Source organism: Pholcus phalangioides, unplaced genomic scaffold, assembly GCF_987345545.1.
Source record: "Pholcus phalangioides strain wild (caught in Gottingen) unplaced genomic scaffold, Ppha-v1.0 ptg000015l_1, whole genome shotgun sequence".
Lineage (NCBI taxonomy): Eukaryota > Metazoa > Arthropoda > Arachnida > Araneae > Pholcidae > Pholcus > Pholcus phalangioides.
In genome coordinates, this window is record NW_028301608.1 from 52,219,736 (window position 1) to 52,321,309 (window position 101,574).

A 101,574-nucleotide genomic window follows, 5' to 3' on the forward strand; every position below is an offset into this window, starting at 1 on the left:
TCTTAATGCAGCTTTGGCGACGAGTCTACTTCTCTTTCTAGGAGTCTTACCCAAACTCACTGAAGCTGGTGCATTCTTAACCCTTTAAGCAACACAGTAGAAATCACAAAATCCCTTCAAAATGACACATCTTTCTTAATTGAGTAGGTTTTCTTCCGATTTTCAGCAGATGCAAACTAAGGATTATAGGGAAAAGTGTGTTTCATTGAGACATTAACTTTACAAAGTACCTGAGCCTGTCAGGCTAAATAACTGCTAAAATAAGAGGCTAAAATAATATCAATATAATATCTAATAACTGCTAAAATAAGGGGCTTTCAAGGAGACGAGATATCGCGCCAATGCCGCTTAATTAACCCTCTGGATTAATTAAAATTAACCCTCCCGCTTAATTAACCCTCTCTTCTGCCCGTTTTTTTTTAATTTATATTCCTTTATTCAGAAGGTGTTGCAACCTCTGCTACAGTCATGGCTCTCACAAGGGTGGGGCTGACAGGCTAAAGCCAAGGGCCCGGGTCGATTCTTACAACAACAAAAAAAATTCACACTACAAATGCACTATGATGGAGCCCGTAAAAAAAAAAGTGGCATGGGAGGCCCACCAAAGATCCCAATCCAGAACCGACAATCTAGAACTGCAGGATGGGGGTCATGGCTACAATACCAATAAAATTCCTAACCTTCGTTTCGGACACCAATTTAACACTCCTGATGACGATTACATGTAAACATTATGCTTAATTATACGTAAATAGTTATTACAACAAGAAAACCCTCATGTCCCCATATGAGGCCTGTGTATTTTGAAAGGATTTAATACACGTTTTCAATTCTTGTATTTTGTTGCAAGCATAAGCATGCGGTCTTTGACATATGCTCATAAAAAGGAGAAATATAATGGCGAGGATCAATGACCAGAACGCTTTTTTAGTACAAGGACCAATCCAACAGTTCGGAGGGGGGGGGGGGGGATGGGCAGAATATCAGCCAATCCTTTAAAATTTCAAACATCCTCCTTTCACCCATGTAATGCAACATGTCCCGTCTGTCAGATAGTTTGTGTTGTTTTGAGTTTTCGTCTTGAATGTCAGAAGAGGCGATTACACAAGGGCGTAGCCAGAAATTTCGTTCGGGGGGGGACCAAAGTGATAGAACAATAGATTTGGCCATCTTTTTCCTTTTTTCGATAATTTTTCTCACATTTCGGGGGCAGACCCCCCCCCCCCCCACCGCTACGCCCTTGGGCTTAGAGTTGTCAAATAAATGTCCCGTATATAAGGAATTCAAGTACGTGAGTCAAATATTTGAGGAATGGATGGTCAAGAAAAATTGAGTAGAATGGGAGAAGGGTGGCAAAAACCATAAATCTCTCTCTCCGCTTTTGCCTAGTCAGCAAGCAAAAGAATAACCTAGAGAGTGTGCAAGCATGTAAGCGACCAAAGCAGTGTTCAAGCATAAAGTGACCAGAGCAGTGTACAAGCATTTGACCAAAGCAGTGTTCAAGCATAAAGTGACCAAGAAAGAGATCTAGGGAGTGCGTGAGTATGGGAGTGGCCTAGAGCTCGCAGGATCAGGTCGGTGAGTGATCTAGAGAACAAGCAAAAATTAATCTACTAATGGGGAAAAGTCTTTCCCAGAAAGTGTAATGAAATGCCGAAATCTCATACCCATCTAATAATTCATTTTGCCTTGGGACTTTCCAGCACAACTATGCCCCCCCCCCACCATCTCCAAATTTCATGCTTCGATCGATGTTGTCAAGGAAACGGCGATATACGTAATCCTCCAATGACGTCAACATGATTAAATACTACACCATATACGAGCAACTGAATCGTTTCCCTATCTTTCAAGAGAACAGAGCCTGTGTATAAGAGATCTTACTTTTCTCAAAAATTACTGCAATGAAATAGAACCTATAAAATTCTGGCATCACGGAAAAACATTGTATCGCTACCACAAAAAATTTCTTTCAGTACCCAGAAATGATATATTATGGCTCCAAAAGACACAGTATGAGCAAAATACATATCTCTTTGAATGACTGACGTGAATTAGATTTGTTCAAGGTTTTCAGCAAAATCTTCCCTACCCCTTTCACGTACAGGCTTTTGGCAACAAATTTATATCTGTATTCGACGAATCGGTGAAGAAACGTACTAGTTCACGCATTTTATAAAAATTAAGAAGGGGATAGAAAAATATGTATAAATATAGAGAAGAGTAAAAACAGATTTACAGTATATATTTATAGATAAAAGAGAGATTTATCCTTCGCTCTTACATGTATTTCGTAGAAAAATACAAAATCTGGGAAATCATCAACAGGTGAATAGAAAGAACAGAGGGAGAAAGAACAACCTCTCTATTCATAGGGTTATAATAAATCTTCGCGATGATGAGAAAGAAAACTGGATTGAATTTAGTATTGCACTGGCCATGTGGACGAAATGCTTCGTCTGTGATCGTAAAGGGGGGTTAATTATTTCCCTGACCGAAACTCCTGAAGAAATATAATTCACATCTCAACCTTACAAACGTTATGAAGTGTTTCAGTTTTCCCTTTTTATTAAATATTTGCATATTTCCGTGTGACTTTGGCCAAATATATTTCATATTTTCAGACTTTCCAGGTTGCTGGGAACCATGTTGCATTAAAACCACGTGTTGAATCCAGTACAATTATAAATAAAAATTTGACAAAATTATTCTAATAGCAGCAAATGCATTTGTTAAATGGAATAAGGACCCCCAACCCCTCAAATTCATCCACCAAATATCCAGGAAACAATAGTTTTTGAACAATAGGCTTTTTGTCAAATGTTTGTGCAGTTGAACAAGCAGATATTAATCTCAAAAATTAGTATACATAGGAAATGAAGGGGAGAGAAATATTCGAGTACATTTTTCAACCTTTCTCCTCAAACCATACTGACAAAGGGAAAATATAACTTTTCGTTTATAAGGGTTGCCAATGAAGGATCTCTGAAGGGAAGAGCTCAAATCCATTCTTCCATTTTTACGAGGCGCCCCCCGCGATATCTCGTCTCTGTACGTCAAGTGGTTAAAGAATATTTTATATATTACAGGGCATCAAAAACAATTTCACATTCTGAATATCAACAGTAAGATGAACTTTGGAAAGAAAAGTTTACATAGTCTGCTGGGTATTGCCGAGCAAAGCACACTAATAATTGTAAAGGGACCGGGCAGGGACAATAACCTTCATTTTTAAAGTTCATCTGAGAGTTAATGTGAAAGTCTCTCTTTTGATTTGCTGTAATGTTAGATGGTGAGAAAAATAACATATCCTTCTAATACTTTGTATTTTTTTCTGAATGCCAAAAGATATACAACAACACTCACCATGAAATTCTCAAGTAAAGATAAACAGCTTTATTGACCAATTTTAAATACATACACAAAGTCGTAATTCACAAAACGACTTGACTCAAATTTGAACCTTCACACTAACAATAGCAAAGAAAAAATCTTTGAAAAAACCAAAAAGAAAAGCAAGCATGCAGGCTCGTTCTGTTCTCGTCAATTACAGGAAATGTGTATGGTTATATCAAGACAAAGATTACAAGCAACTTCCAAAAAACAGCAAGAATGCAGTTTTTTTTAAATTCCTCTTTTATTTTATGCAAGTTCAGATGAAAAGGGATGGACAGAAGGCTGGCCATATTTTTCTTTTTTAAAAACAAAAATCTAAAACAAATGGCCATGAAGAACTGGACATGAGATTTATATCATATATTCATAAAAGGAATATACATACCATTGAACATTATGTCCAAAACCTAGGGTGCTATGTAAGAACCGTTAGGAGAAGAAAAATAATATATATATAATATATATAGAACAGATGGCGGTTAAGAGTGGAAACTGAACAGCAACATACAGCAATTCCTACAGCTATAAATTTTACACTACAAAATGTCAAGGTGGCAGCAGCTTAGACAGTATCTATCTAATATTTCCCAGTTTTTTTTTTAATTCTTTTGCACTGAGAAGCACCATTCACAACATTCTAAAAAGATTATAAATACATTTTTTTTTGTCGCGGGTCCGCATAAACAGAAGCATTTGAGTTATGCTTCACCATATCTAAAACACCCAGGAATAGAGATATATATAGAGAAGACAAAAAAAATCAATCAAAATCATAACTCGTTAATATTAAAAAAAAACCAAGCCTAAAATATTCCACCAATGAATCAGGGAGGGGGGAACATTACAAAAAGAATACAATAAAATTTCCAATCTAAAATACTTTACAATACAGCTTGAATTTAATAAAGCCGTAAATTACCGATTTCTGTGTAAAATGATGAGCCTGTCTAACTCATTAACAGTTGCACACATTTTCAAATAAAGCCAAGATATATAGATTATTGTACACCTAAGACCTTTCTCCAAGTAACAACAACACAAGCAAATTACGGATTTAACTCATTTTTAATATGTGTTACTATAAATGTGTGCACAAAAAAAAGCAGCTTGATTTGATAATGGTCCCAAAGGGAGGAAAAGCAAAAAAAAAAAAAAAATCGTTATTTTTAAATTAAAAACAAAGCAAAACTAGAAACTAAAAGACAGCACAAAAAATATTTACATCTCTTGCAAAGATTAATAAGTTCTAACACAATATAAAATGAATGAAACTCCTTTCAAGATTGCAGCCTGGAAAATGGATCTGTTCAACTGTCGAATTTCTCTTTGATATAAACTGTATTAGAAACATGCGGGTTTTTTTTTTGTCATAGCGTTTGAGAGCAGCTAAGTGAATAAGTATTGCTGCTTAGTAAATAGATAAAAATTGAAAGGGGGAAAGAATATAGATGGGCATTTAAAATAAGAAAAAAAAATGGGGGAACACATCACCAAGTGCCAAAATTTACATAATTTGATGCCCATCTAACAGTTCTGGTAAATCCACAACATCCACCTCTATTCAAACAAAACTAAATCAACACTACATTTCTGAATTACAGTCCATTTTCATAGATTACAATGAAGTGCATAAACATACATTAGCCACACAGCGCAAAATCTTTTTTTAATTATTTCCTCCGCTTGACTAGACAGAGTTCTAGAAGAAAAATTAATTTCTAATCAGAGAAACAAAAAAAATAAAAATAAAAATCAAGGGAACAAAAATGGGACCCCACTGAAACATTTTCCTCTGTCGAGCACACAGGGAGACACACACACATCATTATGAACATGCACATCAAATTATGAAAGCAAAGATCGACCTTTACATTTTTTTATGCATGCATGTATACACACGCACATACCCAGCCATCCAACAGCTCAAAAACTTCAATTTTCTCACAATACATGTGGGATCTTGACTGTTGCATAAACCTCTATGCAAATAGAAGAGAGGGAAAAAAATTGGCAAAAATTTAGAGGGGAAAGGAAGGGAAGCAACTCTACTTGTGTTCGTGTGCACACAGACAACAAATGATATCTGGTCCAGAAAAAAAAAATCAATACAATGGTACTATCATCAATTCCAAATCTTGAGGAAACTATCCCAGGATCCTGTGGCAACAGCCATACCATCTTCAGTAACTCCTAGGCAACTCACTCTGTTGTCATGGCCTGCCAATACACCTGAACAAAAATAAAGTTGCATAAGAAATATATAATAAAAACAATGAACATATTTTGATATGATATAGTACCAAAAAATACATTCAGGCTCGGTTATAACACCATAGACGATTCTGTGAGATTTTGTCATAATAATCAAGGTGTTGTTTCAATAAATGTTGCTGTTTTCAAGACTTTTCAAGTATGAAAAAGTACAATCAAATCGTGTGCATGAAGTTGCCGATTTATTCTAATTTGGGGGACCATACTTGATCATTGAAAATACGGAAAACTGAGATCACAAATATGGTATATCACCAATTCTCGCTAAAAATGTTGCTAATTCCCAGCCAAATCGCTTACCTTATAAATAACTTGACAAGAAATGCAGTGCTACAACAAGTCTGCAGTGATTTAAAAAGAATTTCATAGAAAAGAAAAGCTGAACACGATCAAAGCCTTCTCTTAACAGCATCACAAGCCCCGAGCAAAATGGTTTTTTTTGTGGCATGGCCACCCTACCTAGCTAGTAATACCTACTAAATCACACATGCACCTCGTTCATATTCCTCTGTGGTTCCACGAATTGGAAGCTAGAAATACCTGCTACCCAATTTACATACTGACTATCAAAAATTTAATTCTATCTCATTTTCATCAAGCCTTTTCTGCACTTGAAGCTAGCCATGTAAGAGTTTATCCATGCATTAAGAACGCTCTGAACATTACTGAACACAGCAATATGTGAGATTAATAATGATATTTATAGACATAATAACCATAATATAATCTATAAATTACGCAAATTATCTTCATTCTCGATGTTATGAATAAAATAAAGTTTTTCATTGAAAACATGGGGAAGACTTTCAATAAAAAAGTCAAAGGCAAAACTACAAAATGTTCTGTATACGTGCCATATCATCACTCGAATTATGGTAAATAATACACAATAAAGACAAAATGTGTCATTATATCCAAGGTCGTTGCATTTTCATTGATGATATAAGCAAGGTTCATTAACATTTTCTATGGGAATTAGTCAAAACCACCAATTATTGATGTTAAAACCAAGGTGCCAATAGAACTAAGTTCAACTGTACATCATTCCATCACTAAAAACTGAATCTTGTAGCATAAACACATTTTAGGAAATCATGAAAGTTCCACCAAATTACCATTGTAGGGTTAACCATTTCATGTAGAAGTTTTTGGCAAGAAATGTGAATTACCTCTATTTAACGAACCAGCAATAAATCTGGTAGACTTGTCCTAACCTATGCAGATTATTTAGCAATGAGCCCTCAGCTGACTGAAAATGTTCTGTGATAAAAATTCCCATACAACATACTCTCTACATAATTTTTTTCCTTTAATTCTTCCAGAGATTGTTCTACAACATAAGTATTAGTTTTTAGCATACTCTGCTTGGGGCAACATATACACTCGTTTAAAAGATAATTTTATTTTAAAATTTGTTCTTATATCAGGGAAGTCTTAAACTTGCTAACATTCTTCCGATATTTAAGAAGGGTAATAGAGAAGTGGTGTCAAATTATCGTCCAGTGAGTTTGACGAGCTCCCTCTCAAAAATTTTGGAAATTATCATCAAAAGACTGTTTGTGAAGTGGATCGATGAGAATAATGTATTGTCGGATAATCAGCATGGGTTCAGGAAGGGGAAGTGATGTGTAACTAACCTCCTTTGCTTCTATGATCACGTGACTAAGGCTCTGGATAAGAGCAAAAACGTGGACGTTGTTTACCACCTTGATTTCGAGAAGACATTCGATCGGGTCCAACATGGCAAACTCTTGAAGCGTTTACACGAGATTGGAATTGGGGGCAACTTGCTGAATTGGATAGAATCGTGGTTAAGAGATAGGTTGCAACGAGTTATGGTGAACGGGGAATTCTCTGGTTGGACAGACGTCACAAGTGGAGTTCTTCAGGGGAGTGTCCTTGGCCCCATACTTTTTTCACTTTTTATCGATAAACTCGATCAGGGTATTGATGGGATTACTAGCAAATTCGCAGATGATGTGAAGCTAATGGGGGTAATCAGGAATGAAAGTGATAGGGAGTTGCTCCATACCAACTTAAAGAGGATTGCAGCATTTGCAATTGAATGGAGCATGACGTTTAGCGTTGATAAGTGTATGGTCGCTCATTTTGGTTCGAACAACCCACGGTTCTCTTACGAGTTGAATGGTGTCACTATCCCGGATGCAACTAGGGTCACCGATTTGGGAATTCTCATTGACGAGCAACTTAGGTTTTCTGAACATTGTTCAGCGGTGGTCAAAAAAGCGAATAGAAAGCTTGGTCTCATTTTCAAAAAAGTCTCTTCGTGTTCTCCTAAAGTCATTCTTCCGCTTTTTCGAGGCTTAGTTCGTCCTGGACTGGAGTATGCTGTAAGGTTTTGGAGACCATACCTACAGAGGGACATAGACTTGAAGGGGTGCAGAGAAAAGCTACACGTGTCCTTATTGGCACACAGGGCTTGAGTTATGAAGAGAGACTTCATTTTTTGAATATGTTTACATTGGATGAACGCAGGTGTCGAGGAGATATGATCGAAGTGTTTAAAATTTTCAATGGGATGGATAGGATGGACCATGAACTTTTAGTACACCGCCAATTGACTGCTTTTAGAAGGGGACACCAGTATCGATTGGTAAGGGACAATGCAAGATTATGGTGTCGCAGGGAGTTTTTCTCTAATAGGGTTGTTAATAAATGGAATAGCTTACCCCCGGAGGTAGTAAATTGTAACACAATTGGCACGTTTAAAAAGAAATACGATAAACATGTTGGGGTAAATTGAGAAGCTATCCATTCTTAGAATAAGACAGCCATAAGTATTCTTTATGGGCGTTGTATAATATTTTATCATGTGTATATATTGTTTATAATTTGTGTTAATTGCATTTTTAATTGGGTTGCTGTATTTTTGAAATATATGACAACCATATTTTTATGGGCATCTTTTCATCGGGCATCTTTTCATCAGCCACCTCGTTGGGCATTTTGCCTGTTGCGACGTTGTTTTTGTATTTTTTTTGTATTTGTAAGTCCTTTTTTAAGGAGAGAAGGTCCAAACCAAGTTTCTCAATGCTCCCCTACAGAATGGGTGCACAACTTCCAGCTTATGTGCCTACTGCAACCCACATAGTGGTTTCCATGCAGCCTGCGAAAGCAAGGCTCCTCTTACCAGCACCATGGCTTCCCATCCAGAAATGTACAGAGACCAAGAAAAGTTGGACCAAATCGATGGTAATTGTTATGCAAGGTCATCTGGGTCCCTAATGCACCAAGAAACCTCTGGGCAGTCCTACGGATAGCCCATGCTCTGTCTGATCCTGTGTCCCCTTTATCCATTTTTGACTGACATTGCATTTGTGCAATGCTGTAAAATTTTTCAATTAATTTTCATACAAATTTTTGTATGAGGGTAACATTATCGGAAATCAAAAGATTTAATTAATGCCACAGTAACAGTATTTTTTAAATTTATTTATTAAAAATATTAATTTTTTATGACTTTTCAATAAATGAAATTACTCTCGTAAAGTATGGGCCAAAAATATAAAAACATACCCCCCCCCATTTTTTTTTTCTTTTTTATATAATCATGCAATGCTCCTTCAAGTTAATAGGATTCTTTTCTGGGGGGAATACATTTGAGATTTGAGTAAATGCTGAAAGTCACAGTCATACCATTAAGAAAATAATTAACTTTATAGTATTCTCAAGAAACTAACACCTTAATAAAAAAAAAATATGGATGTGAAATTATATTTAAAAAAAACCAAGAACTTTAATACCAGAGATCTTCCAGTAATATTAATTTACCTGCGCGCTCAGCCTTCATGGAGTCCCAAACATTGCAATTGAAATCATCATATCCAGCAAGAAGCAGCCTGCCACTCTTTGAAAAAGCAACTGATGTTATTCCGCAAATTATGTTATCGTGCGAGTACATAGCCAGTTCTTGATCAGCTCGTATATCAAATAGACGACAGGTAGCATCATCCGAGCCAGTAGCAAATGCATAGCCATTTGGAAAGAACTGAAAAAAAAACAAATTAATGTATGAAATAACAAAAAATATTACCATTTCTCGCAAGATTTGTTTCATAACAGAAATTTGAAAGTTTATAAAATGCTCAAAATATGTCCAGAAATTACCCTGTACTAGCTTTTAGAGTGAAAATACAGTGTCACAAAATAAAAAATCTATATTTTTATACGATACCTCTATCGTCGCAACTAAAAAATTGTTGCCCTCTCTTCTGACACCAATAAAAAAATTTCCATGTTTCTAAATGCTATATTTGCTGAGATATTTGAGTTTGAAATTAAAGAAAATGGGAAAGAACAGCTTAATGAGCTTTTCTGTTAGTTTAAGAACTTAAATGGCATAAACTAATGAACTGAACTTTTTAAGAACGCATAAAAAGCTTGCTTTCTATTTAGTCTTATCTATACAAATAACAGTTGGAAAGATGACTTTTGAAAGATGACTTTTGAAAGATGATAGAGAAAATCTGTTGTATGTGCATCAATGAGAATCATGTGATCAATTTGTCCAAAGAAATCTGATTTTAATAGCTGACATAAAAGTCAAAAGAATTTTTTTTTGCATAGCTAGTGTATAAAAAATAAAAAAGGGCTGAGACCTCATCAAACAGGTGAAGAAAATATAGTTAGAGGAATATATATAGTGGAAGAAATATTTAAGTTCAGCTAGATGTTTGTCAAATAACTATAAAATTAAAAATTTGCTGCAATTGAAAGTGATTCTTCCTTTCATATATACTGAATACCATAAATCCCCAGAAAACCATATCTCAATAATTGTGCCTATCATTTATTCCAAAACAAAAACTGCCACCAAGTTTTTTTTTTTATTCCACTACTCTAGATCAGTTATATGAGATATACACAAGTGAGAAATCGCAAATGTCTGGAAAAGACCAAACTGTAATGTAAATAAGGAATCAAGGCTATATATTATATAGATGAGCCAGCTTATAAAAAAGCTTGAGCAAAAATAAGAATAAAACGACTCTCATAATCAAGCTCGATACCAGCAAAAATGCTCATTAAATCCAATCACCAGCAAATCTGCTTTAAAGCCAAAATTTTCTTTTTGGAAATTAAATGCTTATGTAGCAAGTATGTACTAGATTATATCCATATTTGACGTATGGATTTTTTTTCACTTTTTTCTAGTAACTTGATTGTTTTTCAACTTTGACAAAAAAAAAAGTCATTTTTAATGAAAACTTAGTTTTTTGATATTTTTTCTCCAAAACAAACACATGAGAAAAAATTTCAGCTGATGATCTTCACAGTCGACGCTTGGAGACTGCAGGCCTATTGAAAGTTGAGCGAAGACGGAATTAACCCCTCTAAACGTGTGATAGGTTAGTTTATCTTCATTTTCTCTGCTCATTCCTCCCCTCCCTTCTAGACAAAATGTTGGTGCTCCTGCACATTGACAACAAACCTACAGGGGTGATAAACCTTTGTCGAACATTTGATAGACAGCAGTCTCTAGTCACATGTATAATCTCTAAATAATAACAGTGAAAGAAACTAACACTTTTGCGGTTCTTGAATTTACATTTCAATTTTATAATAATTTCTTTAAAGTTTTCCTTTTCAATCCCTCATTAAATCTGAGCTACCGTGAAAAAATCTGCTCGATAAAATCAACGAAGTTGTTATACATTATCATAAAATGTATTAAGTTGCTCAATTAATCTAGCTCATGTAAGGGGATTCGACTGTAGTTCAATAACAAAGAAACATCTTAGAAGAAAAAAAATGTTCATTAAAGTTCTATATTGCGTATAATAAATAGAAGAATCTGATTGTTAATGAATGTTGAAAATCAAAACTTTATAATAATGAAACAAGCATGAAATCAACATGGATTATGTACATCAGTTGTATGCAGTCAGTACAGCCATTTGTGATTTTTATACACAAATAACTATTAAAGCCACCAGTTTGAAAAAAAACTATTTTATAAATGTAATAAAAAAATTTCAATTATGCACAAAATAATTTATACATTGCTATCATAAAACACATAATATAACAACTAATTTCTCTTACAGTGACTGCATTAATATCTGATTCGTGGCCAGAAAATGTCTGCTTGCATATCCCTTCTCTGATATCCCACAGCTGAAAATTTTAAAAAAAAAGTCATCACAAATCAAAAAATTTTTTTTCATTAAATTTATGAAAAAAACCTATGTAAATTCCAAAAAAAAAAAAAAAGTGTTCAATATTTTTTGACAGTTCTAACACAGTCGAATCCCGTTTTAACGAATACTGTTATAGCGAACACTTTTCTAACCCCCAGCTAAGTTTACATAGGAACAATGTAAAAACCTGGAATTACCTTATAACAAAATTTCATTGTAATGAAGTGATTTCTCCAGTATCGTAGAGTTCGTTATAACAGGATTCAACTGTACACAATTTCACAGTCTTGGAATTTTTTCAGTAATTTCTTTTGGGGAATTTGAATTTCTTTTTTTGGTTTCTTTCTTGGATACTTCATGAGCTCTGAGGTTTCACAAACTCTGAAATGCCTATCATTTACTGGGAATTCAAAGTTAATTTCGCGGATGTTGAATTACCAAATATACATATAAACAGTGGATCCGTCCCGTCAATAACATTTTTCATAAACCATCATGGGAAAACTCTTTAAACTGAAAATCTTATTGATAGGGCTCTAGTTCCAAGACAATTACCATAATTTTTTTCATGCTATAAATGCATTATAAAAGGGGCTGCCAAAGATCCCAACCTATGGGCCATGCTCCAGGATCTGGGGGATGTGAAAATTAGTATATAAAGAAAATAATAAGCGAGAAGGGGACATTGTAAGCACATGGGCTGTATATGTAATATTAATAATAATGAAGACATCAAATTTCATTCATGGACTTTGAATCTATTTTGTATATGTATATACATATATTAGAAACTTGAATTCTATTTCATTGTCTTTGCATTCAATTTTTTCTGTTCATTTGGTAATGAAAATATACTTTAAATTATTAAAAGGAAAAAAATTGCTCGCTGTTTAATTTTTTCCCGTACTTTTGATGATTCAAAGTTCATACACCAATAATTTCTTTAATTCGTTACTTTATTCAACAAAATAAAACTACCAATAACGAAGACAAATGACATTTTGCGACGATAATCAATGCGATCGTCCTCCATCTGGATGCGATCGTCCTCCTCAGATGGAGGACGATCGCATTGATTATCGTCGCAAAATGTTATTTGTCTTCATTATTGGTAGTTTTATTTTGTTGAATAAAGTAACGAATTAAAGAAATTATTGGTGTATGAACTTCGAATCATCAAAAGTACAGGAAAAAATTAAACAGCGAGCAATTTTTTTCCTTTTAATAATTTAAAGTATATTTTCATTACCAAATGAACAGAAAAAATTGAATGCAAAGACAATGAAATAGAATTCAAGTTTCTAATATATGTATATACATATACAAAATAGATGTTTTCAAAAACACTCGCAGCAGCAGAGGAAAAAAGAAGGAGCACATGATCTTTATTGACGAATCAGCATCAAGATCATCACTCGTTAAACGCTGTGGACTTGTTACGGCTGCTTGCTGGTTGGTTTGCTGACAATACTCTCCTCCCCTCGGCAGTAGAGTGTTTAGGGAACTAGCTTCTGACTGCACAGGTCTAGGTGTTTGAATCCCAGTTTGGGCATTGATGCTTATTGACACTATCAAATTCCCTGGACAGATCATACAGATCTTTTGGGAATACTTGGATATCACTTTAAGTTATGAACAAATTATTTGCTAAAATTACTTCAATTTTCACAAGCAAATATTCAACTAATAATTAACAATATACAATACATTTTTAGATTAATAAACTTTATTACTGATAAATAAAATACAATGTAGAAAACATGTTTACATTGAATCAAGTATGTAAATTATGTGCAAACCCACCTCCTTCAAATTTAATACTCTCAAACATTTATAATTTATATATTATTAAGCATTCATAATATATATTATAAATGCAACTCATTATTCATATCTTTTTTTAATGGGAATATGCCTCTGGCAATATATTGGCTGCATAGCAAAATAATTTAACAGCTCACATCTCAGGAATTATATCAATGTTTTTATGCTTGCGGGTAGATCTCCTTAACACCAATTCCAATGACACCATTCTAATTTTAATACTTCTCTCCGTCTGGGCACCAGGCTCGTGGCCTGCTTTCATAATGAAATTCTTTTATGCTGTCTCAAGAATACTATATGCAGTCATATGGAGTTTGTGGCCCCTCCCAAGCCAACCAAAAATCAATTTTTTTTTCGAATATTACTGTAAAATAAATTAAAAGAATAAAAGCAGACGTGCCAACTTTTGAAATCCAGAAATTCTCCCGAGGGGGGGTACCCCCCCCCCCCGACACTCAGACTCGATCAAAAAAAAAATTTCATTTAAAAAAAAAATTTTTTTTTAATAAATTAAGAAAAAGTTACATTCTGCTTGTCCCCCCCCCCCCAAAGCAGGTTCTGCATTGCCCCTGAGAAGAATATAATTCCATGTCAGTCTTTCCATGCGGAATAAAGAAATCACATCTACATACTGTTCATAAAGTATAAGCGTTTCCTTCCGTGGATGCTATCAGTGATTGATAATCTTGGGTATATGAATTCTTAAAAGCTTTATATTTAGCTGTATATAGCTTAAAGTTTTATATTTTCCTTCTGAAGATGTTTAATCGGAAGAAACGATTTAAAAATATTCAAAGTACAAAGCTGCAGACGAAAAAACGTGTTAACCGCTGTTAATGGCATACAATAACGATTATACAGGAATTTCGGCAACCAAGGTCATGCCCCTGATAAATGATTGCCGATAAATGATTGCCGATAAATGCTACGAAAACGAAGTCTTTGCCAGTTGTTTAAATGCGGTCACAGAGACTTTTTTTATAGGTGCTCGATGGAAATGACTACAGCTGTCCTCTATGAGTGTTTTCCTTAACGACGATGGTAATCATTAACTATATCCCTGGAGGGACAGAGCCTGGGTCGTGACTGGTCTGTCGGTAATCATTAACGCCACGACAACGTGAAAGCTCTCGTAAAATCTATTTTTGCCAAAATCCGGAGAAATTTTCACAAATCTGGAGAGCGGGAGGAAGGATGAAAAATCGGGAGAGTTGGCAGGTCTGATAAAAGAAAATACTTTTACATGCTATTTTAATCAACTTCTGTTAATTTAAATGGTTTTAAGGCAGGTAACTCAAAATTTCTTTGGAAGAAATTCATCGACCCCCCCCCCCCACACACACACAATTCTGCATACGCCCAAGGGAGAAGGGTGATTTATTGTGTAAATGCATGGGATTATTCCATATTTCATGGGAGAAACCAAATTTTCTCATATTATTTGCATTTGGGAGGCATGATCGCCCCCCCCCCCTCCCTCGGAGCAGCTCCTGATTCTGGGGTTCCACAATCACAAAGCCTAGAGTGGCAAAAGCTTGAGAAACTTGCTGTCGGTCATTTTTTTTCTCAAGAGAATGATGCATAAACAGCCAAAAACACGTAAGCAGTGGAGAAATTGACAAAAGTTCAAAAGATGAATAAAGCTTCACACTTATGCACATGAGCTTTACTTTCGTCACTTTACCAACTATTCACTAAAATACAATCAATACACAACATAATTATTTTGATGTTGCATATTTTTAAGTCAAGTGTGTTACCTTCGCAGAAGCATCACAAGCACCTGAGACAAATGTCCTCATATCAGGCGAAAGGGATAATGACATCACATCACCTGTATGACCAGTGAAAGAAGTACACTGCTGTCCTGTTTCTATGTCCCAGAGAGCACTACAAGTAAAAATAAATATTTTACGTCAAATTATTCATTCAAATTTGTTTTGCACAGAGATGAAAGTGGCGAACTTTGTTAAATGTGAATAATTCATTCATTTGTTTTGTTTCCTTGAAAGGAGAGGTTCTAGCACTAGAGTTGCAGAAATGAAAAAATTTCATATTTTATTTCACACGACAAAATTATGAATTTCAATTTTATAGTAAACTATAGAAGGGCATTTGTTCAAATCCAGAGAAAACAAAAAAAATAAAAGTCTTAAGATCGTTCAATATAAAGTTGATGGGTCCAATCTAAAAAATTAAACAGAGTAAAAGTCTGTTATAATGAAAGTTCAGAACCATAAGAAAAACTGCTGTTATAGCGAACTCCTGGTTATGAATGAATTTTAGTTTTCGAGTTATAGAAACACATAAATAGGGAAAAACAAACTAGATAAATTTACCTTTCCTTTCCCTTTTATTTTAAACAACTTTTGCCAAAATATGCATCTGAGTTAACTGTTTATGCATATCACAATGACCATTGTATACGCATAAACACTTACAAAATTTGCACTTTATGGAATGCAGGCAGCAATTTCTGCAACTTGGAGCAACTGAATGAATGCCAAGACTGCCACTGGACTCATCCCATAGCCAAGATCTCTTACTTGCTCTGTGACAAATCTTTCACATGGGAAGATCAGCTTGCATTCATGCATTGAAGTTGAAAACCACTACACTGCCGGTGGGGTTGCAATGCGAGTCCATCACTATTACCTCTCGACCACCACAGCAGCCCACATTGCACTATCAAAATGTACAATAACATTTGAGGCAGAGAAAATGATTAAGATTTGTTCACCCTGAGTCAAGTTTTGGAAGATTCCAAGAAAGTAATCTCCTGCCCTCCAACACACCTACAGAAAAAAAAACCCGTTTTTCCATCTTCTATGTAGATAAGATACACGTGGTCATCTTATAGGGAGGAACTGCCATTCCCCGTTTATAAATACCTATGAATAGGATGGAGAGATTTTAGAAATGCCACTCTATAGTCTTTATTTTATGTATAATTCTTAAATAAAAACAAAACATGCTTTTCGGAAAATTCCCTCTTTTTCATTATAGCGAATGTGTTCCGAGATTTTCAATCATAAATAACTCACTCTATAAGCGCACACAGATTTTTTTTTATTTTTAACATTTGGTCTTTGACAATCACTTGCGACTTACTCATAACAGCAAGATTCTTGTTATAAACTACACTCATTATAACAGACTTTTGCTGTGTTTATGAAAGGTATTATGGTTCCTAACATCTGTGTTTAAATACCTACATTCCAACAAAATTTATTTGGAGCAGTGACAAGGCTAACTTTTTTTCAGGAGCAGGCCGAAAAATAAAAATTGGAGGATTCAGAAATATTTGAAAATTGATTCATAATTGGAATTTTTATGCTCAGAAATGGAGTGGTGGGATGTCTTGTATACTTTAAAGACTGTCAGTTTCATTACAAATCAAAGCCCTTATGTGCAGAAAATGACCATGATGAGACAAAAATGATCAAGGAAAAAGTGATATAAACATTACATCAGCATTCAAAATATTTACTCGCAGGTTGAAAGAAAGCCAAAGCATACTAATTGTAGGCTATATAATTCAAAGTAACGCACCAAGTCATGTCTCCAGAACTGGTGACAATCTGGTTATCATCCAAAAATCTGCAGCAGGACAGGTATCCAGTGTGTCCAGGAAGTTCCCTGCTGACACGTACATTTCCCTCTCTGGTCTTCAGGCTGTATATCGAGCAGATATTATCAAGACCACCACATGCAACAAAGCTACCTGACGGAGCATAGGCACAAGTCATGACCCAACTTGACCTTAGTGGAATGGCATGGACCTTAAAAAAAACAAAATTGATTATAAAACATATTTACAGAAAATAAACCAAAAAAGGCCTTACAGATAATTCATATGACTATCTAAAATCAATTTTAATTCATAAGTAAAATCAAACCCCTCTCAACTGTCACCTTTTTATTTTAACAAACCAGATAATTTCCTTATATAATAAAAGTACGCATCTCAAACTCCTGATTAACAGTCACTCCCCTCTTTTAGTCTAATTTTTTTCCTGCTTACCAATGCCCAAGAGAGAGGTTTTGTTGGTTTTGTTTGAAAATATCACCAACATTTGTCTCCAAAATTTAGAATCCTTGGGACTTGATTCTGAATCAAATTTCATTGAAACCTTGCTACAATACTCAGTACAATGATAAAACCCTCTACAATGATAGTTTTTCAAATCACATTTGGAATTGACTATAGTCTAATGCAAGAGAAGGGGTTCTCCAACCTTTTCCATCCCTGGCACCCCCTTTCCTTAATCAACACTTATCCACGACTTCCCAGAGCAGTTTAACAAAGAATCTCTTTGAAAAACTAGTCTGGATCACCACTCTGTAGTACCCCAGACAAAGGTTGGTGGTACATCAGAGCATAGCAACGCATAGTTTGACAACCCTGATCTAATGTTAAATTTCTCTTGATGTACCCCCTCAACTACAATAAATCCCTCTATAACAGTAATTCCCAACATCCTGCACACCCAGAGCAATGCGACTTGAATTAATTTTTGGAAATTCATTCAAAAACAAAACTAAAAAATCATTATTTCTAAACATTTTTTATATATATTTTTTTTAGAGATTTGGAAAAAAAGATTCATGTTGAATAGTTCTTCACTTATTGATTCCAGCCGCAACCACTATAAATTAACATTTCTTTGACACTTGACTGAATTTTTTGAAGTTTTTCTTGAGTCATGTTCATGACAGTATTAAATCTAAGCACAACGTGACAACATGTTAATAACACAAGGTACCAATGTAAACAAACCACGAAATAGTTTAAGTAAATAATGGTATTTTTTCTCAACTGAAATGGAAAACAAGTATGCAAAATTTATATGACACACATATCTGAGAACAGAAGTCAAAATATTGGTACGATTCATATGTTTTTAGTAATTGAAAAATTTAATTTTTATCATTTTAATTTTCTGGAATAATCAGTTAACATGTTGTAATTAATTTTTCCATCTTGCACTCCCAAAGACGATCTCCTGCACCCCTGGTTGTGAACCACTGCTCTATAACAATATTCTTTTAGATTTAGAAACCACTACAATAATATTTTTTATATTTTTCTCAAAATCACTTTCAATTAATTTTTTAATTCCTCGCCAGTTTGCATTTTATCATAAACAAACTGTTTTTTTTGTTTTGTCTAGTAGCATCAGTATTTTACACTATCTATCCTTTAAAAGTGCTAGTGAAGTTGCAGTAAAGCTACTTGCTGTGTAGTACACAGAAGTGTTGTGTGCAAAACTACTTTACAGGTATAAACTGAATTTTATACACCAACTAAGTGATCACAAAATTTTTTGCTGTGAATAAATATTCATAAATGTGTTTTATGGTGATACTAACAATATCAATTCAGAAGAGATGCCAATAACAGCATAACTTTGAGGGCACCTGATAGTACTGACCATAATGACTACTAAGATATTTTTTTCCCCTTGATCTGCAGAATATTGTTATATCAGGTTTTACTCTATACTTAACTAATGCAGGTAAAGATAACGTTACTTACAGGAATAAAAGAGAATAAAGTAAAGTCTAGGATTTGCTGAAGAGCACAAAATGTTTCGGTTCACAACTCAAAAAGTCTAAATCTGGGTTCCTAATCTGGGACTGGAGTGACTGTATTAGTTATAAAATAATGTCTAATTATGCCAATTATTTTTGCAATACTTGATAGTTGTCTTGAAATATAATCAAAAATTTTAGATCAATCTCACTGTGTTTCTAGAATATGAAAAATAAATATTTTTCAAAAAAGTGAGCAAATGAAAGTTTACCTTATTAGTTGTATAAGCATCCCAAACAATCAACTTGCCGTCTTGTGATGCAGATACTAAATAACTGCAATGAAACAGAAGTACAAAATTCTTGAATTTTGATAAAAAGGAAAAAAAAAAAGGTAATCAATTCATGAAGGCAGGAATAGAAGAATATCAAGTAAATGTGTCCAGGAAGGAATGTGTCTAGACTTTTTTTTTGTAAGAGGGTCCAATTTTAGCGTGAAAATTTTCTTCATTTTAGTAAAAGCTAAGTAATTTATTGAGAAGAGACAATTCATTTTGTACAAAAGAAATGGAGTTTTAAATTCCTGGTTTCGTTAATTTGTATTTTGTGAAGTGTATGTTTGACATGTTCAGAATTTAGTGAAGGGTGCAGAAAACGGACCTAAATTTCGACTGGACAGATCCCTGGTGTTTTTTATTTATGCTTCAAATTCTTCAATGAATATCACTAACAAACAAAAATAACCTAATCAAAATTAAAATATTGAAACATGAAACCTACCGCGAATCGGAACCCCAGTGCATGGCATAAATTTTTGCCAAGTGGCCCCTAAGAGTTCGTCTTGTACGCATTTGAATCCTGCCAACAGGTTCCATATTGGCAGTTGCTTGCACAAGAGTTGTGTCGCATGCTGCTTTTCTTGCATCCTATTAAAAACAAAATGGGGGAAGAGACAGTTATAAAGACATTCACAACTAGCATGAAAACATTTAGAAAATAAATATTGTCTGATATAAATGAAAAGTCCAGGTGGATCTCCTGTTAAATTTTAGTTGCAAGCAAAACTAATTTTTTTAATGGTTTCTTCTGAACATCATTCTTGCACACACACACACACACACACACACACACACACACACACACACACAAGGAACTAATTATAATTAATAAACTACTTAGAGAAAATAAAGATCTATACTATAATCAAGAAAAGCAACTATGAATTAGAATTAAAATCTAATAATTTAATTCTCACAAATTTAGCGTAGTCACTTTAAAATTTATACAAATTATCAATTCAACAAATATTTCAATAGAAAAATGTGAATTTTTATCCAATCTCCACAAAAGAAATGCTTCTTTAACTCATTTTTTTCAAGTAAAAAGTGGGTTTTTTACCCTGTAAAAAACAGAAAAAAAGAAATTTTTAGAACTTCGGTGAAGTTTCTCTTCAATTTTGTTTCTGGTACAAAAAAAAACCAAAAAACCCTTAAAACAATCATACAAAGAGTACAATAATTTTGTTCACAGACGCGTATGAAAATTTTTCTGAAGTCATACCTTTACGTTATTAAAACACATATTGCACAAGGTTTTTAACATTTGAAAGACTTCTGAAAGGCCAAGAGGCTAAATACGAACAATTTGACACCGGCAGTGAATTTCTCTTTTTTCTTTTTTTTCTTTTGATGCATTAACCATTTTAACGGCAATTGAAAATCAAAATGTCACATCTTTTTAAATGAAGTAGGATTTTTTCCGACTTTCAACAGATGCAAACTAAGGGATACAGGGAAAAGTTTACCACTAAGAAATCAACTTTACAAAACATTTGGATTTTTCAAAGCTGGAATAAGAGACTTTTATGGAGGAGAGATATCTTGTCATTACCACTTGAAGGGTTAAACTAGGTATTCCTTTCCTTTTTAATATCGTACTTTCTACATAAAAAATTTTACTTTCGATGTCCAAAAATGGTCATTTGAACATGAGTTATGAAATGATACTAGTGGAACATTTCCATCATTGATCAACAATATTTAGGAAAATATTTTAGCCTCTAATGCTTTTATCATCCAAAATTAATAAAAAAGCATACTGATCCCAACTCAAACTTATAAATGAGCACAAATAACTTAATATTTTTCCCCCATTTTTATTGCAAACAACACGGCATGTTGATCACACAGAGCTTAAGTACAATTCACCAACACCACTGTCCTCATGCTCAACCATAGATATCCAATGTTTCACAATTAATTCAAAACCATTATTAAGAAAACTGACGCTCTTCCGAGATGCCATTTTGATCCAGCTGTCAGATACAAAAAACCTCAAGCAAGTGGTATGGTGGGGTCATAACTTTGATCAATGACATAGAGGGAGGAAAAAGTAGTAAAACATCTTAAATTTGTCAAACATGTGTGAACTAGCTTGAAAGATACTGAACATAGGATGGTCCAGATGAATTTTTCTCAAGAGGCAAGATGAACAATGTGTGAGGTCGAGTTGATCCCCCCCCCCCCCATGCCAACTTATTAATTGAAGTAATTTTTTAACCAGAATTCTGTAGAAAATGGATATTTTATCCAGAGATAAACATATAAGATAGTCAGTCACTATATAAATCGGAGTCGTACTCAACTTGAAAAAAAATCATATGAAAACAATTTGGGACTTGACTTATTGTACAAGTCTAATAGAACAATCACTATTACTACTAAACCACCTCGTCCATATTCCTCTGCGGAACTTCTAATGAATTGGTACATGTTGGAATGCGTGTGTATGTGTTGGGAACCTGATGTGAAGTTTGTTTCTGTGTAATGCTTGTTATGTGTAGTGCTATCTGCCACCAATTTTTCTCACTATGACTGAATGATTTTATCGTTGTAGGCCTGTTGCTCTCTGTGGCGAAACTGTAGCTCACATTCACGCCTTGAAGTTGGGAATCACAGAAAACCAACTTCAGCCAACCACCACTGTGGCGACGGAATAGAACAATCACTATAACACATGGTCATTACAACGAGCATCACCTGTATTTCACAATTCTAGGTGACAGGGTTAATTAAGATGAAGAACAATTTAGCTCAGCAAATTAAAGAGAGTAAATATGCAACAATCAAGGCATGATTTTGGACAAATTCACTATAAAACAATAATATAATAATCCTTGCCAAATTATATGGTACAATTAAAACTAATGTTGAGCTTCAACATCTTGAACTAACATCAATCTACTTATAATTTCATAACTTTAACACTGTAAACCAGGGCTTGACAAATCGGGGAAAAAATTTAATTAGATTTTTTAGGAGCATAGCATGCAAAAAAAACTGCCCAAAATAAATTGCCCCCTTCTCACTTTAAGGTTTTGATAGCCATTTTCGCTGTTATAGCTAAAAAATACCTTTAAAGATTATAAAGGGATTAAACGTTGTAGAAACGCCCTAGTTCTTTGTACAATTTGCGTAAATCTAATTTCTTAAAAAGTTACTATGTAGAAGGTTTGGTTCCTGACCATGTATACAATCTCTTACCCAAAATGTATCTTAGAATATGTACAAGTAAAAAAACTGTGGTCATTAAAAATGGAAAGTTTGCATTTTTATATTGATTCTCAAAAGAACTTTGAGAAGTTTGGCTGTAAGTTATGCAGATGATCGTAAACCTATTTGCATCTGGAAGAAGAATCCACAGAATAGCAAAAGTTCATCGCTGAAAGCAGAATCTGTATGAACAGTAATGTAATGCCTCTGAATTCAACACTAATTTGTTGAAAACCCCCAAAGCAGAATATTTCGCATTGTTCTGCAATAAGTCCTCAGCTGGCTGGAAATGTTATGTGGTAAAAATTCCTATAATCATGTTTTGCACACTTTTCTTGAAATTCTTTTAGATTGTTCTGCAGTAGCACTGATTATTCTGCGATGTACACCACTGATTTCTTCATATTCTACTTTAGGGTTAAGAACTAATGACAAATTGCAAATCAGTCAAATTATAGGATGTTTTTCCCATATATCTGTCCAGCAATTTCATCTTCTAGTAAGCACAGTGCCAAAAAATTCAAGAGCTGAATTATACAACATAAATTACAAGACATTGAAACACTAATTGTCAAGTCCTACATTTGTACATAACCTACAAATGTATTGTTGAATGACCTACATGTTGACCTATACATGTTGAATATGGCATTCAGTCCTACATTTAAAAATCAATTTTTTCTTTATCAATGCATGGCAATATAGGCAGAAGTTTATTTATGGCCTAGGTTAATTTTATGCTCTTGACCACCAATTACTAAAATTTACATACATGTAAATACCACTCTGGATACTGGGAGAGGTAATAAATTCAGCAGTCTTTATAAATTTATGTCAAATTTTAAGCTGATGACCATGCGTGACAATCCGCTTCTTCACACACACACAAGATTGATTACAATTATACCCAAGAAAGACAGAAGACCATGAAGTTAACTTGGCGTAACAGGAACTCAGACAAGAGATTCAAGCAGGAAATTCAAATAAAACCTTCATACTGTGTGATCTGTATAGCTAGACTGATTTGTACTCTTCAGCCACACCTTCCCTAAATTATAAATACTTACTGTATCTTAAATGTGTCTAAGAATTCCCTTTTTTGCCAAAAATTGGCTCATATATATATATATAGCCCAAAAAAAATCAGGGGATTCCATGTACATCATGCCCATAACAAGGCTGGGCAGCCGGGACACTGTAACGCCCCCCCCCCCCCTGCGCTAAATGAGGAACCCAGCAAAAATTTACACTTATTTGGCATAATAACCCTTTTGGGAGAAACCCAAGAAAAAGGTCTGCCCAGAGAAGGCATGCTACGGCCCTGCTGTACATGTTAAAATATAGCAGGCTAACTGGATTAGGCTATAACCGGATGTCTATTTTTAAGCCCCCCCCCCCCCCTAGTTCGGCCTTTTTAAAGTTTTGGTTGAAGAGAACCTCTGGTGCCACCAAAATAAAATTTTTATTCAGCTTAAAGAGACACTGCAAATTGGGCTAAGAAATATTTTTTTTTCTGAAAACTTCCAAAACATATGAACAGAATAAAACCAAATAAATACACATTGTAAATCTCTACATGTAACAACAGCAATCTCTCACACAAGTTATATATTTCTTTTGTAAGAATATTATAAAAACAAATACGAGCCCTCTGCATAAACGTAAGAGTTATACTCACTCTAATTGTGTTTTTAAGAGTTTCAGCTTCTTGTCTTAGGCTATCTAATTCATTCATTTTGAATATCTAGCTATAAAAAAAAATGTTCAAAAAGTCATATTGAAACCAACATTTAATTTTAATGCATGACACATAACAAATAAAAATTTATTTGAATCCATTATGATAAATCAGCAAAAACGAGGTCAATTTTTCCAATTTTAAAAAGTAGGTAAATGTCACAGGCTATCATCACTGAAAATGACATATGATTATATGAGAATGATATAGTTATCTTGAATTATCAAAATTTAAAAAAAAAGAGAAGAGAATTTCCCATTAATAAAAATAAAAGGAGAGCCTCAATTTTATCGTTTATATTACATATTTTATCATGTTTGCAGGTTATTTTTAACACATTCACTGCTGGCCATGTTAGATTGTGTTGATAGTTTATTGACATGAAAGTAGATTGTACCCACATGGCGACTGAACTTGAGAATAAACATTGAGGTGTAGTTTTTTCCAAACGTGTGACTGGCACCTGAGGCATCACCCCACAGCATGTGAAAATGCCACATCATGCGCTGGCACAAGATCAGCAACGAATGTGTTAATATGTAACCTATTTTGTAATATTCGAAACTCTGCCTATGAAAAAGATTTAAGTTATTTGATCAATATGGTACGGATTTTGCTGTTTTTATCCCATTAGTATGAGTATAGACATTTTTGCATTTTTCTGCAGACGCAAAAATATACATTCACTTGCAGAAGAGCTTTATTTTTAATGGTTTTATAAGGCATTGGCTAATTTTCCACTGTGCTTCACCAATATAACAAGCTTCCGAACTACCACCCTTTCCGCCTCATTTGAAAATTGTAGGCTAATTTACCAACTTATGAAACAACAAATCTGACAGACAACTGTCACATTTAAGACATGTTGCTAGTTATCCAGTACATGGTGAATAATCTGGGAAAAATTATACTTGTTGGATGCTGATTTTAAAGCCATATCAGATCCCATATTCTTGGTGAGCACAGAAAATCTAGGTCTGTAATATCAGGTGTAGAGTTGAAACTGCGGACAAGGAAAATAATTATGACTATTATATGCGCCGTAGATGATTTCAACCAAATAAATTGCATGTGCACAGGTAACTTGATCAGCATCGAAAAACTGACATATATGTATGCTCTACAAAGTTTGAGATTTGAGAATTATTTATTCTGCAAATGCAATCTCTTTGCAAATTACACAACCACATTACACTTTAACTCTATAGGTAAAAGCCAAAACGCCCAAAGACGGCTAAGATAGGGAGTACGTTGTGGATTTGTGAAAGATAAGGAAGAAAATGAAAGATCTCGTCAGAGGCGGAAACCTGAAAAAGTCCAAGTCTTGTAGAAAGATGAGCAGAAAAAGAGTAAAATGAAAGAAAAAGCTTAGTTAAAACTTGGACAAGTCTATTTTGAGGAAAAAAAACGGCTGTAAAAGAGTTAAACCTTGGCAGTGCACTGCTAAATGAAAACAAATTATAGGCGCTTAAAGAATCATGATCAATACTTATTTTACAGTAATAAAACACAAGATTAGTCTTTTTCATAACAAGCTATTTTATCAGAAATTCTAAAAAAAAGTGGTACGTGAACAAGGGTTCATTGCAAAAATAAGTTAAAGAGACTGAATATGTTGTTTTAAGAAGTTTCGGTAAAGAAAATAGTTTGTATTAAATTTTTTCTATTGTGGCAAAATGATCACTTTCCATCATTCTAGGTTGTTCAAAATTACAGCATTCTAGTGCTAGAAGGCACACACAGTTTGTAGATAACTTTTGTTTAGGAGTTTAAAGGTCACAAAGGAAATCAAAAAATATATATCATTAATACTTGCTCTCATTCTTCTCATAACCTGGTCAATTTAATCGAATTAGTCATAAAAACAAATATAGATGGGATTGAAAAAGTTGCGAAAAAAAGGCCCATCTTCATTTAAATGCCCAATATTGCAGGTTGAACCAGATTTCTACGCGAACAAGCGAGGCATTTGGCAAAACAGCCAATCAATACTATGCATATGTTACAGTCAAAGTCTGAAGTGCGCCCAGTCGTGAAATGATCGAGAGGTTAAGCCAAAATCAGTTTTTGAATTGATTCTGGCTTTGGCAGGCCATTTCGCGAAATGGCGGAGATCCCTGGCCGAAGTTTGTGGTACTGATGTAAGATAATCAGTCCGGTACACACCAAATCTATTTTTTTTCATCGCTAACATATGATACATAGCTATACACAGCAGCTATATTGGATTAACTTTGTGACAAGGAAAAAAAATTAAGAGGATGGGAAAAACTATGTTTTTTTTGTCAAATTTAAAAAAAAAAAAAAAATTATTACAGCATCGTGCCTACGGTTTAGGCAGTCACCACATAGCTAACTGGGACATACAAGTAATTATCACGGAAAAGTATAGCAACGTGGCAATGACCCAGAATCATGTCTTCTGTCATCTGACTTTGGCCAGGGATCCCCAACCAATTTGCAAACTGGCTGGCTAAAACATTTAGACGTTTGCCGGGTCAATACTCAACGAAATGGGCTGGGCTGACCAGTTTGCAAACTGGCCAATCTCAAGTTTTAGCAGTAGCATACACTTTGACCAAAGAAAGCATTAATAGGTGGGGTGGATCAAACTCCTGCCTCAACTGGGACAGGGGTTGTGACTGCGATTGTATTAAGCAAGGGCTATCGGCTGCAACGATCATTTAGGACAGGGATTTCCACCTGAAGGGCGCAACCACAAATTGGGTTGCTGGGACTTGCAAGATCATACAAATCCATTTGCGATCGTGTTACAAAAATGCACTTCTTGTTGTCACTGATTTAAAATACCAAATATTTTGTTAGTGAGGAATATCTGTTTGCGTGTGCATGATGAGCATTTTTATATTCAAAATATACTCATTTTTCTATTTTGTGGGTTTACAATAAGATTGCAAAGTATATGTTGACATTGAGTCACACCTAAGAAAGAGTTAAGAATCCCTGGATTAGGACTAGCATAGAAACACTACATGCTATGCACCTGTCATGCACCATCAATGCACTTGTAGCATCAAATAATTATCAATAAACCTGAAATTGAATGCATTTTGAAATTAAAATTTTGCATCAAAGTAATAATATCTGCAAGTATTCCTAATGGCGAAGTCTTGTTAACATCTATTGCTGCAGGGCCTCAGTGTGGCTTCTGGGGATGGGGGGCTTATGAAAGGGTTATTATGCAAAAGAAGAGCAAATTTTGTGGGGCCAATCATTCAGCTTGGGGACTCCATTGCACCAGCCTAGTTCCGGCCCTGCATTGTTGTGTAAATTACAGTAGGCCTATGCTTATAAATCATATTTAATAAATGTATAATTTAATCCATCAATAAACCCATCCAAGCTACGCGAGGCCATTTAAAAACACGTATCCAACTAGCTGGGTTGAAATCCTCAACATTTGTAGCTTTTCTCATTGAGAAGAACAAAAACGATTACTAAATCAATCCAAATACCAATGCAACAACTAACCCTACAATCCCAATATAAAAAAAATAAAAGACTAGCAGTAATACAAAATAGTTCTTTACCTTCTCAAATGGCGAGTGTAGAAAGCTCTTTGTTTGGAATACTTATTATCGTTACAAAACACTACAACACACACACACTAAATTAAAAATTACCGGCGATTTCTACTCCGCTACTGGGAAAAAAAAGCGGTTTCTTCTTTTTTTCTAATCAAATACCAATACCTGACATTAATACTTGGATATGTGCTGCTGCATCGTAGCGGTTGTTGCGCAAAAAAAAATTATAAAATAAAATTAATACACTATAATAAAAACCACCACCACCGTTATTAATATTAGTTGTGTCCTTTCCTTTCACGCCCACGGTGGTTTGAGAAACATAAAAAAAAAACCTACAGTCTTTTTTATCTTTTTAAAAGGCGTTAGTGTGGCATTAAAAACAGTTTCTTTGATTCTCATCCAAAATATAAAAATGCTACTTATAACAAAATAATTTTCTCTTTTCGTCGTAACAAAACTGCCTTAGCCCTAGGCACAACTCTCGACAGCAGCAACGGAGGGGTGCGGTTCTCCTGCGCGCAGAGTGGTCAACCCCGTAGTTGCTCCTCCTCAAAGAACGTATTTATACGCATGAGCACTAGCCGCTTTTATTATAGAGTTATTTTTTTTAATCTCTTTATTGTTATTTGTCAGTTTTTAAAAGGTCTTTCTGAAAAAATAGAATCAGCAATTTCTGTTTTAAAAAAATGATGTCTTCTCTGTTGAATAATGCGAAATTCGCTTTGAAGTCTAGTTTTTTGAGATGCAATCTACTCGACGCCACTCGCTGTTCAACAAACATAATAACCTTATCGCAGCAGCGGAGGAAGAATTCGGTGATGTCACCGGCGAGGAGAGCGATCATGTACGTCCCTGGTAACGATAAGAGGAAAATCGAAAAGATATCGTCGATCGGCGTCGACTGCGCAGTTTTGGACTTGGAAGACGGAGTGGCGGCCAATAAGAAAACGGAAGCTCGGGAATTCATCAAGAACATTCCTGCAGACTTTGACTTCGGGAGATCAGAACACGCGGTGAGAGTGAACTCGGTCCAGAGCGGGCTGTTCCATGATGACGTGGATGCGGTGTTTTCCTCATTGAAGTTGCCTGCGACGATGCTGGTCCCGAAAGTCGACAATATCGATCACGTGCATACTATCTATCAGGCATTGGACAAGAAGTCATGCTCCAAGGATCCCGTGAACGTCATAATCTATGTTGAAAGTGCGAGAGGTCTGCTGGACCTGCGTAGAGTCTGCAAGACTGCCGTGGAACTGTCGGATGATAGCCGGTTTCCTTTCCAAGGTGTTGTCTTTGGATCGGATGACTTCTGTGCGGATATCGGTGCGACCAGAACTGCCGAGGCGATGGAATTGCTGACCGCACGGCAGATGATAGTCATGACCACGAAGCTTTTCCGATTGCAGGCAATCGACATGGTGCACATTGACTATAAAGATCTTGATGGATTGAGGAAGCATTGCAAAGAAGGTGCTGCGATGGGCTTCACTGGGAAACAGGTGATCCATCCTGGCCAGGTGGAAATCGTCCAGACTGCGTTTGCACCTTCCGAAGAGAAAATCGAATGGGCCACAGAACTCATCAGACTATTCGGAGAGCACCAGAAACACGGGAAAGGAGCTTTCGTCTTCCGCGGATCCATGATCGACAGGCCTCTTCTGTTGCAGGCTCAGAATATAGTGGAAATTGCTCAGCAGATCAAGAAATGATACGATCCGAACTATGATAAAACTGGAACGGAATGATTGGATTTAATGGATTCGAGGAAATATTATCGTATTGTGATTGATTTGCACACAGATATGTGAAATATTATAAGTTGTAAGAAATAAATAAAATGATTGTTGGTTATATATTAGTCTGGAATCTTTAGTTCGTTATTCATGTGTATCGTTTTCATTTGAAGTTTGCAAAAGATTTCACTAACCGCTTATAAAATTCAAAGCTGAAACCAGCGATGCAGCCATTCATGAGTTTCAGACCTGTGTCGTGAAGGATGTGATCGCAGTAGGAGTCTTTTGTTCTAGGGAGAAGGTTCCTAGGCAAAAGGATCTTTAACATGTTTCTCTCTCCCCTCCCCCCCCCCCCCACTCATAGTACGTATAGCTTCCACACCCAGGACCACGGCTAGATGTTTGATCAGCCGGAGCTAGGCGTACGCAGAATTTTCTCGGGGGGGGGGGGGCGGTTAATATTTTTTATAACTTTGTGTTAATTTTTTATAACTAATGTTATTAAATAACACTATAATCTTGGCTCGGGGGGTCCCCCCCAACCTTGCGTACGTCAATGGCCGGAGCAAGAACACATTTTGGTGCCCCCTTGTTACGTTGAAGGAGAGGTTGAAAGGTGAAATTTGCCCCTGCTGGCGGTCGTAGTGACTGAATCGGGTTCGAACCATACTGGCATGGGCAGAGATACACTGGGGGCGTGCCCCCCCCCCCCCCACCAGCATCAAAGTTGGAGTCGACAGATCTAATGTATATTCGCATATATATGAATTGACATCATCATCATTGTGCCTCCTCTAGCAATAATGACTGTGCCACCTCCTAGACTTCCAAGTCTATCTTCGCCTATGCTCACTGGTGCCACAGTGGCGGTCGGCTGAAGTTGGTTTTCTCTGGTTCCCAACTTCGAGAGGCGAACGCGAGCTGATCTTCCAGTTAAAAAGTCTTGCCAGAGAGAGTAATAACATTGACGGTACAAACATTCAACCATTACACTTCACTTATTAAATATAGATGGCAGCACTAAAATATCAGATACAACTCTCTATACTCACTCAGACCGTTAGACACACAAAAACACACTTCTTGCTCAACTCACTCGGTAGTAAAATTGCCCATGGCAATAGACTGGAGTTGTGCTTGGTTTGAAAGAAAGACCTGCCAGCTCTCGCCTAGTTGCGGCCTTGTCTATACCTTTTCTAAGGGTCACCCAAGGTACGATTTTTTGTGGATTTCTTTTAGTAAATTTGTGATTCATTCCAGAGACCAAAGTTTTTCAAGGTCACTTTGGGCAGTATTCATAATAAGATGGCTAACATGGATGGAGGGGGGGGGGGGAAATACAAAGAATCCGAAAGGGTTCATTCTAGGAACCAGCATTTCCAAGGCCGACTTGATGAGAGACTCTTCCTATCTAGTCCTATGTGGCGTGGGCAGCGAAAAAGGATTATAATGTTTGATGTGGTACCATCGACCTTCCAAATTGGAATTAAAAATGGAAGAAACCTAATTTTTTTGTGCGTACTGGGCCACAGCCGACTCAATACAAGGACAACGAAGCTAGAGATCACGTGACTTTATCCGTCTGACTTAGGGAACATATTCCCTACGAATGTATAAATATATTCTATACGTTCATCCCTAGTGCCGCGACAGTCGGGATGTGTCACGTGACCAAACACGTCAAGTCAGCCATGCCTGAGATGCGGACGGTTAAAGTAACGTGATCTCTAGTTTCGTTGGCATTGTATTGAGTCGGCCGTTGTTGGGAACGACTTTGACATGAGGGACATGAGCAAAGCAGGAATCGGGGAACACCCTTCGCATGAACTGGCAGGGCTTCAGCCCGGGACGATTCTGGTTTCGATTCTGACGTGTTTGGTTTTTTAACAGGTGGGTGACAATGATGAAACTAAACCGCGCACATAGTGCGGCTACCAAGAGGAACGGGAGTGTATAATATAGACTAGTGTTGAAAATAATTGTATTGTTTTGTTCTACACCGCACATACTCGTGACCAGTGACGACTTCCGGCATAATGGCATGTAAACGGGTTGTAGTGAAAATCCTTGTTACCGGGAACTTCCCGGGATGTTTTATTGCACATGTAAAACACACACGGGGCTATTGTCTTTTTTTTTTTACACTATAAATTCAGTATAGAAGAGGCCCCACCAAAGATCTCAGTCTTGGAGAGGGGAGGGGGTAATGATGAGCACCGAGATACTCGCAGTAAAAGAGGAAAAATGTTATTCTTGCGTGAAAAATGTGTACCCTTTAAAATTTTTTCCCCCAGATAGGGGGCACATTACCTTTTATTACACCTGCACAGACCTGTTTCTTTGCTCACAGAATTTCGATATCTGTGCGGAATGATAAAATAACATACTTCCTTATACATTATAGGGAATTTTTCCCTACGCAGCAAAAAAAATTCTGCATACCTGAAAGCATTCTCAGACTCCATGAAAAAAATGACATCTTTCTGAGGCACTTTTGTCCATAACCAAAATCCTAGTAAAAATTAAATTTCATCAGCAAAAATATGCCTTCTAGAAAATTTTGAAAACAATTATACAGTACAGTATTATATTTACATGTGAGAAACGCATCAATGAACTAAAACCACTTACGCCACCTATCAAATAAAACTGTTACAATTTTCCGATTGAAATTAGTAACCAGATTTTGATTAACATGTCGAGTGAAAAAAAAGCAATATGATCAGTCTAATAGGGTTGTTAATAAATAATAATAATAATAATAATGGAATAGCTTACCCCCGGAGGTAGTTAATTGTAACACAATTGACACGTTTAAAAAGAAATACGATAAACATGTTGAAGTAAATCGAGAAGCTATTCATACGTAGAATAAAAAAACCATAAATACCTTATGAGCATTGTATAGTATTTCATCATGTGTATATATTGTTTATAATTTTAGTTTTTAATTGGGTTGCTGTATTTTTGAAATATATGACATCCGTATTTTTGTTATGAGCATCTTTTTCTCAGCCACCTCGTTGGGCATTTTACCTGTTGTGGCGTTGTATTTGTATAAATTATCAAATTTACCTTGAAATTTTAATAGTTGTTATTTGTCAGCGACAAAACAACGTTAATAAAACTCGCAAACGGCAGCCGCACTTAGCTTTCAAGTTGTTTTGATTGTAATCACAGAAAGCCTATGTTAGCTACACTTTGGGAGTTTTACTTATTATGTTTTACCTCGCACAAATAACAACTGTTAAAATTTGGAGGCAAATATCATAATTTAACTAACATTATTGCTTATAAAATATTAACTAATATCATATCATATTGCTTTTTTTATATGGCACATTCATCAAAATCAGGTTACCAATTTCAATCGAAGAATTGTAACAGTTTTATTTGATAGGTGGCGCAAGGGGTTTTAGTTCATTGATGTCTTTCTCGCTGCATAAATATATAGGGTGTTTCTGAATTCATGGTACAAACTTTAAGAGGTGATATAATATACCTAAACAAGCATTTTTGATCACATAATGTGCTGTCGAATCCCAATAGCAAAGGCGGTAGAGGGTGTTTTTGGAGAACGATTTCATGTCGAGATGGACTCATCATTTTAGTTCAAGGGGATAACCATGTAGAGACGAGCAGACTCATCATTTTAGTTCAAGGGAATAACCATGTAGAGACGAGCAGACTCATCATCCTCCATCTTGGAGCTGCAAAACTTGTTTTTTGTTCAAAGTGATGTCTGTACGTAAGAAAAAAGCTGTATAGGGAACAGCGGTTCACTGTATAGTGATAATACTGACGTCGCAACGTTACACTTCGCTCAAAGAGGGCCGATAAGTCACCCTGAGGTTTCAAGAAACCATATTGGTCATAACTCAATACTAATGGGCCATCTTAAGAGCATCTTAGTCACTCCGAGTCCCACCATTCTAGTCAGAAATATTTGGCTAACGTTTGATATATACTATGCCCCCCCCCATTGTGCATCAGGGCCCCTATAGATTACGATATTTCGCGGGCGCCGAGCCAGATTTTTCACAGCTCCCCCCCCCCCCCTTCTACAGCAAATTTAGTCAGGAAAAAACAAAAATGATAAGAAAATTCCTGGACCCTGGGGCTGGAACACTGTCAGCCCGACTCTTGTGGGGGCCATGTGACGTACTGTACTTACTCTAGAAAACTGCAATCGGATCTCGTCATCGTGAGGCTTCCGGACCGTGCACGGGTGAGCTCATTCCGGGTGGGAGGGGCAAAGTAATGAAAGTGATGGGAAAGAATAAAAATATCGTTACGAAATTATCGAGTTTTGCAGTGGTGGTGGGGGGGGGGCAAAGTCATGTTATCCCTTTTCACAAAAATCCTAGTTACGGCCCTGCCGTAGAAAACCAACTTCAGCCAGTACCTAACGCATGGACCAACCGGGCACGACCCGGGGACCTGAAGTGGAGAGGGCGGAGCCTCGTGAAAACGAAATCTCGTAGCGATATTCAAGATTTCGCATGTAAATTGGCAAACAATAATTTCTAATCTTTTAGGGGGCGGGGTGGGCAGGGCCGCAACTAGATGCTTGGTCACCCAGGTATTTTGATGCGCATTTTGACGCCCCCCTTGCAATGTTGAAGGAAAAGTTTCAAAATGAAATTTGCGCCTGAAAAAACGACCGCACAACAGCTGGAGCAACAACTAGAAATTATTTTAGCTCAGGATAACATTCTAAAAGTTTGGTAAAAGATGTTTTACGAAACTTAAATAAAACCAATAATAATCCTGTTAGTCATATTCGCTCAAATGTAGCAGATGCACTTATTGGTCGCATTTTTCAAGTTTTGTAAAAGATCTTTTACCAAACTTTTATAGTGTAATCACGGTTATGAAAATTAATAAAATTGTAATAAAAGGTTCAAAATTCTTTTATAAAACTTGAAAAATGTAACCAATAAGCGTATCGGTTACAGAATATAATCTATAGGCTTGTTGGTTGTTTTTTTTTTCAAGTTTTGTGAAATATCTTTTAACGAACTTTTATAGCGTAATCCCGGTAGGGTTAACAGATATTCTCTTTTTTAGTGCCATTTCAAGCGTCGTTCTACGTTTCGGAAAATTCGTCCTTTTGGCCTTTCTTTTTCGGTTTCCGGAATTTTTTTTTTCCTGGGGAATTTTTTTTTTTACTCGGAAACAATCTCTTTACTGATACGAGAGGATTTGTGAGTTTTTTCCCCATGCATTTACACGCTTTGATCAATCGCCGTCGAAAAATTCTCTAAATGAAAGTACCCAAAACGCGCGTTGTCTCCAAGCAGGGCAGATGCTTACCATGGCCAAGTTTACCTCAGGATAATATGAAAAAGACTGTCCGAAAAAAACAGCTCAAGAGGAAGATAACCGCAACATCCATTTCTAGAATACCGTTGTTTTCTCACCATAATAATGTGCTAATGCAGTATACTAAAATTGCCTCTGGCAAAAAAAAGCAACGCTCCCGGAAGAGAAAGAAAACCTGAGGCTATAAAAGCTTTTAGAAATGTTAATATATCTAACAAAAGACAAGGTTCTTGCAAAAAAAAAAAAAAAAAAAAAACCTCGTCATGCTCCAAGCATAGCAATAATAGAAATAGTGTATATAATATCGACATAGGCAATTCTCTACCGAGTGAGTGTGCCGGAAGTGTGAGTGTGTGTACCTAATAGTCTGAGTGCGAGCGTATATAGTGCTGTGTCTGATTTTTCAGTGCTTCCATCTATATCTCAGAAGTGAAGTGAGTGAATTGAGTATTTATACCATTGTAGGCCTGTTGATCTCTGTGGCGAAGTTGTGAAAATTTGGGAAAAGTGACGTTACCAAAGGTGTGCACGCATGTCTCTTCTTATGTCAGTTTTCGAATCCGCAAACCCTAAATCTTGGCCATGGTCCCCACAAGGGTGGGGTTAACAGGGCCCGGGATGATAGTCATCCTTTTTGATTTTTCACGCTATAAATTCATCATAAAGGGACCCGTGAAATTCAACTCTGTGGGCCCTGTGATCTATATCCCAGACTAGGGTCCTATTCTAGGATGTGAGGGCCATGATCTAGTCTAGGCCTTAGGGGTCATTCAAGTATTACGTCAGCACCGATGGGGGGGGGAGGGTTCGGTCTGCTGACTTTTGATGACGGGGGGGGGGATGATGCTTACGTCATCAACCATACTTTATTAAAATATGAAATATTCTTAATGGCATCTTACTCGGTGCTGCGGCAAAAACAAGAAAAACCTTTCGCTAGTGGCACCTGAACTGATATTCTCCGTATTGATAAGTCCCTTACAGAGCCACTTCAATGGTCTCTAAATGTTTCGGGGATCCAAGTAATCTGGAAATGTGCTCGCTGTTCGGGCCGTTTAAGTGCTCTGGAACTGTGCCACGCATCACCCAAGTGATCCGTAATTATGCCGTGGATCACTTAAGTAATCTAAAAATGTACCGCGGGTAATTACCCGTGGCTCACTTAATTACTTCTACTTGAAGTAGAACCACACTGGGTGCCACTTAAGTGCTCTAAAACTGTGCCACGGATCACTGCAGTGTTCTGGAAATGTGTTGCGGGTCATTCAAGTGATCTGTATATATGCCACGTGCCTACTTGAGTGATCTGAAAATGTGCTACGGGTACTTAAATGCTCTAGAAATGTGCCACGGGTCACTTAAGCGATCTGTAAATGTGTCCCTTAGTTCATTTTTACAAAATTAGGTTTGAGGAAACAGGTCACATTAGACAGGGCCTACCCTGTAGAATAGAGACGGCCCTGCATTAGATAATCCCCAGAACCACATTTGGTCCACGGGTTTACCATATATGACTTACAGGGTGAAATGCAATGATCATTGCAATGATCATTCTTTTTAAGAAATTCGAATTTCTTAAAAAGAAATTTTGAGTTCTTAGCCTTCAAATAGCATTGAAATTAACAGAAATTGATTATAATAATATATAAAGGTGTTTTCTTTCAAAATTTTAATTAAAAATTTTTTTTTGCATTAAAAAAATAAATTTGCCCATGCCCCCCCCCCCCCCCCCCCCCCCGTATGACTGATCCCACCACCAATATGCGTTCAGAGCTGACGAAATTTTGCTGACGTGAGGGTCAAAAATGGCTAAAATTTTTTGACGTTACGTCATTTTATAACGTCATCATCAATGGGAAGGGGGGGGGGGGGGGTCCGATTTGCTGACTTTTGATGACAAGAGGGGTTTTGGGTAATGCTTCCGTCATCAACCACCCTTTATGAATATATGAGATAGGATTCAGAGGGGCAGAGCTGAAGACGAAAATTTGCTGACAAGAGGGGGGGGGTGTCAAAAATGACTAAAAATTCGCTTACGTAATACTTGAACGGCTCCTTAGCAACATTTGGCGATGTACCGCATTTAACAACCTGAACGTACTATATTTTTTTCTGGTGCAAATATGGTCAGTGCAGTCGATAGATCTGCACTGCATGTACATGGTACAAAGCATGATATCTAGTGGGTACCACTTTGCGTCAACTTGACCGTAACCGGCTAAAAAACAACATCAACTTAAAAATGAAAAAAATAAAAGTAAAATAAGTGATGTACAGGTGATAGAGAGTGACTGTGGATGGATGGTGTTGGTGCGAAGACGTTTAGGACTGTTGGGCTTCATGTTCGACATTTAAAAAAAAGCTGATTAAATTTCAATATATTGGTTCCAATACGAATAGTTCACGAGCCAGTGTCAATGGCTCTATTTGTGTGATAACTTTTATTAAGCTTTGAAGACAATTGTATCCTTCGCGTAGAGTTAAAGTTCCGGTGCTCAGAGATAAATACGCATCTAATTATTTGTGTATTTTCGTGGTAATTAGAGTATTTTTATTCATTTGCAATATTTCACTGAGATTTTACCGTGTGAGTAATTTAATAACAGTGAAGTTAATATAAGCGCCATGAGTTTCATAACTCATTTTTTTTTTACATTGAAATGTGAATTGAAACATTTCGGTCGATAAGATCAACCTGTGTTTAAATTAATGTGTTGAATTTTGTAGTTTACAACTGTTGTTCAATGGACACGTGTTTGAAGTCTCGCATTGTTCAATGTATTACTTAAAATCATATGGCCATGTAGTGCATTTTGGTGTTTGTGTTTTAATTAAATTTAAATTGGCAGTTTCATGTGAATTGAGTTTTGATTTCATGGTTTCCAGTGTTGCTGATCAAAATGAAGATATCTTGTAACGTTGAAATTGTAATTCGAGGCACTAATTCGCTGAATGTGAAGACCAAGACCAAAGCAAGCGCTGCAACTCTCGCTCTGTGCCGCAAGCCGAAGGCAAAGAAATCTAGAAATAAAGATCAACCCAGTGATAAGGATGTATTTTTAATTATCTGCACGCATCGGACCCCGAGGGGAAATAAGTACAATGTGAGTAGCTCTCTTCTCTGATTATAATCGGAAACATTATTTTTGTACAACAAATGTTTTCATTTTGTAGTTGTAGAAACAAGAAAATATATATTTGGTAACGTATTTTTCTGTGTTTAATGATCTTGATACAGTATTAAATATACTGATGCAAAAAAGGTCATCCGAGTCCAGTCATGCATGAAGAGACCATGTGTTAAGACAGTCCTAAGCAAAATGTTTTTTACAAAAAGGTCTATCTATGTATCACGATAAGTAGACCTACATTAGTTTATAATGCACAAGATGTAGCTATCTTTCATATCTATCCCACATCCCTAAAAGATTAAAACCCCTGTATATTAAAATATGAAAACTGTTAGATCATGTATTATAGCAGCTCTGAAAATGACCTTGGCAATTTTGAATAATAAAAAACTGGCAACAAAAATCTCAAGACATGATACAAAAGAAATAATTATTCATGCATTATGTTACAGCCGAGGACATGTCTTCTTTTGGCAAGGTGCATATGGACTGGTCCCTCCACTGTTTATGATAACAAATACAAAAAAAGCTAATAACTTGACCATAAACACATTTTCTTACTGTGACTTATCTTTCAAATGGGAGGATTTTTTAGGCTATACCAGAACTTTCTGATAATCGGAGCTTCTGATATACTTGTAATTATGGGAGGTATGAAAATGATACCTACAGTTCAATAATTAACCCAATATGTTTTAAAGATCACTAGGCCTATATACTCATTGATAAAAAAATGACAATCTGAAAATTTAATGTTATTCTGCTGCAAGGTGAGCATGAATTCCTTGAAAGATTTCCTTTGTAAAATTGTTGATGTGACATTGTTGTGTGAAACATCAGGGAGGGAAAAGAAAATCATTACACCAAAAAAAATTTTCCCAAGGATTTATTTATATGAATAGAGAGACAGTGAATCAGAAAAGCATCAGAATCTCATTTGCTTAAAATTTAATCAGAAGATATTGTAGAAAGAGCTAAGGTTTCCCGAAATGGAAAATCAGAAGAGAATTTTTTGATTAATAAATATATAAATGTGCCTAACTTAATTATATTTGTTTCAGATTTATTACATGTGTTCCGTATATTAAATTCTCAGTGCTAATGGGTTTCTTTGCAAGTTTTCTCTGCCAATAGGCAATAAAAGTAAAAAGACCTAATTAGAAGCTGGTAAATTAGACCTAATCACCTTTTCAATGAACCTTTGGAGTGAACATGCTTAGAAATGGATTATTTATTTGATTAACAGGGACACCAGTGAATGATGGGGGGGTGAGGGATCATTCTGTAATTTTTTTCGAGAGGAACCCATTTTCACTCAAAAAGGACCCAGGTAAATTAGAGTACAGTGGGCTGTATAGGCCTATTATGCATAATAGCTGATCGTCTCAGTAAATTTGATAATTTCATTGCATCTCTATCACTGGCGATTATGCATAGCTCCCAAATGAAGTTTGTAAGCTTGATAAATATGAAAATATCCCTTTTTATATGGAAGAAATTATATAGAAGTATGACTTATATTTTAAAATTTATCAGTTTTAACTGTACGTAATGTGTGAAATAGACTTACAGTCTGACCTCAGTATAGCCTCATTTTTGGAGACTGGATAAAAATAGCTTCATAAGCAGGATGACTTAAGAACGAGTAAGTCTAACTTGCTAATTATGCTAGCAGGAACCTTTGAAAACTGACATTGTACACGTTAAAAGTGTTGCCGTTATACCGAGGTCTTACTGTTTTATGTCATAAAAAATTGAACTTTAAATTTTCATTTCCTATCTTCACTTTTTTTATATATTCTCCTGTCTTTTTAATGTTAGCTTGCTTTATATTCATCAAAATATGCAAACACAACCAACATCACTGCAGAATGAGTTAATGAATCAATAAAGTTTATAATTTCCAGAAAAGTAAATTCAGTGCTTTATTTTGTTTACTTATAACAACATGGGAATTACACATTATCACCTGTAAATATGATAAATTTACAATATTTATCAAACTTTCCTAAATTGTCTTTGATTATTCATAATCACAGGTTTATCACAATCACAGTAACACTATACATAGAAAACTACATTTCTTTTTTTTTTCTTATGAAAAGCTTTTTTTTTTCTTTTCCATTAGTTCTCAACTGATTTTTCGAAATAAATTTTCAGATTTATAACAATGTGGAGAAGTTGTTCACCAAGTTCATCAATGAAGGCAAAGCAACATTGCGTTTCAAACAGCCCAGCCATGACATCATTATAAGCAAGGTACTGTCAACATGATATGTCTTCGACAACCAACAATAAAGTTTCATGATGCATGATTTGTGAACAGATTTGAATTTCCCATTGTACATTTTAAGAAACTTCTTGTATTGTGAATGTAACTTTGTCTTTTGGATTTTAAACTCTCATCTTTATTATTCCTAATTTACTAAACGATCTCCCTGAAACCCTTAACTGCGCCACTAGATTCTTTTGTCTATGACTGTGTAATTTACCACATCATTAATCACAAGTCCAATCATAACCTAGTTTCCATCTCAGACTGGTGTCCATTATGGCAAATGCCTATCAACTTTTCAAAAACAGTTTTCATGAGAATTTCTCGTGTGTGTGAAACATTTTTTCTCATTCTCATACTAGGACAATAACGTAACTATATCCCAAACAATTCTTCAAATTCCTTGGCATCATAATCTCAGCTGATTTACGTTGGAATAAACATGTCCATTGCATCTATCAGAAATGTCTCTAAACCTCTCTCTTCCTTCTCAGCAACCTTAAACTTTCAATGTCCGACTTTGCTATCAAACTTATTTCTCCCGTACTTTCTTATGTAGCTAAAGTCTGGAAACCAGCTGCAGAATTTGAGAATTCCGCAGCTGGATTCCCACACTTCCAGTAATATTGTCAAACTTGAATCAATCCAAAATAAATCCTCTTGTTTTATTTGTGACTGCTGGTTCACTTTTGTTTCCTTTTCAGATCTTAAACGTGAACTCAATCTCTACCTTCTCATTGCTCACCAACTTCTCTCTCGAATAACCATGTTTTATAAGATCAAATCTAAATTTCAATACTTCTGGTATTCTGACTAAGCCTTCCTATTTCTCCAATAGGCCTGACCACTCCTAAAAATTAAAACTTGTTTTGCCTCTACGGACTGCTTTAAATTCAGCTTCTTTCCTCATACCATAGTTGACTGGAACAGATTCCACTCTGCTACTTTTGATTCTCCCACGACTACAGAATTCTTGTACAATGTCAAACAATATCCCTGTGAAAATTATAATTCGCATTCCTCTTGTATAGGCATCTAGGCCAACAATATTGTATAAATAAATGATTGTTAAAAGATTATTGTACATATTGACCGCCAAGTTTTTTTTTAAAATCTGTTATCAATCTTGATTATCTAATTTTCAAATATGAATGAATTAACAATAAAGAATTTTCTTTGAAATATATCTTACAGTTCTGATTACACCTTCATGCAAGTAATGTTTCATTTTTGAAATATTAAATTTGATTTCTTGTCTTAAACAGGCAGATCCGTTGCAGCTGAAAGGCTTCCTGCATGGTGTTGGACTTACTCTAGTTGGTCAAGGAGCTGGAAAAATTCGCTTGTCTCCAACGCCAATAAAAGTTGAGATACCTAAGCAGAAACTCTCTATTACGGAGAAGAAGAATTACCCCTTGAAATCGAAATTTCCTCCTGAACTGACATGGTTGCAAGTATCAAATTGTCGCCTTTGTAAAGTGGAGGATAGGATTTTGAAGCTTCAACATCTCCAAGTGCTAGATCTCTCTTACAACAATATTCGAGAATTGCCAGCAGCACTAGCTGATCTGACAGTGAAAGAACTTGTATTGCAACATAATAGAATTCGTGAATTCCCTGTAGAGTTATCTCTAGGCAAATTAGGACAAAGTTTACAAATTTTAGATCTATCTTTCAATGAGGTTTGTAATCGGTTAGGTTTTGAATACTAGTTTTTAATGCACTGAATCCGTACTTGGACATTAAATTTTCAGTTTTAACACACTAATTTCCAATGTATACCACTGAATTGTTTTCGTAACAATTTAGTGCACGTTATTTTTTATAATCATCCCTTTTTTTAGTATTTAAATTCATTTCATTGAAAGTAAAATTAAGGGTTCAAATTAATTAAGAGTTACAAGCCAAGTATTGGCATCAATGAGCATCACATTAAAGAATTTTTTAATTGGCAATGAGATGTTAGACTTTAGGTTTGAATTTGTGAGTCTCTTTGTAAAAAAAAACAGATACCATAAAAGCCTTAGGATTTCATTTCTAAGCAATGATGCTGCAACATTTTCATCTTGTAGCTTCTACAAAATTACAATACAGTGATACTTTGGCTAATGAAGATGATTCGTTCCGAAATCATGTTGATTAGCCAAAATCTTAATAAGCTGAACTGTAACTTCCCATAGGTTTCTAAGGAAAATAATTTGATTCGTTTCAGGTTCTGACCAGAATTTAAAGATAAGTTTTTAAAACACAGGAACACTATTAAAAAAACTGGCTGAAATGAACAGCTTCAAAATTAGATAAATGAGAATTTACAGAAAGATGAGACACTGAAGAGATCTTTTTATTTCACATTAATGTATGTACGCGCACACACAACCAACACTAGCTTTAGTCTATTAAAGCTGATGCTAACACAACCCAGTTGAGTTTGTAAGTACCCCCTCCATTTGTGATTTGGTTGGCTCATTTCTATGTCTGATGCATGTAATAGAAAAGATCAGCTCTTAGAGAATGTCCAAACTGTTCAGTGTGATGCCTAGTCTTGCACTGAAAGAAAGCGAGCTCCTAAAAGGCTCCCTTTTTTTTTAAATTTGTTTTCTATCAGACAAATCTTTCGTTACACATGGAATGGTTCAAAAAATTTCAGAATGGGAAGTGGTATATCTGGAAAAAGATTCTGAGGTGAACATAAGTTAAATCAGACTCAAAGGAGAATAATTTTGATAATTGGCTCAAATTCATTTCTCAATGTAGCTATTTTATTTTAGCACGTGCATCCATATCAACGAAAATTTAACTATTCAAAAATAAAAACAAGAACTCAACAGAGTGATAAACTTTTACGAAAAATAAGAGGACAGCATAATATTTTGCAACAGAGAATGCTCATGTTCCATAAAAATGGGACAAATGGGTGGTTTAATTGTTAAAATTCGTAGAATGGTATGCTCAAAAATAATTTAGATTGTGGCATGGCTTGGAAAAAGGGTTATCCACCTCTGCTTTATATTTCCCTTTCAATGTAATGTAATAATGTAATGACGGGCATGGTAGCCCATGTCGATAAGATACTCACCTAAAGTACTAAAGGATGTTTAGAGGTGTTGCGAGTTTGATACCCAGTTCGTCCTGGTCAGAAAAATTTCCTGACATGGGTACAACAAAAAAAACGGCGACATGACTGCAGGAAAAAATTGCTATGGCAGGGAGTCCCCCATCAAGGGGTTAATGCACCAACCCCTTCTGAGTATAAAACAAGCCTGCTGTTCGGAATCAGCATGCCATAACAAGTATGGATGTCATATAATACTAAAATACAGCAACCTAATTAAAAATGCAATCACAAAAATGTATATATATACACATAAAATATTATACAATCCCACATAAAATGTATTTATGGTTGTCTTATTCTAAGTGTGGATAGCTTCTCAATTTACCCCACAAATTTAACAAATTTTTTTTTCCAGATCTGAAATTGTACAGCATCCAGCTTTGTTTCTACTTAACTGGCTATTAGTAATTCTGTAATTAATTATTACTTTTAGATTAGAAAGATATCGCCGTATTTTTGCCTGATGAAAAACATAAGTGTACTTTCCTTGAAGGAAAATAGGCTATCTGCATTACCTCGTAATTTCCAATGTATGGAATCTCTGCGGATGTTTAGTGCATCTCATAATAACCTGAAGGTTAGTATGTTTTGAACTAAAGAACTTTCATCTTTTATGTGATGACTCAGTAAATCTTGTAACATTGTTATACAGTATTCCTCCTGCATCAGCTGGCATGCTGTAAAATTCAAGGTACACCAGCTTTTTTGAATATTAGAGTTTGGTCAATTCGTGCATGCCTTGAAAAGCGAGGTCTTGTAAAGATCACAGGATACATTTAAAAGACTGATAGACTCATATATCAATTTATATCAAATGCTGAATAAATAAGTGAATCAAAATGAAACAATAGTTTTCACTCTAGCAAATGTTTTTCCCATGGATTTGATGACTATAATGAAAATTGAGCATTATACTTATCCCTCTAACCTAATTATCATCTGCCTAATATAAAATAGATAATATATTTTGTTTTTTTTACATGTTCAGAGATTGATATGCTGTTACTTCTGTATTGCATCATGTTGTGCAGTGTAATTTTTTTTTTCTCTGTTTATCATAAATACATTTCAAGAAATACAACGATACATTTCAATTTACATTATGTTTCCATTTACATCATTTAATCTACACAAACGCATATGTTTGGTGTCCGAAATTTTTAATAAATTACAATTTATGATGGCAAAAGACATGATTAATTTCAAACATCAGAACGTACTTTGGTAAAACACAAAAAATCCTAAAAGGCAGGGAACAGATAATATTCAAATCAGCCGATTAAATTGACTCCAGATATTTAAGAATTATATCGATATGACATCATAAATGACAAGCATAAATTTCAGAAGTAAAAAGAAATTTCTTGGGAAAGACAATTTGCCAAATAGCCAGCGTCTATTCAACCGCTTGACATTTGAAATTTATGATATGACCTGAATCTGTGTTGACCATGTGTCCTGTTGGCAACTGTGCCGTTTTTAGTTTTCTAGTGCTGTTTTAAATTTATATATACAGTCGAACTTGGTTAATTCAAAGTCCAAAGTCACTGGAAAAAAAGTTTGAATTATGTAAAATTTTGAATTATCTTATTAATCTATCCGAGATCTGTAAAATGACTACAAATTGCAACTTAAGCATCAACATTCTCATAGGAAAATCATCAATTACTGAAATTTTATCAGTTATGAAACTGTTTCCCAAATTTTTGCTTATCATTCTTATGCTATCAAGTTAATATACTTTCATTAACACATTGGAATCAAACTTTCCATGCTCCTTAATGATGACAAAAAGATTTTGAATGTTATACCTTGGTCTAAAGCCATAATCGGTACACAGTCTTGTTGCACTCTAGCTGAACAATGTTAAAACGAGCATTAAATTATCAAAAAAATAAAAAATAGAGGAAAAATAGAATTCTCAAATTTTTATTAGTACAAATTTATTATTTAACAAATTGATCAAGAAAAGCAAAGTCTGGTGGCTTGTAGAATTTTTCGAAACTAAATTCGCTCATTCATATATTACGATTTCTTCTCTTCCAACTTCGAATTATCCAAAAAATTTGAAAAATGTTCAAATTAAACAAAAAGGTTTAGCATTAAATTAGATGATAGATAATTAATTAAATTAGATGATAAATTAGATACTCAAGGGAAGTTTGGATTATCCAAAATTCAAATTAACTAAGTTCTGCTATACATTTATTTTTGATGAGAAAAATACTTGTCACAAACCATTAACACATTATTGCTCATTAATATAATAAAAATGATTTGCTGTGGAGGTAAAGTTCAGATACTTGTTTATGCGTGTTCCAACTTTTCTCTGAATTCGCATTTATTTTTTCATCATATCCTCTAGCTTCTGCCGTTTGGAATCAGAAAGCTACAGCTGGATACATTAGATTTGTTTCACAACCCTCTGGACACTGAAGTTGTGTTACAACCACGGGTTTTATGGCAGCTTCCTTCCCTTGCTGAGTGGGCAGCACTGTCCGTTGTGCGAAATAAGTTAGAATCTATTTTGTTATCTATTTTAATTTCATGTTAAAAGGTACTGCTAATGTGGCACTTTCCGTGAACATTTTTTTATTCAAGGGTTTTTTTTCCAACTGCTGTGCTTACGCCTATGCTGCAGATAAACCAAGCAATATGGTGTTACAAATAAAGTTCCTGTGACATAAAATGCTCCTATCCGGTTTGCATGGCGCAAAAAAAAACCTGTTAGGAAAATGTGCTTTTAGTTGACTTGTCTATTACATTAATCTCTTTTGAAAAAATTATTTGATCTAAGCTTAATTCAACATTTGATTTTCAATAAATACGAAATTGATTTTTAATTTAGAAAAACTTTGATTCATTATAAGTTAGAAATAAACACTAATTTTTTTTCTTTTTCAAGAGTAAGCTACCAACCTGAGGAGTTGCCAGCTTTTCTTAATGACTACATTGTAGAAAGATGTCCCTGCCCTTGCGGTAAACTTGTCTTTCAACGTGAGTCATCGTGCATTCTTGTTTTGGACTTGTATAAGCTTGCATCTACAGTAGTTTACATAAATAATACCAGTCGGTTCAAGGTTCCCCTCGAAGTATTTTTCTGCTCAACAAAATGCTGGAAAAAGTATGTATTAGTTTTTACTTATGAAAATTAGGTTTAGCTGGCCAGACAGAGCAATTTTTTTTGAGCTTGCCATAGGAAAACTATTTGTAAATAAAGAATAATATTTTTCTTTTAGTTGTCCCTATTCTCATTATTTATTACTGTGAGAGCTGAAATTAAAGCTAAAAGAATACTACTCGCATGTTTAGCAGCTAATACAAAAAAAGTGTTTGCACAATAAATTTTCTTTTAAGATTACGAGATTGAATTGAATTCTATAGTCCATGCTGCTTAATCAGGACTCAGTGTTCCTGATAACAATAATTGAATGATAACTATCCAAAAAGAGTCCTGTTTGTAAGTATGGTGACCATACATTCTGTTTGGTCAAACATGGCATATGGTAAATGGGTATTGATAAAACAGGACTGTTTTTCTTTCCTACATTATTGGTTACAAAGTTTTCAATCTTTCCATTTTTTTTCCTTTTCTAAAATGGGACTTCGCCCCCCAAACCAAAATTCTGCATTTTTGTTTTTCAGCCATCTGTAGGGTTGAAATGGAACTTCCTAATTTACATCAGGAATCAATATTTTTTTTTAAATATACAATACATTTTATAGATCTCTTGGAAAAAAAATGTGAATCTGTTTGTCTGAAAGAAACTGATAAACTGAAGGAAAGGACTTTTTTTTACGTCATGCACTGGCCTTCACTATAGGAAGTTCATTGCAAAAGCAGCTCTACACATTCATGAATCTCAGCAAATACTACAGACTGATTATGAAATTAAGTGCCGAAATGTTTGTCAACAAGGGGGAAGAACAACTTCTATCCTCTTACATAGTCTTACAGCCTGATAACAATAATTTAGTAGGGGAAAAAAGTTTTGTTTAAACTTAGCTTCAGAATGCACAAACAGAAAGTCCCCATAACTAAGTAAATTTTTCCCCATGTTAAGATATCCGTCTGTTTCATTCTTTGCAAAAGTGATAATACCCAAATGACAACATTGTCTGTGATTCTAATAAGCAGCATTTACTGTATTTGCAGGCTTATTTTGCAGATGTTTTCAATCTACAAGTAATAAGCAAAAATAAATTTCTCTACGTCAGTTTTCTAGAAATTTGTGATAAGTTGAATCGAAAGGAAGGAAAAAAATTTTATCAAACTTTTGAAAGGAGGGATTTTGTGATACCATATCGTCCCTCATGCCAGAAGTATGAATATTCAAATTTCACTTTTTAGATTTATTAGCTGATTAAATCCCTTATTTTGCTATTTAAATATTGTCAGAAATGTGAATGTTTATAAACGTGAATGTTTTTATGAACCCTATTGGAACACATGTTGCAAAGCAGTTTAGGAAAAAGACATTCATAGAGTATCATGGGTAGAGTGAACATTCAAATGTCATTTCTCACATTTTGTAAATTTGCACATTCATGGTTCTGGCATGAGAGGGACGATATCTAATCAATCATGTAGTATGATTTGATACAATCAAAGAACAAAGGTAATGAAATGGTTTTCAGTCTGTCTGTGTAAAACAACACACTTGATCATAAATCATAACATTCAGAATTGTGAATGTTCACAGCGTGTCTTTAGTGATTGAAACTGAAAAAAAAAAATTTGGGGGAGGGGGTGGGCACACACATTCGCATTCATTCACACAAAATTGTAACTCCCTTACTAGGCAGTTAGATCCGAAGAGGTAACCACCTATTTTATACTTACAGGGTGATTTTAAATTCATGGGACAAACTTCAAGAGGTGATAGACATTTCAACAAGAATTTTTTATCATAGAATGTGTGGTCGAATTGCTATAGCAAACAAGGTAGGTGTTTTTAGGAGCTGCACAACAGCACTTCACCAAAAGCAAATATATTTTTGAGACAGATTTGCTGCGATATGTGCTATCAACCATTCAAGGGTACATATGCACCTTTGGATTGGTGTTTGTTTTTTATTGGTGCGAGGATCATCATTTATGTTACGCCAAATAGTGATCAAGTAGTATAATGACTTATGATAGATTTTGCATTACCCAGGTTGCATCATGAGAGGGCCTATCACATTACAATATCTTGTACACGCAAATGATTGATTACACTTATTACAGCAAATATGTCAAAAATATTATGTTTTCTTTTGGTGAAGTACACTATCTACCCTCTTTTTGCTATTACAATTTGACTTTACATTCTATGACGAAAAATACTTGTTTAGAAGTCTCGTATCACCTCTTAAATTTTGTTTGATGAATTTAGAATCACCCTGCATAAGGTCAAACTTGGGTAATTTGGAGCTCAAGGACACAGCAAAAAAAGTTGAATTATCCCAAATTCTAATTATCCAATTCATTAATATGGGATAACTGTACTTTCACAAAAAATCAGATTATTAGTAATTGCAATGTATTGAATGCTATTGCTTACTATGCCAGTTTTCTCATTGTTGCAACTAGTGTTTGTATAAAATATAAAAGATTACAAAAACTATTTCATTTGAAAAAGAATAGGGATTTCTGTTGCTTTAGATTTGTTTCCATTGTCTCCATGAGAAAATTCAATGTGACTTTATTTTCTGCTTCACCATTGCCCATATCCATAAGTCAACCACAATTTTTTTTTTCTAAAGTTGAACAAGCGTATAAACTCGGTTTGGACATTGTGAAAAATGTTACTAAGCCACACACACATTGATATTCCAAAGAAGAAGAAAAAACAATAATGCTAAAGAGACATGAATTTCCAACACATTTTAACAACTAATAAACTAGGATTTCAGCACTCTAACTTGAACACATTCCATCTGTGGAGAAAGGATTGCCACATATACACGTACAAACTTCCATATTTCCTGAGTAGCAACATTTTCATCTGCCATGCTAATGTTTATACTCCTGTAATTGGACTTGTTATTCTGTTATACAAATTTATAAAGATATATATACATATTTAATAAAATTCCGGATGCACCCCTCTTTCGGGAACGCTTCGATATCTCCTTGAGATGGGAAGCGGGGTGTGTCCGGTCCTTCAATGTTCAATGCCATGCTAATGAAGTCATCCAAGAGATCCAGTAAAACACCAGTTGAAGCATTGCGACAAAAGCCAGTGTATGTGAAACTGGTAACAAAATCATTTTCTTACATAGACAAACAAAAATTCAGATTTTAATGATTATAATTTTTTTATGTTGGATGCATGTTATATTCTGGGGAAGATCAGTAAACCACGGGATAAAGAAAAGAATGGCTAAAGGTTAGCTAGGAATTTCGAAAAAAAAGAAACAAATCTGAATTAAACTTTGAATTATCCAAAAATTTGAATCGGCCAAGTTTGCCTGTACATGTAATTGTTGGTTTTTTTATCATCTCTTGTATATTTAACAATTATTTTTAGCTAATAGAATTGAAATTTATAAACTTTAAATACATTCAACTTGTCTTTCCAACAAATTTGAATTATCTGATTTTGGTTTCGTAATGGATTTCCCAATCACTGAAAAAACATTTTATTACACATTTAAATTAGCTTCCATATGCATGATTGAAAATTATGAGCGATTACTTTTCTATTTTTTTCATAACTGAAAATTATAGGGGAATGTCCCTCTTACTAAAGTTCAGTCAGCCCTCGGTATTCACAATTTCTTTCCCAGTTTTCTCAAAAGCACTGTTGTGGTGATAATTCTTATATCGGAACAAAATACAGTAGCCAAACCTCTTATAAGAATCACTGGTTACATGAATCAGTTGCTTGTAAGAATCAAATCAGCCAAATGAAAACAAAATGTTGTTTTAACATAAGATCATCGGTTATAAGAATTTAAAAAAAAAAATTCTCACACGAAAACTGCCACTGTTTATTTCAGTGGTGGGAACTTGTAGAATATTTTTGGTTATTCTCAAGACTACGCTTATTGTCATTTTTACCTTTGTATTAAAACCATCTCATATTGACTTTGCTCTCCTCTTCCCCCCCCCCCCCCCACAAACAGTAAAGATTACAGCTTTGCGTACAGTGAGCTTCCTCCCATGAATGATAGAACTTATCACTTATCCCAAGCTGCCAAGTCTCCTAAATTTCTATATCATCTCCGAGGCACCCAAAAACTTCTTATCTCCCAAGTTTTGATGATTGTAAAAACATTTCTACTTCTGGGAAAATTTTCTGTAGGAAAAAGACATTGCTTTCATTTTTAATCCCTGAAATGATGTTACAAGTGTAATGTGAATTATCATTGCATCAAATCACAAAAAAATTCATTTTTAAAGATGGAATTTGCCAAATAGCCAATGTTCATTCTGCCTTTCAACATCTGAAATTGGCGAGATGACGTACTTGCTTTAACCATATGTTCTGTTTTGGGTCCAATGATTTTTTTTTGGGTGAGATTTGAGGGTAATAATGACAGGTAATTTAACCTCTTTGCGATCATGCGTAATATTACGTTCAAACACAAGTGGAATAAATACACACACGTTCTGTGTTTTCTTTTCTTTCTTTACCATCATGAAACTTTATCACATCATATCAGGTCTCTATGGAAGTTGCTTTTTCCTTCCCCCCCCTTTCTATACTCCTGTTTTCCACAATATAATGTATCTTTCTATTATATACATGTGAGAGCTAAAGAGAACACATGGGATGAGGGTGACTCTAAAAACCTCATCTGTTTTACATTTTCCTTTATAAATTTTATTCTTTCTCCCTTCCTTTTTCTAACATGCAGTTAGGTTAGGACAAGATTAACAAATTTATCACAGATTCGTCAAATATAGATAATCCAAAAGCTTGTATGTGAAGTGGTTAGCCATAATTGACGACTTTTATGCTGATTGGTGATGGCAAGCATGCTGTCATGTATTTACGGGGTAAAATCTTACAGATATACTTTTAATGATGCGAAGTCCCTACAAATTTAATTTTATCAATAAATCCTTCGTTTAATTTTTTTTAATGAAAAATCCCTTCTGTATTTCTATATGGAATATGGTTCCCCGTGAGAAAACCTCCCTTATTCTCATTCTTCAAAGTTGGCAGCTATGTTATCTACAACAGGTTTATGGTTTAAAAAAATGGTCTTTTGTCAAAGCAAATTACTGATATAAGTGAATCTATCTAGAGTAGTGTTTCCCAAAGTGGGCATAGAATAGAAGGTAAAATGAAAGGTCTAAAGGGTGGTAGAAGCTACAAGTATAACATAGGATCCTGTGGGTTAGCGTGAGTTGGGGGTGATGAGAAAAATTATGAAGAAGGGAAACTATGGAACAAAAAGTTTGGAAATCTCTGATGTAGAGAGTTAAGTGCTCAGGCAATTCATGGTCCCCATACACATCCTCGAACAGGGGCTCTCCTGTAGTGAATTTATGGCGTGAAAAAAAATCAATTATAATCATCCAGGGCTGGAACCCTGTCAGTCCACGCTCGTAGGAGCCATGACCAGGGCCATCTTAAGAGTATCATGGGCCCCAGGGCAATTGATTTTTCTGAGGCCCTACTAAACAAATTCTCAAATTTCAACCAGATCTTATTTTTGTGACGCCCCTCTTTGCTTGAGGCCCCCGGGCTGTGCTGTGCTTTAAGATGGCACTGGCCATGACAATAGTACAGTTACTGTGTAACATTTTAGTCAGTATACATTGATAACAAACGATGTCTAAGGATAATGATATGCTATAAGTGTTTAAACTGATTTAAAATTTCAAGAATTAAAATATTTTATAAGTTAATGAGTTTTTCAGTTTTGACTTTAGAAACGTCATAATCTCATCTTAAGACCCCCTTCCTGCGTGCCCCAGGAGGAGTAACATAGGAGCAACAGGAAAAAAATTTCCGGATTTAAGAATCAACTGCTTATGAGAATCAAAATGGCTGAACCACATGTGATTCTTATAAGCGGGGGCTACTGTATGTTATGAATTATAAAAGTTTGTGTTATAAATAAACATTTAAAAATCCCTCCTAAAGGTTTTTCTGGTGCTTCTGAAAGTATTTCTGCAAGACTTTTTTTTTCTCAAACTGAGCACAACTCAGGTCTATCGCCATAGGCAATTTACTACCTAGTGAGGTTTCTACAAGACTGTTGTTTAAACGTTTCTAAAAATGAAAAACTTCCAAGGAAAATTCTAAATATTCACAAAGGTTAGCCTCGTTGCTGTAATGTCTGGCTTATTACTGTTTCAAAGAATGTGCAGTCCGATATTTCAAGGGAAAAGAACTTCAAAGTCGATCAACTGTTGCTGTAGCTACTATATAGCCCTGGATCCACATGTGTCTCATGTAGAAAGTTGTTTTTCTGTGAGTTCTCAATAAAAAAGGCTTGCGTACTGTAACCGTCATAATTAAATCTGCAAATCCGTAAGCATTGAGGGGGGAAAAGAATTTATCACATCTCAAAGTATTTTTATGAACAATAGAAAAACTTGGACTAGGAAAACCCTTTTTTTTGAATTGTTAATGGAGAAAGGTTTATTGATGTAGACATAGAAGAAATTACCTAATTAACATCAATTCAGAAATTGTCATAGGAGGGATTATTCGAGCTGATTGCTTCTGAAACCTGAGCAATACCTCATGAAGGTGATTAAGATTTAGAATTAGAAGGCGAGTTCATTATGAGCAACATAGTAAAGGGCTCGTAAGTTTAAACACCAGTAGATTGTTTCTATGAAAGTGACCTGTCTATGGTACGTTATTCGTGTGTAGAAAAATTGGTAGAGGAAAGCCTTATTGCTATATACCGTAACAAATTAACAGAAATTTTCCCTTCTACTTCCACACAAAGTAGATACTGTATAAAGGAGATGCTTAGAAAAAAGTTTATGGTTTGGGTTATTCACAGATTCTCCATATTCAGTTACCCCATGAATACTGAGGGATGACTATACACTTATATATGGGTGGGGAGAGGAATTACTGTCCAGAAAAAATTTAATTTATTATAAAAGTGATGCTTCAGAGGTTCTATAGTGTATCTGCATTGAGTGAAGCCCATAACATTGGCTGACTTGAATCATCATAAAAATTTCCTGTATGATTTAGGTTATTTTGGCCTTATAATTGATTTTTGGGCAGACAGTCCTTAAGTATTTTGCTCAGAAGTTAGTGTTATTTTTCGGCAACCTAATCTTGTGGCATCAACTTCGCTTTGAGAATGTGTAATTTTTCAGTGATAAAATTATTGAGGCCATACAGCTGAGTGTAAATGCCTCTGTCAGCAATGGTGAAGAAAATTCTTCATTCTGTGATAAAACCACATGCTTCTTTGGAAACTTCTAAAAAATGCAGAATATTTCTGTTAGTTTGAAATTTCTCTATGAATGACATGATTTATAAGTTTTATGATAGCGATAGTAGTTTTTTTTATATATTTTTCATTTTTAATGCTTGCAGGTGTCTCAAGTAATTTATTCATTTAAGACATGGAGAAAGATTAAATGAACTGCCATGTTCTACTTGTGATAAATTAAATATATATAATATATTACACAACCACACCAGAGGCGTCTCGCTGTGGTGCACCGTAGTTCTCTGTTGATGTCCGCTGTGATCCTGGTTGATTTTTAGTTGAAAAAATAATTTTTGAATGTCTGTGTGTGTATGTAGCATATCAATGAATTTATTTTATATCCCGCTTTAGAAAAATTTATATAATTTAACTTGGTTGAGAGAATCGGCTAAAAATTGAAAAATAAATGTGCACGTACAATGTTTTCTATGAGTAATATGAAATGAACTAATGAATTGCTCAGTCATGTAAATTTCACAATTTTTCTGTATTTTTGTCTCGTGATGTGCTTCTTTGCATAAGTGTTAAAAGATGTGTATGTTTATTATGTATTTTCATTTTTTTCGGCTTGAGGTTATTTTATTGACTAAATTTCCTGAAAAATTATGAAAGTTTTTCCAGAATGTTGCTTCTCCCACTCATGATTACCCCATATCGACATCGGGCTTAGTGCGGACGCCCGATCGAGTCCAGGAAATAAAAAAAAAAGAGTAAAAATAAAATGTTGCCAGAGCAAATGCTCGAGCAGCAGCAGTTCCGTTCCTGACTTCCTATGGTTGTTAACACATCTATTCAATACCTTATAGTTCTATCTTTTTCTCATTTCTACTCTAATGTAAAATTAAAAAAAAATTTAAACTATTGACTTTACAGAAACTGACAAAATGATACAACCATAGCGCTGGAACCTAGAGACTGAGACCATTTGTGCCCCCTCCCCAATAAATTTTGTAAAGGGGCTCAGCCCCAAACAAATGCCCTGCATATGCGCTTCTGCGCTTCAGTCCCGTATATATGGGACGATCAGCAACTTTAAGTCCCCCCCCCCCAGTGTTTTGTTCGTATCGACGCCTATAGGAAAAAGTAATAAGCAATCTACTCCTGATCATGTGAGCTCAGATTTTCAACTAGAGCTTGACAAATAAAAAAATAATTTAGGCACTACATAAATTTCTAAGGAGCCGAACATATTTCTTCTGAGAGAAGTGATCCCCCTTTTTTATACAGACTCGGCAAATCTTTTCTGTGTTGTAGACACCATGCCCCCTACCCCAACAGGCAAATTGAAATTGTGAAATACCAGTGTGGAAGTGTCTGTGCTGATTTATAACCGAAAATCTTATAACCATGAGGTCCTTTATATACACTAGGACCCCCAGGCAGTGTCTTTGTTGGTTTTATTTTAAGATGGAAACAGGCACTGACGTAATTTGTTCTCAGAATTCATTTAGTAATTGAACTTGGAAATTTTTAGGCAGAAATTCTAATTTTCTAGTTGCCATGGTGACCTGGCACCACCAAGTGCTGCCTTCAACCAGTAACAGTGTTCTTGATCTGTTGGAAACCAGATACGGTGGAACCTCATAACAAACACATTTGAAGTCTGTGAAACAGGCCTAAATATATTTTGATGTTTATTAACGTCCCCTTCCTGTTGGAGGAAAACCTTTTGGTTCTACTGTATATTGGACAGTTTTATTACTGGTAAAAAAAGCCACTGATATTTTTTCCTTTGTTAAAGCTATTTCCCCTGGTTCCCCCACCCCATCTCTCATCCATCTGTATTATTGTATGTTCCTTACGTTCTTTTACATGCACATTTCTGATTTTTTTTGCCTGTGAACTGTTTAAACTTTGTTCTCTTCACATTCTAATTTGAGGTTCTTGATCACTGTTCACAAAATTTTGCTGCCTCTCCAAATTTGCCACTGAGCTATATATAGCCTGCTTCTGGAAATTTTTGTTAGTGCTTTGTTTTTTATGTTAACCTATACTCATAGCCAATTCTGCCTCTACTGACCTATTCTGGTTTTTCCCCTTAAGGAGATATCAACGATTTCAGGAAAACATTGCTTCAGACAAAATAGTAAAATACTATAACATCCCTGAAAACTCATCAGAATTAAATTAAGAATAAAATAAGTTTTGGGAGAAGGCAATGGGGGGGGGGGTGGTAAACAATGCATTGAATGAGCTGAAGTTAATCACCCAAAAGAATTACTCTTTCAAAGCTATAGCTATGCATGCTTTACTTTATCATGGGAAAATTTATGGTATATTCATTGTTATATGTATTTGTTGCTTAATTTGTGTTACATTATACAGTGCTTGTTGTTTGCATACAAAAACTCACTGTTTTAATGGGTCAGATATTTATTTTATCTTAACAAGCTATTTTAAGAACGAAATGGTGCATGGATGGAATGTACACAATTTTAACACTAGAAGGACCACCACACTGGTCATTTTGACTGTTTTGATCTTCTCGCTGATTTTCACGATGAACCAGATAATGTCAAATGTTAAAATTTCATGACTTTTCAAAAAATATTTAAATGTTACTCTGTCCAACCATCATAAATTTTTAAAAAAATTGGCGGAGATATTTTTAGTTGTACCTAGAAGAATCATCACCGGTCACATTGACCAGTAATGTTGTAGGCACTTTCATAGCCATGCTTAGCGAATATTTTGCAGAATTGTGGCATCAAATTTCTACTAATAGATATGCTGACATTGAAAGCTTTCTTAATTACTGACTAATTACAAAACAAACATACTAATTTGATCAAAGATGTAGTGATGCAAATCATTGAATCTTATCTGAAAGCTAATAAATTTGAACACATAATCATTATTTTTCGGCATCAATACTTGCTCAAATACTGAAGTATGATAATACTACCTTGGTAGGTATAATAATAAAAGATGGAAAAGAAATTTCATGTGAATTTCAAAGGGAACCCCTTTATATGAAATGTGTTTACACGTGAAGACATTACATTTAGTATTTTCTGGGTAAGAAAAAGGAAAATATTACCCTACGTTCAATGCATTGAAATACATCTCAAAGTGAGAAAAAAATTTCTGAAAGTTTTACATCAATACGAAGTACGGTGTTGATTAGATGGCTTGAAAGCATTCCGTGCACATATAATTTATTTGCCAGTGTTTTTTCCCTACAACATTCGATGTTGTCTCAAGAAATGCTTGGTTGATTTGTAGAGAAAATAACATAAATCAGGGAAAGTTAATTTCCTTCTGTTGAAATTAGCTGAAAAAAGCTTGGAGACTCGTATTTGTTCAGCAATCCAAATTTTTCTTACCACAAGCACTACTGTACGAAGAAAAAGACAGTCATGTCAAGTCCCACTATACAATAACAAAACAAGCAATAAATTTTAAATTCTTAAAAAATCTGTATGCTGGGAAATATGTTTCTAATGTAACGAAGGTATTGAAAAAGTGTGTGTGAATATAATTGCAATTATGTTTCGAATGCAATTTTTTTTTTCTTCAGTTAATGCAACTAGGAACTTTTATGTAGGTAGATATTCATCTTCATACCTGGCCCAAACTCTCCATTAAAAAAAAATGTTTATTTGTGTTTATTATTTGTCAAAACGGCCTTTAAAAAGGAGAAAAATTTATTTGAAAAATTCAGAGTTTTTATATTCTGTTGCTTACCTACACTCATGCCTACATTTGAACATAACTTAAGTAACATAAAAATGAAAATCAAGATCAATCTGGTTATTTTGACCAGTATCGGTCCTACTAGTGTTAAGTAGTGATTTGTAGATCTGTATTGAAAATGTAATTTTGTAGGGTTTTTTTGTCACATTCTATTTGATTCCAATTCCCCGTACTTTTCTCACAAAAATATGATCACGCCAATAATGATATAATTTCATGTATAGTATTTGATTTCATCCAATTTTCTTTCCATCAAAATTGTATTGAATTTGTCTATGTTAGTTATAACGACCTCTGTTATTGATGGTGTGTGAATGAATCGAAATCTGATTATAGTTTAAAATTGATTCACTTAGTTTCCTTTATTTTACTCATTACAAATTTTAATTTATGATTAAATTTAAAAATAGCTATGAATATAAAATTTGCATTGAATTTCATAGTAATGGATAATTGCTTGTGATCTTTATGAATGAACAAAAATGCTGAACGCACAGTAGGACCTTGATTAATTATTAATCAAGGTTCGGGTTGTCCAAGGTGCTTTTCAAGCAACAGTGAAACACTTTACACCCCCCATTTCACTTTACACTCCAATTTCAAAAATTTTATAAAACTGGTTCATTTACTACCTCAGCGTGTATCAGGAAGTATATTATTTAAACATACCCCCAGCCTGTAACAAATCCTTGCCTGGGGAAAGATTGTTTCATGAAGGTACTATCTTCAAAGTGCATATACAGTCGAATCCTGCTATAAGACCTTCAAGAGACTGGAGTAATCCCTTCGTTATAACGAAATTTCATTGTGAAGGAATTCAAAGTTTTTACATTGTTCCTATGTGAACTTACCTGGAAGATTAGAAAAGTGTTCATTAAAACAAGATTTTTACTATAACAGTATTCGTTAAAATGGGATTCGACTGTAGTAATATTCAAAATATTGTAAATTTTAAGTACAATAAAGTAGGGCTTGACAAATCCCAGGTCACTGTGGCGATTAAAATATTGACATTGACGCCTTATTTTTTTATCTCCTATAACTGAATTGAAATGTGAGGACAACACAAAATTATCAAATTATGTCAGCAGTGTCTGCTAGAATAAAAAGAGGTCCAGGACAAGTCAAAGGATGCACTGTTTAGGAACAATTTTATCATTTAAAGTGCCAGACGCACACCTGCAAAGTTTTGCTGGCGTGTAAATTTTTTTTTTCCAATTTGTCAAGCCCTGCATTACAGTATTCAAAGTATATATGGTAAGTATTGTATTCTAAATTTTTTAGGTACTATATTCATTTGACATTTTTATTTTATTGTAATTTAAAATTTGAGTGTAAACATATATCAGTCACAATCATATTGAATGTGTTTTAAGTTATCTGGCAGATCTGAATTATATTACTGATTAGCTCAGATAATTGGAGCCCTACTGTATCTGAAAAATCTTGTGTTCCGAGAATGTATATTCATGAGAGAATAACTATTTCCCTGCATATAATCTGTTGGTTATAAATATTTTAATTTCATATTGCGGATAAAAGACTTTCATATTATTTGTAGCATTATTTTTACCAAGATTAGAAGTAAATGTGATTAAAAAATAAATTTGTAACCCTCGGGATGCAGGAATAGTCAGAGAAATGCTCTCAAAACAGCAGGGTAAAAGAAATTTCCCTTTTTTAAATTGTCATTTGCGAAAGATGGCATTTGAAAATGCCTACGTTGAATGAGATGGAAACTTGTCTTCAACGGAATCAAAAAATAGTTCCTTCATTGATTAATGCTTTTATGTGCACCTTTATAAAAATGAAACCTGTTTAAAATGACTTATTTCAGTCTTGCAAACATTAGATTATATACATGTATGATGCCATCCTCGGGCCATTTTAAGAACTTCATGTTAAAAGAAAAAAATTTCAGATCATTATATACAGAATGATGAGAGCATTCAGAGGGTTAAAAACGCTATCGATGGCATATAGATTTGATTTAAATTTCAAGATTTCAATATTGGTTAATGCATATGCTGGCATATTATATGCAGGAAATTTCACTACTTTCAGTTCATTAACATTAGCAACAAAAATATTTATTTCTTGATAAAACGAGAAATCTTGACATTTGTATTGACTTTTATTGCAAAAGACATTCTTAAACAAATTAGGGGTGATAGGTTAAAACATGTAGAGCTATTTATGTATGGTATTTATTTATCAAGGATAGTGTGTTATGGGCGTTACAGTATAGTAAATACGCAATGTTGCATAAAAATTCCTGTATTTGTATAATGGGTTTTTCCTAGAAGAAAACCATATGATAAACTGTAAAACACAATATTTCTTTTAGAGTATAAAAAAATATCCATGTATATGTCCTATTGAATTGGGATGCAGGTGAAAAAGCTTAGTGCCACAGTTAATTTTGTTTTACTCAAAAAAATTGTATATTGGGACTATGTGAAGGTATTAGATTCTGTATTTATCGCTCTTTGAAAATTACAAATATTGGTGTAAATATTTGCATTAAAAAAAAATTAAAATTCAGTTTTTTGGACACACTTGTACTGCTTTGAGTGTACTTTTCTAGTTGATGAAAATGTGACTTTTTAAGATGTGGTATGCAATTTCGTGAATTTTTACCAAGACCGGGTTGTTCTTTCGAATTTACCCTTTCATTTTGTTGGATTTCATTTTATGCAATTTCTATAACCGGAATATATCATTAATTATCGTAAAAGTGCGTTTGAGTGAAGACAGTGACCTCGTTGGGCATTTTGCCCTGTTGTGGTACAGTAGACCAAAGCTGAGTTAAAGATAAGAGCCTCGACTATCCGGTCTAGTTGAAAATTCACACAATTCTTCGTGATTCCAAAGCTGCACAAAAACCGGTTTTGGGGATGTCAAAATATCTTGCTATGCTAGCCACCCCTCTAAACCAATTTTTCGCGCGGGTTAGAGCGTAAGGGTGCGCGCATAGTGCATCCTAGTTTCCGAATCAGGTAGTGGGCGTGGTTTACTCTACCGGGAGGCGTAATTCCATACTATACATAGGATTTTTTAACATTGGATAGGGGCCGTTCAAGTATTGCGTAAGCAAATTTTTAGCCATTTTTGACCCCCCCCCCCCCCAGCAAAATTTCGTCATCCCTCTGAATCCAACTCATATATTCATAGAGGGTGGTTGATGACGTAAGCATTATCCAAACCCCCCTCCCCCTTGTCATCAAGAGTCAGCAAATCGGAAACCCCCCCCCCCACATCGATGACGTAATACTTGAACGGCCCCACTCTCATTGGCTAAGATCACTATTACGTCACTAAATCGTCACACCCTATCGTAGAACTCCTTAATACATATGATATATATGTATATGAAGGCGTCTTACCCTATCGGAACTTCGTGCCACGATGTAATGCGCATGAGCAACAGTGATTAGGCGCATTTTTCTGGCGACTGTTGGTTGGAGCCAATAAATTTCCTGGCGACGTTTAATGATAGATATACCGAATTTTACGGGTTATCAGCATGTTCCAGTTAGAGCATGGGATTTGAATAATGAAGTTTGCGGGTCGATTCCGCAAAACATTTTTTTTTAAATAGTGTTGCCCGCGCCCGGTTTTTGGAGCATCCTGTGTTTGAGCTTTTCAGTTTTGCCGCATTTCCGGTTGTGGTGAGAACAGAGTCGATATTTTCAGTTCGGGGGGGGGGGGGAGCTCTTTAACAGATGGAGGAGCGAAGCGACGTCCGAGCCCGGCGGGGGGCGAAGCCGTTTGCAGGCCGCAGATAAACGGAGTTCGGCCTACAGGAGTATTTACTAATAAAATAGTGGGAAACTTTTTTTTTTTGCGTTGTGGTACTACAAGTATATTATATATTATACTTATAGGTACTTATATATTATATACCATTATTAAATTATGATTGTTATATTACTATATAAAATTTTACATCCTTGTAATATTATCGCGCACGCAGTCATGACGAAATAACAGCGATATCGTTAATGAATCCTGGTTTTTGGCGATAAGATGCTAAACGTAACAGCCGCAGCTTTGAATCAGTAATGTTCGGGTCTTCGGCTACTACGTCACGAGAGAGGTTCCGAATTAGAATTTCCCTCGATCTCGGGGCTTTCTCGTTAGACCTAATACGCCTTCATATGTATTAAGGAGTTCTAGTTAGACCCGCCTCGAACTTTAATGACGTAATTGTGATCTTCGCTGGGGCTTTCTCGTTAGCCCAGAAGTAGAGGTTAAAGAGTGAAATTTGCGCCCCCCTCTAGTCCGGCTCCCGGGACACCAGACCCATCTGCACCCCCCTAGTTGTGACCCTGTTTACCTTTGATGGATTTTACCGCCTTTGGAAAAACCAAACATATATATAGGTCCTGGTATAATTATTTATAACTATAAAAAATATTTAAGTTCTTAACCAAACAAAAACATGTGGTGAATATCGTCATCTTTTTTCCTAACTGCTAACTGATGTTGAACGATTCTAACTGCTAACGATTCTCTGAACCACAAAAGAGAATTGACACACACACACACACACACAATCATTTTACTTTTAATCAATAAACCAGTTTTTGAACTATTTCTAGTCCGTTAGAACTAGAACTATAGTCCGTTTCAAGTTAACTTTACAGTGAAGGGGAAGCTACGAGGGAACCGCATCACTCGTTGCTATGGGAACGAAAGCCTCTTAACCAATGTATCGATGCGAGGCCTCGGTAAGGATTCTCGCCAATCTCACTGAGAAAAATATTTTTTACGTGTAACGTAATTGCACAGTTAAATTAGTAATAATTATAGAATTAAAAGAAAACCATTGCCGATACTTTCAGAAATTAAAGTGAGGTTTTTGAAATCATTTGTTTTGTTTTTTGATTAGGAAGTGTTTTAAAATTTAGAAAAAATAATTATCTTCTATCAGCGTGTCACTTACTCTTCATTGATGGGCCGTAAGTAACACTAAAAATATCAAAAAACAGTCATATGTTTCTGCAATATTTCCCTTCCCTCAGCTGAAATTTATTTACAAAAAATATTATGAAAGCAACGTATAATTTTAAAATACTGTATATTAACCATGGCTCTCAAAAACTTGGGGATTTTTAATTTTTTCTTCAATTTAAATGGAAAAAATTAATATTAAATAAAATTGAGAAGAAGCAGATTAACTCTGTTTTCACGTGTAAATGCAGGAATAGCACCAAATAATAATAATGATACGGAAAAGTTTAGAATTTTTTCTACTCACTTTTCTTGCCGAAATTTCCGTCGCTCGACCTCCCCCCTTCCCCGAACGGTATACGTGTCGATGCCACTTGTTTTCACGACAGCTTTAGTCTTTTGTTACGGTTGATGTGGTTTTCAACACTAAAGGCAAGGGGCATCGGGAGAAACAGGTGGGTGGAAGATCGCGTCCGTTCGTGTGAGTGGAAGTCGCGACTCTGTCAACACTCTCCGTGATCGGAAACTAAAACTATCCCATAAACATGGCAAAAAATAAATAATTAAAAAAAAAGGAAAACTTAACCAAAACTTCTGCACCCATAAACTGCCTCTCACAATAGTATCGGCAATCTCGTAGAAGAGAAACACTTCTTGTAATCTATGAGTGAATATCAACTCACTGAGCCTATTTTTGGGAGAAAATAAAACTGATTGAATATTCGTTTTTATGTAAGCCTTTAACTGGATGTAAAACAATGAAAAATTGTATCGTTATGGAAAATTCAACCAAATAACGAAAAAAAAAATACATATACAGTATACAATTGTGTAACGGAAAAAACACGACAGTGATATTGGCGGGGAAAATTTCTAGGATATCGCGCCAGAGTGTCGTTGCTATGGATTTTTGATAATGGTAACCAATATTTTTTACAATTTAAAAATTTTAAATAAGTAAACATCGGTTCAAAACGATGTTTTTTCAGTATTTTTTTCAATAGAAAATTTTTTCATAGGAAAAATCGAAATATTCTGTATAAAGGTTCATCTTAAACCTCCGATATGTGAGAACTATATTTTGCGGCGAAGGAATACACTCTCTACCTTTCTCTTCACTGCAAAGTTAACCTGAAACAGACTATAGATTGTGAGTGATAGAAGATACCAAGTCCGTTGCGCGACACGCGCAGAATCTTTAACCCGAAAGAAAACCGGGGAATTTCCTGCTTTTCACAGCCGGTTTGCGTAAAGCGGCGACACGCTATGCAAATGGACGGAGCGTTTCTCTATTCTCATTGGCCCGATTGTAGGAATGGGAAATAAGAATTTTTTTCCGTTAATCGCCCGCTTTTAAAAGCAAAAAAAGGTGAAATTCGGGTTTTTAACCAATCGGAGACGACGCACTATGTTTATACACCCTAAGGTCGCATAGTGGGGCGACCAAGAGGTACGGGAGTGTAGGCTAGCGTCGGAAATGACTATTGTTTTGTTCCCCACTGCACATACTCGAGAAGCTAGACGAAAGATAGAAAGTGGTTGCTTAACGAGGTACGTGACTTGAACAAACATGTTTGTTTTGTCTTCAATCTGCTGAATGGTCCGTTTCACCCCCTCCCCCACCTTAAAGAAAAAGCTTCTGCAGAGGGATCATGACACCCTCACATTTCAGAACTGCTGTAGTAGTTTTCTCTATCTTCCTCTCCTACTATGTGTGGGCGATTTTTTCTTCCTGGTACGCAATACAAGAATTTCGACCAGGAAGAAAAAATCGCGTATCTTTTCGTCCCACTATGTGCGCAGCCTAAGTGGAGGAAGTGGGCTGAAAGGAAGCCCTCAGGCCGGTATTCACCGACATGGTTTAAGCTATAGTCACAATTTTTTGATAAAAAGATCGACACGGATTGGTTAAATTCAGGTTTTTAACCAATCTTTATTGATCTCTTATCCAAAAATTGTGACTACAGTTTAAACCATGTCGGTGAATACGGCCCTCAGTCATCTACATGTGCTTCTCAACCGCCGAGCCGTGAGTGATTCATCTCGTTTGGAAGCCTCACGGTAGAGAACCACTGATCTACATCAAAAAGGTCTTTAAAAAAAATAAAAACTGAGTTATGACTCATTTTAGGCCTATCTTTTGATATTTACTTAATCATTTATCAATTAACAGTCAAATAAGTTTTAATAATTTTTTGTAAGAAATAAACCTACGTTTTGTTTTATGTTTCCTGAATTCAAGTTATAGACATATGATTTATATCCTAAAATGTATATATATATCCAAAAAATGTTTTTATTATTTTATTATTTATTCTGTAATAAATTTTTAAAACGTAGTTTAGTACATGCGTGGCCAACCTTTTTGCAAGCTGTGCCACAACGAAGATTATTTTCGATGCTCGTGCTACTCTAGGAATTTTAACACGCAGACTGTACGTTCTGTTTTTTACGGGACACAAGCATTCGGTTCTCCTATTTTCGTTGAAATTTTTTTTATTTGTGTTTTACAAATTCGATTATTGCAATGTAGATTGCATATGTATACTAGTGGAAGTTCATCTTATCTACACCATGTTGGGCGTAGACACCAATTGTAGCCAAAAGCCATTTTCGACAAATTTGCAAATTACTGAAGGACGGGGAGATAAAGGGCTGTACAAACTGCATGCATACAAAAATGAAATACACGGGGGGGAAAAAACACGTTCATCATCATAAGGTAACTAAATTTCATTGAGAAAAATATTGAAAATTGAATCTTAAATTGCGTATTGTCAACAAATACGCTGTCATACGTCGGCAAAATCACCAATTGTCGCTGAAATTACTGGAAAAACTACCAATGAGTGGGTAAAATGAGTTTCTGGAAAACGCAGTAAATTGAAACTTAGTTCACGGAAAAAATGATTTGATGAACAAGACAAATATATAATACAATACAAATACAACGCCACAACAGGCAAATTGCCCAACGAGGTGGCTGACTTAAGAACATCATGGATCCCCGAGCCCCTACCCACTACCGCTACACAACACACCGCACCCCCCCCCCCCGCGGAACCCCCCAACGAATCGGTACATGCGGGAATGTGCGTGTACGTGTAGTGCAACCTGACGTAAAGTTTTGTTTCTGTGTAATGCTTGTTATGTGTAGTGCTGTCATCTGCCCCCAGTTTTTCTAACTATGAGTGAAGTGTTATGATTGAACGATTTATCGTTGTAGGACTGTTGCTCTCTGTGGCGAGACTTTTTAACGGGGAGATCGGCTCGCATTTGCGCCTTGAAGTTGGGAACCACAGAAAACCAACTTCAGCCGACCACCACTGTGGGGTTCGAACCCGGATCCTCGCATCACGAGTCCGGCACTATAACCACTCGACCACCACAGCGGCTAGTTTCTGGAGGTGGGTGGGTTTGAACTCACATACCCTGAACTCTTCCCATCTCTAACCCCATATCTTACCAACCCACCATTACAACACTAAAGTTGTGTCAGATGAACATTTTAATATAGCCATAATTCTCTCATTATACATTTATTTCAATTTTTCTTAAGTTTCGGAAACTATCTCCACGATATTTGCAAAAATTATAAACTCAAATAGGCTTTGTTGAAAAAATACAAGAATGTTCCGTAAAATGCGGTACATATTGCCACAATATTCAAGTTGTGAATTGGCGGTTCGTTGAATTGAAGATGTTCAGACATTTTAAATGTCCTTGGGAACAGGAAGGTTGAGAAACACCCTATCTGCTCTAAGGTAATGACGTAAATACTCTATATCAGTGTATCTTCAACCTTTTCTGCACCTGCGGCAATATATCAGGAGTTCTCAAACTGTGCGCCTCCAACTTTTGTCAGAGGCGCCGCGGAGCTGTGACCATGACAAAGGTTTCTCGAAAATTTCTTTGTTAAACAGCTCTGGGGAGCCGGCAGAGCTCGCACATAAGCATCGAATAAGGAAAAGGGGGCGCTGCAGGTGAAAAATTTTGAGAACCCCTGGGATACATAGTTCGCAGCTGTGCTGATGGAGTACTGCTGCAATTTTCCAAACGATGGAAAATTGTAGCAGACGTCTGAAATTGTAGCAGATTTTCCACTCCTGCGTTTCTTTCATTCCGTTCACATAAACCCGGTTCAACACCTAATGGTAATTTCAGCATTGTTAAAAAGGGATGTATCTCTCAAAATAAATCATGGGCGGAGATACGTGCCCCCTCAGCGTCAAAGGTGGAGTCGACTGATCTAATGTATATGTGAATTGACATAATCATCATTGTGCCCCCCCCCCCAGACTTCCAAGTCTATCTCCGCCTATGAAATAAATTAGTTCAATGACATACTGTATTTGACTGGTCCTGGTTAAAATATTTTGATATAATTAATCAAAAATTAATTGTTTATCAAATCCCAGACAATTCCAGGTTTTTGGTGACCCGTATGAACCCTATATAGCCCTTTCAGACCCTTGTGCCATAAATATGTCGGATGCTTTTTCTCACTGTAGAATGTTCTTTTGATCTCAGAGTTAAGCCCTTGACTTGAAGGATTTTGTAAGTTTTGAGTTAGACATATGGTGAATGCGAACTTTGGGGGCTTTCCTCAGAGGGCAGCACTTAAAGTTGAACTTTCAGGAGGTTTTAAGATGGCTTTCAGGAGAAAGTGCCTTCAGGAAAAGTGTGATTTATTATATAAAACGTGGCAATCAAATTCTGGAGAAAATTTGTATGTGAAAATGAATATATATCCTGCATCATATTGTGGGTGTGGCTAAAAATGTGATAAATCACTGTACTCCAAATTTTTGGTAATTTTTAAAAAAAAAAAGTGTTTATTTATGTTTTCCATAAAATACCCCTCATTTTGCAAAACTACATCTACAACTTTGGAGAGGAGAGAAATTACTCTTAAAAATTATTTTTTCTGGTAACACTGCCTGCAGTGCCGTCTTAATGCATGTGGCCCATCCGAGCCTCAAGAGAAGAGGGGTCTCAGAAATATGAGTAGTTGAATTATTTGAGAATTTGCTATATGGCGGGCCTCAGCAAAATCATTTGGCCCAGGGGTCCATCATGCTCTTAAGATGGCCCGACTGCCTGCTGTTGTGGTGGGCAAGTATTCAGTGACAGACTCGCATTGCAAGGACCTGGGTTCGAACTCTCACTGCCACAGTGGTTTTGGGCTGAAGTTTGCTTTCTGTGGCTTACCAGGGGGAGGTAAAAGCCACGGGTAAAACATAGGATACTAAAGTTGGGGTCGGGGCGATGGAGTAAAATTTCTGAAGGGGGCGATGGAACAAAAAGTTTGGGAGCCATTTGTTTCATTACCTGCCTGGAAGTCGAGTGGTTAGGGATTAGTCAAACTAGCTAAACAAACTAGCCTTTGACTGCTTGGGTCTGAGTTCAAATCCTGGTTCAAGCATAAATGTCAACTAACGCTAACAAATTCCATGGACAGATTGTAAAGATTGCTTGGGAATACATAATGATCACGTCACAAAAAAAACTGATGTACATCTTCAGTAACCTCCTTCATTGTCGAGACATAATTTGTCTTCTTACCAGTGTTACGTCAAAATGAATTTTCATACAAAAGAAACAAGAAGATAGTGACATTTAATTTAACAAAAACTCAAAAAACAAGAGAAAACAGTAATGTTTTAGATTGCTAAGGAGTCATTGAACTTTTAGTGATTTGCAGCCACAGTTATGTTCATCCAAGTCGACTGCACATCCACAACCAGGAACGTGATCATAATGGGTCAAGAACTCTTATTTCTTTTATCAATTGAGGCTTTGTGCTGAATGATTCTTTTACAATATGATTGACTTCTTCGAGTGCTAATTGTACTTGAAGCTTGAGGATGTCATCTTTTGCAGTATTGTAGATCAACCTCAGTAACCTATAAAGTTCTTTCATCTCATTTTGTAATACCTATTGAATATACAGAGCATAGGAGAAAATGAATGGAAGAATAAAATTTCAACAGTTTTCGCTTCTCCCCACAAATAATAAAAATTACGCAAGTCAGCATGTTATGTGAAGCAGGGCTGAAACAAGATGGAGGGCAAAGGTAGAGTAATCTAAAGGGAAGCAGCAAAATCTATAGATAAAAAGTGAGAAGATTTTTCACTTCAAAACATGAGGCAAAAAAAAAAAAAAAAATTCAACTATTGTAATAGAGAGGTGAAATCCTACAATGATACAATTATTCAAGCATTACACAAACTTAATCATTACACTTCACTCGTAATTAGAAAAATTGATGGCAGATGACAGCACTACACATTAACAAGCATTACACAGAAACAGACTCCATATTAGGTTCACTACACATACATCCATAGCTTCCAGTATAGTCCAGGCCTTCTTTGACCATCTGCTAAAATCTGTTCATTGAGATGGGCCATGGTCTAGTTAGGAGGAAGGGGAAATGAAACCAAGTTTGTTCCCCTGCAGAAATCCTAGTTGCTGCCTTAGTATGAGGGAAATTGTATCAGAGCGTGACAAATTCCAGGTGCCACATCCCCATGGCAACTAAAGTGTTTGTGGCGCTACTTGTCTTGTACAATTTTTATATTTTTATTATATTTTTTATGCCACTTACTAGCTAGGCATTATCTAGTGTGTTCTTGTATTGGAGTTCAGTCTGGCTCCAACTGTCCACCGAACATGTCCTAAAAGTCTCTCTCTCTTCTATTAAATAACTAAAAAAAGAAAGGAGTCATGACTGTATGTTTTCCGAAATAACAACCAGACACATCCACCAGCACTAGTATTACCACAGAATTGGTGACCCGCGTAAAACAGATGTTTGACAGCCACGAACTCGAAAGCAGACGAAAACAAGTACTCTTTCTCGCTTCGTAATATGTTACTTGCTGCCTTTCTTCTTTTTTTTTTCCCCTGTGTGTGGTGCGTTTGCTGACTGATTGAGGGGGCATCTCCTCAGTTCTCTTCCTGGATTGTGCTGAACTTTTTTTGGATATGCCGAACGCTACCGAAGAAACAGGTATGTCTTCTGAATTAGAACTTTCTTTTCGCGCGCCTTCGATTTGGAAATCCGATGTCGATCTTTGGTTTCTTCAGATTGAATCGAACTTTAAAATTGCCGGAATTACTGATCCTAAAACGCAATTTCACTGTGTTGTGACAGCTCTCGATGTTGAAGTTTTATCATATGTTAGCGATTTGATCAGAGCTCCTGTTACAGACGATTCTTACAACCAGTTAAAAACACGCATTTGTCAACAGTTTTCACTGTCGGAAACTTCCCGCTTACGAGTTCTACTCCAAGAGCTCATTCTTGGGGATAAGCGACCTTCTCAGTTGTGGCATGAGATGCATACATTAGCTGGCAAGAAAATTTCAGATGAAGTGCTTAAAACCCTGTGGTTACAACGTTTGCCTATCCATACACAGCAGATACTTTCTGTTAGTAAGGATACATTGCCGGATTTAGCAGAAATGGCAGATAAAATTACCGAAGTCACTGGGCACACACCGACTATTTCTGAGGTCAGCCGTAATGAAACCATCAGCTTGCAATCACTTCAAAGTCAAATTTCGACTTTGACCGTTGCTGTTGACCGCTTATCCCGCTATAGAGAGAAAAATTTTAACAAAAAGGGAAGAGTTCGTTCAAATTCTCGGTCTAGAGAGAGGTCTAGTGGTGATGGTACACCCAAACGTAAACCTTATTGTTGGTACCATTTCAAATTCGGTCGAAAAGCATCAAAATGCACTAAACCCTGTGATTGGTCGGAAAACTAACTGGCCCATCTGTTTTGGCGACAGCAGGTGATGGCCGGCGTTTAGTTCGCCTTTTTGTTCATGATCGAAAATCCGGTACTGGTTTTTTAGTGGACACAGGCGCTAGCATTTCGGTTTTCCCACGAGATACACAGGTACATAAAGCAGCAGATACAAACTTTTCGCTATACGCAGCTAATGATACTAAAATTTCTACGTATGGTTGCAAATCTTTATCAGTGGATTTAGGGTTACGCAGACTATTTAGATGGTCCTTCGTTATAGCTGATGTTAATCGCCCGATATTAGGTGCTGATTTCTTAGAACATTATGGTCTATTAGTTGACGTAAAAAAGTCTCGTTTGATTGACAGTTTGACTTCACTTTCAATCAAATGTAGCAATGCCAGTTGCCCTACATTAGGCTTAAAGACCATTAGTGGAGATTCGCCCTACTTGAAAATTTTATCTAAATTTCCTAATCTAACGAATCCTTCTATGCTTGGGGCTACTTCTAAAAAACACTGCGTTACACATTGCATTACCACTAAAGGTTCTCCTGTCTTTACCAAAGCCCGCAGACTTTCTCCAGAGAAACTTGCTATTGCAAAGCGTGAAGTTCAAACGCTAATGGATCAGGGCATACTGAGACCTTCAAAAAGTCCATGGGCAAGCCCGATACACATTGTTCCTAAACGTAATGGAGAATACCGTTTATGTGGGGATTACAGAAAACTTAATTCTATAACGTGTCCAGACAGATATCCTATACCACATGTTCATGATTTCAGTTACGGTCTGCAGGGAAAAAACATTTTTTCTAAATTGGACTTGGTTAAAGCTTATCATCAGATACCTTTAGATCCCGAGTCTATTGAAAAAACTGCCATTATTACCCCATTCGGACTTTATGAGTACTTATATATGTGTTTTGGATTGTCTAATGCGGCACAATCATTTCAACGGTTCATAGATATTGTCTTAAGAGACTTGAACTGTTATGCATATTTAGATGACGTACTAGTTGCATCAGCAACAGAAGAAGAACATCTTAAAGATCTAGAATTGGTTTCTGAACGTTTAAACAGTTTTGGTATAATTCTTAATCCTGATAAATGCATATTTGGGAAATCTGAGATAGAGTTCTTAGGATTTTTGGTTAACAGCAACGGCATTTCTCCTTTGCCAGAAAAAGTCGACATTCTTCGTAATTATCCACAACCAAAAACGGTTGATGAACTTCGAAGATTTCTAGCAATTCTCAACTTTTACCACCGTTTCTTAAAAAACGCAGCATCTGACCAGGCTCCCTTACACGATTTGTGCAAAGGAAAGAAGAAAAAAGATAAATCTCTCATCGCCTGGTCGGGGGAAACTATTGCTGCTTTCGAAACGTGTAAACATGCTATTACCAATGCAACGCTTTTGGCTCATCCTAAACATGATGCTCATCTTTCGTTGACAGTCGACGCATCAGATTTCGCTCTCGGAGCAGTTTTACAACAAACTTCCGATGGTGTCGTCGAACCACTCTCATTTTTTTCTCGAAAGTTAACGACAACTGAAAAGAACTATAGTACTTATGATCGCGAGTTGCTTGCGGTTTATAGTTCTATTAAACATTTCAGACACATGTTAGAAGGCAGACCATTTACGATCTACAGTGATCATAGGCCTCTAACTTATGTTTTTCACAAAGTTAATGATAACAGCTCTCCCAGACAACGACGTCATTTAGAGTATATATCACAATTTTCTACGGACATTCGTTACATTCAGGGTGAGCGAAATGTTGTAGCGGATGCTTTTTCCAGATTATCCGAAATTAATTTACCTGACTCGATTGATTACGCAGCTATTGCTACTTCACAGAGTACAGACGCTGAATTAACAGCCCTCCGACAACCAGGTGGGGTGCTCGATATAAAACCTATCAAATTCGGTCCTCAGGGTACAGAACTTTTTTGTGATTTATCCACTGGAATTATCCGTCCCTACGTACCAGAAAAACACCGATATCACGTGTTTACGGTCCTTCATAACCTCGCCCATCCAGGCGTTAAATCAACTGTAGACCTTATTCGTCAACGATTTGTGTGGAGTTCAATACGCAAGGATGTCACACGATGGACCAGGGCGTGCATCGAGTGCCAACGCTCAAAAGTGCATCGCCACACTCGATCTTCCATCGGTGCATACCCTTTGCCTCAATGCAGATTCTCACACATTAACATGGACATTGTTGGTCCTCTTCCTCGGGGTTTCACCTACTGCCTTACCTGTGTGGATCGATACACCAGGTGGGTAGAGGCTTTCCCGATGGAAAACCAAAAAGCAGAAACTGTCGCAGAGACATTCTACTCTGGCTGGATTAGCAGATTCGGAGTTCCGGAATCGGTTACCACCGATCAAGGGAGACAATTCGAAAGTGATTTGTTTCGCGCATTCGTTCGTTTTCTTGGAACTCAGAAAACACGCACGACAGCGTATCATCCGTCCTCCAATGGCATCGTTGAAAGATTCCACCGGCAGCTCAAAGGCGCCATACGCTGCCATGCCACGGAACGTTGGACTGAAGTGTTACCTACTATACTTCTGTCCATCCGAGCCAGCATCAAACCGGACATCAACACTTCTGCTGCTGAGATGGTTTACGGATCACCATTGCGCCTACCTGGTGCATTCTTCCGTAGTTCCGACCCTCAGCCAACACAGCCGGAATTTCTACGTGCTCTACGAGATCACATAAACACTTTACGTCCGATCCAAACTTCAAGGCATGGGACTCACAACGTTTTCGTTCATAAAGAACTTGCTGTTTCTTCCCATGTGTTCGTGCGGCTGGACACCGTACGAAAGCCCCTTCAACAACCATATTTGGGGCCATATGAAGTGATTGAACGATCTCCAAAAGTATATACAGTGAACATGAAAGGCAAACTAACGAAAATCTCAATAGACAGATTGAAACCAGCATTTTTGCTTGATTGCACTTTTAATGAGCAATCACCGTTCACTGAACCGAAACAGCCTTATGTAACTCGATCAGGGCGTACGGTTCGTATAAGAATTCCTTGATATTATTCTTATTTGCATATTTTTTCAAATGAATAACATTATTTTTGTTTTTTGCAACATTTTTTGACAATTGGTATTATGTTTTGCAAAAAATTTTCATTTTTCAATGTTCTTATATGTATATTATATATGTCTATCATCTATTCTAGTAATCGTTTTTGCATATACATACATTTACAAATTTTTGATCATTTGTAATTTATTTTTTTTGCTCGACTATTAATTTGTGCATAAGGTATTTTCGTATTGCGTATTTTTTAAATTTTTCGAACAAAATTTTTTTTTTGCACATGTCAATGCCATATTAGTTGCCGTAACTATATTGTCAAATCGTCGTAACTATACTGTCATATCGTCGTAACTATACTGTCATATCGTCGTAACTATACTATCATATTTTGTACATTGTGCCATATGCCGTCCTTCAGACTCGTGGGGGAGTACTGTGGCGCTACTTGTCTTGTACAATTTTTATATTTTTATTATATTTTTTATGCCACTCACTAGCTAGGCATTATCTAGTGTGTTCTTGTATTGGAGTTCAGTCTGGCTCCAACTGTCGACCGAACATGTCCTAAAAGTCTCTCTCTCTTCTATTAAATAACTAAAAAAAGAAAGGAGTCATGACTGTATGTTTTCCGAAATAACAACCAGACACATCCACCAGCACTAGCATCACCATATGTTATTAATATTAAAAAAGGTTTGAGGACAACACAAAATTTTTAGAATTCATCTCAGCATGGGGTGCGGTAGCCCAGGTTAATAAGATACTCATCTGAAGTATCAAAGGATGTTTAGAGGTGTCGTGAGTTCGATACCTGGTTCATCCTTGTGAAAAACTTTTCTGACACAGGTACCACAGAAACGGCAGAATGACCATAGAAAAAGATTGCTACCACAGGGAGGTCCCACATCAAGGGGTTAGCGCACCAACCTCTTGATGAGTAGGGGAAAAAAAAAACTGCCGTTCGGAATCGACAATAAATTGTAGGTGTCTGTCTAATTAGCCCTCATGTACAGAAAATGACCATAGTGCGACAAAAATGATAAAATTATCACAGCATGTCTGAAAAGAGATGAAATGAAAAGAGAGGTCACCAGAAAGTCCCAGAAAAGTCAAGGAAAAAAAGATAAATTTGGATAATTTTTCTCGAATAAATTATACATGGTTACTAAATAATTTGACTACCGCCTAATTTTTTTTTTGATTCATTGAGCCTTGCATTACTGGCATACTAATAATAAATTGAAGACTAGAATTAAAAAAGACTGCAAGTGCCAAAATGTAAATTTCGAGGGAAATCAATGTTAAGGTAAAACAGATGCACTGGAAGATACATTGAGCGCTACCCAGTGGGAACTAGAACAAACTATCCAATTGTCAGGGAACTTTCAACCTTATTTCATTACATTGGCGATGGAGCTTATGATTTTTTTGTTGAAAAAATGGCACTCTTAAAGCCTTTTTATGTATAATTCCAGCCTTCAATTGTCTAAATAAAGGGTGCTCAATCTTTAGGACAGGGCATTTCATTAAGCAATCTGGAACTGGTTACTCAAGTGATCTGTCCTGTCAAGTGAAGAAGTCCTGTTTTAGAAATTGAAAAAATAATTGAACAATCCAACATTTTTTTAACCAATAAATGTGGGAAAGGCCTGTTTACCATATTACATCACATTTGGCTAAACAGAATGTATAGACACTGTACTTTCGAACAGGATTTTTTGCAGATACATTCGATCATTGTTATCAGAAACCCCAAGTCCCAGTATGATCATATCAAGCCTCGTGGACTGTAGTAATAAAAAATATGGGCGGAACATATCCAGTATAAAATACTAGAATTTTTTTTTATGTGGTCTCACCTGGAAGCAATCAACACCAACACCTTTGAAGATAAGAGTGATGACCAATGCTGCTGATCTTTTCACTTCAATGTCTGCTTTAGTCTTTAGAAGAGATGTGACACAGAACAGAATCTGAAAAAACAAAGTTATTTTTTTCATACCATTGTAATTTCCTGCAAATTTCGCCACTTTCAGAAAAGTCACGCTACAATCTGCATGTGCAAATTTCATTCACCACTGCAAAATACGCTCAATTTTATGAACTCAAACGGACTTCAATGCTTTATAAAATTGATGATTTGTAGAAAGGAAAGGCATTCAAAGAAATTGTACATTAGAAACCTGTTTGTTCATAAATTGCATACATTTTCATTAATGCTACTTGTATATCTATGCCATATTTTGGAAACCTTACCATTGTTAATTCTCCCTACACATACTATGAGAAAGATTTTAAATTAACACTAGAAATTCGGATCTAGTTTTCACCAAGTTAAATGAAAAAATTATGTTTAAAAATAACACTTAGCTATTTTGATAATTACCTCTTGCAACCAAGGGCCAATGGCAAACTTCATGTGCTTACAGACTTCAGCAAGGTTTGACAGGCTCGATGCAGAAATCTGTGCATCTTCATGACAGGAACCGGCTAGGTATGCAGCTATCAACTTATCTCTATACTTGGGTGACAGTTCACCTGAAGGAAATGAGCGAAATATTTAAAGCAGGAAGGAATTTACAGAAGCCTCTCACACATTCAGATATTTTGCACCCTTCATTACTGCTGCTGTTAAAAAAATTGAACTAACACCAGGCTCTAAATAAAGTCATTGGTTATATTAGTGATGGGCAAAGTACGACCCGCAAAAGGTGTTCTGGTAGAAAATTATCAATACACACAACATAGTAAATGCCTAGGCTGCCCATATATCCTTCATAAAAATACAGGAAACAGAAAATTGGGATCCATATGGGATATCACAAATTATCACCGAAAAAATTGGCATGGCTTGCATTTGAATGCAAGTTGTTAATTATAGCAAAAAAATTTCAAAAGTAAAATTGCCAGCTATCACAAAAATTTCTAAAAAAATCACCACTGGCAGGAAGTAGGGACCTTCCAAAAGACAACAATGGGTGAAAATATTTTATTCACCATACAAAATGCACATGTTTAACAAATATATGAGATGAAAATGTTTATTTGAACTATAATTACAGTATTTTAATGTGTATAAGGAACTCCCCTGATTTTTTAGGCTTAAAATTAAAAAAAAAAATGTAAAGATATATCTATAATACTATCCATGCATAAAGAAAGTCCTCCTACTTTTGGGAACCAATTTTTGGCCAAAACGGGATCCTTATACATATTAAAATACAGTAATTATGATTTAAAAAAAATTCTTGATTTTAAAAGTTCAAGTACGCTGGAAATTTCATAAAAAAAAATTGGGATGTCTGAAATTACAGGTCATACGGTCACACTATCCATAGAAGTTTCTGCCCTGCAAAATACAGAAATACTACATATCTGGCCTGTGGACTGAAAAGTTTTCATACCTCCCACTTTTATAAGTATCTCCTTACAAGCAATATAATGGGGGGGGGGGGTTACGGTACCATAATGGAAAAAGAAACGAAAGAATTTTTATGCATAAGAATGACATACAATTAACAACACTAACCAAGGTGATGGCAGATCTTCAACAAGCTCTCTCCAATTTTGAGAGTTTGATCCCATTTCATGCCTTTGAAATTGAGAAATTCAGACAACAAGACATGCAGAACCTCGTCTGTAAATATGCTACCTAATGACGAAAGGCCCCGAATAGCTGGTAAGTATATATACGAATCGTCATCTTCCAAATTTTTCTAAAGAACCAAGAAAATAAAATAATGAAGGACTCACTTGAAAAGTTACTTGATATGCATGGATAACCAAATGAAATTCAATAAATAACTACTCATAAATAAAATTACTGAAAGAATGAAATTTTGACATTGCAAAACATGTCATTTTGAACTTTGGAATAAATTTTGCTCGTCATTCCTTTGAATGGTTTATTTTTGAATCTGAGTGATAACTGAATTTATCTTATAACGCATGCCACCAAGGTGCAAATGCGTGAAGTGATCTTGAGATTTCTTGCTGAGAAACCCTGCTGTCTTCACTTCCACTCGCTACTTTGTGGCAGAATGAACAGGCGCACAACCATCTCAAACTATGTGTAGTAGGCCCTATATAGATTTATTCTGAATAAATTTTAGCATATTTCTTAGACATTGCCCATTTTCCCATCATTCTATGGATTATCTCATACAAGCACTGAATATACCTATATGTATTATTCATATGTGGTATTTTACTGTTGATTGAAATCAGTAGGGTCTTCAAATTGAACCATATTTTTGATATCTGAGGCAGGAAGTCTTCACATGCTTTTCTAAGACAGCTTTTAAAAACCGTATGCACTGTGGTTTGTCACTCAGTTCTGAAATATTATTGCGCTGCAATGCTCTTTAAAAGGCAAATCTGTGACATATATGACCATCTAGTAGAAACTATGATTTCATTTCTGAGTAGGTTGGTTTTACTAACTGAATAGTACTCAGTAAAGGTCAATTTGTACACATAAGTTAGTGACTGTCTCTGCTCCAAGAGATCCGTCTCATCTCTTTGAAACACATTAGGATAAAATTCTTAACTGGGCTTGACAAGTGTGAATGAAGAAGGTTTTTTTGAACAAAGACAAGAAGGATCTCTCCAAGCAGAGAAGAGCGGTGACTGTTGTGTGTGAATAAATAGACTTTTAAAGGTTTAATGCTGTGATTCTCAACCTCTGAAGAATGAAATAACCAAAAAAAAAAGGGAATAATAACAATAAAAAAGTTAATTATTGAAGGTAAATATACAATAGAACCTCCCATAATGAACACATCCCATTTAAATTTATTCCCACTTTAATGCATTTTACAACTTATTAATGAGCTCCCTGTCAGCAGAGGAAATTTTTTGTTCAAAAGTGTTTGTTACCGAGAGGCTACACTACAGTGATATACATAAGCAAGAAACATTTATCAGTTATTTGAGTTCAACAACAAATACAAGGCCACAACAGGCAAAATGCTTAACAAGGTGGCTGTGTAAAAGATGCCCATAACACAAATATGGATGTCATATATTTCTAAAATACAGCAATCCAATTAAAAATGCAATTACAAAAACTATAAACAATATATATGCATGAAACAAATTAGTAGATTTAAATTAGAGGATTTTTTGAATTGGTCTCCAGCAAAGCTTTCCATAAGAAGGCAATAAGTAATAAATTCAAACTCTTGAGTTTTTTTCCCATATGTTTTGGTAAAACATATTTTGTCTTCTTCAATAAATCCAATTTATCAAAGTTAAGAAATTGTGGGATAGTCATTGGAAATGGGAAAGTACATATATACTAAAAGGTTGAGAAACACTGCTCGTAGCGATAACTTTGCCTGAGAAATAAAGGGACATAACATATCACTAGGGAATAAATAAATTTATGTTCCAAGATTATTTCTGTCACTCACGGGTGTCATTTTTGAGGAAAAAAAAAAAGGAGCTATTGTGCTCTACGGTGCTTTCTGAAAACAGCACTAATGAGTGGCGGAAATTATTATAGAATACAGATTTTCCATCATTTGTTAGTGAGATATATATATATATTTTTTCAATTTGAGAAAATTTACATCAACAGGGCTAACCAGTAAGAAATTAATTAAAACTGAAACTGCAAAGATTCTAAGAAATCACCATACAAAAAGGGTTCACAAAAATGCAGCAATAAACATTTACAAATGATACAAAATTCACATATAGAAGACTGTTTTGTACCTTGAATATTTCAAGAAGTTCTGCCTTGTGAGATAAAGTTTCCGCATCCCTTCTTTCGATAAGTTGGCACAGCGTGATAAGGCTGTGGCCTTTTGTTGGAATGTCACTATCATACACGTCTTTCAATGCAAGCTCATATGTGGTCTGTTCTTCCTTACTATCAGAAGAAACAGAAAGATTACTCTCACGTAGCTTTTCTGTCACAAGTTTGATGTCATTAGTCACTTTGGTACATTCTTGAGATTTCTGTTTAGACAACATTTTTTCTTGATTCATGCTTTCAGAGTTTTCAGTATTGATAGATGTTCTTGATTTGACGGTGACAGGAATGTCTTGCTTTTTGATCACTGCTCCGCGAGTTCTTATAGCTGCACTTATATCCGATGCTATGTTATTAATGACATTGTCTTTCTGTTTTTCTATTAGCAGATCAAGAGCTGGAAGACATTTCTTCAAAGCGGTCCAGTGATGGGATGTTAACTTTGGAGAAAGAAACAAATTTTTCAAAATGCAAATGACATCATAAAAATAATACTAACATAATGAGAAACAAAACAATAAACAAGTTAAAATATTGCTGTGCAATTCAGTGGGCTGTCTTTATTAATATACGTGCCTATTCAACACCATTAAGTGGTTCTTGGTTAGACTATTCTGGGGAGTCGTAGATACATCCCCACTAGGGCAAAGGAGCTGCAGAAGGCAAAAGTTTCAGAACCACTGATGTAGTATAAAATAAATGATTATGTATGATTATCATTTATTAATATAAATAGATGATTATGCAACTTTCAAAAAATAATTTTCACACTTCAGTAATTATCACAGTCAATGCTAATTTTTATGAATTTGAATGGACTTGAATAAAATCAAAAGTTTGTAAATCGGAAAGATGTTCTTCGAAATGGCATAGTGTTCAAGACTAGTTAGTGACATCATGTAGGTTTGTGTGACGATTGTACAAAAAGACAATGACTGTTACAACACATTCTAATTTATCTGTAATTGCTAAAATATTGTTGTATAATTAATTTTAGAACATTTAATTTTTTTAAGCCATTAATTATAAGTAAATTCAACACCTCAATTTCAATCATTAGGACTATAATATATGTTTATCACCGTGCTTGACAAATCAAAAAACATATTTAGGTGCCAGTGAAATTTTCCAGAAGCCAAGCATGATTTTGCTTCATGAAAAACCAGTAAACCAGTGCTGTATAATGTTTTTTGACTTTTCCCAAGACGTAAATGATTTGTTTTGATGTTGAAAGACTGCAATGAAATCGGAAAATTTTGTCTCATCTTTACATTCCAATCTAACAATCTAATGCACAAAATTTTAGGCGCCAATATCAATATTCAAACTGCCATGGCAACCTGAGATTTGTCAAGTCCTGGTTTATTTACCATAGCCTAAACACTCCAGCACAAGTTATAAATTTTTTTCTCTACAATTGAATGTTTAAGTACAGTGTCTGATGTATGCCAAGTGAATCAAAACAATTACAAGAGTAATTATTCAGTTTCATCATTTCCTTGTGATAAAATAACCATGAAGTTAACACACACACACACACACAGCATGAATAAACTAACAAGATGATTAATGCAGTCACAATCCATGATTTTTTGCATGAGAAGAGAACGCACAAATAAATATTTTCTCTCTGCCGATACAAATTTTAGAAAAATAAACTTTGCCATTTTTATTATCTGTAGTTAGTCTATTTCGACCCAATTAAAGAACATTTAAATGTGTAACTTATACATTAAATATAAATAATATATAGAATAGGTTTTATTGAAAACTAGCTATAATACTCAGTGCTGATCAAGTTTTCTGTATATACTGGATGCATTGATAGTGACAAATTATTGTAGAGGAGTAAATATCTCTTAAAGGCATTGTTTGGAAATCACGGTAACTAAAAATAAATATGCTGAAAGTCATTGTGAAGGCCCACGAACCATTGTTGCCTGATGGTTTTTCTGCCAATTTCAAGCATTTACTCAGCTCTGGGGAACTTTTAAGGTAACCTATCATTCAAGTCAGGTCCTGTTGGGTATATATACAAAATTTGGCAACGATCAGTTCCAAATTGTGGATTTGTATAGAGAACATACACACAGAGACAGAAAATTAATTTTACATACATAGATCCGAGCTATAAGATGCCTTCTGTCATTGAGCACTCTCAAATGATTCAGAGAACAATAAACTTAAGATGTTTACCACTGAAGTGTTCTAAATTTATTTTTCTAATCGACACTCTACAAAAAAAATTTAAAAAAAAAAATTGATGGAAGTTGCACATAGAGAAAAACACAATTTAAAAAAATGATACTTACCTCATTCTTGTACCCAATTAGTGTACTTAAAATTATCAGAAAATTCATGATTGATTCATCACTGAAAATCTTGTTTTTGCAGTGAACAGCACATTCTAGGGAACTCTGAAAATTAGAAAAAAAAAAAACAAACTACAGGTTGAACTTTGTTCATGTTTTTCAACTCTGTAATGATACATTGTGTGAGAGAAAAAAAGTCAGTTTTAAAGACAAAGTCTCTTACTCTAATAACTTCAATGGCTTCCAGGACATTTCTAAATAAATCCTCCCCAATAACTTCAGATAAATTCTCAAGCAGGTTAACTGTTATCAAACATTGAACAAAAATTTTGGCTTCATCATCATTTTGCTCATTGCTCTGCTGCACAGCAGTCTAAATGAAAATAAAAGCTGACATCAATCCAAAGTTTATAATGCCAGAACAAATTTGAGACACATGCTTGAACAACAAATACATAAATGAAATACAGGTTAGACATAAATTAGTTGGGCAAAAAGAATGGTTTATTATGCTAAGTTATACTCGCACAGCTAAACCATAAGAGTACACATGATTATACAACAGTGAAACATGCAAAGTTTAAATTTTCTGCAAATGTTCAGTGTGGCTGCTCTTCAATACTTTACGAATGTAAAATTGGTAAATTAGTTCCTACCATACATTTGTGAGCATGTTAGTGTCACCCATATACTAAAATCTAGTGGTTAAAGGTCTGGGGTGATCTTAGTGGCCATAGAATGATACCTTCAGAAGGGGTTTCGTTGAAGACCAGGTTTACAGTCTGTTGCTTCCGACATCCATTCTTTAATTGAAATTACAAATCACCACTGAACTTGGTTTGATTGACGTGAACAAGTTTTCACAAACATGAATTACATAAAAACCGATTTACAGATGGGACATTTGCAGAATAATGAAGAGTAACCACATCAAATATCAGAGGAGGTAAATTTTATGTGTTTCACTATCTTATAATCATGTGTTCTCTCAGGTTTGGTTGTACGAGTACAATTAAACATAATAAACCATTCTTTTTGCCTAAACAATTTACGTCCACCTTGTATTTAGGTCTTAAAGAAAGATATAGTAGGACTCCCTTGGTTTATCCAACCCTTGATTAACTAAGTTTTGGGTTATGGGAGATACTTTTCATGAACTCATTTCATACATTGTGTTAAATTTAGGTGCAGTAAAGCAAAGTGCAAAACACCTGACATCCTGACAAACATGTTCACAGATAGTATGGAAAAGAGCTCTACTGGTTGTGAGGATCAGATGAAATTTCTTTAAAATGGGTGATATCATCTCTTGAGAAAGGCACTGAAACAGATCAGGAGGACTGTAGAAGCTACAGATACAACATGAGATCTTGTGGGTTGGCTTAATCAGGGGAAGCGATAAGAATTCATTTTTTTCCATGGAGGTCGATAAGGAAAATAAATTTAGAATGCTCTTGAGTGACAAACATCTCAAGTTTATTGTTTGCGAGCACTATGGTGTTCCCTAAGAATTGCTTAATGATGGAAAACATCGAAAGAATATTTTTCAAAGTACAGTGTTTTAATACTTGAAATGTTGTAAACCTTACAGTACTTTGTGTAACTTCACTATATTCATTAGATCATTTTATTGCACTATACAGAAATTAAAAACAACTTTTGTGTAAATGTAACTTCTACCATTTATGGCTTTATTATTTATTTCATTTAACGCTGCCAAAATTGTATATAAAAATAATATTAGTCTCTGACTATTGCATTCATTATCATATCATATATGAAACATCAGTAACAAGCTTGTGAAGTAGCATATAAATAAAAGCAATGGAGGGAAAGAATGATGAATGAATTAATTTTCTAAAAACTTAAGCAACTATAAAATACCTTGAGAAGGTGCAGAAAAAATGGAACCCGCAATCTAATTTCTGACAACTCTTCTAGAAGTTTGATGACAGCTTGGCATCTTAAATCAATACTCTCAACTGAATCATCACTATCATCTTGGCTGTAAAATTAGAAAATCGAAAATAACACTTACATATGCCTCATGTACTTACAAATAGAAGCAAAGAAAATATTCAGGGTTTATAGAAATAAATAATGTCAACAGCAGACAACCACATGATTGGATAAAAAGATAGATTAGACATAGTTGGTTTAACTGTATCAACAAATCTTTAACGGAATTTATTTCGAATATATGTCTTACATCTCTCGCTTTGTGTATCTGATTATTTCCATTCCACCACTGTCCCCATAAACACATTCGATACTTGTGGCTAAAGGTGCATCTTCCAATGGATAGTCATCAAAAGCAGACATTTTTAGAAGTAGAACAGCCTTGTCCTTGCTACAGCTTTTCAAGATCACCTTCAAAATATCTTGCACCATAGACCTGATGACAAATGAATATGTTAGGGGAGGGAACATTTATTAACCCTTTACCTACTAACAAGACATGTGCGGAAAAAAAATAATCCAAATGCTGAATTTGCTTTATTTGCAGCCTATTTTGTTCATTTTCACAGAAAGCTGAGGTCTTTTTTTTAAATTCGTAGTCAAAGGGTTAAAACACACACAATCATATACAGTAGTTTCACTCTATAAAATCATATGAAAGAGGCTCTAAATCAGAAGTGCACAACCATGGGCGCAGATACATTGGTCATGGGAAGAGCAATGCCCCTTCTCCAACATCAAACATGTGCATAGGTGACCAAATATATATGTATGTATTGACATCAGCATGATCATGTGCTCCTTCCTTCAAGTCTATCTCAGTTCATGTGCACGACTTGCAGCCTGTAGTGTATATAAGTATCAATCATTCAAAATATCAATCCACACATGATGAGTTTACTGGCTCATGGCCTGCACATTTTAAAAAGTCTCTCTATACAGAGAAGGCTAACGTATCCAACACGATACTTAAATATACATATATATATATCTCCCTCTAAAAAAATAGACTACTAACTTAATTAGTTACTGAGTTAACACTGATTTAAGTTTAGTTATCTAAGAGCTATTATGGAAGATAGATGACAATACTATTGGAGAATGTACATGTATAATTCAGTAGAGGCAGTTTGTGACCCATGATCACTAGCCAACTTATGTATGGTCCACAGACTAAGCTAATGTCCCTGTGCGAATAACTGTTCATGAGCTTCTTGATGGAATTGAAAAACAAAGTTCCATAAATATTTACAAACATGATTCAGTTTTTAAGAATGTGATACAAGATAGAAACATACCTTAGAAACGATATCCCACTTTGCAGCTTTACATACATAACAAACAATAAATGATAGAAAAGCAGCAGTATTTTTATTTGCTCTTCTTGTAATATGGGGCAATAAACTACAAAAACCTGAAATTTGAAAAAAAAAATCCAAAATTAAAATTTAAAAAAAAATTATGGTTATAAATCCATATCAACATTTAATTCAACATGTTATGTTGGAAATTTAATAAAAACTTTAGCAGGATAACTATTGAACAACATATTTAGATACAACTACACATATAGGAAATCATTTTATAAGTTTGTTATAAGTTGGAGTTTGCTAAAGATGTAATTTTTAAAAGTATATAGTATAAATAAGCTGTAGTATAATGAGCTTTATAGTATAAATAAACCAAATTAGTCTGTATAAGTAAATCAATTTTTAAACTGCAATACATTGAACTGAATAGAAATAAATAAATTCTTACTTTATAGACATCTTCTATACATAAAGTTAACTCATCTTCATCAACAATTTTCTCTCCATCGAAAACCAATGAGTGCTCTAAAATTAAATAACTTCATACTGAAATAATTTTTTTACAATTTGTTTATATTTGTTCAATTGAACTACAATGTTTATCAACATACAAAGAGCATAGCTAACACCTCACACTGCAAAATTTCTGGCAAATCGTTGATCCTAAGCACATACTTCCAATTAGAAAAGGTATCCAAATAATGTGTGAACCTCAAATACACCATTTATATTGCAAAGGGTTGTTTTGTTATTAAAATAAAAAAAAATAACTTTTTATATGGACACCGTCTTAAAAAATCCCAATTAAAAATCTGTTGCCCTGTCTCTCCTGATGCCAACAAAACAAAATTCCATGTTTCTAAGTGCAATATTTGCTGAAATATTTGAATTAAAAAATTGAAGAAAAGTTGGGAAAAACAACATAAATGAAGGGGGAGGGGAATTTTTTTTCTGTTAGTTTGTTTTTCCCAACTCTTCTCTGATTCTTAATTCAAATATCTCAATGAACATTGCATTAGAAACATGGAATTTTTTTGTTGGCTTCAAGAGAGACAGAGCAACAACTTTCTAATTGGGTTTTTGAGGACAGGGTGTCAGTATAAAAATATAATTTTTACATTTTAATTAACTTTATGACCATTTGCAACATGGGGAATGATGTATCTGAGGTCCACACGTTATTTAGATAGTTTTTTTAAATTTGAAGTGTGACTCTAGGATCAGTGGTTTGTCATTAATTTGTGGTGTGAGGTGTTAGCTATGAATCTTGTACACAGAGGTACATAAGCACAATTCAAAATAATTACTTTTTCAAACACGAGTTTACCTGATAAGCATTTATTGAAAGCTTTGAAAACAATGGATGTTACACATGTATCTCTGGTCTGTGAATCAAGCTCAGAAAATTGCAAAATTATCGAACAAGCCACATTTGTGAATACATGCTTTGAAGAGGTGTCTTTTTCATGCACAATATCCAGAACCTATGAAAACACACACAAATTACAGAAAAAAATTTTAATCTGTCTTCCTTAAGATGCAACTTTTATCCTTGATGTAAAAACTAACTACAGCAGAGTTTTCATTTTGATGCACATTCAAATATTTTGCATCTTTCATTAGAAGTGCTGTTAAAACTAAAACTAACATTCAAACTTAAATGGAGTTAACTATTCTGGGCAGGCATTTACACATGTGTATATATAACGATAAAATATACTTGAACATACAATTAATTCTCCCTAGGGAGCCATAGGAAATTTATAATAAAAAATTATTTTTGCTTTGTACTTGAAACATGTTCAAGCCACTTACTTTTGAGGAAAATTTGCCTCGCACATGTATTATGTAGCAAAATATAACTTACAGACATGGCACAAGATACTATTTGAGAGGACCCAATAAACAATAGCATACATTCAAGACCAAAGGTACTCAAGAATAAATCTCTTGATCTCAGGTTTACAGAAGTATAAATTAGGATTAAAATGTGCATTACCAGAAAGTTAAATATTAAAATTTGTTTTCCCCTTAATTCAGGTTTTGATATATCAAACTGATCATCCATGGCAAGAAATCAACCTGGTTTGTGCATATTTTTAATGGCAGAAACTAATTTCTCAATTGCCCTGCTTACCTGACACAGCATTTACAGCAATTGAGTTTTCAAATAGTTAGTTCAGTTATATGTATAGTTCAGGGTTCCGTGTTGCAACAATGTCAAATATACTCAAATAGGTGATGAAACAAGTGATGTTTTGACACGATACCTTAGTTCAGAGTTTGACAAATCAGTAAAAAAATTAAGCTCCAGTCAAATTTCTCAGGAGCCAAGCTCATTTTTTTTGTGAGACAAAACAGTCCAAAACAATGTTTTCTTCAACTATTTCCTCTGAGCCTAGGTAGCTTCTTAACATCTGAGTAGACAGGCTGACTGTTAATTCAAAAATTTTGTCATCATCATACTCCAATTTAACAATGACACACATAGAAACTTTTATATGACAATTCAAATTTTTTTAGGTGACATGGCAACCTGGAACCTAGCATTTGTCAAGCTCTGGTAAAGTTAAATTCAAAAACATTCAATTAGAAATTCATAGACATTTAAATGTTCTAAGGGCTGGGGAAAATACCTGTTCCAAAATTCCGGTTACATACTTCTGTCTGGAAATGTGCTTGACAGGGTTTTCTGTAATCAGTCTGGAAACTGCTTCAATTCTATGTCTTGTCAATGATCCTGCTTCCACATCAACATCTTGAATTTAAAAAAAAAGAAGAAAATAATTTTTTCTCATACGTAGATTTGCACGGATATTCATCGACTCAAAGACGTTTTCATTTATGAAAGAACTGAGTGCAGTACAATTTTTTTTTAATCATACAAGAAAAATTTGATCATTTTTGGCACAACACTGCCATTTTCTGCACACGAGGGCTAATTAGGCAAGGACCTAAAATTTTATGCCAAATCCAAATGGTAGTGTAAAAAATGTTTGCTCTTTTTACTGGCTGGGAGGTTGGTGCGATAACCCTTTTGTGAGGGATTATCTGAAGTAACAATCTTTTTCTATGGTCATGTTGGAGCTGTTTCTGTGTTGTACCTCCATATCAGGAAACTTTCTAACAAGGAAAAATTGGGCATCAAACTTGTTGCAACTTTAAACATTGACACTTTAGGCAAGTATCTTATGAACCAGGGTTACCGCGCCCAAGAAAAAAAATTTACAGTTTCAATTAAAAATTTATATCTTTTGTGCACAGAATAAAGATAGAAAATTAAATGAAATGTTCAAGCTTACCGCACATTTTATCTAGAGTAACTTCAATGAAAGTTTTAACCCCTTTTTTTTCAAGTAGTTTGTCAGCCAACATTTCAATACATATTTTCTTCAGCCAAGCTGGAACTTTGGGATTCGTATCCTTATCATTGAGGCACTGTTGAGATGAATTTAAAATTTTGAGAATCCAAACAAGTCAGGAAAAAAATTATCTGTTAAAATACAGTCAAACCTTGTTATTATAAACTTCCATGGAATGGAAATTTGGTTTGTTGTATCCAATCTAATAAGAAAACATTCAATGGGCTGCAGAGACGTATACAGGAAGATAGAGCCCCCCCCCCCCACCACTAAAAGAATAAAATATTTTTGTAAAATAATTAAATTATCAAAAGCAAATCAGGGGTGCTTAATCTTATATCAGGGGTGCACGATCTTCTCAGTTCAAGGGCCAGGTACACAATATAAATGTTACGGTAAATGCGATAAATTGGTTATTATATATAACAACCAGTTACTATGCATACTTACCTGTCGCCTTAATAAGTTTGATAAATTTGTCACTTTTACAGGCAAATATGCATAATACCCAAGTGTTGTTGGTAAATTTGATAAATACTTAAAATTTATTGCCTTTATCTGTGATTATGCATAACACCCTAGTGTAATTGGTGAATTTGATAAATATGAAACAAATTCCAAATTAGTCTAGTATGTGTGATGAATAAAGTCGTATCCGGATATTGTGATACATATTTTCTGATTGTACCCCAAAAAATGATACATGTATGAATTATTATGTGTAGTATATCATATAGTACGCTTGGATACTATGGATAATCACCAGTAAAAATAAAAATTTAGGAAAATTTATCAAACTTAATAAAATGCTCACCATTTATTGCAACCAGTTATTGTGTATAGTAACCAGATTTATCACATTTACAGTAACAAAGATACTGCTTGCAGGCCAGAAACTAGTGTACCTATAATGTGGATAGGCATTATTCTTAATGAATTGATACTATTCTTCACTTTCAGCAGGCCGATACAAACTCCTTTGGATGACTTTATTTGGCCTGCAGGCCAGAGGTTGCACACACCTGCTTCATATGCTTAGTTTTTTTAAAGGTCTGAGATTTCCTGTGGCTTCCCCCAAACCCTCTGTGTCCCCCTCTTGCATACACTACTGATGAGATGGGACCAAAAATTTTATTCATTATATTCATAGGTTTGCTATAGCAAGGTTCGACACATGGATTTAAAGCCCTCCTAAGAGCCAAAAAATGTGGGAAAAGTTGGCCTTTACCATAAAATATGGAATGATTCAATGAACCCAACAAGTTGCCCCTCCTGATACACAGTGCACTGTACATGTATGTGGCAATTCTACTCACACTGGAAAAATAAAATCACTTGAAAATATACTAAAAATTGGGAAAAAGACTTACCCTAGAGTTCTGCAGCATCAGTAGTTCCCACATCATTGCTGAGGAATTGAGCTCTTGCATAAATATTTTCAATACAGAGCTAAAGTATTCCCGATCTTCTTTCATCTGACATATGAATTCTTTATCAGTCAATTTGTTGTACACTAATGAAGAAAGGAAAAAAAAAGAAGATCTTTAAAGATTTGAGAAAAAAAATCAAGATTTAAACCTTCCAATTTCTCACCAAAAAGAAAAGGAAAAAAAAAAGACTCTTTTTCCTGAAACTGAAGCGGTACCACATGAAGATGAAGAAGACAAGTTCATTAAGCAACAATAGTGCAAAGGGTTCGTAAGTTCAAAACGGCAATGGATTGTTTTGATGACATTGACTGTACGTTGTTAGACGTAGAAAAATTTGTAGAGGAAGTCTTATTAAAAAAATCTAACAAACTAACTGAAATGAAGAAGAAAAAGCCGTTATAATATTCTTTTAGAAAACATCACAGAGAATCCCATTTTACTTCTGCCACACAAAGCAGATAAAAACGAGAGGCCTGAAAAACAAAAGTCCATGATTTGTGTTATTCACAGATTTTCCATATTCGTGGTGACCCCCGGAACGTAAGCCCCACAAATACGAGGGGCAATTGTAATGTTCACTATGACTAGTAAAAATCCCTAGTCATGAAATTTTTAGTTCCTTTGTTTATTTACATACTTATAATGCGTTCTTTCACAAAAATAAATGCATTTTTTAAATTTATATAATCTGTATTTATATATATTAACTAGCTAATTAATTCGATACTAATTGTATCAAAATTTTAGTTACAGGAATTTCACAAATTTGAACTTTAAAAATTAGCATATCTAGGAAACACGAGACCTTTCATGTTAGAATAAAGGCCACACCTGCTGGAAGGTTAGCTAAGTTGCTTTTTGTGTCCACAATCAGGTAAAAAAAATCCATATTCCCTAAAATCAGTGCAAACATTGAGGGATACATTTCAAATCTTTTCATAACACCTTGGTTTCGAAGGTATAAAACAACTTTTATATAGAGTTGAAATTAATTTAAACAATTTTTTTAAGGCTGGAAATGTACTTCAAGAATGAAATTGTTATCAGTCTACAAAAATGGCATGTGTCACACCAAGCCTTAGAATAATGTTTCTAAAGATCATAAAGATCATGGTAAACTTTTTATCTGCAACAACTTTCCCAGCTAATATTGAAGCCTCTCAAAAATCACCGTAGTTCAGTACATATACTCTGGTCTGATAGACCAAACAATTCTTTCTTGATTAGAATTTAATAATCGCAATCAATTCAGCTATTTTCCAGAATTACGCTTGAATTTGAGAAATGTGTATTTTTCACAAAAAATCATGTAACTCAAAAGGGAAATTTTGCTTGACGAGGTTACTATCAAGGTTGAAACTTTTGCAAGAAGTTTCTTCGTATACTTAAAATTTATTTTAATTGTGCCTGAATGAGGAACAGAATAAGGCACCTAATTATATTTCGCTCTCCCACTGACAAATACGTGGGTACGCCACTGCATATAATAATTATGAAGATTACCCATCAGTCTTTTATTTAACCACCTGAAATCTGTGTAGAGTTCTCTTTTGCACATAGGCAAGGAATCACTAGTTTCTGAAATGCGATTGGAACTTCCACTTGCTTGATCCTAAAAGAAAAAAAAAAAGATTGTTTTATGTAAAAAAATATCCACACAATATGAATTTGTTAAGGTTTACATTTTATAAGGGTACTGTAATGAGTACCCTTAAAAAATGTAAAAAAATACCTCCCGAGTGTAATCTATACATGCAGATTTCGCTACTTAGAGCATTTTTCTCAAGGCTCATATGAAGTTTTGCTGGCACCTAATTCCCCCCCCCCCCCCCAATTTATCCAGCCCTGATACATAACCAAATAAAAAACTGCATGACTGATATTAATTTACCATATACATTTTCTGCTCACAACTACCATTTTCATAAAATGACTGCGTAACCTATCCATAGACATCCACAGCAAAGGTATGGTTCTCTAATTTTTGTCATAGTTTTTTAAAGGTAAATATTTTTGTTAAGAAAAGTGAATGTTTACTTTTTTGATTCTGTTTACAGTCAGTTGGAATGACAGTGGGTAATCATGGTCAATCTGTTGCGATCATTGTTGAAATGGGTTGTCGTTGTTCAGGAGAATGTATAAATTGACGTGGTGACGTCTCTGGATGGGATCGACTCATTTTCGGGTCGGACAGAAAAAAAAAGTTTGTTTCTTTCTTGTATAGCCTATATATTTTATCTGATTATATTCTAGGCACTTCTTATGATTTCCTAGCTTCTCTTACTTGTTCCTGTCTGCTCGAAGCCGACTTGTCCAGTGATATAATGTTATAGCTGAATAATGTTGTCCAGTGATATAATGTTAGAGCTGAATAATGTTGTCCAGTGATATAATGTTATAGCTGAATAATGTTGTCCAGTGATATAATGTTATATCAGGCAATGGTTGCCTGACCTAGGAAGTTGCTATAGAGTTTTATGCTACATTACCGCACACCAACTTTGGTAATACAGTATATTGCAATATAGCAATTTCCAACCAGTGGAGTTGGGTATGAAATGAAGGTGCAATCTATATAAGTGGTCACCCCAGGCTTGGTAGGTAAAGAACTTGTTTCTGATGGTCTTGCCCGGCTTCAAATCTGAGAACTTTGACAGTAACCCTGATAGTGGAAGACGAACATCTTACCACTGCACCACTTTGGCACTACCGTTACCAGATTGTAAGACTATGTGGGAGGCTAGAAGGTGTTCCCCCCTCACTTATTAACAAACATTTCCGTACTTGATGTCATAATCGATTCGCTGTGACGCATATGGAGCTGCTTTTGCAATGTTTTTCTACAATGCCGCTGTGGTGGTCGAGTGGTTATAATGCCGGACTCGTGATGCGAGGATCCGGGTTCGAACCCCACAGTGGTGGTCGGCTGAAGTTGGTTTTCTGTGGTTCCCAACTTCAAGGCGCAAATGCGAGCCGATCTCCCCGTTAAAAAGTCTCGCCACAGAGAGCAACAGTCCTACAACGATAAATCATTCAATCATAACACTTCACTCATAGTTAGTAAAACTGGGGGCAGATGACAGCACTACACATAACAAGCATTACACAGAAACAAACTTTACGTCAGGTTGCACTACACGTACACGCACATTCCCGCATGTACCGATTCGTTGGGGGGGTTTCACGGGGGGAGGGGGGATGCATGTGTGGTCTAGCAGTAGTAGGTAGGGGCTCGGGGATCCATGATGATCTTAAGTCAGCCACCTCGTTGGGCAATTTGCCTGTTGTGGCGTTGTATTTGCATTTGTATTTGTACAATGGAGGCGAAAATTTATGGAAAAAAAAAAATTCCTTTCCTTCAGTTCTTGATCAATTTCTTTCGATTGACTAGATTCAAATTTCTTTTTCTGAGAGACTTTCTTAAAAGATCAATAAAACATTATAATATTAAAAAAAAATCATAAAATTCGTGATCTTCAGGGTGTTTTAAAAATAATCATCCGATTTTAAAAAAATCATAACGAATCTGCTTTTAATCTGTTTTGATCGAATAATGTATAGGTAGAAAGAGGGGAAAATTTGAGTTTCATGCAGTTGCTGACAGGTAGCGCTAATGCTCTTCCTTTGGCCGCCACTTCAGTGTTTGTAAAAATTGTCTTTTCCCACATATGTTTTTATGCCACAGAGTTTTATGCAATATGATCGACATGAAGTACTTGTGTGATTCACCTACATTCTTAGAAGGTTCACACTTGGGTGAACATGTCAAATTTCCCCAACCCGCGATCGGAACAAAATCGCCTAATGATGATTGGTATGACTCTTTTGAGTGGCCTTGATTGTTAACATTTTTTGGTACCGGCTAAGGCAGGGGTTCTCAAACTGTGCCCGCTGTGGAGCAGTGGCCCTGACAAAGGTTTTTCACCCTTCTTCAAAGAGACTCTTTGAAATTTTTTTGCTCTTAAATTTTTTAACTCTTTTGCTCTGGGAGCCACAGATAAGCATTGCTTAGGAAAAGGGGATGATACAAGTGAAAACCCCTGGGCTAAGGACTAGTCTCGTCAAATATGTGTCACAATCTCTGTGAAGATTAAGTCAACTTCCCTACATACCCATATAGGACTGAGTGAGTGATGATGTTATCCTAAGTTATAAACAAGCTGATTGGGTGAGATTGACAATAGTTTCCTGTCAAAAGCTATGTGCAATCAGATTTGTTGAATTGTTTTAAAAATTTAATTGTTATTTAAAGTTGTGAAGTGCTAGAAAGTTATTGTAAATAAATGACCCCCTGGTGCAAAAAATTATTTTTTCCTGGTTTTTTGTTGCTGTCTGCGAACTAGGAGCAGAGAAAAGAATCTAGGGAATGCAACAGCTTTGTTGCAGCTGTCAAAACATCAAAGAAGGGGGAAAAAAATTAAATTTTTAGACAATTTTTGGATTTTTAGATACTTGAAGAGATAAATTTGCCTCCATTACTTTAGTGGTTTTCATTAAATTAAGATAATGCAATATTTTTACCATACTGTCGTCCATCTTTTTGATAGGTGCATAGCAGATCTGGAACAGGGCGGCAAGAAAATCACTTCGATGACTTTTCAGGAATCTCTCCCATATGACGGCATGATGTGATATTTCGCTCAGCACGGACAGGCAGAATATAAGTCTCTGATATTTTAAATACGGAGAGATCTGTTCTTCAATAACCTCGACGGAGAGCAAGGCCTTGATACGAGTCCTCAAAATCGCTCTCATTCCTGACATCAAGTTGGATAGAATACCAAGAACCGTGACGAATTGGAAAACTTTCCTCAGAGTATTTTCTTCATCCACGCTTAGAAGCCCCAGCTGGTTTGATTCTTCTAAAGACGGTGGTGACACATCTATTTGTTGTCCACACTCGTTCTTTAATGCTTGTAAAGTCTCGCCCATGCTTTTCATTAGAACAAGGCAAGTCATAACAAACTTCCAAGATGACTTTTCTATCTTATCGACTGGATGCGTGTGTACATATAGTTTAATAACTTCGAAGAGTTGTTTGTTTTCCGTCTCGATCATGGTGAAAACACAATGTACATTGCTCGTCAAGTCTTCTAAGATGGCATCTTTCTGAGAAATTTGAATTTTTTGGCCTGTAAAATAATATCAAATAACAAATTAAAATATATTGCAATATAGAGGAAATCATTTGTGTTTCTGTCCTTTTTAGCTGGATATAGGGTAAACAGATTTAAAGGTGACAAGATGTCTTCACCAAATATCAGCAGCTTCAGAGGTGGATTAATGGTTTTGCCAACCTTCTCTTTTCAGTCTAATTTCCTTGACCACTCATTCCTCAAATTTGCCACCCTGTGCTGTAGACAGGGACCTCATACATCTATTCAGAGACGAAGAGGAGGAGTGCAATTGGAACAACCCTGCTGCAGATTGATTCAGTTACCCATAAACCCAAATGAAACCAGATTTGTCACAAAGTAGTCAAACTTTAAAGAAGCTGATCAAATTATATTGATCGGCCACAACTATTCCTGATTATGAAGATTAATGTGATTTATTTACCTCTATCATTATTTTTTGTGATAATTAATTTTTTTACACTTGTTTACTGGCAATGTGCATAAATGGACCACACACCTTAACATATATGTATATATATTTTGCTCAAGATGCAATAAAGGGTTAGGTTTCCAGGAGGCACTCAAGCTCCCGGGAACAACGTGTTTACATCACCTAATATGACAGAGTTTGGGTGTATCTTGGTTCCTATCATTATCACCTTGTGCTATAACTGGCTTGGCCCTCACTCATGTAAGTACACCTTCATGTCTCTAAGCCACCCTTTTTGTCACTCCCATGATTACACACTCTCTACATCACTCTTTTAGTCATTCAAATGCTTGCACATTGTTTTGGTCTCATTCACATGCTTGTACACACTCTAGGTTAGTGTGTGTGTGTACCTCAACCTTTTCAAGTCTGCGGCCTGGTTTCATTCATTTTTGTAAGTGGAAGACTCTAGCTAAGATTGCAAGGAGGTGAACACAAGGAGGTGGCAACTTTATGAGGGGAAGTTGAAGCACATGCCACCAACTTATGGGAAAATTTCCTATATTCACAGGAAAGTTTGATAAAATCATTAGCACGTGGAAAATTTTGAAAGCTATTGAAACAAAAGAATTTAATTTTATATTTGTATTTGTTTCTCAAAAGGGAACCATCACCCATTCTTTCTTAGTTAACCTTTATTTATGGTAAAATATTTAACGATTGGATGAAAAAATATATACAGTGAGACCTTGATACAGTCTATGTTCATTATAACAACCCCACGTTATAGTTAGCGACCATTCCATTACAATGACTGGTAGGACAAGTCCCAAATGTTTTCACATAAGAACCATCGAATATGTTTTACTTTTAATATAATGTTGTTTTTGGCGAGACAAAAAGAGGGTCATTATACTGAGTATCGACTGTATAACGATAAAAGGCAAAATATTGGTGAAGAGAGGGGTTATTGTTAAATCGAGAGATACTACCAGGGCAGATACCATCATGGCGGGCGCATGCCCTGGTCCCTGAAAAACTCCAACTTTACACTTTTCTAATTTAAGGGACCCAACAGTTTCTTCTGAGCCTGGAGGGCCTCAACTGACCTTATTCGGCCTCTGGATATCATTACCTTCAGGCAACCAAATTTATAGTGTTGTTAACATTTCTTGAATTGCTATCGTTTGTACCTCAATAAAATGCACTTATAAATGTTATTCACAGCAAAACATTCTGACTGATTAGTTGATGAATACAATTCAGATAGTTGTTTCACCCAATAAAGTAGTTTTTCCGCATTACACTTTTTGTGTACTACGCAGAAAGTAGCTTCATGGCTACTTTAAAACACTTCCAGAGGGTGGATTTTGCAAAATACCAATGCCATTAAACAAATCTTCAAAAGAACAAAAACTAGTGAGGAATTTGGAAATATATTAAAGGGGCAAAGAATATTGATATGGTGGTTTTGAAATATCCTCTAAAAATATCATTAAAGAGGAATTAATTATAGTAAAGGATGTTGTTATGTCGAGAGTAATTTAACATTAGACCAGGGGTTCTTAACCTATGGGTCCCACAAATCTACCACCAACCAAGGGGCTTCTTGAGCCCCTAGTACTACTAAATCATACATGCACCCCGTTCATATTCCTCAGAGGAGCTTCTAACGAATGGGTACACATTGGAATGTATGTTTCTGTGTTGTGAACCTAATGTGAAACTTGTTTCGGTGTAATGCTTGTTATACGGGGCCGCAACTAGATGTTTGGTCAGTCGGAGCAAGTGCACATTTTGCCGTCCCCTTGAAATGTTGAAGGAGAGGTTTGAGAATAAAATTTGCACCCCCCTCTGGTCCACGAGACCCACTTGCTTCCCCCCCCCTAGTTGCTAGCCTGTTGTTATAGTGCTGCCTCCTATTTTTCAGACTATGAGTGAAGTATAATGGTTGAAGATTTTACTGTTGTAGGTTTGTTGCTCTCTGTGGGGAGACTTTTTAACCGGGCGATCGGCTTGCATTCGCACCTCAAAGTTGGGAACCACAAAAAAAACTTCAGCCAACCACCACTGTGGCCATGGCCCCCTCATCCTGGAGCGGGACCCCCCAGGCTGGAATCTTTTCACGGACCCCTTCTGTAGTTAATTTAAAGAGTGAAAAAGCAAAAAAAAAAAGATGAGAACTGTCCAGAGCCCTGTCCTGATATAAAAGGACTTATTACGTCACGGGTTGCACTAATTTCGATATACCGTCAGTCCCATGGGTCGTGATATTGTTGCCGATTTCGGTTCTGGGCTGAAAAGCCCCCCCCCCCCCCCCCGCATTAGACTACTACTATTCCGAACAAGTTATAGAGGGATTTTTCGTTATATCGGGTATCGTTGTAACGAGGTTTCAATGCATATTTAATATTTTAAAAACGTGCTGAAATGACGCGAACAAAAATGTATTCGTAAATACAAGCATGCACACAATCGAAACTGATAAATGAATATAATAGAAAATATATAGTTAGAACTTAACATCGTAAGAGTTTATAGAAACTAGTGTCTTGAGATATTTAAAAATAGATTTCAGTTGGGATTCCATTTTTCCCCACGTGTGATGGAGTTTTTACGGATTCATTTGATATCTATACACAGAATTTCCCTCATGTTTACAAAGAGCTCAAGTAAACAATCAGCCAAGTTATCTCTAAAAGGAGAAAGACAAATGCGACTTCAAACGTTGCAAGACAAAAATTTCTTTTTTAAATATTTCTAGTTATCCTGTATTATTGGAAAAATACTATTCCATTATTTTTTTTAATGAAAAGCTAATTTTCATATTCATCTATCGCGAATTATTTTTCATTATCATTTCTTGGATAAAATCATCCGTATATCGATATCGCGCACTGAGCTATAAGTAAAGTTACTGTTACAGCTCAGTTATATCGTGATACTTGTGCTGCTATCTATTGACAAATCAGAGCAACTGCATACTTCTCTCACAATGTTAATACATGGCAGCAGAAGTTCTACCTTTAGGCAATGGAAATTTTAACGCGCCAATTTCAAACAATGTAGCTTTACAACGGCATTAATTACTGTAATTTCTTACGGTATCCAGATTATTTTACGTGGGAAAATTAATTCCTCCCCTCCCGTTTGTCTTTGTATGGATTTTCAACGAATGCAACTTTTTTTTTTTCTTTTTCTGACAGGTTTCACTAGGGTTACCATTACCAGCAGGGCCGTCTTTAGAGCATCATGGGGCCCCTGGGCCGTGATTTCCCTGAGATCCCACCTGGCAAATTCTCGAAAATTTTAATTGGTTCTCATTTTTGTGCGGCCCCATACGTTAAGACGGCACTGGTTACCAGACGTCCTAATTTTAAAATCAACACCACTCCCACCAAAAAAAAAAAAAGAGAAGAAACAAACCCTCCAATTTCTACCATTTCATTGTTGGCGAATAAAATTTGCACTTAGAGAGACTACGACAACTAATTAACCAAGTTCTACTGTAATAGGGTATGTTATAATGAGAGAACCTCATTTTATGACAGACCCTATTACAGTAGAACTTGGTTAATTCAAACTTTTACGAACTCCCTATGAGTTTTCTAATTTAATGTTAAAATTGCTTGTTTAATTCAAATTACCCAAAAAATTAATAAAAAAGTTGGAGAAAAAAAAATCATGATTTTTATTTGAGCAAATTTAGTTTGAAAAAATTCTACAAGACTGTTTTCTCGATTAAGATGTTAAACAAATTTTTAAAGACTAATGAAAGTTTGAAAAACCTGTTTTTGTATGCTATTTTTTTGATAATTTAGTCTTTTTTAATATTGTTCAGCTGGAGTGCATCAAGATAGTGTATCACTTGATGTTGATTATACTTTTCAACCTTTAGATCAAAGTGTAACATTCAAAATCTGATATTTTTTGTCATCATTAATAGTACGGAATTCATCACAAAGTTCAGATTGTTTCGTTAATGAACAAACATTTCCTTGATAGCACAAGAATGATGAGCCAAATTTGGAAAAGTTTCCTAACAATGATCATGAACTGTTTCCATACATCAGGCTCTGAGCATGGTCAAGAAATTCTGCAATAATGCTGATTCCATGTAGTAGCTTAGATCAATTATTATATAAATTATAAAAATTTGGGAAACTGTTTCGTAACTGATAAAATTTTAATAATTGATAATTATTATCCAATGTAAATGTTGATGATTAAGTTGAAATTTGTAGTCACTGTAGATCCAGGTTAGATTAATTGGATAATTTGAACTTTTTCCCAGTGACTTTAGACTTTGAATTAACCAAGTTCAACTGTGCAATGGACATCACTTTTAACAGCCAGTTAAAAAAACTGTAATGATAATAAAGAGTGTGCTTATTTTTATCAGAAGAGTAAAACTTCCAAGCAAGCAATTAAACATTTATCGTAGTGTTACTCAATGATGATTGTGTAGGCAATCGAAGATACAAATGCAAGAAACCCCTTAAAGTCATGGATTAAATTCACCACTGCTATTAGTATAATTGCTAGAGCTGTGTAAGCTATAAAGATAGGAAGTCATCTCTTGTTGAAAGAACATTGGCCATAGTTTGTGCCTGAGGACACATCCATTGTCAGGCTGTGTTTTGAGCAAAACATGGATGCACTGCATGACTTGTACCCACTTGCCAGTATGAAAAATCAAGATTAATGAAGTGTATATGCATAATATGGCAAGTGTTTGGTTTGAAAATGTATCTGTAAAAGACTAAAGTTATGTTCAGCTCTTTAGCTTTCAAGATCTTGCTCAACAACACAGAGATAGAAGTAGAAAGCTATGTATACCTGGAACAAAAAATTACCATGGACAAAGGAATCATTAATGAAATAAACAGAATAATCAGGATCAGATCAAGCACTTTTGGCAAAAACTAATTCTGAAGAGCCACATGCCATTATGCATGAAAAGAAAAGTGTTTAACCGGTGTTTGCTACCAGCACTGACCGATGGAGCTGAAACATGGACACTCACAAGCAAGACGATAAAAAGGCTACAGACAACACAAAGGAGCATGGAAAGATGTATGCTAGGCATCACAAGAAAAGACAGAAAACAAATCACTTGGATAAGCCACACAAAGGTATATGATATCATAAAAAATTAAACGTTTAAAGAAGTAATGGAGCTGAACATATTGCAAGGCAGGGCAACAGGTAGACCACAAGTATTCTAGATTTGTACCCCTCGTGAATTAAACATCCGAGAAGGCGTCCCCACACAAGATACATAGACGAGATCCAAAAAGTGACTGGAGTCAACTGGATGGATAAAGCATCAGACTAAAATGGAAAAATTTAGAGACCTTCATCCAGCAGTGGATTGAAAATGGTTGATGATAATGCATATAATACTTTTTCAATTCAATCTGTGTGTGTTGAAGACTGTTTATTTAATATAATGAACACATTTTGTAGCTATAACTACTCTACTTTCATTGATGCACATCGTGTTGCATTAACACATAAATGAACTATTTATTATGAAAGAATTATTTGTAATAATCCAGAATTTTATTAAAGTGGACAACCTTCACAGCCCTATTAGTCCGTTATAATGAGGTTCTACTGTACTCAATTGTTATGTGAACACCCAATCTTGTAAGGCAATGGTGTAAGCAAAGGGTAGGTTATGATTTTCTCCATTCTACAAAGAAAATAATTGAAAAAAAAAAATTGATATATTTTTTTTAATTTACAATGTATAAGTCCAAAATGATATTTTTTGAACAGATGTAATAGAAAATATTTCCCTAGAAAAGACACCTTATTCCCCTAAAGGGTCAGGGCAGTCTTAGCAGCAACACGGGCAGTGATGTTATTGGGGGCGGGGGGTGCCTAGCTGTAATTAACATACTTACTCCAGGGCTAGACAAATCCCAATGCTACGTTGCCATAGTGACTAAAAGATTGGTATTGGTGTCTAAATTATTTTTTTGTGCAGTCGTTAAATTGCAGGCTGAGAGCAGAACGAAATGTTTGGAATTTATAATAGCATATCTGCCAACATGAAAAAGGGTCACTATGCCCTGAAAAAGTCAAAAGACACATTATATATATTTTGGACCTTTTTCTGGTAAAAAATTTTTTGGAACCTAAACATTTTTTCTGGCACCCAAGATTTTTTTTAGATTTGTCTAGCCCTGACTTACTCTCAAAAACCCCATCGGCAACAAATCTTCTTTATCAAGGAGTCCTCAAGTGGGCCAACGGGTTGAGATGGCCCTGGGAAGGGTCTAGGATAGCCTCCGTTTGTTAGTGCATAAATTTGATCAATAATATTGTGTATGGTATTACGAATTGGGAAATATATAAGTGCACTTTAATTTGAATGCTT

At 35.3% G+C, this 101,574-nt stretch overlaps 4 protein-coding genes across 5 annotated transcripts; 2 read left to right on the forward strand and 2 right to left on the reverse strand.

Annotated features, from left to right (window-relative positions):
- Positions 1-3,381: 3,381 nt before the first annotated feature.
- Positions 3,382-28,559, reverse strand: Gbeta13F (guanine nucleotide-binding protein subunit beta-1). The gene is made up of 9 exons (XM_089243741.1): positions 28,028-28,559; positions 24,417-24,486; positions 19,968-20,113; positions 19,460-19,523; positions 17,205-17,434; positions 15,413-15,542; positions 11,734-11,805; positions 9,460-9,676; positions 3,382-5,625 (listed from the first exon to the last, which is right to left on the reverse strand). Exons 2-9 carry the CDS (start codon positions 24,471-24,473, stop codon positions 5,519-5,521), a joined length of 1,023 nt encoding a protein of 340 aa, XP_089099867.1. The 5' UTR covers positions 24,474-24,486; positions 28,028-28,559; the 3' UTR covers positions 3,382-5,518.
- A 16-nt stretch (positions 28,560-28,575) lies between these two features.
- Positions 28,576-29,882, forward strand: LOC149076191 (citramalyl-CoA lyase, mitochondrial-like). The gene has a single exon (XM_089243742.1). It carries the CDS (start codon positions 28,714-28,716, stop codon positions 29,734-29,736), a length of 1,023 nt encoding a protein of 340 aa, XP_089099868.1. The 5' UTR covers positions 28,576-28,713; the 3' UTR covers positions 29,737-29,882.
- Positions 29,883-37,323: 7,441 nt separating this feature from the next.
- Positions 37,324-54,707, forward strand: Lrr47 (Leucine-rich repeat 47). 2 transcript variants are annotated; one of them, XM_089243746.1, is made up of 8 exons: positions 37,324-37,621; positions 37,972-38,189; positions 40,377-40,475; positions 41,757-42,173; positions 44,040-44,183; positions 45,972-46,120; positions 46,512-46,730; positions 54,118-54,707. In XM_089243746.1, exons 2-8 carry the CDS (start codon positions 37,986-37,988, stop codon positions 54,128-54,130), a joined length of 1,245 nt encoding a protein of 414 aa, XP_089099872.1. In that variant the 5' UTR covers positions 37,324-37,621; positions 37,972-37,985; the 3' UTR covers positions 54,131-54,707. The 2 variants fall into 2 exon arrangements, with proteins under 2 accessions (XP_089099872.1, XP_089099871.1); XM_089243745.1 differs by lacking the exon at positions 54,118-54,707 and having other exon boundaries at positions 37,359-37,621; positions 46,512-46,839.
- A 13,557-nt stretch (positions 54,708-68,264) lies between these two features.
- Positions 68,265-98,065, reverse strand: Tango6 (transport and golgi organization 6). The gene is made up of 18 exons (XM_089243747.1): positions 97,711-98,065; positions 94,161-94,771; positions 91,143-91,251; positions 89,580-89,722; positions 88,150-88,285; positions 87,484-87,605; positions 86,175-86,331; positions 85,296-85,372; positions 84,836-84,951; positions 83,788-83,973; positions 83,463-83,583; positions 81,802-81,951; positions 81,579-81,683; positions 79,227-79,706; positions 77,038-77,224; positions 75,895-76,046; positions 75,368-75,481; positions 68,265-68,603 (listed from the first exon to the last, which is right to left on the reverse strand). The coding sequence occupies exons 2-18, from the start codon at positions 94,695-94,697 to the stop codon at positions 68,421-68,423; spliced, it is 3,075 nt and encodes a 1,024-aa protein (XP_089099873.1). The 5' UTR covers positions 94,698-94,771; positions 97,711-98,065; the 3' UTR covers positions 68,265-68,420.
- Between the last annotated feature and the right edge of the window lie 3,509 nt (positions 98,066-101,574).

Coding starts and splice junctions, on each gene's coding strand:
- Gbeta13F (XM_089243741.1), bottom strand. CDS start 24,473: ATGAATGAATTAGATAGCCTAAGACAAGAAGCTGAAACTCTTAAAAAC. Junction 20,114..24,416: donor CTCTTAAAAACACAATTAGA/GTGAGTATAACT, acceptor TGTTTTTAATAG/GATGCAAGAAAAGCAGCATG. Junction 9,677..11,733: donor CAGATATTAATGCAGTCACT/GTAAGAGAAATT, acceptor TTTTTTTTTCAG/TTCTTTCCAAATGGCTATGC.
- LOC149076191 (XM_089243742.1), top strand. CDS start 28,714: ATGATGTCTTCTCTGTTGAATAATGCGAAATTCGCTTTGAAGTCTAGT.
- Lrr47 (XM_089243745.1), top strand. CDS start 37,986: ATGAAGATATCTTGTAACGTTGAAATTGTAATTCGAGGCACTAATTCG. Junction 40,476..41,756: donor ATGACATCATTATAAGCAAG/GTACTGTCAACA, acceptor TGTCTTAAACAG/GCAGATCCGTTGCAGCTGAA. Junction 44,184..45,971: donor CATCTCATAATAACCTGAAG/GTTAGTATGTTT, acceptor CATATCCTCTAG/CTTCTGCCGTTTGGAATCAG.
- Tango6 (XM_089243747.1), bottom strand. CDS start 94,697: ATGATCGAGACGGAAAACAAACAACTCTTCGAAGTTATTAAACTATAT. Junction 88,286..89,579: donor TGATGCTGCAGAACTCTAGG/GTAAGTCTTTTT, acceptor TCATCTCAACAG/TGCCTCAATGATAAGGATAC. Junction 79,707..81,578: donor TAATTGGGTACAAGAATGAG/GTAAGTATCATT, acceptor CTTTCTCCAAAG/TTAACATCCCATCACTGGAC.